At 36.4% G+C, this 144,179-nt stretch overlaps 9 protein-coding genes and 1 long non-coding RNA gene across 13 annotated transcripts in view; 5 read left to right on the top strand and 5 right to left on the bottom strand.

Annotated features, from left to right (window-relative positions):
• Nucleotides 1–2,516, bottom strand: part of LOC114358726 (uncharacterized) — a 10,332-nt gene extending 7,816 nt beyond the window's left edge. Inside the window, exon 1 of the mRNA XM_028312762.1 lies at nucleotides 2,423–2,516. Coding sequence (XP_028168563.1) covers nucleotides 2,423–2,516 — 94 coding nt within the window. The remainder of the gene's footprint in view (nucleotides 1–2,422) is intronic.
• Nucleotides 2,517–35,910: 33,394 nt separating this feature from the next.
• On the top strand, nucleotides 35,911–43,557 carry LOC114358739 (uncharacterized). 3 transcript variants are annotated; one of them, XM_028312776.1, is made up of 2 exons: nucleotides 35,911–37,904; nucleotides 41,601–43,557. In XM_028312776.1, the coding sequence occupies exons 1-2, from the start codon at nucleotides 36,180–36,182 to the stop codon at nucleotides 43,401–43,403; spliced, it is 3,528 nt and encodes a 1,175-aa protein (XP_028168577.1). In that variant the 5' UTR covers nucleotides 35,911–36,179; the 3' UTR covers nucleotides 43,404–43,557. The 3 variants fall into 3 exon arrangements, with proteins under 3 accessions (XP_028168577.1, XP_028168579.1, XP_028168578.1); XM_028312778.1 differs by having other exon boundaries at nucleotides 35,911–37,912; nucleotides 41,609–43,557; XM_028312777.1 differs by having other exon boundaries at nucleotides 35,911–37,929; nucleotides 41,626–43,557.
• Nucleotides 43,558–66,816: 23,259 nt separating this feature from the next.
• LOC114358761 (Trimethylguanosine synthase 1) lies at nucleotides 66,817–73,705 on the top strand. Of its 2 annotated transcripts, none has more exons than XM_028312807.1 (8): nucleotides 66,817–67,008; nucleotides 67,440–67,653; nucleotides 68,004–68,517; nucleotides 70,064–70,193; nucleotides 70,613–70,773; nucleotides 71,494–71,669; nucleotides 72,061–72,183; nucleotides 72,577–73,705. In XM_028312807.1, the coding sequence occupies exons 1-8, from the start codon at nucleotides 66,896–66,898 to the stop codon at nucleotides 72,670–72,672; spliced, it is 1,527 nt and encodes a 508-aa protein (XP_028168608.1). In that variant the 5' UTR covers nucleotides 66,817–66,895; the 3' UTR covers nucleotides 72,673–73,705. The 2 variants fall into 2 exon arrangements, with proteins under 2 accessions (XP_028168608.1, XP_028168607.1); XM_028312806.1 differs by having other exon boundaries at nucleotides 66,818–67,008; nucleotides 68,004–68,601.
• Nucleotides 73,706–75,591: 1,886 nt separating this feature from the next.
• Nucleotides 75,592–76,479, bottom strand: Sld5 (DNA replication complex GINS protein SLD5). The gene is made up of 2 exons (XM_028312756.1): nucleotides 75,885–76,479; nucleotides 75,592–75,738 (listed from the first exon to the last, which is right to left on the bottom strand). Exons 1-2 carry the CDS (start codon nucleotides 76,462–76,464, stop codon nucleotides 75,665–75,667), a joined length of 654 nt encoding a protein of 217 aa, XP_028168557.1. The 5' UTR covers nucleotides 76,465–76,479; the 3' UTR covers nucleotides 75,592–75,664.
• Nucleotides 76,480–79,027: 2,548 nt separating this feature from the next.
• LOC114358718 (opsin-1) lies at nucleotides 79,028–81,801 on the top strand. Its single transcript, XM_028312755.1, has 9 exons — nucleotides 79,028–79,184; nucleotides 79,342–79,510; nucleotides 79,652–79,772; nucleotides 79,866–79,983; nucleotides 80,073–80,286; nucleotides 80,395–80,542; nucleotides 80,629–80,739; nucleotides 80,838–81,004; nucleotides 81,267–81,801. Exons 2-9 carry the CDS (start codon nucleotides 79,368–79,370, stop codon nucleotides 81,391–81,393), a joined length of 1,149 nt encoding a protein of 382 aa, XP_028168556.1. The 5' UTR covers nucleotides 79,028–79,184; nucleotides 79,342–79,367; the 3' UTR covers nucleotides 81,394–81,801.
• Nucleotides 81,802–82,044: 243 nt separating this feature from the next.
• On the top strand, nucleotides 82,045–87,212 carry DZIP1 (DAZ interacting zinc finger protein 1). The gene is made up of 9 exons (XM_028312814.1): nucleotides 82,045–82,511; nucleotides 82,672–82,739; nucleotides 82,864–83,031; nucleotides 83,103–83,855; nucleotides 83,926–84,192; nucleotides 84,283–84,701; nucleotides 84,773–84,923; nucleotides 85,024–85,997; nucleotides 86,089–87,212. The coding sequence occupies exons 1-9, from the start codon at nucleotides 82,397–82,399 to the stop codon at nucleotides 86,459–86,461; spliced, it is 3,288 nt and encodes a 1,095-aa protein (XP_028168615.1). The 5' UTR covers nucleotides 82,045–82,396; the 3' UTR covers nucleotides 86,462–87,212.
• On the bottom strand, nucleotides 86,571–88,770 carry LOC114358771 (COMM domain-containing protein 2). Its single transcript, XM_028312815.1, has 5 exons — nucleotides 88,627–88,770; nucleotides 88,452–88,529; nucleotides 88,218–88,300; nucleotides 87,710–87,883; nucleotides 86,571–87,624 (listed from the first exon to the last, which is right to left on the bottom strand). The coding sequence occupies exons 1-5, from the start codon at nucleotides 88,691–88,693 to the stop codon at nucleotides 87,310–87,312; spliced, it is 717 nt and encodes a 238-aa protein (XP_028168616.1). The 5' UTR covers nucleotides 88,694–88,770; the 3' UTR covers nucleotides 86,571–87,309.
• A 463-nt stretch (nucleotides 88,771–89,233) lies between these two features.
• garnet (adaptor-related protein complex 3, delta 1 subunit-like garnet) lies at nucleotides 89,234–107,174 on the top strand. Its single transcript, XM_028312812.1, has 19 exons — nucleotides 89,234–89,329; nucleotides 89,434–89,529; nucleotides 89,923–90,192; nucleotides 93,157–93,286; nucleotides 93,395–93,534; nucleotides 94,433–94,506; nucleotides 95,522–95,670; nucleotides 96,025–96,170; nucleotides 96,620–96,821; nucleotides 97,486–97,657; nucleotides 98,587–98,752; nucleotides 99,414–99,604; nucleotides 101,437–101,595; nucleotides 102,591–102,735; nucleotides 104,136–104,265; nucleotides 104,428–104,550; nucleotides 105,020–105,152; nucleotides 106,591–106,973; nucleotides 107,103–107,174. Exons 1-19 carry the CDS (start codon nucleotides 89,234–89,236, stop codon nucleotides 107,171–107,173), a joined length of 2,976 nt encoding a protein of 991 aa, XP_028168613.1. The 3' UTR covers nucleotide 107,174.
• Nucleotides 107,175–110,404: 3,230 nt separating this feature from the next.
• Nucleotides 110,405–122,039, bottom strand: ScsbetaA (Succinyl-coenzyme A synthetase beta subunit, ADP-forming). Its single transcript, XM_028312813.1, has 10 exons — nucleotides 121,919–122,039; nucleotides 121,031–121,225; nucleotides 120,285–120,355; nucleotides 119,788–119,950; nucleotides 119,394–119,534; nucleotides 118,347–118,473; nucleotides 118,051–118,194; nucleotides 113,965–114,092; nucleotides 112,607–112,759; nucleotides 110,405–112,082 (listed from the first exon to the last, which is right to left on the bottom strand). Exons 1-10 carry the CDS (start codon nucleotides 121,982–121,984, stop codon nucleotides 111,903–111,905), a joined length of 1,368 nt encoding a protein of 455 aa, XP_028168614.1. The 5' UTR covers nucleotides 121,985–122,039; the 3' UTR covers nucleotides 110,405–111,902.
• LOC114358769 (uncharacterized) lies at nucleotides 115,701–117,798 on the bottom strand. Its single transcript, XR_003656394.1, has 2 exons — nucleotides 117,188–117,798; nucleotides 115,701–116,901 (listed from the first exon to the last, which is right to left on the bottom strand). It is a non-coding gene; the product is annotated as an uncharacterized LOC114358769 (long non-coding RNA).
• Nucleotides 122,040–144,179: the final 22,140 nt, after the last annotated feature.

Below are 144,179 nucleotides of genomic sequence, written 5' to 3'. Positions count from 1 at the left end.
ACACTGAAAACCAGCGCCGTGGCCTTCGTCACCGTGGGCCACGGCATATGCTGAGTGGGGTCCCGTTGCAGTGGGCATCTTGTTGGTGGATGGGTGGCACTGCTCAGTTTGCTCTTGTTTTTATTTTTTCTTCTTTTATTATTATGTGCCACTGTCATGTCTATGTAATTGCCTGTATTTTGTGTGATGTCCGTTGTAATAAATGTATCTTTCTTTCTTTCTTTCTTTCTTTCAATGTGAAATACTGTTAGGGATTCAATTTATCTCTCTTTCAGTAGATTTTTTGTTCATTCGTTCGTGATTCGTTCCAAATCACGTCCACTGCTGGATAAAGGCCTCCCCTAAGGATTTTCACAATGACCGGTCTTGCGATGACCTTCGCCAGATCGTCGGTCCGCCTAGTAGGACCGGGAGTACTGTTCACACTACGTCTTCTGGCCCATGGTCACTCGAGAACTTTTCTGCCCCATTCGCTACACTGTCAATTAAGTTTATGTCGGTTTCTTTGGTTTTCATATTTATCTATCTATTTTCCTATAATAATATGATGATGATGATGATGATGATGATTTTCCTATAAAAGAGTAGCTTTTTATCATAATGGATTTACGAAATTGCCAGTTTCCATTGGCGCGGAGTATAGGTATGATTTTTGCCGAACAACGATCGGATCTGCAAATTGGATGGCCGATGCTTCCAAGATAGCTGAACTGTATTGGATGTTTTGGTGATTGGATTGTGAACTAAACAGTTGGTAACGGCTGTAAAAGGTTGTAAAACATTTTAGATGGGTAATTTGATAGGAATGGTTCGGAAACTAAACAGTTTCAGCCTATAAAAATGTTTGAAAGTTATAAAAGATGCTTATAAAATGTTTCTCTGCCGACACGCCCAAACATTTCAATGTCAAAAAATATCAATACTGTTCCAAAACATGTTTTTTAGCAATTCCTATGCTTTCTATTGTTCTTTGTTTTTTTTGTACAAAATAAGTTAAAAAAACAAACTAAGTACCTACCTAATTGTTCTTTTAATGCCGTATACGAAAATAAACAGCAAAATATCTTATTACTTATTCGTACCTACTCGTCATATGGTAGTTACATGAAATTATGAGTCTACTTAAAGCTTAAAACTAATTTTCTCATCTGATCGATTTCGCCCTTCGCATTCAAAAGGACAAGTACTTATCACAAGGGTCATTGAACCGATTGTGTATTCAGAGCAACAGAAACGTATTCAATTAAAATGACACTTGGAAACGTGTCAGACTCAGCATTAATCACACATGAACAATGACAATACAGATGGGACATTAAGGCTGTATACAATTACTGTCCTATTCACAATACCCCAATTCTTAAAATCTAAAACATTGCTCTTACCCATTGAATTCATACTTTTTCCTATAGATTTCTTACCACTACAAGGCTTTATTGTGGCAAGCTTCGAAAGTTCAGAAAAACTAACTTTCGTTTAAATAAAAAATAATGGATAACATTACTGCACACAATATAATAAAATTAAAAATGTTACCTATAGAACGTTCTAAATGGACAGTAATTACACAGTGTATTGTCTTCTGCTTTATTTATACATTGTCGGCAACATAAACACTTTTGGTCATGTCATCCGTTATACGAGTAATATTCCTCATTGTTTTCGTTGTTACTTATTCAGTTCGAATTCATCATTCATTAATTAACGAGATTTTCAATATCGCAGTATAATAATACGCCTACTTCATAATTAGCAACCATTGATTCTCTTTGCAGACAACTATAATTGTACCCCTACAATGATTTCAAGTATTATGATGAATCTAGACAAAAGGCAACTCACAAATTAACTCGCAAAATCCAATTAACATGAAAAACCAATGAACCAACATCGGTTTGTTTACAGTGTAATCCCGCGGAATTTCTAATTAACCTTTTAAAAGACTGATCACGTAGAAACGGTTTGAGACGGCGAGTGGGCTAATTAAATGATTCCTTTGGATGTGATTTGGAATTTTGGACTTTTGGAACATTCCTGGGATTTGGCGAGTCAGCGGCTTAATTGATTCGGTGGTGTCTTTAAGGTGTAACCGATTAGAAAGGTCAGGGTTTATATAAAATTGTTCTGCCGTGTAGGTACTCGTAGGTTGAAAAGGCTAGTTTCCTTAAAAAAACATTTTAGTGTGTCAATTACATTATCAAAAAATATTGGACACTTTTAAGCACCCCTTAGTCTCTTCTTCTCTTCTTTTGAACTTTGGCGCGCTGTATCTATTTCAATTTTAATTAGTTTGAAAAAGTGAAAAATACGTGTCGAGTATTTTTTGATAAGTTAACCGACGGAATAATTCAAACTTGCTTTTTTCCCCAGGAATCATCCCTATACCAGCGTGCCTCCAATCTCTATTCGGCCAGTCCGGCACCGTTGGGCTTTTTCATCTCAGTCGTTTCGCTCTTGGCAGAATGGTCGTGGTCGATTGTATAGGCGGATACAGTTCTCCGCTCGATCTTCGCCATCTTTTTCTGTTGTCAGACTGCCAGTCAGATCGGTTACCTCAGTCACCTTTGGGTTATAGTCGCTTAATTAAATGATTGGCGTAAATACCAACGGTACACTAATAAATACATGGTTTTTACTTCAAATTTTCCTAGACAGAATGAAGAGTGATAATTTTATAGGTGGGCATTTGTAACTTTCCATTTTCCGTTTTTGAGTTTACAAAGATAGAGTTTCTGTCATGTAAATTAAACCTATCATTCTACTAAAAGAAACTTCTCGCGTAAAGCCATTTAACATTTTCAGACGGTAATTATAAAAAAGTCTGCGCACCTAGCCTCAAGCCACAAATAAAGGAAGAAACAGAAGGTTCACTTTTCACTTAGAGTGATGAGAGAAAGATCAGTCTCGTTTACAATTATTTGTGCCTTCTGATAATGCAAATGGTATTTTTCGTTCGTTTGTTTTCGACCAAACGAAGTCTACTGCTATACAAAGGCCTCCCCCAAAGGATTTTTACAACCACCGGTCCTGCACTGCCCGCATCCAAGTGCTTCTTGCGACTATTACCGAACATAGCACGCTCTATCGCCATTTTGGTGACCTTGAGCCATAAACTAAGCGACCACGTCTGAGTTGATACTTCATATTGAAGTATCAGAACCGCTAAGGCCCAGAACAGACGGTGAAACGCAACTGCAACGAAACTGCAACTGCTAGTTACTTTTGAGTTGCATCTAAGTTTCTGCTATAGCGTCCGTTGAGAGTTCACACATGACGCGAACAGTTTGAAACTTTCAGTTTCAGTTTCATTCATCAGAATCATCAGAAAGTTGCAGTTTCATTGCAGTTGCGTTTCACCGTCTGTTCTGGGCCTAACGTCACTCTTTTGTATCGTAGAAACTTAGCGGGGGGTGGACTCACTGAATCAACTTTCTTTCACCCTCAGCGGTGAGACGAGAGAAAGGTTGACCCTCTCAAAAGTTAAATGGCACTTTTCACTTTGATTAAACTAAACAGAGTCTTGATTGCGGCCCTCATTAATTTGAGTGTCAGCCCATCGGAATTATAATGGGCTCCTTAGAAAGCTTGTTGCAGCCTCCGATAGACGGAATGTAAATGATATGACGTAATTTGTTACGGAGAGTAGGGATTTCATTGTCAAGGATGGAGGGAGATCTTTCATGAATGAGTCAGTTCTTAAAATATAATTCTTTCAGACGTCATAATGAAAGTAATGTAAAGTATTTTAAGTGCACAATACCTACCTACTAAGCCGAAGATTTTTTTCCTAAGATTATTAAAATAAATTACACTTATTTTATAAAGCCTGATTGTAGGTAAAATTATAAACCATTTGTTATTCCTCGAGCAGTGTAAGTACTGCGCTGCGAGTATAGTTAATCCTTAATCCACTGTGTGTGACATGCTCATAAATAATCCAGATTTGTGCTTGAAAAATCGATACTAACATTCATCGTTACAGACATTTTAGTCGTATGATTTATTACAGCTACAAAATATCCTACTTTATGATCATGACAGGTTATTAACAGTGTAAATATACCTAAGGTAGAATTTTGTCGATCTCCAGTTACCTGTATCTGAACAGCAAAACGTAAAACTGTAAATATCAACTATTTTAACTATTCAGTATCCGAAACGAACTAAATTAATTGCTACTCCGGTGTTTTCTAACCGAACCGGCAGTTAAGCGAAAAAATCCACCGCCTATCTCGAATCACGCGCGAGTGAATTGAAAATAAAAATCGATTCTGCATCCGAATATCGGACATGGAGAGGAATGTAACTTCGCGATGCACGATTCGAGTGAATAAATTTAGAACTGAAATCGCGAATATAGCCGTGGAATCGTCAGTCATGATCAAATCGTGACAAATTATATTTTTACAGTGTTTAAACTTAGACCATGTCAAAGGACAGTGCCAATTTTTTTGCAAAAAATGGTGTGAATTTAGGGACAAAAACATTAAAATTTTCATCTACTCAGTGTAGGAAACCCAGCATTTCTCCTATAAAATAGGTACATGAAAAAGTAGAACAGTTCAGATTTTTAGAATAGATCTACTTACTTATTCTATCAAATAATAATGAGAACTTATCACAGACCAAAGACCAGGCAGAAGAAACTGATCAACAAACCATCTAATACCAAATTGTAATTATGATGAACTTCAAATTCGAACGTCTCAAAAACAACTTGGCGGCGGATAAGGAAATTGGATGACAGCAAAGATAAACTGAAGCGTGTTTTGGAGGCAACTCGCAAAGATATTATTAGCTTAATTTTGCAAAAACATAAAGTTTTCTACGACAACAGCCGTGATCGAGCGACGGTTCGCGTGCCCGTGAAATTGTGGATCCGGGCTTATTTTGGCATCACTCGAAATGCAAACAAATTAAGGTTAAACAGTTTGTAGACCAGATGTTGTTCATCCAATATTAGAATGCAAATTCGTAAACAAAACACTGGACACTTTTATTTTGGTCATAATTAATAACCGTTAGTAATTTAAATGTAGCAAGGGAGGAACAAAAACAGTGCATTGTAATGATCCTTGGAGTGCATCCAGCGGTGGACTGCCATTGATTGAGCTAATGATGATGGTGATGATTCACATCACTAGACAAACTGTTGTTTGTTAGTAGATTATAAATCTTTTCGGAAATAGTAATTTGCCATGTGTTTATAAAAAAAATTCTTTAGTCTCTGTGAATACCATTGTAAATCCCTTGTGTATTGTAAAAACTGGAAATGTACTATTGCATAAAACGCTTTTGTGATAAGAAAATAAGATTTTTACGTCACATCCGCGTCACATAACGACATCCATCATTTAAGTCGTATCATTGTGTAGATCGCCCCATTTGTGCACAGAAGAAACGCATTGAATTTTCTTTGAACGTGAGAAAATTCTCGGCAGATTCATACATCGCAAACGAAAAGTAATAGAAGAAGTAATGGCAAATAAACGTTTTGAATTTGAATTGAATTTGAATTTGAAGAACTTTCCTTTTTTTATCGATCAAAATCATATGGCGTAGTCTTTACAGTGAAATATTTTAAGGAGATTGTCAGATTTAGTTCCATGTACCAAATAAAAAAACATCCTATCACAATGTTTTCACGTAACTCTAAGGCCTGGTTTCCACCTATGTGGAGCAGAGCGGAGAAGTGTTTTATCTGTCTTACTGTCAAAAAAAATGCGTCACACATTTCCTCTCTTCTCCACTCCGCTCTGCCTTTGTGGGAACCGGGCCTTAGAGAGCCTTGCTACCTACACTGGCGAATTACAAGCGGTTTCAACACTTTCAACACAGAGCTGCGGCGCAGCGCGGTACGCCGCGTGTTCGCGGCGAACACGCTGCGGCCTTTTGCAAGCATTTTGTCGAATGCGGCGTGCCCGCCGCGCCGCCGCCGCTCCACTTGCAATCCGCTAGTGTGGATCCTTCGCGTGTCTTCTATGATTTTTGTTACCTCACAGCCATATTTAACACGTGATGGAAAATGTTCTTACAATTAGAAATAATGACGTGTACAAAGACGTGTGAGATACAAAGAGCACTGGAAACACTTGAGATTATGTCGGATTTAGGGCAGACAAATAATACAGAGCAGGATATTCAGATAAGTTAGAAATAAATAAAGAAATCATTTACACTATTGAATAGATTAATGATTATTTGACTGTAATAAATTGTAATCTGGGCCTTTTCCAGGTGAGAGTGAACAGGCCACTTAGAGGGCAGATACGAGTATGAACCATCCTGGATTGCATCTCATTAACATCAGGTGCGATAGCGGTCTAATACCTGCCTTGTTATGCATAAAGTTCTAGACAAATTAACTTGTAATCTTAATAATGATCAAGTACGGAATATAACACCAATAACTGCTACGGTTAATCATAAGAACGGCAGGTGATATTGAGGAACACAAAATTATATTCTTAGCTGCTATAGCGACAGTAAATTCCTCCATTGATAGACGGTGCTAATAAATTGGCAATCTCCTTATTTCGGGAGAGTGCGCCTCATTACGGTGGATCGAGCGCCTAATGAGAGTAATAGGTCATCAGTGTGTGAGAGGAGACATCGAAGGATACTGAACAAGTTTAATTACCCCGAAAGCAGTATCATTATGCTATCTTTCTTCTTCAAGCGTCGACGATGGTCGTTAAACCAACATTATGTGAGAAAATTTTATTTCTCGTATGTATATTTTCCGCAGTAATATCTACTTTTTCGGGACTTTTTCCTGGTTGTTAGTCTAATAATTTATTTTATTTATTTGGAAACTTAACAGTTTGTCTACAATTTACATGTCACGCCTGAGTGGTTGTGAAGTTGTTAGAATTGGACTCTCTCGATTGCAGGTCTTGGGATTGATTCCCAGTTGGAAAACACAAATGAAGTATCCAGTTTGGTTAGGACATTTAATTTTAAACATTTGGTTTAATCAACTTTAGCCTGAAAATGTTGATTTGAGACTTATTAGAGTCTGCGGTGGCTCATATAAATGTTTATTAAGTCCATCAGTCTTTACATGCAAGTAGTAAAATTTCGTTGCTATACTAATTAAAAAGCAGGAGTTAACTATTAACTTATGCAGAATCAGAAATAATGGTCACGATGTAGTGCAAATAGCCAACATTCTATCAGAATGTTCATTCGAATCGAACTTTACAGAAGGAATTTCTAAATCGTTACGTCGAAATTCAATCCCGGACGTTGCTCGGCTCGCAGCACGAATCTGATTAAAATTTCAACACACATCAAACGCACGCCATTTTTCGCGGAACAATTAAAAGTTTGACGCATACCGCTGATAGTTTTGTCGAACGATTGGTTGGAGAATTTTTTAAATACAATTTTTGATAGGAAGTTAGAAACGCGTCCGATATGGACGAGATCGTTTACATATTTGTTCCTCAATCAATATTACTTATTATTCTAAAATGTATAAAACATGTGTTGGTTGGTGATAACCTTTTCCAAAAGTGTGTTGAATTTTAAATACAAGGTAAAAACAAAATTAGTATTGCAAAATAATTATCATCATCAATTAATTTAGTAAGATTCTAAAAAAAATAAAACCGACTCCAAAAAACATACACTAAAAAGTAGAAAAATAATTACTAATTACTTATTTATTAGGACGAATTAATATTTATGTATACCATGATTGATACTTGTGGAGTCGGTGCCAAGATTATGAAACGTGAAGTTTGCCTGCACCGACTCCAAAAGTATCAATCATGGTATACATAAATATTAATTCGTCCTAATAAATAAGTAATTAGTAATTATTTTTCTACTTTTTAGTGTATGTTTTTTGGAGTCGGTTTTATTTTTTATTATAAAAATTAACTTATTTCTTGCTTTTTAGTTAACTAATTATTACCTTGGTGTTACCAATAAAGGTAGGCAGTATATTCTTCATGTCAAGTGTAAAATAATATTCTCTACAAAATACAGGTTACCATATCGGCAACCTAAAAAGACCTTAAACCGTCAGCCCACCTTAAAAACTTGAAAGAATACAACTTTTGGGCTATTTGTACCTATAATATTTAAAGAATTATCTTCCAACTCCTGAGCGTTAAGGAGTTGTACCTACCATGACCAGTTCATCGTGATGAGATGATGGCTATCTGATGCAAACACTTGAATAACTTAAGAAACTATACTTATCTATAAAATTAAAAGAATTATCCTCCAACTCCTAAGCATTAAGGAGTTTTACTTTCTATCATCAGCTCATCAATTTGAGATGATGATTTCCAGAAGCAAATACTTGAATAACTTAAGTAAATCTTTGAAAAACGATATACGTGCCTATAAAATCTGAGGGTTGCAGTCGATTTCCCTAGGATCCCATCATCAGATCCTGACTTGGTGACAATAGGACCACCTCAGAAGTGTACCCTATCGAACAAAAAAAGAATTTTGAAAATCGGTCCACAATTGACGGAGTAATCGGTGAACATACATAGAAAAAAAGAAACATACATACAGTCGAACATATAACCTCCTCCTTCTTTGAAGTCGGTTAAAAAGTGAAAGATGGCCTCCCCATGATAAAACAAGTTTATGATTCCTGATGTTCACATTTTGTCCCTTAGTCATCTCATATAAATAAGAAGATTCGGAGTGGTCACATTCTGTCCTTAGACAGATAGTTACGAACTAATATTACCCACCTGCCATCGAAGAAGAAGCGTCGTAAAAAGCTCAAAAATGAATATGACCACAAAGAGGTTCTTTTACCTGAATTACCTAAAAGTCCCCTATATCAAGTACCTCTATGATTTTAAGGTTGAGTTGCACCACTTTGCTTTAACGATGACGATAACCATCGGTGTTTCTGTATGTAGTTTGACAGACGTTTGACGTTTGTCGTAGTTAAACCAAGATGGTGCAACCCAGCCTTAGATTTTCGCCAACTAAGTTGCATTATGCCGTGGCTAGCTGTAAACAGCCGTGGTCATCATGCATCAAAGCTCGCGGTCGTGATGCATAAACAACAATTATTTGCCCGCTTGATAATGTCCTGGCCATCGGAGGGCGTAATTAGCTATTACAGTACACCTGAATTGCCTTTGATATTAACTAATTACGGGGAACGCAACTATATTAACATGAGGATTGCAACAATATTGTTTGAAGGCTGCGAACCATAATATTTGTGTAGACAATAATGTACAGGCAATTGCAATAATTCATCCAATGTAAGCAGAAAGTAATTAATATTATGTTTAAAATGGGGCACACTAAAAACCAGCGTCGTGGCCTTCGTCATCGTGGGCCAAATTTGTGTGATGTCCATTGTAATAAATGTATCTTTCTTTCTTACTTTTTAATTTATTAATACATTGATGTTCTTATTTTATACATCCTATCACATATAACACCGTTACTGACTGATCATCAACAAGGTAGCAAAGTTGAAGGGATTCCTCTGAAATTTGATGATGTTTATTTTGACATAAGCATCAGCTAAGAAAAGATTTTTCTAAATTCAACCTCTATGGGATTCAAAGTTTAACGCGAGCAAAACCACGGGCAAAAACAAGTTAAAATATGAATCGTATCGCGAAATACTAAATAAAAGCTATTAGGTAAATCCAAATTTGACGAACTAGATTCACTGGGCCAAACTAAATCCGTTTATGAACCACTACTTGGCATTCACCGAGTTATTTTCAGTATTTCAGTAACATTTCGGTGCAGTTCGTCTGCATATTAACTCGGGGTTAGGTATTTGCCAAATTTCAGGGCTTCTTTGAATAAATAGTTTTAGCAAACGGCATTGTTGCATGCGACGTTCAGCAAATAGGGAAATGTTTTTAAAAGTTTTTGCTTGTGGTACCTTCGTGTGTCATCTGGTTTAAGTTCGTGACATATTTTAGACTTTGTTTTTTTTTATCAGAGCCCTTAACTTCTTCGTTATCAGTAGCTGCTGATTATACAGTTAATTTTGTGTTTATAGTAAGGTGGGAAATCTCATTTATCTATATTCATTTAGGCTCAGAGAGATGAACGGTTCTTCTATCATTAACGCATAATTATGCTAGAAATGAAACAATAGCATTAGCCTCAGTGCCATGCAATTTTGAAAGCTTATCTTGAATAGCAGTGGACTGATGTATGCTGATGATGACTTTGTTGCCTGTCATCCGAAATGCCTTGCGCTGATTAGGTACACAAAAGTAGTTACAGGGAGGCACAAGATGTAAAATTAATGTTTCTTTTATATTTATTCAGCATTAAACTTAAATCTCAAGTTTCTTTGACCCAGTTGGTATTATTTCTTATGAAATGTGTTTTCTTTAAGGTAGGTAATCTTTTCAATAATCAACTAACTTAAAGATTGTCTTTAGGAAATTAAGGTAGTATTCGAAGCGAACTTTTCCTATTCATACCTTGAATTACGTGGTTAATTCCTTTGTCTCGTTCTAATTTTATTATGGATGCCTGAACCTGAACGGTTCGCTTGAGTTTTCTAGGTCAGAATAAATACCACGCTAAGAATAAGAATCATCGGCATATTTTAGGTTTATGAAATTCTTAATATAACAGGAATAATGTAATGGATTTTTGGTGTACTTGTTGGATGAACTTAAAGTTACTTACCAACATACTCGTATTTTGAAGCTAAAGTTGATCAAATATTATTTATTCATTTTTGAAGCAGAAAAGCGCCTACTTCATTAAATTAGTTGAAATAGTGCGCACTAAGCGCTAATAAATAAAATAATTAGATTGAAAAGAAATATTTCCAAAATATTACACAAGTAAAAAAAATCTGAAAAGCTGACTCTACAAAAAGTGGGGGAACGTTCAGTACCTCTATTACGAAAAACTTTCGAGTTCGTTTCGTTTGCGTATTCAAAGTGCCATCGAAAAATTTTGTATGAAAAATTAAACAGCGCCCCCTATATTATAGCCGCCCTAGGGGGCGCTGTTTAATTTTTAAATTAAACAGCAAAATATTTTTCGATGGCACTTTGAATACGCAAACGAAACGAACTCGAAAGTTTTTCGTAATAGAGGTACTGTAACAAATAAATCTTTATGATACATTAAATATTTGTCGGCCATTTGGTGTAGTGGTTCGAAACGGACTAACTATTCCGGAGGTAGCGGGTTCGATTCCCGCACAGTACAAACATTAATTTGTGTGCATGAACATAATAATTTGTTTGTATTGGACTGGGTGTTTTCTACGTATAATAAGTAGGTATGTATTTACAAAAAAAAAGTATTTAAGTATGTTTATATCCGTTGTCTAGTATCCATAGTACTAGCTTTGCTTAGTTTGGGACTAGAGAAGCGCAGTGTAAAATGTCCAAGGATATTTATTTATTTATTTATCTTATTTTTCTGTAGTAGAGTAGGTAGTGTTTATAAATATAAAGTAGCTAACGTCTGGTTTCAAAGCCGAATCTTTAAAACTTCTAAAAATCTACCTGCCTTAGTAGATATACGAGTACTGAGAAATTAGGACACTCTTCAGTTCTCCACCGCAAGGATTTAGAGCGCACTATTGTTAGAAATTGTACGACAAAATGACTGTTGCAAAACACAGAGCATTCTAACCAAAATACCTGCATGTTTTGTTTTGACACACGGGGAATAGAGTTTTGTACCGTTTCAACAACCGGGAAGTACTCTTATTCGATAAAAAAACATGTGGATTTTTTTATTGTGGTGTGCTTCGCAATAGTTCCGGTAAATTAATAAAAATATACTTATTCCACTCAGCCTTAAAATTCCACTCAGCCTTAAAATTTCGCTTGACATATTTTTTAAGTACCTAGTTATAATAATACTCATGCGTATGATTAAGTATATAATCCTGTAATTTTGACTACATTTCACTAACTCATAACAAATATTTTGAAGTTTTTTCACTAAATTATTCTGTTGCTTTGATAAAAGAAAGGTCAGCTTAATGTCAGTTGATTTTACTTCTAAAATAATATAAAAAATATGACTTAGGTACCTACTTGTTTTCACGCAATTAATAATCTATTCATAAGTCCATTATTTTCAACCAATGCTTAAGTATTAATTATTTATAACCCAGTCCATGTCGTCGACCTAGTGAAGAGTTATCAGATTGAATAGAACATTGCTCATTTGGAAAGATAGCATCTTATAATAATAAGTTTTGGAAAATGGCTCATAATAATCAGTTATAAGTAAGGCCCACTTGGTAAATACTGGGTAGGTTTTTTATTACTTTGTTTTATATTTGTCACGACTTACCCTTGAATAGGCATTCAAAGGCCTTGATTTTTACTATGTTAAAAATACTGAATTTAAGATCTAAAATCTAAACCTTTAAAACAGTCTTAAATTATCCAGTTCTGAAAAGTTGATATCGATTCAACACTATCTTAGTGCGGTGTCAGATTCGATGCCCAGATGGCAGGTACCGAATTTGGAAAATCTCTTTGTGCAAGGTTTGGTTCTTTAAACGTTAAAGAAATAAATACACGTCAAAGAATAAACACACAGCCAGAACCGAAGAATCTAGGACGATTATCCTTAGTTATACTAAAATAATACAACCGATGATGGAAATTCTAAAGGGACTCGTTAATCCCCATGAATTCATATCCAGTATGTTATACAAAGGATCAAAGGTGTAGAATACACCCCATTTGAGGCCGGGTCGAACGGGTCGAAACGGGTCGAAATAATCAATCTTGCTCCAGACGCTGGCTAGACCCAAGCATTCCGCCTTGATAATATTACACACATCCAATCAAGTTTGATTTAAAGTAAGGCTTAAGATTGACTTTAGGTAAAGTATACACTAGAAATTTCTTGATACCTTTCGTGCTTACCTTGAATATTAGACATATTTTTACGCAGCGCATTCCAAGCAAACGCTTATTTTAGGCAATGGAAAAAGGGCTTCATTTTGTTATTTTATTTATGTATGTCATGCAGTTATTATCTTGCAGACAGTTGTCCTTTTAGTGTAGATGTTTAAAATATAACCTAGAGATATAATACTAAAGCATATTACAAAAAAGAAGAACCACTGTTAGAACCATAAAGACACGCATCGAGATAGGTAAGCGATGCTTGTTTAAGTGAAGCAGAAAATCGAACGCACTGCGTTGAATAGAGCTCTGTGATTGGTTAGAGTGTGACCCTGTGCATCCATGCGCACTGTGAAACCTCATAGTAATGTTTGTGAATACGGGCGTTAATAACTCACTTTATATAGAGTCTGCTAGCATTTAAATTGAACAGGCAGCTCAACATCTGAAGATAATCCATATATCTTATCAAACAGTCATCTAATCCAGTAAGTTCCTGTGTGTGTTCAGAAATTAATAACCAAACAGCCTAGACAGATCTGCTTTCAGTGCCTAGGTTATTCTATAGACATAAAGCATAACCCTGAATGACTGGCAGCCCGCCAGGTGATTAGTCATGTAAATGTAGCAATGTTTGGTGACAGGAACACCATGTGGCGACGCGATTATTGGATTGTTGTTTTAACTGGAGGAAACTTATGAATTTACTATAAAGAAAGAAACTTTCTATTTTACTTATGAAAATCCACTCGAAATTTTTAAATTTTGAAAATGACGGAATTTTCAATTTTACAGTATTATTTAAATTAATTTAAAACAGTGATGGCCAAGAGGTCGACCGCGGTCTACCGGTCGACCGCGAAAACGATTTTGGTAGCCCAAAAAGTTAAATAAACTGAACAGAATGATTGAAAATGAAAAATGTTTTATTTCACTCTTCTAAACTGCACCTTGCAGTCGACCGCAAGAAATGTTTTCGAGCATAAGTAGTAAAGTTTATCCACCTCTGATTTAAAAAGTATTAAATGGGACTAAACCTCTCTTTCCCACCCCTGCAACTCCCTGTACGGATTAGGATATAAAAATAAAAATACAGTAGAATACTACATAAATAAATACAGTTTTAATGAAGGATTTCTTTACTAAACAAAATAGATTAATTTAACCAACCCAGTTGAGTAAGTAAACATTATTATTCAGTATCAAGCTGTTCTCGTGATTAATTCGCTTAAACTATGTAATGCTATTTCAGCTGATATGTCCGGGCTTAAGATCTACACCAGTGGTTCTCAACATTTTCCAGGACCAGGGACTGCTTTGATTTTTATTTTATAAAAGGACCACGATAAGAAAAACTTATCAAAAATGATTGGTGATGTAATTTTCATCAACAATACATTACAATTGTAATGGGTACAATTTTAAATCAATGTGAATTTTGAGTTTGCATCTTCTGTACGATATGATTCTGAGTAATATTATTAAAACCACTCGGTTGACGTAGATGTAGAGATTTGGGGGTAGTCCCTGCCCTTCTAGCAGGGAGAACCCCACATAACCCACTAGCTGCTCCCGCGGCTGGTGGGTATACAAATCAATGTATTTTCCTGACAATAAAAAATAGGTAGAGACGTGGCGGTGCAGTGACGTACTCGTGTATCACCCGCGAAAACTTAATTATCGTTCGCCACATACGACAAGTATTTTGAATCTGTTTGGGAACCACTAGGATACATAAACAGTATTAATAATAAATTCCCGCCAACGCCCACAAGAGCGTTGCAATTCGGGAGGTTCTCAGAGGGCTTAACGCCAAATTGAACTCAATTAGCAGTAATGAATTAAGTGAAATGTTAATTGCATAACTGTGGAACGGGAAACAAATAAAATAAAATAATAAATAGATTATCGACATCATCAGGATATTTAGGTATTTAGTTTCCACTCTATCATTCATCATAAGCAAATTACGAGTATGTCCCCTTTTCGTTCCAGCAAGTATGTCCCCTTCGCAACAAAGTTTAGTAAAACCAATCTGGGTTACCACGCCACCATGAACAGACTGCAGAGGGAGTACAACAGACTGTGCAAAGCATGTGACGTCGACATTTTTTGTTATAAGCCATTGAAATTTAGGCGCGCGGCTGAGATCCCTTACAGCGGCAGCAAATACCTACCTGAATTGTGTTTCTATTTCTTAGTTTTTAAATTTTCAACTGTCCACATTGCATGCCGTGGCAGCCTTTAATTAAGACAGCGGTTCTATATTGGCTCACATAAAATTCTAAATCCTATTCTTTGTCTTACTACCGATTTGTGTTCATAATAATCTCTCTTCATAATTTTATTTTTCATACTTTTTTTATTCATACATTTTTATTACTACCATCGGAGCTCATAACAGTTAGTAATCATAATTTTTTTATCAATACTGTTACTACTAAGAACCATTTAAAATACATAATTTTTATTTTCAGATCTTTTTTCTTCATAACATTCATTGATCATATTGTTTTAATTAATAATGTTGTTACTAAGAACATACTTCAACACATAATGTTGTTGTTCAGAATAATTTACTTTATAACAGACATACTCGTATCTTTAAAAAAATCATATATAATTTAATAGAGTAGATAAGCATGCAGAGCATGCAGCATGAAAGCAAGCATGCAGCATGCATTGGTATCTCCTCGTCTCCGGCGCTGCGGGATGTGCAGCCCTTCCGCCCTTGCGTAACGAGGCTCAGGCACCCACGCTTGCTTCCGCAGCTTCGGCTTTTTGGATCGCCATCGGCGCCTTCGGCGCCTCGGCGACCAGCCTCAGCCGCTCCAGCTCACCCGGGCGCCTGAGCCTCGTTACAGCGGGCGAGGGCTGCCCTCCCTCCGCGCCTCCGGCTTTTAAATTACACTCTAGGGGTAGGGCAGACAAGACTACGTGGAGTCGGTTTTGCAGCGATTCGTTTCTGTCACGTTAGTTTTGTGGCACAAAATATTGCCTGTTTTGGACCATTTCAAATTAATTTAATGTTAAAATACGATTTAATACGAATATAGACATCATGATTTTCAATAATATGGATAAATACACTTATGAGTAATAAATTTATGAAAACAAATATTAGGATACATCACATTTATGAATATTATAGTTATTTATTCGAATGATTATGAGTTTCGATCATTAGTATAGAAAAATATATGAAAACAAATATTAGTGAAAACTAAGTGTATGATTAGTGATATTATGAATATCAATGATTATGTTTTTAAATATGTAGGTTTTAAATTTTTTATGAAGAATGATCATTATGGTATCAAATTGTATGAGAAATATTTTCGGACCTCCAATGATAGGAATTGAAAAGTTATGTAAGAAAATGCGCTACCTAAGACAGCACTTAGTTCTAAGCACTTTTAGTTATAGTAATTCCATGTATGCGTGTTTGTCTTGTTGGTTGTCCTAATAAATAAAATAAAATAGGCAAATTGAAGATTTGACCTTGCCTTCTTACGCTGTCTACAGGCTTAATGTTCGCAAATATAATATAGAATTGAAAATAGTTTCACTCCTTTGGCCCTATAAAGTTTGGACCCTATTTTAGTCTACCTTATTTGACTTCACAAAGTTGGCCGCCTTCATTGGGCATATAGATTTATGCAATATAAATCTATAAATTGTTATATTCACCTGAGAATCTGTGATTATTCATCTTTACTAATCTCAAGAAGAAGAAGCCTTTGTCCAGCCGTGGACGTCATTTGGCTGAAACGAACGAACGAATCTAAAGATATTTAAGCAGAAATACAGCTTTAAACAGAATCTGTTTCAGTACAGATCTCCGTTTCATTTGAATAAAGCTCAAAGTTAAACTAACCTCAAAATATATTGCATTACCACCCCACAAACAAAAACAGTCAAAAGTAATAATTAAATTCCATAGCGAAAAGAGAAACATTTTTAACGAGTCAAACGGATAATGAATTTGTCATTTCAGTTTAATTAGCGTCGCGGACTTGCAAAACTTTTTATTACGAAAATATTCTGGGAGTTTGGCGTAGGGATGTGTTTTTGTTATTTTTTAAGGCCTGAATTTCAATTTCCTGGAAAGTTTTCACTTTGAAATATGATATTTTGTAAATTCGAAATAATAATCTTTTCGAAGTGGACCGTAATTTTATTATAAAATATCATCGTCAGCTCTGTCAATGGCAGTTACTAAGCGCACAATGTAATGTAATGTAATGTAAGTCTTCTCCAAAAATATTAAAAGAGGTACAAAGCAGTTTTATAACGTCTATCAGCTTTTTAGAGGTAATCAGTTTATCGAGCAGAGAGATTATTGGTTCCTTGCAATAAAAGCTATCAAAATTAATATTTTGGGTCTGTAAGTCATTAGTTCCACTGGTTGTCTATACAATGTTAACAGTATGGTTTTGTTCCGACAGTTGGATGTAAGATAGCCAGTTCCTTTGTGGTTTACGATCTAGGGTGAAGCTTCCACCTTCGGCCTGATTATCACTTTCCATCATATGAGATGCAAGTCAAGAGCTTGCTCGATGCCGATAAAAAAACCATTGGAATTAAATAATAAGAAAAGTTTTTTTAAATAAACAACTTGAAAAAATCGAACTTCCGCTTGCCTTAGGCAGTTCGATTTTATCAAGTTGTTTATTTAAAATTTAGTTTGAGAAGCGACTCTATTCGCTAAGAAATTTTAATAACGGAAAAATGTGTTGATGTGAAAGTAACGGAAAACTCGACTAATAATTATTGAAATGCGAAAAGTCACGTCCCTACTTTCGCAAAAATCCCAGTAGCCGCTAAGAAGACTTGACTCTCGCCGTGTTAAAATATAAAAAGTTCGCCTTTTGATTAAACTTTGTACACGTTCCGCTAATAAAAGCCGAATGACACTTCAATTTGATTAAAAAGTTTCGATTTAAGTTTCGCTGTGATTTGCTCATTACGCGGTTCTATGATTCTTGAGGTTTTTTTAAGTTTTTCTAAGATTTTAAGTTGAAATTGCCGGGCGACTGCTCTTCCAACTAAGCTACTTAGACACTGGATGAACTTGTCGAAATTTTGAAGTGTTCTAATACGCTGTTGATCGTGGGTTCGAGTCCCGCCTTAGGCAGTTCGATTTTTTCAAGTTATTTATTTAAAATTTAATATTTTAGGTTTCAAGCTGAAATACAGTTGGAAAATGGGAACATTTTCATACTGAATACCTACGAACTTTCATTCCCTAGTTCCTAATACTATAAGTTTTTTTTTTAGATAAAAAAGAGAAGGTTCTCTTCTCTCTAATATAATCTGGAAGAGGTCGCTTCCAGGCGGTAAGACCGGTCAAAGTGTCGTTTCGATTTTGTATTTTGTTAAGCACTAAAGATAAGAATATTTATTACGAGTACTCTTACTTTTCATTGGGAAAATATTAGGCACAATAGAAAATTTCCAAGTTCAGATTGATTAGTAGGCGATTTCATTTCCCGATAATAGAAGCCCTTTTTGAAATAGCAAATATAACTAAATTTAATACAATCAGCTATTATTATTCGACGACAAAAAGCTTTTACTAGAAATTAATCGTAAAAATTACATTTGCCTTTATTTAATTTCCTTATAAAATGTTGACGACGGCGTTTTATTCTTTTTTGAGGCATTTCAACTGAATTACGTTATTACATTAGTGAAGTAATTTCGTGGATTTATTTGGGCGTAAACTTTTGCCACCGCCTTTGCTATGTAGCTTTTGTTAACATTTGTTCCTTCCGGTGCAGGATCGTCGATTTGAAATTATGTTTGACTAAACTGTTTGCGAAGTTTGTGGAACTATTTCGATGGGGATGTTAACTTGTTTGGTTGATTTATTTATTCATTTTTAAGAGGTATACAAACAGTTTACAGTCTAGCCTTGATCGTAAAGAAAAAGTGTGATTATTGTGTTTAGCCCTTAAATGTATCTAATAGCATTATTAGACTAGAATTGATTATTCACATTACTAATCAGCACTGGTATTGATTTTATTTTATGGTATCTTTTACTTAACATACCCGTACATGCCAATTAGGTATGATCATCTAGCTAGGCTGTATAAAAATTTAACTTTTTGTTATGTTTTTACAGTTTAGATGGGCATCGCCAGATATAGAATTGCTTGCCCCTCAACTGTTTTTCTCCTCGGACCTACCTTTTTTCAGTGTCTGTATTTTCTGCTCAATTTAGTTAACAATTATAATTATGTTACTGTTTGACATACCTGACATACTTGTTTGTAACCTGAAACCTGCAGTGTCCTATTAACTAGTCTAAGAGCCTCCATAACCACTAATCACTATACTTAATCGCAGGTCCTACTACTAATAAGCTAAGTATAGCTTTCCAATTACCTCATGGTGTAGTTTCACTTAACACACCAAATAAAGGTAATTGTTGATGACATAATCGTTAGTCCAATACTTGTTGAAGCTTTTCTCCAGGAACTTGACCACCGTCGTAATTTGGCCTCGTTGGTTTTTCAGGTTACGCTTCCGAGAATGTGCGAAGGAATTAAACGATTTAATTCTACTAACCCCTCGAGTATAGTCAAACATAGGTTCCATTTCATCAGACAACTGCAGTCTTTGTCATTGTATATTTTTACCTTTTTCTCTGAAGTAAGTACTTTGAACTTTAGAGGGTTAAAATTCTATAAGAGGCTTAATTAGACATCGTGTACAGATGACGGCATACAAAACATCGTAGCATCTTATATAGTTGTAGCAGATGTCATTTTGCAATATAAATGTGTGTGCATTATGCTGCTGCCTGTATTACGATGATGACTATAATTGAACCCAAAAATGATTAGGTTAATAACACTAAAAGTGGTCACGTATGCACGGGTGCTTACTCTGTGACCCAATTTTGCATTTTGGTCTCTCTCTTTATTTCAAGATAGCATCTTGAGGTGTGTAAAAGGGACGGATAGAGTCGGATTCAGACATCTTTCGGAATAGGGCCTCTGTGTTGCCGTTATGAGGGTCATCCTAATTGTTTACCCCATTGAGGTAGTTGCGGGTATTTGGGGCCATTCGCAAATAATAAGCCGTTTAGGATAAGGTGCGAAGTTTAGCCACGGAATTATATCGGGGGTTTGTAGAGCTGTTTACGGAAAAGACTCACTAACGTAGTCAAACGCTGAAAAAAGTTTTGTCACATGAGTAATAATAACTTAATATTGTACTATGACACTGACTCTTTTGTTATGACCGTTTTAGAATACTTACTTCTATACTATACTTATTCAAAAATACGAACAAAAAAGACTCAATCACGGAATTGTACCTATCGCGGATGTTACACCTACATTTAATGTAGGTAATTTACCTAGAGGCTTAGGATCCATTTTAACAATCCATTTAAAACAATGTTGTAAAAATCATTCAAATTCTCAATAGTTTTATGTCCAAATGTTTCTAAACATCAGTAACATTATTACACATAACGTAGTACATTATTAAATGTGCACTAGAAACTGTATATCGTCAGAGCCCGGACATTTAGCAATCATAACTTAAAATTATACTAGCGAAGCAATTTAACTTTCACTTGGGAGCTAGGTACGTTTGTGTCTGGTTTTGCTCAGAGGAAAATGCAGAAATATATTTTAATAAGTACGTTTCTATGTTCTACGTGAGTTACAGGCAACTATGAAATAATCATGCGTTGAATCACCCATTTAAAACAGCCCTAGTGTTATTTCAAAGAACTATTAAAATCTTTTAAAAATGTCTATAATTTCTTAACAAGAAGAGAACGACACAGTCCTGCTTATTAATTTTCGATAATTCGAATTCGTTTTTGTCGTAGAATCGTATTCACCAACCCGGGGGGTTGGTGGGGACCAACATTAATCCTAATACAGGGTTATTTTTAAAACACAAACTTGCAGGACTAGATAGCTGACATCTTAAGCAACAACATTTATTCTAAGACTATCTATCTATCTATCTATCTATCTATACCGAGAGCGGACGTCACACGCTCTGTTAAAAATACTGAAATAACAGTCTTCTTTATTTATCTTCGTTTTTCAGTTTTGTAGGATACTTACAGATACGTTTTATCCTTTGTTGTACAGTCGACATCTTATCAGACTTTATATTGTTGTTGCAATCTAGTTGATTTATTTATTTTTATTTTTCTTTATAGGAACTTTTGGCTCATACTTATATGAAGTTTTTGCAAAACAATTACGCAACCTTAACCTCAGCCAAAAAAAGTCAATTTAACTTAATGTTTTGAACTATATGTAAAGTAGGTAAATACTGATGATTGAATATAAAGCCTTTATTATTAACGGCATTGCTGCCATGTACCTTATTTACGAGCCTCCGATATTTCGGCACTGTTGTAAGGTAATATGGTAGCAATCCCGTAAATAATAATTATTCTGTTAGTGACCATGAAAGTTTAAAACAATATACAACACCGGTACCGTGTCCCAAAATTCAAAGATAAGTCGGCGCCGTAGAGTGGACATAGTCATGACTACCTACTTTAGGAAAAAAGAAAAAAAATTTTTTTCTATTGGGACAGTATGTAAATAGCCTTTGTTATTTTTCATTCAATTAACGTTCAGGTTGGTCGTCTAACACCATTCAACAAGTTTTCCGCAGGTGGTACCGCCTGGTTGAGAGAAAACACAAGAGGGTGACATATTTGCTTAGGACGTTGCCGGCTTGAATCAACCTTGTTTGTGCGATTAGAGAGGTCTTTTCCTTTTATTTTATAGGCAAAACGTAACTAGCCTTTAGGTAATGTCATTATAGAAGATTGGATTTTGTGATCATTTCACTATGTCCCTAATACGATAGGAAGAAAGAAAATAAATTTCTGTGGTACTTATATCTATCGATATCCATTCATGTTACTAAGTACTACCATAGATTTTAAAAAAAAAGTTACAATGTTCAGTTATTAATGTGCCAGCCAAGTGTGAATATAATTTTATTTTTTTGTTATAAAGGCAATAATAGTACCTACATCTGAAAAAAATCTAAGGTTCTATTTTCTGTTCTTGATGGACAGATAACGTCCATTCTACGTTACCCGTTAGAATACAAGATTAAGTTTACAAACACACTGGAGTTTTCTAATAGCTTGTGTAGTTAATCCGCACTCTCAGAGAGTTCAAATTAAATCCCTTTTACTGTATGCAAGCAGCATGTAACGAAAAATCTTTACACATTTGACTAGACCGCAAATGCACCCGCTCGGGCAAGACGTAAGTATATACCTTTTGTTTCTATTTGAAATTCTACAAATGAAAGCTTTGTTTTCAGTCATTGACCTTTCTTAATTTCAGCAGTCCTTCAAAAGTGTTAAAGTTATCTCGTGTAATTAAATATCATACTACTTCTTACGTTAATGAAAATTTTCAGATCTCTGAGACAAATTGCGTCTGATACTTTTAATGTCACCACCACGTTGATATTTCTCAGCACTGTTTATTGTCCCGAAGCAGTGGTAGGATTAATACTACTGGGACGTGTAAAAGTGCTTTTTAAAAACCTACTTGCAGAAATTAATTGAGTTTCATGAGTTTTTATGAGCTTCAATCACAATACTTGTAATTGAATCGAGATTTTTAATAGGGGTATAAGACACAGTACATTTTCAGCTCTTAAGACACAGTGCTCTCTAGTGCCTAGCACATTTAATTACGTCTTTAGTAAATGTACTAGAGGTGACTGTAAACTCGTATTATCTGGCACATAATCTTCACGTCTTAGAGGTGTCGCGTGTCTAATCCGGCCTGTCATCACTAGACATAGGTCGTAGGGTTAGAAAACGTACTGCGGTTTGGTCGGGTGCTGGATAAAGGTATCCGTCCTTGTGAGAGCTCACTGAAATTTTAAGTTTGAGACTATTTTCCATGTGGCAACGCAAAGTAAGTAATTAGAGTGGTTTTTGTTTGGGAACATGTCTTTTTTCGGATCACACAAAGAACCATACCTAATTGCAACCACATTGTGTTAAATCTTTATAGCAGACTAGCTTTCGCCCGCGGCTTCACCCGCGTGAAATTTAGTCTGTCACAGATCGTCATAAATTATAGCCTATAATTATGTTATTGTGGGTTATAAACAATAATACTGTAAAGTTTCGTCGAAATCCGTTCAGTAGTTTTTGCGTGAAAGAGTAACAAACATCCAGACATACAGACATCCACACAAATACATATCCTAAATAATAAATAAATAATATCCTTGGACATTTTACACTGCGCTTCTAGTCCCAAACTAAGCAAAGCTTGTACTATGGGTACTAGACAACGGATATAAACATACTTAAATACTTTTTTTTTGTAAATACATACTTATTATACATAGAAAACACCCAGTCCAATACAAACAAATATGTTCATGCACACAAATGTTTGTAAGCTGTGCGGGAATGGAACCCGCTACCTCCGGAATAGTAGTCCGTTTCGAACCACTACACCAAACGGCCGACAAACTTTCGCATCTTTAAATATATGTAAAAGAAAGTCGTGTTAGTTACTCCACTTATAACTCAAGAACGGCTGAACCGATTTAGCTGAAAATTGTCAGGGAGGTAGTTTAGAGCCAGGAGAAGGACATAGGATACTTTTTATCCCGTTCGAAATAAAAAAAAAGTCTGCTTATTTATTGCCATTAAGGCGGAACAAAGTTCGCTGGGTCAGCTAGTTTATAATATTAGTAGGATATTATGTCAAAATCATCCTCCCGTGCCGCTCCCATGCCTCAGTACTGAGTTAAGCGCCATACCTACCTATAGAATATAGATATTAGTAGGTAAATCATGACAATAAATTATGAGAGGAAAAACCAAACTTAGTACGAGTAATAATCGGTTATCAGATCGCTTTCTAGCGTTAAAATCGCCTAAGAGTAGGCGCACACCGTTGATTTTTCGTCGGCCGATAGTTTAGTCGGGTAGTTGATCAGTATGGGCATGTATGGGAGTGCGCACACTACGCCGATCCGATTTGGCTAGGCAATTTAAAATCGGGCACAACTATCGGCCAACTAAAAATCAACGGTGTGCCCCTACTCTAAATTTGAACCCTTTCGACTGGTTCTGTTCCTTCCGTTTAACATTGTTGTTTGATAAACAATATTATGGATTATCTTCCTATTCAAATGATATAGTTCCAAAATACTGGACTGTCCTGTCGATGACATTGACAGTGGGGCGCCACCGTCAATACCGGATCGCTGGTTCCGATTTTTGCCATGTTGGAAACCCATAAAGTTAGGAAACCATATAGTTGAACGATGGTAGCGCCCCCCTGTCATTGAGTTTGGCGGGACAGTTCAGCGTGGGTCATCTATAAATACGTATTTGTACGCAAATACCCAATGTTATTTTCAGCCGCAAACATTGTTGTTTTTGCTTTTATTAAATTCGAAGTTAGAACAAACACGTAATTAGCATAACAATAGGTGTTCCCAGTAACAAACGAACATATCAAAGTTGCGGCAACTTTTCTCCCTAGGCATAAAAGTTGCGCAATATAACGTCAACATCCCGCTCGTAGTTGTCAACAAACTAGATGTGGCTACTGTTTTTTATGCGAATACATTAAGCGTGGGTAGCAATAAGAGAATTTGTTGAGAATTTGAAATAAACTCGCATACTCACCTGACGAGGGACTAACAGCCTCTGTAGATAATATTATGTTAGTAGAGAATAACTTGGAATTTGAAAACGACACAATTATTTACTATAGCAGTGGGAGGGGCGTAGAGCTGTGGCCGTTGGGGCAGAAAAGTTCTCGAGTGGCGACACTGGCGACTACGGGCCGGAAGACGTAGTGTGGGCAGGTCTACTAGTAGTACTATGTGGACCGACAATCTGGTGAAAATTATGAAAAGTACCTAATCGTAGAATTCGTTGGAGGAGGCCTTTGTCCAACAGTGGACTTCATGTGGCTGAAACAAACGAATTAACGAACGAACTCTTGTTCAATAATGTATGAATAAAAGGATGTGATAGATTAGCTATCATCACATCTTATATCTATAAAAGCGAAAGGTGACTGAGTCACTCATCACAAAATCTCAGAAACTACAAGTGATAGGAGTTTCAAATTTTGCATGGGGGTTCCTTTTAGAACGTAGGTGCTCACTAAGACGGGGTCCACGTGTACGAAGTCGCGGGCGATCGCTAATTTAACATAGGTAATAATATAACTATTTGGAGTACGTTTGACCAGTAGGTCTAAGAAAACGACGATGTTAATATTTGATACGACAACAACGCAGAAAAAATGTATTGTGTTTTCAGACAAAAGCGAGCTGCGAATAAAATCAATTGACAGCTTTTTTTCCTTTTTTTCTTTTTTTTTATACAAATTTATCAAATCAGCCAGTATTGAGCATGGAGGTATTAAACACTATTTATATATCTACGTGTAAATATAGTTATTAAGTAATCCACGTGCACTATCTAGCTCTTACTATAGCACTGGTAGGTAAAAGTGCTTCAGTATAATATGAGCGGGAGCGAAATGAGCAAGTAGAGCGTGCTTCACCGCGACTATCGTGCATGATACGTTTTAAATCTTTACAAACGCGTTCTTTATTACTCGAGTAACGTAAAATTAAAAATGAACCATTACTGTGGCAACATAGATTCGTAAGTTTTATGGAATAGTCTAGAATGGATAAGTTTCATGAAGGTGTGGATAATATTAAACATGTGAAAATTTGATAAGATAATTATAAATCATTACATAGTATAAAACAAAGTCTCTTTCCGCTGTCTGTCCCTATGTATGCTTAAATCTTTAAAACTACGCAACGGATCTTGATGCGGTTTTTTTAATAGATAGAGTGATTCTTTGTGAGTATACAATAATTACTACAATCATTACATAGTATAAAACAAAGTCGTTTCCGCTGTCTGACCCTATGTATGCAGAAATCTTTAAAACTACGTAACGGATTTTGATGCATTTTTTTTAAATAGATAGAGTGATTCATGAAGGTGTTTAAGTATAAAATTGTACCTGTGCGAAGCAGGGGCGGGTCGATAGTATGTAATATGTTACCTACTCTTTCTCGCAAAAACTACTAAACGGATTTCAATAAAATTTTACAGTAATAATAATATTACACATAGGCTAGTCTGTTTATAATTTTAAATGGCTGACTAAAAATCTAAATGAAAACATAGCAAATATAATATAAGGAGTTCAAAAGGTTTAACGGCATTATAACTCAAAAGTGCACTGTCATCTCCTCAAATGAAGCTCGAAGGAAGAGAAACGACAGGTTCCTGAATTGGTCAACTGAATACATCATCGGCCATGGACATTGGGAGTAAAAAGAGGGTTTATTTGAAAGAACGTTTTCATGACTAGGGACTTTTACAGACAGCGTCGTAGCCCGTAGCGTTCAGGCGTATCGTTTTTGTGAACGACTAGCTTTTGTCCATAGCTTCGCTCGCGTTTTATAATAATCCTTATAAATTATGACAGAGTTGTAAACAAACATCCACAATAAAGTAGGATTATTATGTTTAGACCTAATGTGGTAAAATTCGGAATCGCTTAAAACTAGCTTAACTACCCTACTAGTGACTAGTTAACACACTGAAACCATTGCATTGGTCGTTAATGAAAGGACAGAATCATTGGGATTGGAGGCAACATAGGTTCAACAGTGGACGTCCTATGGCTGAAATGATGATGATGAAAGGTCAGAACTACCATCTGGTATAGTTTCTTCATTAGACCTACTAGTCCATTATTGTCTATTAAGGATGAGTCCGAATATAACTAAAATAACTGGATATTGCACCGTCTGCACAACAACCACTGCAAACATCTGATTCAATAATGACTCCCCCATTCATTTCAGTACAGAAATATTTGTAAAGTATTAATAATGCATTGGAAATACTAAACCAAATTAGAAAATTGATGAGAACATGAAGTTTTGTTTTTCTTAAGCCTCAAGAACCGCGGTGCCGTTGTCGGAGACAAATTGATTTTCTATTGTGTCCTGCGTACGCGAATATAGAACCTATTAACATGAACTAAAGTAGTTTATGCTTGAAAAGTGTAAGCTGCTTTTGTGAAATTTGAAACGCCTGGTTCATAAGCTCAAATGATTATGAAAGATTATTTAGATGTAGAAAATGAAAAATGAAAACAGCTTAGCAGACAATTTTGTGGGTGAAGGTTAACTTTTTTGAAATAAAATTTATCTATGTCGTTTTAATTATTAATTCCATTAGATCGATATACTCGTATATGAGTATTTCTCAAAAAAAATGTACGTAACGAAACGGTAGTAACGAAATAGTAAGGCCATAAGGCTTGTTATACATTNAAAATCAAAGGAGAGAATATGTCGACAGATCGCCAAAGCAAAAAGCAGACAGACCTCGTATAAAAACACAATATTAAAAAAAATACATATCTATTTGTTTGTAACCAAATTCTATTATTAAAATTCTAAGGCTGAGTTGCACCATCTTACTTTAACTTTAACAAACGTCAAAATTCTGTCAAACTCCATACAAAAAGGACCGGTTACCGTTATAGTTACGGTCAAAGTTAGGTGGTGCAACTCAGCCTAAAACTAAGAAAGATTGAAGAAAAAGTAACATTTCGTTTTAAACCTTAACCGTATGACAATAAAGTGCACAATGGTATTTCGTATTGCAACCTAAGACCTGATTGTCTCTTATTGGTCGTAGTAAAAATATAGTAAAATGCGTAACCAATTAGAGACGCGGTGAGCACGTGACCGGAGCGATGCGCTTACGCTAAAATTTCTACAAAGTGGTCAGGCGGAAGAGTCCCCGATAGTACCCACTAGAATCGTCCCAAATAAGAGGAAATTATGAACAAAAGTAATGCACGTCATATAAAAATATTACAGTACTAAAATCCTTTAATACTTTTTGACGTTTTAACTCAACCTCAACCTCAAACCGTCTCATAGAATACTATGACGTCGTGAATCTATTTTGTGATCGTTGGGACCGTACTATGCAAAACTTTCCTAAAAAATAAAGTGGTGCAGTGACGTTACCGTCTCGGGTATCGGCGGTATGAGGGTTAACCTCGTTATGCGCGCACTATTTAACACTATTCAGCCGCCTTTGCACCCGATGACCTGTTTAAAGGGCTTGAAAGACCGGAGATGTAGGAGCTTTGTTTGTAATAAAAAACGTACGATAACAACATCAGCGTGTAAAATGCATTTTTTGTTAAAAATTGTTAAAATATGTTTTGTTTCATTATCACATATTAAATAAACACATTGATACTGTAATTTTAATCAAACAGAAAATTACAGCTACGAAGTATAAAATAAAGGTACATTGACAAAAATGTTTCTTTTAGCTGGATGACATTTTTATTTTAGCAAAAGTAATAAGCAAGCTCAAGCCGAGCAAGAAAAGTAAGATAACTTGCGATGGCAAGTGGTGGCAGTGATGATTGTTGAAGAAAAGCTGCAGAATGATATCTTTTCTTTGTTGATACATTTAAGTGTGAATTTAGCTTAGCAACATTAATGGTGAGAGAGTCGTGATGAACAAGATACTCAGAAAAGAATCTCAATAAAACCATACCAAAAGACATAAACACGTTTTTTTGTGTGATTGTACTGAGAAATACAACAACTTTGTACAAACTCAAGGTCAAGTAAGTATACCAACATACAATTTACAAGAAACTAATGCCCGCTTTCACCATCAATCCCTAATTTTTAAGTGACCCCTATGAAAACAAAATGCCTGTAATGTGTTACCATAAGGGCCACTTAAAATTAGGGATTATTGGTGAAAACGGGCAAAAGCCGATTAAGTACTTATTTGTTTATGATCATTGATCATAACGACAAGCAATAGCGAGGTGCAGATAGAATTTTGTCATGTCATTTATGTAGATACGTATGTGAGATATAGCGCTACTGATCTATTTTTGCTGTGGTTCAGGTCGGCAGACAAACTTCGATGTGGTGACGTAATAATATGAGGGATGAACTGGCCCAGATTTTTATAGCGCACGAAATTGCGTAGCTTTTGGGGGTTAGAATGAAATGCTAGGGATTTGCTCGACAGAAACAAACCGTAACAATCTTATTCTGACATTCACTTCAAGGAATACGGGTTTTGATAGAATTTCTACTATTTTTTTTTAAGACTAGGCAACAAAAAAGTTTATAATGATATTATAGTAGTTCTGAGGCTAAAAACTCATGGCGCGATTTTCACCCGCGCCCGCGGCGGTTGCGGGCCCGCAGCTTCTGTACAATGCAGATACTTATGTAAAAACTAATACACAACTCACGACGCGGTTTTCGCCCGCAGCGGGTGCGGTTGTATGCGGGTCCCGCTCGGCGACCATTTTGTACCAGTGACTTAGCGAGCGTCCTCAACTTCTTAGGGTGGGTTGCACCATCTTACTTTAACTGTGACAAACGTCAAAAATCTGTCAAACTCCATACAAAATACACCAGTTATCGTAATAGTTACCGTTAAAGTTAGGTGGTGCAACTCAGCCTTAGAATAACCGCGCAAATAACCGCTCCCGTGAGTTTTGAAATAAAACCGCAATTCCACAAACGCCGCGGGTGAAAACCGCGCCGTGAGTTCTTAGCCTATGAAAGACCGTTTTATTTAACAAGTTTAAATAAACTCTTGATCCTATACTAAGAATCTTTAAATTCATAAATTTTCTTTGTCAAGTTTCGAATTAGTGAAACGAAGTTGAAACGTTCCAAGAAATTCAAGTACAAAAGCAATGTGACATGAGATTTAAATTGCTAGAAAGGACTGTATTAGTACAGTCGGCCCGTAAAACCAAATCGCCCTGTTTCGGTTTGCCTTATGTTTTATTCAGCTGAGGCCCGGAGCCGACTGTCCTGGTAGATAAGACAAGAGATTCTCAAACTTCCTTTACAAGTGTGACTATTAATTTTTAGTCAAGCTCAAGTTTCGTGATTTAACACACTACTAGTTACTATTTCAGTTGGTACTGGCTATTTAGTTTTAAGTACCGAAAATATTGTAAAGTTATCTCCTGGTCCCCAAGAGACAGGCTTGCCTAGTGTGGAGTCCAAGATTAATCTGAAAAATTTAATTGTTTTTCTTGCAATAAACGATTTTATTTTTATTTATTTAAGTGATCGCAATGTAACAAATAATCTGAATCTCTCAGTGAACCATACTATAATATTGTTAATATGATCTAGAGGCTAAACATTTGTTTGAATTTGATTTTTTTTATACCTAGGTAATTGGGAAGGTCAATTCAAGAGTGGAGCGATTTCAGAGTTCATTGCCTACTTATTGTCCCAAAACAGTGGTAGGGTTATTACTGGGACGTGTAAAAATGCTTTCAGTCTTTTAATTGCTATCTACTTAATCTAGACCTGGCAGAATTATACTATTGCAGAAATTGTGCAGTTTGACAATCCTTGCAGTAGACTACTCTCAGTGTTAATATTTGAAGAAAGAAAGCATTGTCGGATATGCAACTAATTTATTATGCACTCCATTTATTATGCAGTCACTCCGTTAAAAAGTTAGTTTTCAGACGTCCAAGATTGTATTTTCTTTTCGCTGTCAACTTTATTTAATACTGGCCTTTGTCAGCTCATTCAATTGTAGATTAAAAACGAAATGTCTTGAGACTTTGTTAGTGGGGTTACTGTAATGTGGTTAGTTAAACGGTCTCTGTTCTTATAGCTCGTACTAACCTTTTTGCTATGAGAGAGAGATGGATAGGATTCTTTAATACTGAAGCAAGGCAAGGGTATAATATAAGAGAAAACATACAATTTAGCAAAACCTAAGAACAAGGCAAAATTATCCTTGAAAGTAATAGGAGTGCAAAAAGCTTTTTCAGCTCAGGGCGGCAGCGTTTTGGAAATATCCCTACAGAGTTTTCTATTTTGCTAAAATGCCTTTGAAATTTTTATTACTTATTCAATTCACAAAATAACTTTTCCTTGAACCTGAAGGTCTCAGCCTTATTATAAAATATGTATAGTGTCTATTTAGACCAGCTTTCAGCCAAAAGTATCAATAATTTACGAAAACATCAGACAGCATGAGCTTAGGGATCAAGCTGTAGATTTTAATAAAATGCTAAAACAGTCAGGTGGGCACAAGTCGAACCCTTCGACGCAGGTGCTAGCATAGTAAAACATTTATTTATTTTATATTTTTGTATACTTTATTAAGTATTTTAGCAGACATAATCCGAAATGGACTTGTGAAATACTGGACATGAAACACTGGAAAATAAATATTTTTGGATTTGGTTAGTTGTTGCTTTGAAATACAAAACTAGGTAGACAAACAATTTAGTGGGTACGAACTTGTAATAAACTACGATAGCTCTCTGCTAAATATGAAGTAACTCCTTCTATTTAAATTATAAGTTGGATTAATAAGTTTCATACTATTAGAATTATTACTATTATTTATATTAAATTGATAAGAATATTACGGCTGAGTTGCACCACCGAACTTTAACAGTAACTACGAGTATAACGATAACCAGTGTTTTGTATGGAGTTTGACAGATTTCTGACTATTGTTAAAGTTATTGTAACATGGTGCAACCCAGCCTAAGTAAACCATTTATTACTTAGGTACGCCTCGTCGTCGTTTCAGCCAAATGACGTCCACTGCTGGACAAAGGCCTCCCCAAGGTTTTCCATAATGAACGGTCCTGCGCTGCCCGCATCCAGGCTCTTCCCGCGACCTTTACCAGATCGTCGGTCCACCTAGTAGGAGGCCTGCCCACGCTACGTCTTCCAGTCCGTGGTCGCCACTCGAAAACGCCTACGACACTCCGATTTGTACACAATAATCTTTGCATAAAAACTCATAACTCTTCACCAGAAAGTGATTGTGAAAAATAAATCCGTCATAACAGTTCACAACTCGGAATCAATAAGGGAATGCGAAATCTAATCTCAATCAGGTGGCGTCACGAGAACTTGTCGAAGTGAAATTGCTTACGACCCTTGAAAGTTCAGTTAAGTTCCATTCGTGTAAGTGGAAGAATGATTGGTAATTATTTACGGAAACCTTTACTTCGAGTAATCTTATTTCAATAACATCATTTAAATATTACCTAAGTCTGTCGTCATAACAACAACAGCATTGTTGTGTTCCGGCAGTTAGAGGTAAGATAGCCAGTTCCTCCACCGTAGTTGAGGATTCCGAGTGAAGCTCGCTTCCACCTTCGGCCTGATCATCACTTACCATCAGGTGAGATACAGGCCAAGAACTTCCTTGTTGTGGATAAAAAAAATTCATGAGTCGGTTAATGACTTATCCGCCATTTTGTGCTTGGGAGGGCACATTAAGCCATTGGTCCCGCTTGTTGGTTGTTGGTCCGGTTGAAAACCAGCTTCTCGACATGAAGTTTGTGTCATGTCACGATTTTTGCTGAGCGGGTCTCTTCAGCATAGCTTATTTTTAAGAAAAGTTTATGTACTTCAACTTTTGTTTTGTTATATGCAGAATTAAGTTTTTCTTATCATAATGTTATCTTATCTTTGAACTATGTCCAGATACTTTTATAACATCTCATTAAATCTGACTGTGTATTGTAATCTGGGTCTGAATATTCCGATCAATACTTATTGTATTTTATTATTTAATGTCAAAATTGACAATGTAACCAAAATAAATTAAACCCCGAAATAACTTTTCTATTTCTAGCTAATACACAGAATCACAGTTCGATTCTATAAATGCGTGTGAATTAAATAGAAACGAGCTCTAGGGTTTGCTTTGTACTTACAAACAATACATATTTATGACGTATATTTAGAATATTCCTAACCTCTGAGAAATAAAGGTTTCTTTATTTGTTCGACAATTTTCAAAAGTTTTACAAGTTCTCAGGTTTTTAGTCCATACTTACAATTAAGAAATTCTTAGTTTAGAAACAAAATACCTACCAATTAACAAGAAACTAAAGTGTGATTGGAAGAATCTACCTGCTTATTTCCTTACGTGAAATCGTGTAAAATTTTCGGTTTCCCTCGAAAAATAATTATGTAATTACACTTTACTTGCCATACATAATAGGTTTTAGTTTCGTGGTACCAATATCGTAAGTAGTTAGAGCCGTCGCCCACGGTGACTTTTTGTAGTATCGCAACTAACGCGCGTTAGTCGCATTTGCAACGCGCTACTAACGCGCGTTTTCCGGGATTTCCACTTACAAGGTGGACAGACTACATCATAAAGGTAGCAGGGAAGTGCTGAATGCAGGCCGCTACCAAACAATCAACATGGAAAGCATTGGAGGAGGCCTATGTTCAGCTGTGGACGTCCTATGGCTGAAATGATGATGATGATGATGACTAACGCGCTACAGCATCGCGACTGTATCGTTGCAAACGCGCGAACGTCGGACGGGCAACTGGCCTTGGAGCGGGCGACACAGTGAAAGGTGCCGGGAGCGACGACGGCGGCGCGTGAAGGCGATCCCACACTTGGCCACCGAGCGGCGCGCACGACACTCATACTTACGCATAGTAATTTCATTAATAACCTGTTGTTGTGGCTTCGTTTATATACAGAAATTATAATAACTTTAATACAGTCCACTCGCGTTATTATTCAAGACCTGAGGCTCAAACATTGGTCCTTCTACCGTAAAAGAAGCACAGAAGAAACCTACAAGCCATCGTGACAACTTGGTTGAACTTTGGACTCGACGTGTCGACCGCTGTGACAAGTCATCGTTCTCATCAATTTATGGACGGAAGGTTAAAGACATCCGTGAGTTCGTTCCAATTTTTTCCTTTCCCATCCAACATTTTAATTAATTATTATTAATATCAGTGTTTGATAATATTATTTTCCCATTTCCATTTCTACTCATACTATCGCATTCTTCGCTTCTAATTTGACCAGACAGTTTTGATTGTCAAATCCATATAAATATTGCACAGTTGCACTTTAATTTATACTTCCATTCATTTTTTCGCACGGCTTACGTAATCAAGGCCAACGACCCGTATCGATACCTGCGCCTACGCTTTCACTTTTATTTGCTTAGGTTCTTTGTTATCAAACAGCTGTGCATTATTCTGAATAGGCCATTCAATTTTATTACTTTATTGCATCGGTTATCATTATCACAACTTCTTATTTAAATACCTTTTAATCACATTCAAAATGTCATTAGACAAATTAATAAAAAAGCGTAGTAGCATGAAAGCAAAATCAACACATTTTGAAAACTTTTTGAACGCACTTTTATGTACAAAANTAATATCAGTGTTTGATAATATTATTTTCCCATTTCCATTTCTACTCATACTGTCGCATTCTTCGCTTCTAATTTGACCAGACAGTTTTGATTGTCAAATCAATATAAATATTGCACAGTTGCACTTTAATCTATACTTAGTCTTGTCTTCTATTCATTTTTTTCGCACGGCTTACGTAATCAAGGCCAACGACCCGTCTCGATACCTGCGCCTACGCTTTCACTTTTATTTGCTCGGTTCTTTCACAGTAGATATATGAGCTAAAGCAGTACGGAAACTTAGCCCTTTCGGCGAGTTAAATACCTACACTTCAACTGAGTGTTAGGGTTGGCACTCTTAATCTTTATAAAATTAATAAGGTTCTGACTTCCTTATTTATTAAAACGTTTATTTAGGTTTTTTAATTATCAAATACCTAATGANTGATGATGAGTATGCGGAGCGAGCCCAGTTCGAGGAGCGTTACTACTCCCTGCTGGCTCGAGCGCGCAAAGCATTGGCTGTGTGCTCTGCTGAGCGTGCTCGCTCGGAGGCGGGTTCTGTTCTGATGCGGGCTCCAAATCAGGTGCATCGTTTAAAAATAATTTTGTGCGCTTACCTAAAATTGATTTGCCACACTTTAATGGTAGCTATGAGTATTGGTTAGAGTTTAGAGACACCTTCTGCTCATTAATTCATAACAGCGATTGCATCGATGACATCAACAAGTTCCACTACCTCCGTGCGTCACTTGAAGGCCAAGCATCGGAGATAATAAAAAATATAGATTTTAAGGGTGATAATTACGCAATGGCTTGGGACTTGTTGTGTGAACGATACAATAACAGTAGACTCTTAGTAAATAACCATGTACAGGCTTTGTTTGATGTAGAAACGCTGACTAAAGAATCATCTTTATTGTTGCGCCAGCTTATTGACACTGTTAACAAAAACATACGGGCACTTAAAACATTAAAGGAACCTACTGAGCACTGGGATACTCTCATTATATTTATGATATCTAGAAAGCTTGATTTCACTACTAGTAGGCATTGGGAGGAGTATCGCAATACTCTGTCGGGTTCTCCAACTCTAACGCAGTTTTGTACCTTCATATCTAACAGAGCTGATTTATTAGAAACTTTAGAAAATAATCAAGCTAAATTAAACACACAAAATAATAACACTAAACAAAAAAGCTTTATTGTAACTAATATTGGGGAACATACAAGCAATAATAACTTACAAAATAAAAATCTACAAAATAATAATTTACAAAATAACACTAACCTAAATAACAAAATATCAAAATGTCCTTTATGCTCAAATGATCATTTGCTTTATACTTGCGAGTCATTTAGAGTTTTATCTGTTGAATCACGATTACAAAAGGCAAAAGAATTTAAAGTCTGTCTAAATTGTTTACGCTCAAGTCATACCACACAAAAATGTAGATTGTCAGGATGTAAATATTGCAAGGCCAGACACAATACGCTTTTGCACATTGAGCCGACTGAGCAGACATATCAAGACCCCATGCCATCTACTTCTACTAGTGTTGCTTTATCTGCAGATACAACAAAACAGCCTACTAGCGCACCCAATGTTTTGCTGTCCACAGCTATTGTGAAGGTGGTGAGCCACAACGGCGAAAAGCTCAACGCTCGGGTACTGCTCGACAACGGCAGCACGGCGAACTTCATTACCGAGAGCCTCTGCACAAAACTGGGTTTGTCACGACGCAATGCAGCCTCCACTGTGACAGGTATCAATCATCAATCTTCTTATAGTACACAGTCTTGCCATCTCAATATTGAGTCTTCCAACGGTGACTATACAGTTGATTTGGACTGCCTAATTTTACCAGAAGTAACAAAGGTTTTACCCACTTCTTTTGTCAATATAGAGAATATTCCTATTCCGTCAAGCCTTCACTTAGCTGACCCTACATTTAATATTCCGTCTGTAATTGACATTCTACTTGGGGCTGAAATATTCTGGAGTGTAGTAGGCTCCGCTTCTATTGATTTGGGCAAACAAATGCCTAAGTTATGTGAGACAAAGTTCGGATGGATCGTATCTGGTCCAGTCTTCAGGGGACCTTCATTTCACACCACTCGACACTCACATTTTTGTAACTTTGCCAATCCCAGTGATACTCCAAACCTGTCTAAATTCTGGGAACTCGACTCGGTTCCTCCAAAACACTCACTATCCCCAGAAGAAAGAGCGTGCGAGTTAAGCTTCACCCAGAACACATGTAGGAACAAGGATGGCAAATTTACTGTTACGATGCCCTTAAAAGATGATCCTACAGTTTTAGGGGAATCATACACTATGGCAAAGCATCGATTTCTGTCTTTAGAGCGGCGTTTTCAACGTGATCCTGACTACAAGGCTACATACGTTGAATTCATGAATGAATACGAACGCCTTGGTCACATGACTGAAAATGTCAACATTACAACACCACATTCAGGTCACGTTGAATACTTCATACCACATCATGGTGTAATAAGAGAGTCAAGCACTACTACTAAATTAAGAAGCGTATTCGATGCTTCAGCTCCATCATCCTCAGGCCTCTCACTCAACGACCTTCAAATGGTAGGCCCCAAGGTTCAAGAGGACCTCTTGTCGATCTTGCTGCGGTTTCGGCAGCATAAATACGTTGTTTCTGGGGATGTTGAAAAAATGTATCGCTGCATCGAAATAGCAACGTCGCAAAGACCTCTTCTTCAAATTATTTTTCGCAATGACCCAAAAAAGCCACTTAAAACATATAGTCTCAACACGGTCACGTATGGAACTGCGTCAGCTCCTTACTTAGCTACCAAATGCTTGGTTAGCCTGGCGGACGCAGCCTCTACTGAAGATGTGAGGTCCGCAATAGCACGAGACTTCTATGTTGATGACTATTTAGGTGGGGGTGCATCTATACCTGAGACAATAGCACTCGTCAAAGAGGTCACAAACATTCTGTCCTCAGCTCATTTTTATTTAAGAAAATGGCAATCTAACAGCCCAGATATTCTAAAGGCCATTTTAGGGGATTCTAATCAGGAAAGTCCCACCTTTTTAAATCTTTCAGACCACAACACCCCATCTAAAACCTTAGGTTTGAACTGGCTATGCAACTCAGACGACTTGTCGTTTTCAATAAATATTGACCATGTAGAAAAGGTCACAAAACGACACATTTTGTCAGTAATTAGCCAAATATTCGATCCCCTAGGATTAGTCGGCCCTTGTATTGTCGAAGCAAAAACAATAATGCAAAGACTTTGGATTGATAAATGTGAGTGGGACAGTAAAGTTTCTCTGGAGATTGACAATATGTGGAGAATGTTTGTGTCAACGCTTCCTTATTTAAATAATCTAAAAATTCACCGCTGGGTTTCTTTCGAATCGGCTGTGAACCATGAAATTCACGTTTTCTCTGATGCATCCGAGAGGGCTTATGGCGCATGTGTATATATTCGATCCATTAGTCAAACTGGCTCTATCACAGTTCGTCTCCTTCTGTCCAGGAACCGTGTAGCACCGATTAAATCCGTTACGATCCCACGGCTTGAACTTTGTGCCGCACTATTGGGGTCAAGACTGTGTACAACCGTTCTTGAGTCACTGACAATGCCAATCCAACAATGCTTCTTTTGGTGCGACTCGATGATCGTACTCGGTTGGCTGAATACTCCTTCGAATCAGCTCAAACCCTTTGTGCGTAATCGAGTCAACGAAATTGTTGAGAGTTCTGCCGGTCACATGTGGAGGTATGTACCGTCGAAAGATAATCCGGCGGATCTTCTTTCTCGCGGGGCGAAGGCTGACACTATCGGTGATAATATTCTGTGGTGGTCAGGCCCAAGCTATTTACAAAATGATGAACAGGACTGGCCTACTATGCCGACAAATAGCGTGAAACAAGATTTGCGTGAAATCATGTTAGATAAGACACGTTATAAATTAAATATTCTATTTTAATAAGCATGATTGATTATTTTAATTCATTTCCTATTTTAAATGTATTTCTCAAAATTAATTAATAAAATATGATGTCAATAAGTCGCTCAAAACATCATGTGGTGTTTCAAGACATTTCCGTTTTCCCCACCACTGTGAACTTGTTTTGATCGACTTATACTTGTTAAATAATAAACTTGTTATAAATTTTATATTGTATTTTAATAAGCATGAATAATTATTTTACATCGTTTACTATTTTATAAATATGTCTACAAAATTATTAATTAAATGTAAAATCAATAAGTCTCTCAAAACATCAGGTGGTGTTTAACGTTTCCGTTTTCCCCACCACTGTGAACTTGTTTTGATCGACTTATACTGGAAATCAATGTCGGAGCGTCAGTCGGAAATAAGACATCGAACTGATCGGAGCTCTTGCTCGCTGTGATTTTTGTAATCAATAAAAGTGTGAAAGTGCTGCTCGTCTATCATTTACCGCCTGGAAGTTATTATCAGAAGCGGGATAGAAAATCACACCTACACAAATGGGTACTGATGATGAAGACCACCGTCATAGGTCGCGAAGTCGAACGCGATCGCGCCGTAGTAAACGGCCACATAGACACGACAGTTCTTCTGAGTCAGAAGACAAACTTCGAAGAAAGGAAAGAAAACGCCTGAGAAAGCATAAGCGCAGCCGAAAGTCTGCAAGGTCAAGAAGTTCTGGGAAATCCTTGGATGGAAGAACATCGTCAGAATTGTTAACAAAGCGGACTTCTAATGATGGGAGCAGCATCGTTATAACCAATCAGGCAAGTGAAAATTCACATATTTACGAATAATAGACCTAGAATATTATGTACCTAATACGTATTTTCAATTTTTTCGTTAGTACGCATGCATACTAGTATATTATTTATATTCCGGTATTATTATTATTTTTTTTCTTCTCCATTTTTTCTCTTTCTTGTTCTTTCATTCCTTTGTCTGATTAATTACCCTTGTAAAAGCTTGCATTATATTGTTTTTTTTTTAAGAAAAGAAATAACCTTGACTAGTATTTTTTTAGTTACTTCCAGTCAGTGCTTTTGTTTAATGCTATTAATGTCCACTGTATTTAATACTAAAACTATTTATTTATCCTTGAATGCTACATAAATTGGTACATATTAGGTATACTAGCTGCCTACTATTCAGTCATAATTATTGATAGTTAAATAAAATCTTTTTACTAACAAATTCGTTTAAGATACATGGAAATCAAATATAATAATTTATTTACTATTTATTACTATTTGTGACAATATAGGTATATTATGTATACCCAATAGAGATGTTAGCGTGGAGGTTCTTAGACAGAATTACTTTCAGTGTATTAAACTTTTTATGTGTTCCGACTCTAAGCTTATTTGCTACATACATGCTTTTCCTTATTCTTTACAAAGTTTTGATATTTATGTTTTATTTGAATAATGATACTCTGAAATAAAATATTTCAGAGTTCTGAAGCTGATCCATGTCCTGCTACTACATCAAGCCACGTGTCAGAGCTACTGCCACCTAGTGGATCCAGATCGAGAACACCATTGGCGACTGCGGAGCCTGTACCTGCGGAGGAACAACACTCCACTCAGACGAACCGTGAGCCTATTACATTATCTTCATTTCCCCGTCATAGTGAACATAATATTTCGGCGAATTCTGTAAATACCGTTACAATTAATGCTAACGATTTTGCTTTATTACTACAGAATATGTTAAAACCTACTCATGGCATTTCATATGATAAAAACATTATTCCTAATTTTGATCCTACTGAAAAAAATCAGAAAATCGAGAGTTGGATTGCTAAGGTTAACGAGTGCGCGAAAATATACAATTGGTCTGATGAGCAAACCTCTCATTTTGCCCTGCCTAAACTGACTGGTCATGCTCAAAAATGGTATCAGGGTTTGCAAACGATACTTTTAACTTGGCCTGAATGGCAAGAACGTTTAATAAGAGCTTTTCCATCGGAGTCCAATTATGGAGCTTTATTATCGGACATGTTAGACCGTAGAATGAGAGTAGGGGAGTCAGTGGATGATTATTACTTTGAAAAAATAACTCTATTAAATGCATGTGAAATTAGAGGCAAAAAAGCAGTCGACTGCTTAATATACGGAATTGATGATCGAATGATTAGGTCCAGCGCTTCTTCAGCTAAGTTAAATGACCCTGAAGATGTTCTTAAATTTCTGAAGGATTTGGGTAGAGAATCTGATCACCGATTTAATCGACAAAAAAGTAATTTTACAAACTCTAAGGATATAATATGCAATAAATGCAATAAACCAGGGCATCGAGGTGCGCAATGCCGCAATATTGCATCGGAAATCACTTGCTATAATTGCAAAGAGAAAGGTCACACGTTTCACAGATGTAGTAAACCCATTATAACATGCGACATCTGTCGCCGCTTTGGCCATAAGTCTAATGATTGTTTTAACAATAAATCAAAAGATTTTTCTGAAAATAAATCTCATGGTAATTCTAAACCTGGTGAGAAAAGAACTATGTTGACTAGAGCGAATAAAACAGATAGCAAGTTTTGTAAGAGAGCACTTATTAATGACGTTATCGAAATGCAATGTTATATAGATTTTGGGAGCGATTGTACGCTTATTAGTAAAACGGTCGTTGAACAGTATTCCCTACCCATATTCAATGATAACATACCTACAATTCGTGGATTTGGCAATCATGTTTATACACCATTAGGTAGGACGCAAATTAAAGTGTTACTCGGGGAAGTTGCCGCACAAATTGACGCGTATGTAGTTGAGCCTTCTATGATGGACGAGCCATTATTGATAGGACAAAACTTCACAGAGAGGCCGGAAGTTTTGGTCATTAAAACTACCGATCAGCTTGATATACTCAAACGAAACGGGTCACTTGAATTTTCCCATTTACCAATTGATAATGACGTCCAAGATAAAGTAGTGTTGAGAATATCAGCACATACTACTGTCGATCATATACAATTCGTTGACTGTATGAATATAAATAATTGTACATGTGACATATTAGTAGAAGGTAGTGCTCGAAACACAGGAACTGCGGACTATCAGATTTTAGGCGGTGTTTATAGTTTGTGTGAGGGCAAATGTAAAATTGGGGTACAAAATTTTTCTAAAAATTCTCTCAAGTTATTGGAAGGCTCTGTGCTAGTGCGAGCTAATACCATTATCGATGGTGATACTGGACATAATGCCAAAATAATTAAATGTAACAGAATTTCTGATAATGCTAATCTTCCACCGATTGACCTAAAAGAAATTAATATCAATGACGAACTTTCTATGTCACAAATTGATTCTGTAGTTAAACTTATTAACAAATATAGAATATGTTTTGCCCAAAATCTGTCTGAATTAGGTTGCACACATGTAACAGAAATGGATATAGCCTTAAATGATGAGTCACCTGTTGTACANGAGTTCTGCCGGTCACATGTGGAGGTATGTACCGTCGAAAGATAATCCGGCGGATCTTCTTTCTCGCGGGGCGAAGGCTGACACTATCGGTGATAATACTCTGTGGTGGTCAAGCCCAAGCTATTTACAAAATGATGAACAGGACTGGCCTACTATGCCGACAAATAGCGTGAAACAAGATTTGCGTGAAATCATTTCACACTTTATTTATAATAATAATCAATCATCTAACGCTAATCAATCACCAACCATCATACAATCATTAATTCACTATCATTCTAATTTCAATCGCTTACAAAGAGTCTTAGCCTATATTAAAAGGTTTATTTACAATTTAAAAAATAAAAACTCTAAACTACACGGCGCTCTTTCTAGCGATGAGTTAAACGATTCATTGATGTGTTTACTACGCAGCGCACAAAGAGAGATGTTTCCGGAGGAACTAAATATTTTGGAGTCGGAAAGATCTCTACCGCGTAAAAATAGACTTATTTCATTAACGCCATTTCTGGACTCTGAAAAGGTCGTACGAGTGGGCGGTAGACTCGATAATTCTCCTTACGACTACAATATTAAATACCCAATACTGCTTTGTAGTAAACACCACTTAACTAAAATGCTATTTCATGTGCAACATTTGAAAATGCTTCATGCAGGGCCTCAACTTTTACTGGCAAATTTGCGTCTTAACTATTGGACTTTAGGTGGCAGGAATCTTGCTAGGTCAATTGTCAGACAATGTGTCAAATGTTTTAGATTTAAATGCCAAAATATACAACCTATAATGGGACAGCTGCCTTTATCAAGAACTAACTTAGAATATCCCTTTTTTGATTGCAGTGTTGATTATGCTGGTCCTGTACTCATAGCAGACCGTAAAGGTCGGGGTTGTAAGCTCACAAAATCATACCTATGCATCTTCGTTTGTCACGCAACTAGAGCAGTGCATCTAGAGCCCGTCACTGACCTCACAAAAGAGGGCTTCATCGCAGCACTTAATCGTTTCGTTTCTCGCCGCGGCAAACCGCAAAGCATCTTGTCTGACAACGGCACGAATTTTGTCGGAGCCCATAATGAGCTACAAAAATTCTTAACCGACTCATCTTCTGATGTTGCATGTGAGATGTCTCGTGAAGGCATCAGCTTCTCATTCTCACCGCCATATTCACCTCATTTCAACGCAATGGCCGAAGCCGCGGTTCGCTCTACCAAGCACCATTTGAGGAGGTTGTTGAGTCTCACTAACTTCACATATGAAGAGTTAGCAACCTGTCTGTGTCAGATCGAGGCCGTTTTGAATTCTCGTCCACTAACTCCTCTATCCACCGATCCTTCCGATTTTTCTGCTCTCACTCCTTCCCATTTTTTAATTGGACGACCACTTACGTCTGTACCGTGTCCGCAGATCCCTGAGAAGAACATCAGCTGCTTTGACCGATTCAAGAGGATTGAATACATCCGACAGCACTTCTGGCAGAGATTTTCTCATGAGTACATTTCCTTGCTTCAGCAAAAAACCAAGTGGTCCACTTCTTCTGGCCAGCTCACTGAAGGAATGCTCGTGCTTCTTCGGGACAAGGCGCTACCACCGTTAGTTTGGGCCTTGGGTCGCGTGGTGCGCACCTATCCTGGACCCGACGGCGTTACCAGAGTCGCCGAACTAAAAACGAGGAGAGGCAACGTCACAAGAGGGTTCAACAACATTTGCCCTCTTCCCTTTGAAGAGGTCAAGGGGCGGGAGGATGTTCGCGCCCGGGCAACTGGCCTTGGAGCGGGCGACGCAGTGAAAGGTGCCGGGAGCGACGACGGCGGCGCGTGAAGGCGATCCCACACTTGGCCACCGAGCGGCGCGCACGACACTCATACTTACGCATAGTAATTTCATTAATAACCTGTTGTTGTGGCTTCGTTTATATACAGAAATTATAATAACTTTAATACAGTCCACTCGCGTTATTATTCAAGACCTGAGGCTCAAACAATATCGGGAAGAAAGTGGGGGGAGGATGGAGCGATCGCATGGTAATTTTGTGCCGCGCGTTTGAATCGCGACAGAAACGCAACAGTTTTGCATTTGCATCGCCGCGACAGAAGCGCGTTTATGTGGACGAGGGCAAACAGCTAGCGACCGCATTACTACTGTATCGATGCGAACGCGCGACAGAATCGCTACTGCATCGCTACAAAAAGTCGCCGTGGGCGAGGGGCCTTAAAGTTGTCCATAGATATTATTCGTATAGACAACATGTCATATATTTTTGTTTCAAATTCGACCTTATTACAATTACATAAGATATAATATCAATGTTTAGCTTGATGTGCTGTCGTCTGTACTTTACGCTAGAAAAACTTTGACGAGCTCGTGGTATCAATTATTTAACGGCAAATAAGTTGCTTCTGGTGCGTGAAGTTTACGCCTTCAACGAATTTATTAGAACAGGGCTGGATTTGGGGTTTGACGTCACGAGTTCAAGTATTTTTACCTCACAAAATGCCTCTTTTTTCTCAAATCAAATCATTTATTTAGTACTTAGGCCCTTTCCAGGGCGCTTTAATACGTCCCAAATATAGCTTGCGCTACTCCCACTCCAACTGAAACCCAGAAAAAGGATTTGTCAAAACCTTACTTTTATTTTTTATTTTTTATGCTCATCTTTTGATTTAGAAACCCAGCAGTTCTTTTTATTAGTGACAACGTAATCAGCATTAAAGGCTCCAGACGAGTTCCTAAGCTTGATACCAAGAAAAAATTATCGTCCCCTACATTTAGATTACTGAAAATAATCCTTCAAGCCCCGCGAATCGAGCGAGACACAATAGATAATAAATTTTTACGTGGTCATATGCGACCGCTTGGGGATTGATGGGATAATAGTACCTAATTGCAATATTTATTATTATTTTAAAGGTTCGTTCGTTCGTTAGTTTCAGCCGAAAGACTTCCACTGCTGGATAAAGCCCTCCCCCAAGGCCTAGGTATTTTTCTTCAATTTCGAAAGGAAAAACTTAGTCCGTCCCTGTGTGCTCGCGTCGTTCACTTCAGAAACACGCTGGTTGTTACTACAAACTTGGCCTAGTGATGGCCGTCATTTCTGATTTGTCGGTGTAATAAACGTGAAAATATCACAATATAACGTGGAATTACTTAAAAGAAATGAAAGATTCCCAAAAGTCTTAGGTATTCTGACTGTCAAAAGTTTAACGGGTTCTTTTCGTTATTCAATTGTATTAAAAAAGCTTTCATGTAATTTCAAATGAAATACGAAACAAAAGTTTTTCTTGTTTTAGTGAGCTCTAATTCTAATTTTTTCTATAATAAGTTGAGGAAATTAGACCTAGGGACCCAATTTGTAGAATAATGAATGGGTTAGCTCCTTGTTAACATTTAAAAAATTATAAATAGCATAGCACGTTTTGGAAGTTTTTCAAAGATCATTCTTGCTAGCCGTATAGGTGATTTCCAGGAAAAGAGGACCTGGAAAGGACTTACTTTGAAATTACTCCGAAATTACTCCGAAATTACTTTGTGCAGCTTTTGTTAGATTATTTCAAGAATCAAAATAAATCAAATGTCATCGATATAAACATCCCAGTTTGTTCGCAAACGGTTGAACGAACACTCGTCGGATTCGGCTTGCGCGGCGTACCTATGTGTACCGCTCGTAACGCTCGAGCTGAAATTTGTTTTCAAGTGTATGGGGATTTAGTTAGAGTTTTAAAATGCATGGAGTTGAAATTCGACTTCGCAATATTTACAAGCGAAATAGTTTAAGTATACAAATATCTAAGTAACGTGCTATAATGTTATTGTCAAAATATCGAATTAATAGTACTTATTAATAAAAAACTTTAATTTACAGCACACAAAACCAGGGAAGAAAGAAATACACATAAGAGACAATACAATTTATGCGGTCTTAGGATTTGTAATAATTAATAGGATTACTATGAATAAGGGATTAGTAAACAGTATTAAATTGAACATTTCAATCAGCACTATCCTCAATAATCTACCGACATACACTCATGTAAAGAACTAAATTAGATTATAACAAACAATAAGACCCTATTTGGGGTAACAGTGGCGAAATGTGTCTCTAAAATGTGGGGTATATAGTCTGCAAATTGAAATTTCCCCACGATCCACTCCGGGCCCATCTAATCTCTTAAATAATAGCGTTTGAAACAATAAACTCAGATTTGGGACGTCATTTCGTGAAGATTACGCGCGCCATTTGTGATATGGCCGGCGATGAAGAAGGTTGGGACGATGCAGATCGTGTTACGGCGAGAGGCGAAAAAGATAAGAATTCATAAAAAAGCTGAACTGTCATGCAGTTTTGGGTTTGATGTTACTTTGAAAGTGTAATAGACACTGTGTTTTATTTTTTTGTGTGGTTAAAAAATCAAAGGTCTAAAGACCACAAGACTTTTTTGATCCATTTGCACATTTTTTTCTGCGGTAACCCATTATCTGCACCAGTCAGATTATGCGCAGAAATAGCGTTAGAGACCGTTGCGGAAAGCAGCCCCAATCTGTGATGACCTTAGGGAGACTCATATCAAACTTCTTAAGACTGATCATGATGATGAATAAACAATTTGACAAGGTAATAAGAGAAGATCAATAAATAATTTGAATAAATTGAAGCTATTCTAAGTTCCCTATTTATAGTACGAGGTCGTGGAGTAAGATATCAACGTCAACCCCAAGTTTATAATGAAGTGTCACTTAAAGGAAACATCATTAGACATTATTGAAGGGCAAGTTTGGTGTAACAATATTTGCCTGTCCATAACGGAGCGTCAACCCTACCCTACAATCGGGTGTGCACACACTACGAGCGTTGACGAAACAACTACGTATTATACCAGTGAATGTATTGTGTCAACACCTTATTTTATGTTTTGTAGAGACAGATTATATAAATCATATTACCACTACATATTAGCAGAAGTGTAAAAAAAACACCAGGCACCAACTTAAGGCTTTCGTTCTTAGCTATCGTGTCTGACGTGGCTCAATCGGAATGACGAAATGGCTTAACAGTAATGGCTTAACACACACAATAAAATCTTGGTAAGTAACAACTCTCTTGACCATGCATGGCACATTAAAGGGGTCAAATAAGAGTCAGGATATACAAGCAAATTCAACAATCGTTGAAAGAGAGGAGACTTGACAACCGCTGAAGTTTTTCTTATCTCAATAAACAACTTGATTTTTAAACCAAAAGTTTTAGTAATAATTAGAGATGAAACGGATAGTTGTTTGGCCGGATACCGGATACNCTTAAATCTCTTCGGCGAAAACAGGATAATTTAGATCGAACTTCACTTGGTAAGTTCGTTTGATCATTCAATACTCAAATATTTTTCACTTTTTGTCAATAATTTTTATTGTTGATTTTACTTTAATCTAATTTAGTCTAATTTAATTTATAATATTTATTTTCACATTTATAAAGTTTATGTAAATACATAAGTAATTATTATTTGATTAGTAACTCGGAATTTCACACCCAGTTCACATGTAATTTGCTTACTTAGTTTTGAATTGTTTTAGTGTTCACCTACCTACCCACGTTAACTTATTTAAAAATGTTTTAGTAATAGAATGTGTTTCTTTAATTGGCTTATGTTCAAGTTGTATCTTCCTGCACATTTATGTACAATTTAATGCTGTTGAAACATTGTTAAACAAATAAAATAAAAAATAAAAATAAAAAACTTTCAGCAAATTGTTTGTGCCGAAGAACTAAGCCAAACTTGAAAATTGAAGGGTATTTAGAGTGATACTTATGAAATTGGTAGCTAATACAAAAAATAATCAAGTCATACTGTCTGTTCGAGTCTATCACTATATTCGTGTTCAAGCGAATAATAACAGTGGAGAAGAACCACTAGACTTAGGTACAAGTATTTTCCAGATGACTTTATGATGAGTATAATTCACAAACTTAAGTAATATCAAAGATTTTTTTTCAATGGGACTTTTGAAAAGCGCTTTTACACAATATGAAAAAAATTACATTTACTATCGTTTATTTGACAGTTGAATACCCTAGTCAAATAATAAATCAATTAATATGATTGATTCAATGCTTACCAAAATTAAAACGAAGTAGATACATAAGAAAATACATAAAAAGCGTGAGTTGAGATTAATAAATCGTACAGTTCTTTGTTGAATACAAATAACTAAAAAGCCTGATAAATTATAAGACTACCGAATCCTACAAAACTCAAAACATTTTAAATAAATTAAGCACTCCACAAGATTAAGCATTCAATACACTCAATTCCTCACGCGTAATCTATTGAAACATAATTAAATTCTGAATTTGTTGCTTGAATTTAAAAAGTCGTGTTCAGAATCGAGGAAAATCAAATAGGCGGTATAAAAGCCTTTCATAAAAGCTCTGATTTCGCAATGTTGAGCTTTCAATGGTGTAACTTCATTTCAGAAAACGCTGGGAAATCTCATTGACTATAACTTATTTTGGATGTTATTTTGAGAGTAAGGTATTCCACCAGCTCGCACTAAGCGTTTCGATAACTCTTTTATAATGCGAACAGCTAGGGACTGGAATTCGCTGCCTGCTGCTGTCTTTCCTGAACATTATAATCCGGGCCTTTTCAAGGCGAGAGTGAATAGGCACTTACAGGGCAGACATGTACCATCTTAGACTGCATCTCACTTAACACCAGGTGCGATGGTAGTCAAATGCCTGCCTTGTTATACAATAAAAACCAGTGAAGGCTACTCGTATGTTAGTCGCAGAAGAAAGTTAAACTGACTTAAGATTTGCAAAGAGTTGAATAGAAGAGAGGAAGATGAAGAGAAAGAATAATAGGAAAAGTTAGAAGCATTTTAAAATAGTCCATTTAACCCTATTAAGCTTGTGTTGCGAGTGGGCTCCCCATAGTAGTCCATAGATGGCGGGGTTCGAAGTTCGAACCACCGTTTCTGGTATCTCGATTTGATAAGTCCGACAAATGAAAGTATATATATTATACTAGCGACTCGCCCCTGCTTCGCATAGGTACGATGTATTATACTTATAAGTAAACCTTTCTCTTGAATCACACTATCTATTAAAAAAAGCGCATCAAAATCCGTTGAGTAGTTTTAAAGATCTAAGCATACATAGAGACAGACCTCAGATCATTCGGGACAGACAGACAGGAAAGCGACTTGTTTAATATGTGGTGATACCCGGTTTTCTTACGGAATACGAATAATCACATTACTCACTTCTTTGTGTAAGATGTGACTATAAGTTTATTACAACAACAAAATTTTGTCAAGTATCATTAAAACATTGTCTAGTCTAGCCCAGTCTAGGACAATAAGTGATCTCAAAAGCACTTTCTGCGTCTATTTTTATATATTTGCCTAGACGTCTTTATTGTTCTGTTATTATATTAGTAGACACGATGCAATGGACAGTCAATATTGTATCGGCAATATCAACAGCTCTAACGTAATTTGTGTTGTAAGTCAATTTGCTCCGAACTGTGTCACTACTCAATAGGTATGAAGGTACATCTAGTAACACAGTTGTCTAGAATAGGTACAGAGAGGATCTAAATTTATACGTCTTACGCTATTGGTTGTTGTTGGGCAAAATTTTCTAATACCTACTTATAGAAAGTAATATTATTTCGTATATGATCTTACACTATAAATAAGAAAGTATATCATTCTGCCTGTCTCTATCACTTAAATTGCTAAAAAATTTTGATGAATTTTGGTGTAGGTATAGGTAGGTGTAGGTACATTCTTATAGGTAAGAATGTCATATTCTTAAAATGACAGAAATTTCATTCAACTGAATTCTGGCTGACTGAAATCAAGTGGCAATGGGCGAGGCACATAGCTCGTAAAGCTGATGGCCGCTGGGGCAGGAAAGTTCTTGAGTGGCGACCACGAGCCGGAAGATATAGCGTGGGCAGGCCTCCTACTAGGTGGACCGACGATCTGGTGAAGGTCGCGGGAGGTGCTTGGATGCGAGTGGCGCAGGACCGGTCTTTGTGGCAAACCTTGGGGGAGGCCTTTCAGCTGAAACGAACGAACGAATAATGACTGAAATAGAAGTAGCACTTTGAAACCTTTTATCGATGTAAGCGATATGAAAAATAAATTCAATGCTTTTGGTAAAGTGTTTTTGATCAAACGACGTGCATTGGTAAGTTATCAAAATCAATAGCGAAGCCTTTTCTGACTTTTGATTTAAGTTTGTTTCAAAGACCCATTGTGCAAAGGTTTTGAAGAAAAGAAAGAAGAAAGAAAAGATTCAAAATGGCGGGACACTCAACAATTACATTATTTAATGGGATAGACTAAATCTTCGAACCAATCTGTAGCCATAATATCTTTTCACACCAAGACTTTTTTCTGTCGCAATATACAAAATTACAAATCATATTTCTATAAAAGAAATCTTTAAAGATGCCCGTCTCAGTCAATTACGTACGCTTGAACAAAATAAGATAAAAGTTTCTGTACTTTACCTTGACGACATAAATACTTACTTAGCGAAATTTTTAGCAATGATTCTTTACAAAGTTTATCAAGCCTGAAACTTCGGCATTCTATTTTTATCAGCATTATTGTAACCTGAAAAACGTGAAAAATTGCGTATTGTCGCGATACCGATGGCAATTTTTCCATAAGATTTATAAAGGTTGTCGTTATCTTCCTTTTGATATAAATTGATGTTTTATAGCCTCTGATGGGATTTGAGAGTTTTGTAAAGAAATGTTGTTTGGAACTTCCTGGATGGTATGAATAAGTAAACCTTTATCATTTCGGAAAATCTGTTGAGTTCGACTGCCCGCATATGTGCCGCAGACGACAGATTCTTTTAGGCCGGTAGTTTAGTCGAGTGTTCATCAAGTAAGTATGGACAGTATGAAAGTGCTCACATTACAAAGAATTGGTGTCAGCCGATTCCTCGTTGAAATTAAAAGTCGACGAATCTATCGACCGACCGCTAAAAAATCTCTTGCGGGGATCTTAAACCGCAATATAAGAAAGGTTAAGCAATACCTATAGGATAAGCAAATTGAGTACCTACTCACGATGAATGTGATTTAACGTGAAATTAGGACATTTGACTAAGACAATCAATAAATCAACCACTACATTTTAGAGTCGGAAACAATATTTTTGTTAATAAATACTAATAGGTATTATAAATGCGAAAGAAACTCTGTCTGTCTGTCTTGCTTTCACACCTAAACCACTGAACCGATTTTGATTAAATTTGGCATAGAGATAGTTTGAGTCCCGGGAAAGGACATAGGATAGTTTTTATCCCGGTTTTTGAAACAGGGACGCGCGCGATGAAGTTTTTCTGTAACAGACAAAATTCCACGCGGGCGAAGCCACGGGCGACTTGATTTTAAAAATATTGAGCTCTTAATGTAATACATATCCAAGCTTTATACTTCGTCATATAAATACGGATCAATAACCTCTCAAATGGAGGGCAAAAGGAGAGGTGACATTTCACTAGGTACTTCATAAATTCTGCTACCATTAAGATGGTTAGTATAGCTGTAATGTAAGTGTTACCTATTTGAGGTTTGGCACTTTAGATTTTGTGTTTTGTGCATTAGATTTTACTATTTTCAGACAGATTTAGATAGTAATTACAGTCATTAGTTTAACTATATGCATTTCACATAACTATTTATTTTGTAGCATAAGCGGGTAGGCTTCTAAGACTTTGGAAGGACACCGTCAGGTTTTGGTGAGTAGGCCCTGCCCATCTGGCAGGGAGAGCCTCAGATAAACCACTGGTTCCCCCGGGCCAGTGGGTATGCAATTTCATGCTGCTGACGAAAAAAATGGTGGATTTCTGTGGTGGATAATAATATGTTTTTGTGACGTTACGAGTATGTGGGTTTCAGCCAAGTACACCATGAAAGCTTAGCTACGTCACATGTATGTTAACCCAGTACAGCAGTAGGCTCTGTTCCAACTGGAGGAACCTACTTAGATTTGCGATTATTTTGCCTGTAGATAAGTATTATTACGAAGAGCATTAGGTATTTACTACACTAAAAATACTAATGGATGGCACGCGACTTAGAAAGCGCTTTTAAAAAAAAACTATTTACAGAAAATAAATAACTTTTTACAATAATATTTTTTTAGTACAAAGATAGCAAAAAGGCGCTAGATGCAGGCTGCTACTAAGTGGCCATTATGGAAATCATTGGGGGATTCTTATGTTCATCAGTGGACGTCCTATGACTGAAATGATGATGATAATGATGAAATGACTCTTATGATTTCACCCCCGTGTATTTCGAGAAATTCTTGAACACAATTGACTCCTGAGATTCTTTTTTTTTTTTTTTTTATTTATTGTTCACAAAAGGATACACATCAAATATAAAGATACACTTGCCAAACTGCATTACAGTTTGTCGGCAATAGTTCTCGTCCTTAGTTTTTCGGGCTCAGTTGCACCAGCCTACTTCAACCGTTACCATAGCAGTAACTGGGTGTTTTTTGTATGGAATTTAATAGATTTTTAAAGATTATTAAAGTTACAGCAAGATGGCGCCACCCTTCAATTAACAATTTTGATTTTAGAAATAACTAGCAACTTAATACAGTCCCCTATCACTTATTTCCCACTCCTAAGATTTATTAGGGTTTCCTTGCGGTGTTTAGGTCGCCCATTTGTATACCCGGGTATGACGTAGCATCCAGCTGCGAGACATCAGCTATTAGAGTTGATAATTGATTGAGTGATGTTATCGGTCGGGGAAACTCGGTTACTGTGTTAGTATACAGAGGGTAGTTTGGACACTTGCTATGTTTGAGACTAGCTTCTGCTTATGGTTTCACCTGTGCGGATTATTATTCTGGAGTAGTTAGGGATTTTGCCAATTTTGAGTTTTTTTACGTAGAGTTTTAGACTTAACTAACCAAACGTGTCTCTAAGGCCGTTTGTACTTTGTAGAGTGTAGACAAGTGTTTTCACCGGACGACGGACCGTCAAAATACGGATATCCTTTGTTTGCTGTCAATTTTTTCGCTGGACCTATGTCCGATGCATGTGCACACGTTCATTATAAATAACATTAGCGTTGTCTAACACTGGATATCGCAACTTTTACTTCAATGATCACAACATAGAAAGAGGTTTCCTCTTTTATTGAACACAAACGAGCACCTGGTGGTAAGTTAATACCATAATACCAGTGATGAGTGGTCAATTTTTTTTTCTATCGCTAAACTCGTATTTAAAGCAACAAAAATACCTCAAGCTAATCGGAGCTTTTAACACCTCACGTTGAATTTTACCCAAAAATTTACTTAGGTATTATATCATAAATTATTCTCCGAAATACCGATAATTCAGTCCGTTAATTTTCATCCGTGACTGATTCAATAACCAACCTTTTTATATCCTTGATCAAATTAAAATTAATTAAACACTCGAAAGTGGAAAATTATTTTATTGGGAAACATTACCCTTTTTGTTGGCGCTATTGTTATTCATTCTCCCATTTTTCGAGGTTTTCCTAGAAGCCTCGATCCTATACACTGAGTTACGGTTGCCATATGGCCGGGAAATCCGGGACTGTCCCGGAATTTTGAGTCTTGTCCATAAAGGTAGCAGGAAGGCCGCTACCAACCGGGCGATGCGGAAATCATTGAGGGAGGCCTATGTTCAGCAGTGGACGTCCTATGGCTGAAATGATGATGATGGAGATAGTAGACGTAGCTTACCGTCAAAACTTATTCTCTACTCTCGCTGCGCTACAAAGCGCCAGTTTCCTCACATACCTACATTTTCCTTAAGTCCCAGCCTTCTTATCTTAAAGGAGGGTAATACCTAAAGATTTATTCGTTCCACCAGCGAACAAGAGATGGCGCCACTGAATCACGGCTCAGTAACCTCAGCGCAGATTACACGTTAGGCTGGCGGGATTTGATTCAATTTGGCGTGACTATCGTTATAGGCCAAATTGATCAGACAGCTCGCAGTCATTGGGTCATATACGAGTAATGGACTCCTTTATTAGCGGAGGATTAGCATTAGCAATTCTTAGAACTGCTAAATAATTAATTCCAAAAACGTCCATTGCTGGATAAATCCCTCTTACCAAAGACTTCCACAACGACTGTTTCTGGGTTACCCGTATCCAAGCGCTTCTTGTAACTTTCACCTGGTCGTGCGTGGCGTTTGTATTTTTTTTAACTCCCGTTAGCCCCTCGTACTAAGCTAAATATGCTTGTATCACGAATGAGCTCACCAAAATAGTCGAGCGGCAGCGGGGACCGAGCTCGCGTTCCCCGGATCACAAGTCGGCCAGTCCGACCCCTTCACCGTTCGGCTATCGTGGCTTCAATTAACTTTTGTTGTTCTTTAACCACTGGAATTCTTTAGTTCAATCTAGAATATCTGGGCTATATTAATAAAGAATTGCTCCAAGTTTAATTAGAAGAACCTTACAGTCTTCAATTAATAGAGGAAGAAAAGTGAAATTATGGTTTGGAGAGCTAATGAAATTAATATTCGAATGAATCGTAGAGTCATTTTTTTTTCATTGTTTCGTTCGGCTACATTCAGCTAGCAATATTTAAAGGGCATTCTATAGACGAATTTGTTTGTAATGAGCTGGTTTTTCAATCCAGGCTGTGCTATCTTATCGGGACACGTGGTAAATGGAGCAGTTTCACCGATACGGATGTCACCCATATACCTCGAATATGAAACATGGAGTTAGTAATAGCACCTTCGATTGGCATCCTATTAACTGCTTTATTATTAACTTCGAACTCCTCCTATGTTCTTCTGATTAATTTCGTTGCGGGCCCAATGACAGTTTAACTTTCCCCGGAACAAACTTGACGTTCACTGGTTGGGTTTTTGTTGGCGGTCAAGCTGTAGATTCTGGCTACACAGGAGTTGCGGTGGGAACGAGAGGTGGGGATAGTCCTGTATCGTATTAACTGGCTGTTTGTTCTAGTTTTTCTTTGACTTGAGATAATACAGTTTTCGATGTAAATATTATTGCGCCGTCTCTTTTGTGTATTTCTTTCTTTCTTGTTTTGTGTGGTCTACAATAAAGAGTTAAAGTGTTTATTTATCTATTAGATAACCAATTCACTTTTTTATACAGAAATTAACGTATTCGTTGAAAATGTCGATGGTTTGGTCCGCCGTTTTTAATGTTATTTACTTGTAATCTTTGTGGACCGGTAATTGTGGAAATCCTTGGGGGAGGCCTTTGTCCAGCAGTGGACGTCTTTCGGCTGAAACGAACGAACAAACGAACTTAATCACCTATGTAACATACAGAATCCTACTCGGGTAAGTCCGAATCGCACTTTTTATAGCTCTTTTTAAGAATTGGTCCTATAAGGCACGTCTTAAATTGAATTGAAATATTTTTGCCAAAATTAAATACAACTCACAGAAACTGTATTTTTGTAACCTTGGCTTTTTAGAAACTCAGATTTGAAATGCCATATCGATGCTTCACAGATCCACCTGAGCCCACATCATAGAGGCTTTTAGCTTATCGCCACTTACGTAAAACTGATAGATACCGTATCTGACACCTGATAGCGACGAGAGCCACTTCCAGTTTGTTTACTTGTAATAAATAAATAATAATATTGGAGAGATATGCGTTAAACAATATGAGATGAGTTCCAGCTTATGTTATTTTGGTGATTCAATATTTTTGGATTATGCTTTTAGTGCCTTTTTTCTGTGATGCGGATTCCAGCAACCGATTGTGGCGTGCGTATTATAATCATGCTACTGGTTACGTGCGAGTAGCCCACGTAAATAGGAAAATATGTATGAAATAATGAATGCATGCGGTCCAGATCCGCACGTCTGCCGAAATAATCCGCATCACAGGAAAAAGGCTTAGGATTTAGGCCTAGTTTAGACATGTACGATAACCGCGCAGTTTCTGGATGGTTTTCATAGGCGAGACCTCAGTGGTAACCAGGTTTGATGCAAATTTTAATGTACAAAAACTGCCCAGTAACCGCGCGATTATCGCTGTGCCTGAACCAGGTCTGTCGACTAGACTGGATTAACTATCTGAAACCACAGAATGAGTTGTAGGTCTTTATTATCTTGAGTCAACTGGACTTGATTTAAATTATGTCCAAGAACTTATTAATATGCAATAAATATTATCTACTTGATATTGCCAGAAATAACGGAATTGAGAAACTCAACCCTTTATTTTGTAGTTTATCCAACTAGTCTTAAACCGTGATTGTTGGTGAAGCATGTTTTTTTGTGGCGAAATGATTTTGATGATCTGTATATTGAGAGAGAGACAGAGAACTCTCTCCTTCTGTAGAGAGATATTTTAATTCAATTGTACAATTACAAGCTTAACACAACCTTTATTTCCACCAACAATGGGACTATTCGAACTTGGTTCGAACTGTTGTCCAAGTAAACCGTCCCGAAATAGCATTGTATCGGTTTAAGCCTGTTTGAACTGCTGATTAAGCAGATCCGGGTCGAGCTGCTCATTTCGGTTTAACGAGCTTTTGGACAAATGAAAGCAATACGCATACAAGAAGTATGAAGTAAAGTATGTTTTTTTGTTACTACAATAACTACTAAAACAGAAAAGTAATGGACAGTGAATAAGGTTTTCACCTGACGCCCATGTGAGAATAGCTATAGTCGTTCCACATAATTATTTTAACTAAGGTGTAGAGTTTTTAAGTTAGAGTTAGTATTTAGTAAAGATAGAACTGAAAAAGGTTAACTGGAAGAAAATGCCCAATAGCATTAAGTAGATTAAATAAATAAATAAAAAGAGAAGCTTGGGGCTCTACATGAGACTCGCAAGCCATTATTGTCTCATCTAGGCAATATTTTACTTAAAAATGTTTTATATTTCATTAAAAGAGACATTTGTACCGGAGTTTGAGGATAGTTTTACGAGAGTAAATAATTTGCATCCATTTCCCTTTGTGCCAAAAAATATGTCATCGCAATCATTATAAGGTAAAGGTCACAACACAGGCACAATCGCTTCGAGCTACGCTTGGCAAGTCACGTAGTATCACAGTATATATATCTACTGTGGTAGTATCTACGAAGCACTCAGACGCACGCGCGTCAAACTCTTGTATGGCGATTGTGTCAGTGTTATCACACCTAATTTGATTTCAGTCTCGAGTATCGACCCCCAAGGCAGGGGGAGGTTGCAAATTGCAAGGGGTCTATCGCCCGTGTTCACAAACGATACTTGCTTATGTGAAACAGAAAATCGTACGCACAGCGTTGAATAGAACTCTGTGACGGTTCGTGTGTCACCCTGTGCGTCCACGCGCACTGTGAGACCTCATAGTAATGTTTGTGAATACGGGCGTATTTATTTATTTATTAGCTTTCCGCCCGCGGCTTCGCCCGCGTGGAGTTTTGTCTGTCACAGAAAAACTTTATCACGCGAGTCCGTTTCGAAAACCGGGGTAAAAACTATCCTATGTCCTTTCCCGGGACTCAAACTATCTCTATGCCTTTCATCAAAATTTTCCGTTCCGTTCCGTTCCTTTTTTTGGTTCCGTTTTTGGCGTGAAAGCAAGACAGACAGACAGAGTTACTTTCGCATTTATAATATTAGTATAAAAGTATAGATTCAAGTATGATTCAAGGTTTGCGTCTTTGGGGATGCTCTAATATATTTTATTGGAAGTATTCCAAAGAGTTGTTTAGATTCCATCTTTTGAGTTAAGGATGGCACCAAAATCAAAATCAAAATTATCTTTATTTGTTTAGACTAATTAAATAAGTACTTGCAAAAATCGTCAAATGCTCTTAAGGAGCCTATACATGTCTCATTCTTTTTTTGCCCTACCAGCGCTTCGAGACAAACATTTGGCAAGTGCACCATTCGCCCCACAATGATATTTGCTACCAGGAGGTAGAAGATAGAAGATGAAGATAGATAGAAGAAAAGGTCGTCCTCACGTCCTCTCTTTCTAGTTGAAGGAACAACTCTCTTGTGTCTTTAATAAAACGAACGTATTTTTGCAACTTTGGGCCAATTCAAAATGGGCCCAAAGAGACCTGATACAGACTACTTTCTGTTTAATCGCACTTAGCCTCCCAAAAAAGAAAACATAGATTGAATTTCAGTTTTGTGGATACGTTGTAAACATCTCAGAATCGTAATAACGTTAGTTCAAGAGCAGCCTAATCCGATTATGTCGCTAGTAATCAATAAGCTACGGTACATTTTGCTTTATCTAGATATCTTTGATCGATGGTCTAGTTTTGGACTGTTCAATGTTACACAATATGCCCATCAATTGTGTGAAATATCAAAGCAAAGGACGTCCATTTCTATTGTCAAATAGTATTATTGTCATGCCATTGGATTCATCCTGAGCTATATTTTTTCAATGATACGGTTATCCTATAGTCATAGTTATCATTTTGACTTAATACCAAATGGTGTCATGGTGGTGGATATCACTTTTGCTTGAGTCGTACAACTAACTCAATTATTGTGTTAGCCATAATGTAGTACTGTATAATAAAAGGTACCTAACCTAAGTATGGTTTATAGNGCTCCTTAAGAGCATTTGACGATTTGCAAGAACTAATTTAATTAGTCTAAACAAATAAAGATAATTTTGATTTTGATTTTGATTTTTTGATTTTTATTGCATGATTTTTTAATAGAAATCACTGATTTAAATCAATATACTAAAATGGAATTAATGCAACGCTGGGAGTGCATATTAATCAACTGTAATGTTCAAAACAATGTTAATATTAGGTGTTCAAGTATGAAATAGACGTTCTGTATGGAAAATTAGAAAAAAATATTTTTACTATAGATTTTTTTGTGAAAAAAAAAAATTGATACTTGTAAAAAGATATTCGTGTTTTTGTAACGGAAACAGACACCACTTAGGACGAGCTGTTTTTGACGAGTTTTTTCTTGTTTCAGTAAAAATATGACATACCATCTTACATAATTTAACTTTTTTGGCTTGTTCCCAGTACTATACCTCAATTGTACCTAAATAAACATGTTTTCCGCATGAAAAACAAAGGCAATGATTGCAAAATCGAATAAAAATCAAAAAAATCAATATAAATCAAATAAATCACGATTTATTCAAAAAAATCTGATTTTTTTGATTAAAATAAAAAAAATCATGATTTTTTTCCACCCTGGTGAAAAGTGTCACAGATCGGCATAAAATATAGCCTAATGTTAATCTGGGTTACAAACAACCCGTAAAGTTTCAAAAAAATCCGTTCAGTAGTTTTTGCGTGAAAGAGTAACAAACCAGAAAGCCAGACATCCAAAATTTCGCATTCATAATATTAGTAGGATCGTTAAAAAGATAAGGACACCTTTTATTGTACCATCATGAACTATTGACAGTGAAGATTTAAATTTTTTGAGCTTAAAAACACGTGTTGATTTATTCATTGTTATAAAAATTCGCAAAAATGTATGTAGTAAACAAAAGAAAAGGGGTAGGCCATTGTTTCCATTTCGGCAAGTGCCTTTGATTAGTGACGCCGACATTGAGAGAGAGAGAGAGAGAGAGAGAGAGAGAGAGCTATAATCCTCTTTCATTGTTACTAGCTTCTGTGATTGTGATTATATTGTTTTATTTGTTATGGGATTCAAAAGAGTTTATTTCTACTCTTATCTGTCCAATTGGAGAAAATAGCACGAGGAATTGAAAGAATAGATTTTTGAATGAGAAACGTGAGAGTTGAAGGATTCCGCGCACCTACATTATTATCTTGTTGCATCTAGAATATACTATCTCACATAAAATAAAATAAATAGATATCACATGATATGTAGAGGAATATTTTAAGAGGACAGTTTTGATTTTTTTTTGTTAGTTTTTATTGAATAGGCTCCGAAACTATGGACCGATTTGAAAAAATCTTTCACTATTAGAATCCTACATTAATTCTGATTAACATAGACGGTAATATGAAGTTCGCCGGTGCAGTTAGTACAGACATTATTTTATTTTATTTTAAGTAAAGGACTTTATCTATAAGCGAAAGGTCACTGACTTACTCATCACGAAATCTCAGAAACTACAAGTGCTAGGAGTCCCAAATTTTGCATGGGGGAACCTAAGAACGTAGGTGCTCACTAAGACGGGATTTTGCAAAATTCAACCCTAAGGGGGTTAACGGGGTCCACGCGTACGAAGTCGCAGTCGGCCGCTAGTTTTACTATAAGTAAAACCCTGACCTTATTCAGTATTATCTTTGCAAGATTTTTACAAAGTTTACCACAATCCAAGCCATTCATTATAGATATTTTGTTTATTATAATATATAAATTAGATAGTAATTTTATTACCTATGTACTAGCTTTCCGCCCGCGGCTTCGCCCGCGTGGAATTTTGTCTGTCACAGAAAAACTTTATCGCGCGCGTCCCTGTTTCAAAAACCGGGATAAAAACTATCCTATGTCCTTTCCCGGGACTCGAAACTATCTCTATGCCATATTGCATCAAAATCGCTTCAGTGGTTTAGGCGTGAAAGCGAGCCAGACAGACAGTTACTTTCGCATTTACAGGGTGTTAGGTAAATGGGTATATGAGCCGATATAAATGGTATGGTGAAGTCAGAAAGACATCATCTTTTTTTTTTCATACAAAATAAATGTTATAAAATCCGATTTGTATGAAAAATAAAATAATTAAAATGAAGATATCAATTTTCTGACTTCACCATACCATTTATATGACCATGTTAACATGGGCTAGTGTCGGCTCATATACCCATTTACCTAACACCCTGTATAATATTATAGTATAGATTAGTATAGATGTATCATCTAAACACCTTCACTTACTCACATCTACCCTACTCATCATAGTTCATTATTGATTTTTTTATGAACATTACTTGATTGCATTGCCTAAGTGTTAAACTTAATAATGCCATAACGATTTAAGATAAGACCTTAATGAAGAATACTTAACATCAAGTGGGTAATTATGTCCTGATTAACTCTTACACAAATTTATTATTGCGTAATTATTCGCTAATTTATAGAGATGGGCCGACTAGTCGCCGACTAGTCGGGAAAGCCGACTATTCGGCATCATTTGTAGTCGGCCGACTAGTGACGACTATTCGGCAAAATCTGCCGATTATAATCGGCGCATTACAAATTAAAAATTTAAATGAAATAAAACTCATTATTACCAAGATGATTATGAGGTAGACCAAGGGCGTTTATCTAACTAAACCATTTTTGACTGCAAAAAATCAGTAAAAAGTGGTTTCACCTGATTTAAAATTTTGGCAATCAGACTAAATTCATATAAAGTTAAGATTAGTTAAAATTACCAGGAAATCGTCAAAAATGTGTCAAGTTTCTATAATTTGTCCATATAAAAATTATGACACTTTTTTTTCGGGGCAAAAATGCATGGAATTCTCCTCTCATCGGAAGGATGAGGAATACCCACATAAATAACCCCTGAGCTCCGTCGATAGCCTTAGTGTGAAGAACTATGGGAATCCGGACAAAGCCATCACCTATCACAGTCTGTACCAGCAATTGGCGGGCCCTGCCTATCCGAGGGTGGTGGTAGTCCGTGCTATGTAGGCGAGGGTACCCCCACGCTCCCAGCTTCTGACCATCACCGTGGAGGGTGGAGAGGAATCAGTGGGCCTAGGATGCGTGCCGCAATAAGCGCAATTTGCCCATACATTTTGACGTCGATACTTAAGAATAATATCACTTCGCGCATCCTAGCCCAGCAGGAGGCGATCATATTGTCATCTCCTCTGACCCCTCCGCCGTCGAAAATTATGACATTTACCTTAGGTACTGTTAGTTAGGTGATTGTGTGTTGCTTTTTATTTTGTCTTATAATTAAAGAAATTTCATTTCTCAAGAAGTTATATTTTTTATCTCTTTAGATATTCTTATTTCTTTGAGAAATCTAGATATTATTCTTCGTACAAGTAGGTATTAGACTGATCGGCATTGCCGACTAGTCGGCCGACTAATCGGCAATTTGGAAACCGATTAGTCGGCTAGTCGGTTAGTCGGCAAAGACCATAGTCGGCCCATCACTACAATTTATTCTTTGAATCATTAGGTTTCATTCAAAGGCTTAATTTTTAGATCAATATTTAAAAGAAATCAAAATCGGTAGGTCTAATAGAATCTATAGCGCCTAATTTATTTTCAATGCATTGAAGAAGGTTCGTTTCCTAACTTAATGAAATATACTAAAAATATTAAGTCTGGAGACAAAAGTGTTCCCTCTAGACCAATTCCAAAAAATATCATCGCCTACTACTACTTAAGTCCGGTCGCCGAGCACGTAAAATTTCGTCCAATGACCCCAAGCTACCTATCCTTATCGCTCGCACGTAATTATATTGCTGTCGCGACTGTGCGACGGTCGGCCGCAGTGAGTGTGCGAGCGCGACAGCAATATAATTACGTGCGAACGATAAGGATAGGTAGCTTGGGGTCATTGGACGAAATTCTACGTGATCAGCGACCAGACTATAGCCTTATTAAGCTCTTTGTCAAGGTGCCTACTACATTCTATCTATCTCTATTGTTTCTTAAAATAGAACTTATCTACCGGGAATGAATATAACGCTACAAACAAGCTTCGTTTTTACCCTTTATTTTTTTCATTGTCTTTTATTTATATTTATGTACCGAAAAGACCAAAGGCTTCAACTCTTTCTCAGGGTACCTAGCACATTCTATTGTTGTATTACGGGATTCTTATCAGAAACTTTCTTTTATTATATTTATATACTAGCTGACCCGGCGAACTTTGTTCCGCCTTAATGGCAATAAATAAGCAGACTTTTTTTAAATTTCGAACGGGATAAAAAGTATCCTATGTCCTTCTCCTGGCTCTAAACTACCTCCCTGACAATTTTCAGCTAAATCGGTTCAGCCGTTCTTGAGTTATAAGCGAAGTAACTAACACGACTTTCTTTTATATATATAGATTTATTTATTTATACTTCAATGCCAAAAATATTAACATTAGGCGAACTTAATGCCATAAGGCATTCTCATCCAGTTTACCATATATATATCACCTACTGCTATCATTGTATTTTATTTATGCATTGAAAAGCACAAAACTGGAAAGTGAAAAATTACAAAACTAAAATGAGATAGCAATATAAAACATAGCATCGCGGGCAGGTCGAGAGGGCAGGTAGTAAGTCAACTGATAAGAATTCTGTGTAACAAAACAATAGAACGATGCAGACTCTCTGAGAAACCGCTTAAGCCCTAATCTCTAATGGAAAAGACTGATAAAATAAAGGGTAGTAACTTAGGTGATAATAGTTTTATGATAGCACCAAACAAATCAAAACAATGCTTAAGGCATAAATAAAAGACAATGATAGCAGTTAGGTGATAAGGCTGTTTTAGGATACCTGCAAACAAATGAAAAAAAAAGCTTGCTTGTATCGATAGATAAGTTGTAGATAGACAAAGTTCCTGATAAGATTTCAACAATAGAATGTGTTAGGCACCATGTGAAAGAGTTGAAGCCTTAAGCTCTTTTATGCATAAATAAAAGATAATAATGAAGTAAAAGGTAGTGGCTACCCACTTTGTGTGAACCAATGAAAGAAAAGCTTGTTCGTGTCGTTAGATAAATTCCAAGCAGACAATGTAACTGATAAAGATTTTAGGAAACGATAGAGATAGTAGAATATGCTAGGCTAGGCCTGGAGAAAGAATCTAAAGCCTAAGCGCTTTTAAGTGCTTAAGCAAAAGATGATGATAGTAGCAGGGATAATAGTTAAAACTAAAACAAAGCTCATAATCCAGCAGTGGACTGTAAAGGGCTGTTGATGATGATGACGATAACAAAGCTTGTATGTATTGTTGGATAAATTCCAGGTAGTAATTTATTCCAGTCATTTGGTACCTGGAAATTTTCCGGGAGTAATGAAAATTGGTATTTATACAGGATGTTAGGTAAATGGGTATATGAGCCGACACTAGCCAGCCACTAGCTAGAATGAGTTCGGAAGAGCGTTCACCGTTTGAAAGAACTCGTGAAGCACTTTCAGGATCATTAATCAGTTTTTCGATATCTTGTACCTATAGTTTAGAAATAGTTCACTTAACTTTTCCACCCTTTATAGTGTAGGTACGTGGTATTTTTCAACACTTACTTTTCTCGTTCAAAAATGTATTCTTTCACCTCCTCGTGGTATTTTCCAATTGGAGAGATAAGGGATAACTATTTGGAATCCCATAACAAATAAAACAATATAATAACAGAAGCTAGTAACAATGAAAAAAGATTATAGCTCTCTCTCTCAAGTACCCTAATTGTTGATAAAGAATATCGGTGTCAAAGGCACTTGCCGAAACGGAAACAATGGCCTACCCCTTTCTTTTGTTTACCACATTTTTGCGAATTTTTATAACAATGAATAAATCAACGCGTGTTTTTAAGCTTAAAAATGATAAAACATCCCCTTTCAATAATTCATGATGGTACAATAAAAGGTGTCCTTATCTTTTTTAACGATAAATCTATTGGGAAAGGTATTTTTTATTGTTGTTTGCTAGCGGGTCATATAGACCAACACGATTTGCGGTCACGGGTTTTGTTTCCGCTGGAGACAATGGTAGTCGTATGGTATTTTATGTATATGTACTAGGTTTTTGCCACGGCTTTGCCCGCGTGAAATTACTTTTCAGAAAAAGCGAGTTACTTGTCTCCTAACTTTAATAATTAAACCAATTCACTCAATATAGATATAAATTATAGCTTATTATATGTTATTAAGATGTAAAAAAATATGTTTCATCAGAATACAACTTATAACAAATATTATAGTTTTGGCGGCAGCAAAAGTCTTGTTTTTTTTGGAGTTATGTTAGCTTTGAAATCATGTGGAATGCAATGCACCTAAATAAATAAACAAAATCACTGTAGGCTTGTGTAATATTAGTAGGATAGGTTAGATAGGATAAAGCTTCAATTAGCTAGTAATTATAAACATGTCATTAACCTAAGTTCAAGAAAATGGTTTTGTAATGACTCTCGATCATCAATTTCTAATCACTTTCAGGATATTAGCGTAAAAATGTTACTCAATCGTAATTTATGCTACTTCTGTCTTCATTAACTAAAATTGTAATAAAGGGTTTCTTAATGACACTAAGTCGTCATTTCGATACGTAATTATTGTAAAAAGATTACTCATTGCAGTGAATATGTTATGATTATTATGGTAACATTTCTGCCTGAACAAAAATACAATTTTCTTTTAATTTCAGCTTAATCGAAACTTTTCAATTATAGGTAAAATTCAGTCATGCAAAAGTGAAGACTTTTAATAGTAGTTGTGTAGTTGTTAATATTACTTTATCTAACTGAATCGAAATCTACTAAATGAACTAAATCTACACATTGTCAGTCTCATGATTTATATGAATACATTATAGAACAATCATATATCACAACATTTAAAACTCGTTAGTTAATGAGTTGCAAGTACTATCCATTATTAGTTTAGATGATCGCAATTTTGTTAAAAATTATTCACTCAGTTTCTTAAAAATGTACTTAATTAGAAAATACAAGAAAAGGGTTGTTAATTAATGACATTTCGTCATCATTCATTTATTTTGTAACATAATTATTAGCAAAGATATTACACAAAGTCACAATGAATAATATGTTTTACTTATCTTACTCCTACTAATACATATTAGAAATACGAAATTTTTGATGTTTTGTCGATGTATGTTTGTTATTCTTTAACGCAAAAACTTCTGAATGGATTTTGATTAAACTTTACAATATTATTGTTTATACGTCAGAATAAAATATAGGCTATAATTTATAATGATCGGTGGCAAGCTAAATTTCACGCGGGCGAAGCCATGAGCAAAAGCTAGTATTAATAATAGGTATACTTATTACTTGTTGATAAACCGACCGAAATACTATTTTTGCTGAATCCTAACATTGAATATGAAATCTAAAACTGTAGAACCATGTATTACAATAAAATAATACACTATAATCGGGATAATTGCAACATGTTTTTCTTTGAATTTTATTATTTCAACAACATAATGTTGTGATAAAAATAAATGAATAAAATCTTTATGAAAGAACTTATTTGACTTTTTAAGCAACTACTTATAGACTAATCATAAAATTTATAAAAGCAAAATTACATAATAGAAATCTACTTTATTAAATAGGTACCTATTAGAATCCTAGTTGCTATACTTGTTTTGCTTGAAATTTTCACTCAATATTTATGTTTCTTACACATATTTGTTGCTAGAATTATTTTAAACATAAATAGACACCTACTATAATAATAATTCATAATAATGATTGCCTTACTTCTATTTGCTTATATTATTTTATCAGACATAAACCCAAATAAAAAAACCGACCGACGAAAACCCATAAAATAACATAAACTGTTTTTTAAACTACATTGAGAGTGATCGAAAACTAATTCTTAGTAATAAAAAGATTTTTATTATTTTTATTGTAGTCATATCTTCATAAAGCAAATGGTTGATGTAAGAATTGTTTTTCATGGAAAATTTGATTAAAATGTCGCTTAATAAAGTATCCAAAAATTTTGTAACCAACATACACACAATATGATGTCAAAATAATTTATATTAGCTTTAAATACATGGTCCTACAATTGAACCTTGTGGCACTCCTTTTATTTTCGTATTCTAGTTATAAACTTTAAATACTAACATAATTACAACAGCAGTGAATAAAACTTATTACCTTTACATCATTTATAAAATTATTTTAAAAATAAATTGAGGGCTCTTGTTTCATTTAAAATTCATATCGTATATTATCTAAAGCTTTAGCTGGGTTCGTAGTACATTAAAGTAGTATGTAGAATTTGATCTAAATTGTTATTCACCTTACGAATTGAAATGTTTCTACAAAAATATTAGTTTATTTAATGTAAAAAAAATAATAATGACGTAACACTCGCACTAAATAATCGTCATAAATATCGCGTGGTGTTTATTATAATCTCACTTAATTGTTCTTAACAATTGTAAAGAGCCCCACCCCTAAGCATTGTCATTACAATGAGAGTCATTTTTTTTATAATGACTTGTCTCGACCAATCACAGCGCACTTACCCCCACCGCCCGTCCCCGCTTTAGGCCTTATAAAGCCTCGGGCGCCCGGCAGTCAATCAGTCAGTGTTGTTCATCCTCGGGCGTCTGTCAACTGTTAGTGTAATTCGCTGATTATAAAACAAAATAATGTCGTTCTTAGCTAAATTGTGGCGATGGGCGAGGCCGTATATTGTTAATATTAATGTATTAAGACCAAAACCTACACTTCCAGAAATAGTAGTGGAAAACAGAGAGGAAAGGTAAGTTATTTAAATTAAATTATATCTTTTGTGCATCTCGTAATTAAATCAAGTTGGAGTGTAAATGTAAATTCTTATCAAGTGAAGTATAGTATTATTTAGTGGTTTTAGTAGATGATTTCTTTAAATTAAAAATTCCAGAAATGTGTTAAAAAGTTAATTTGAAATAAGTGTTTAAAAATCTTAAACGTGTTCAAAAGCAATATATAATTTAAATTATGTAGTTAAGTGTGATTATAGTTGGCAGTGTTCTTACTTATAAAACCTAATTATATTTTTCTCCCAAGTCCTAATTCATTATTTTATACATCCCGCGATCTGTGTTGTATATGCTTTGAAGCTATGTCTTCATCGTCAACATGCAACATATTATTGTCTAACCCATATTCTGCTTTTTTTTCGATTGTTACTTAATTGATTTTTTTTTACAGTCATCAAATTGACGACGAAGGAGCGTCGTCCCAAAAGATCAGGGCGACGTTTGAAAAAATGGGGTTCTGCGTAAACTCTGCCCGAATGCCAAAGGGCCAGATAATATACACCAAACCAACGGCGAAACTACTTCTACCACATAACAAGAAGTCAAATCTCAATAAGAAGACCAAATCACACCTATCGAATTTCGAAGCAGTCCATCCTTACATGGTAAGTAAAATATTCCTTTCTGTATGTATATCTTTAAAGCTTAAACAATTAAAACAATGTAAAGTAATAACAATTGGAAATGGAATCTTAAATTCCATTTCTTTTTTCATCTTTTTTTGTTTTACTGTATTTTGACGTCCATAAGTGCTACTAGTGGTCTAAATTGAATAAAATATTTTTGATTTTGATAAGATTTTATTATTTTTGATGCTCTGAAGTGACTAACTTCCTCTCTGGGAGGTTTATTTCTGCCAATGTTGAGTGTTTATGTTATGTTACGTTTATACATATTTATATGTATATGAAAATGTTGTTTGCATGTCATGTTCAACCGCGAATATTGTTCACAGATTCAAGAGTCACAACAGCAAAGAGTGCCGCTAGAGGATTCCGAAGTGAACACTGAAGTTGTATGGGAAAGTGAAAAACATGACCCAGCAACGATATCTGATGCCACTAATACAGACGTCGAAGAATTTAAAAACGAGTGTAAATCTACCGGTGAATCGGATAATGTTGAAGTTATGCCGGCAGAAGTGGCCTTACCTGATTCTACCGACGTAGACACTGAAGATTCGGATGACATGACCAATGAAGCTGCCCCAATGGATATCCCAAGCACAGCAACCAAAGAAGTTTCACCAAACAAAAGTGTCACGAAGCCAAAACAGTCTTTCAAGGATTTGATTGACTTCTCTGCACCAGCAGCATTAAATAGAAAAAGAGTAAACCTGCCGGAACAAGATGCCAGGCCCAAACTAGCGCCGAAAAAGAAGAACCAACAGATGACCCCGACAGCGCCACTGCCAGAGCCGAAAACTATTTATACTAGAGCGTTTTTGCAGGACCCGCAATACGTTACAGGTGAAGTTGAAGAAGCAATCGAAACAGATCCTAATGAGGATACAAATGTAACGGAACAAATGATCAATGATAGTCCGTTAGAAGGTATCTTTTTAACACACGATTTTTTCCATATATAGGGTAGTTTCCTGGTCTCGTAGGCTGCATGCTTATTCTATTTATAATATCATATTTTATTAACATTTTATGTATTGTATATTTATGTTTATATTATTATATCTAACGCATTAGTTGGTGGTGGCATTTTTGTTAGGGTCAAGTCAATTTGACTGCTTTCAATTAGGCGCGGATCCACCGTTGTGGGCACTGTAAGCATGCCCACAACCCTAATTTGCTTGTTTTAATTATGATCTATTGATAAGATCGATAGGCTGATGATAAAAACGGCTGACTGATGAGCCTTTAAAAAATCGAGGGTGATTGAGCGTGAGTGAGTTCGTACTCCAATCCAACTCTCACTTTGCTAATTTTTGGTGGTTGTGCCCACAACCTTTTTTGAGGGCTGGATCCGCGCCTGTACCAACCGAGACAGGCAACTACCCTATCCAGCTTAGATTTCATCAAATATGCGTGAGAGTAATATCTGTGTAACATTTGTCACTATCATTCTATGTATTATCTGTTTCCGTTCCGAAATTAGCAAAGAAGCTGCGTGTCTTGTTACATGTTGTTTCAGCTTTTTAGCTGTAAGGCTGGATACGAATTAGACTTCAATTCAAAATAGACTTTATGCTATTGCATTATGGTTGCTTTTTGACTGCCAAGACTTCGCAGTTTTGTCAATCTTAAAATGATTGTAATACATCGATTTAAGGTTCATTTTGCCATGAAGTCTTCTAAATATCCACTCTCACGGCTCTTGAGCTTTACGTGTGTGACCCGACCGCAGTTACTTTGCTAAATTCGTTCTAAATTGATTTTATTTCTATTTCCCTCTTATTCATAATAACGTATCTTATAATACATTTTAACTAAACATTGTTTTGTCTTTTTTCATCAACATTTGATAAAAAGTGATAAAGCATTGAATAGCTAAAACGGCGTTATAGTATTGTTGTTTTTATGAATAAGAGTTTTGTTCTGTATTTTATGTTATTTTTAATATCATTTATGTGTACTTATGATTAGTAATTTGCCTTATTAGATTTTCTGAATTATTTCGGCATTTAAAGACCGAATTGCTAATAGATTTCATGTTCGCATTCAATTATTCTTAATTTGTCTTGGCGAATTACTGATTCAAAATCACGCGTTTTACATACATATCATCTTATTTATTTTGATTGCAGTTCTATTTCCCATTTTTGCACTTTTTGCTTCTAATATATATTTTTTTATATTGGCACGATTTTCACATTGCGTATCTTTTTACACGTTAAAGTAATTGTCACTTGTTTAAAAGATAAAATAATTCCTTTCGTTTGGTCGTTATTCAGATGTTTTTGCCAGTGCCACGTTATTGATACTCCATTCTGCCAAAAAGATACGCAATATTATTTTGTAGTTCTTAAAAAACAATGTGATTATTTTCTAATTCCATTCACAGATAAAATGGTAGCAGATATGAGGGGGAAGAAATACGACTGCTGGAGCGTAGACGACAATGTGCCACCGGAATTGAAAGACGCCCCAAAAATGGTGAAATACTGGAGGAAAAGGCACTCGCTATTCCACAGGTATGATATTTTACTTTTTTTATTTTTTTATTTGATGTCCGTGACTTTTGAATCCATATTAGAACACGAGTGCTTTCAGAATCAATTTTGACTGATTAATTTGCTTAATTAATTCTATTCTTTTTCGTTTTTTATTATAAACTCCCAAATAGTTCGCCAACTTCACATACCAACTTATATTCTTTCTATTATTCTGTTCTTTTTTTGTTTTCTTTCTTTTTTACCAAATTTCTTCAATGGTAGTTTGTTTTCTGTTATTCTTTTTTTATCAGATAACTTTCACCACTCGAATAAGTTAGTCAAAACCATATTTCTTTCACCAAATCTCTTACTTATTTCGACAGTTTATCTTTCCTAAGCGGCTCATTTTCATAATATTTTTGGTACTCTTAACTAAACGTTGTTTTATTTGTCCACAGGTTCGACGAAGGCATAAAACTAGACCACGAGAGTTGGTTCAGCGTGACTCCAGAAAGCGTGGCGTGGCATATCGCCAACAAATTCGCATATGACGTAGTATTAGACGCATTCTGTGGCGCAGGAGGCAACACCATACAGTTCGCCAGGACTTGCGCGAAAGGTTAGTGCTGTTTTCATCTATATATATATAAAAGAAAGTCGTGTTAGTTACACCACTTATAACTCAAGAACGGCTGAACCAATTTAGCTGAAAATTGTCAGGGAGGTAGTTTAGAGCCAGGAGAAGGACATAGGATACTTTTTATCCCGTTCGAAATTAAAAAAAAAAGTCTGCTTATTTATTGCCATTAAGGCGGAACAGAGTTCGCCGGGTCAGCTAGTTATAGCATATAATTTACATACTTGTTTGTTATCTGATTATTTTTTAAAGCTCTCTAGATTACAAGACAATCACCTGTTAAATACTCTATTCCCGTTAAAATCTTCTTATGTTTTGTTTATTTCGTTTTCGAGACGTAATACAGTTAATCTACTTTCAAAATTAAAGATTGTAGCCTTTACTTTTCTATTTACATTGTTTCTTATGACCAGTATGATCCGTGCACGAAAATGTTGGATAGGTACTTCGATGTTGGACTTAATTTTATCCATCTTAATAATCCACAGCACTTGAGATTTTTCACTTCTCAAAGGCCAGATATTTCCCGTCTTATTATCTCTATTCCACAGGCCTAAGATGCGCGCCGTGATAACTTTTATCGACGTTAAAATGTATGGGCAAAATCGATAAAATAGCGTGATAGCCGCTTATCACGGCGCGCATTCTAGGCCTACTGATTTCTTCTATATTTTTTTATTAACGAAACTTATTCTCCCACAGTTATAGCCGTCGATATTGATCCGTTGAAGATTGAATTGGCTCGACACAACGCAAAAGTGTATGGCGTCGCCGACCGCATAGAATTCATAGTGGGCGATTTCTTCGAGCTCGCGCCGACGCTAAAAGCCGATATGGTGTTTTTGAGCCCACCCTGGGGAGGACCACAGTACTCACAGGTAAGTTTATTTTCGCCACAGGATTTTCACCTTTATGTGCAGATGATATGTAAAATTTCAATAACTTTATTGACCTCATCTCTTACCTTTTTCAATTAATTGATTTCTCAATGTTAATTTTTGCTTAGAAAAACTTTCCATAATAATAGACTCCCAATATTCATTCCAGAACTTGCCTATCATGAAACTATCCTTCTGATCTTCATGGACTTGTAAATAAACTAAAACTTTCATTTGTAACTAAGTCAAACTACACCAGCATTGAAAATCATAATATTATTTTATCACAGATTCTAAATAGCTTCACTATCAAACCTCGTAACTTGTTGCGACCCTTTTTAAACCTTTAGGATTTAATATACCAGGAATCTAATATTCGTTCTTCTTTCAGGTAAAAAACTATAACTTGGAAACGATGCTCGAGCCGAGACCGGCGTCGGAGCTTATGAAGACCGCGCTGTCAATATCGCCATACGTAGCGATGTATGTGCCAAGGAATACCACGTGCAATCAGGTATGTAAACACCATCATTTTTTAAATGAATATGATTTAGCATAAAACACTTTTTACGAACTTGTAAAACGCGATTTCTCCACAGATACAGTCAGCGTCAAACACTTCGTGACACCCAAAGTAGCCGATAAATTGACAACACATTCACAACCTTATTCCAATGTAACAAAGACGTGTTGCGAACTTTTTAGCTACTTGGGTGTCACGAACTATTTGACGCGGACTGTACCAATAGGCCTAAAGTCACTTGCCATTTCTTTATTTTAAAAGCAAATAAGTTTTGTGTCGTATAATTAATCGATAGAAATCCCACTTTGTTCATTGACTTCACTAATATTGTAGTTACCTCTACTATGTATTAAGATTCTTAACATTTTGTTATCCTTGTTTCAGCTCGTCAATTTAGGAAGGCGCAAGAATGGCGCGCTGGAGATCGAGCAAAGTTTCATTGGCAAGCGCTTCATTGCGCTCACCGCTTACTATTATTGAAATGTGTATTTTATTTAATGGTTTTAAGGTTTACAATACTGTGTCCGGCATTTCAGTGGCGCGTGAAAGATACAAAATAGGTGTTGTTTCTTTCAAGTAAAATTACGGGCACAGTGTTAAGATTCTATGTATTGAAATTTGTACATTTCGTTTTGATCTCTCTGTTTAATTAAGGTTGACAGACTTTTTTTTTTTGTTTAGCATTAGCCGCCTAGAACTGGTTCGCTTGCCGAACTATAACTCCGTTGCGGGTTCGAACCCCGCTGGGTACAAATGCTTGTAATAAGCACAAACATTTTATTAGTCTTGGACATGTTTACTATATTGTATTCTGTCTGTAAATAACTTTTATTCATTCGAAGTATCTATGATACTATAAATGTATTTTTAACGTTGTTTGCAAGCAATGTGATTACTTCTTACAATTTAAATGTATCTTATAGATTTAAACATACAATAAGTATGTCAATTCTATTTTGTAAAAATATTTGTTTACTTCCCAGCAATACTTTTAATTTTAAGAGATATCGCTCAAATTGTATATTTTAAGATTTAAATTTGTATCACGTGTTTTATATTGATAAAGACATTGATTCTAAGTCCATTTCATGTTTAAGGTAATTTCTGACATTTGTCATAAAACTTGCATTTGGTTGGGTTTAGTAGTTCTTGTACAGCTTCCAAGTGAACTATTGAAAATAATTTGTAGAGCTCAACATATTGTAATTTTGATTAAAATAGTGTAAGTTGTTTGTAAGTTTGTGTTCCTTATTTTAAATAAATAAATAAATAAAATAAAATAAAAGGTATTTATTTCAGGCACAGCCCATAAAAGTGTTAGTAACAAAGGTCTTATGTTATAAACTATGATTAGTAAATCACACAAAAACCTATACATAATTAAATAACGACAATTTGGTGTCTTTAGTAAGATGGACGCGTGTCCAGTCCAGGGATACATTTTTGTCTTATACTTTTTGAAAATGGACCATAGAAACAATTATTATCTAATGATTGTACAATTTCTATGAAACTAGACAATTATTACTTGCCTCAATCAATATGTACATAATATTTCTTGAAGATAATACGACGATATAAGTTTTGAAGTTTTATCGAATGATCATGTAGATATTGTGACAAGTGTGTATTATAAAAATATGTAGGTATGTAACGAATTAATTTTGTCTTTGAATCTAAAAGCTGTTTAAAATAGTGCCAACATTCAAAGTTTCGGCTTAGTATTTGTTTTTAGAATCAAAATTACATAGAATAAAAATAATAATTCTAATGTTACATACTTACTTAACTATTTGCAGTTTTAAATATTTGTGACGTTACTTCTTTGTCAGATATTTTGTCTAGTCTACACTCCGCCTTAAGCATACTATCCGTTCGCGATAAGTTTGCCGCTGGCGATATGACGTCACTCGAAGGAATGCGTCTATAACTTTAGCAAACTAAATCAAACTAAATTGGAAATATTTTTTATTTATTAATANGAAATGTAACGTTTTAACGCTTAACGAAGTTAATTTTTTTATTAACGGTTTAACGATTAACGAAGTTAACTATTTGATTAACGGTGCCCAGCCATGCCTATTGTTCAAATAATATTAATAAATCAATCTATTTTTACTATCTAAACATCATTGAATGATAATAAAATGTTGGTCCATGTGGATTTTAGTTTTTTTAAAAATATGTTATACTTACTAAAAACTTATTTGGTCAAAATTTTCGAAGCTAGTATTACGTGCTTTTCACAAATACAGAGTGGATGCACTCACATCTAAGCATCTGCAGTAAGATATATTATAATTACTGCCATTTTAAGTACTACTATTTAATTACCAGGCTATCCAAGGCCCTTGTAGGAATCAATTTTTGTAAGTATGGATAACACAATAATAACTATTTTTAATAAATCTACTTTATATTCAAAACAAATATTTACAATTATGTATCTACCTCTCTCGTTAAAAAACGTATAAGTAATAACTATGAAATAGTAAATATTATAATAATTATAGCCTTTGTCCACTGCTGGACATGCCTTTACCTACCAAGTTTATTTTGTTAAATGTGAAACTTTAAGTATTGTTACAAGATATCTGATGTTATATCTTATTGATACTTTAAAGAAGAGTACAATAGGTATTTGATAATGGAAGGTGGTTTTGATCACTAAAAATAAAAAAGATATTTTGTGATAAATTTTATCATACCTCATTTATTATAATCATTTTAGTATTGTTATTTGTGGTATTGTTTATGTCTGAGCTCATAAATTGTGTTTAGTGTGCAAATTACTGTAAACAAGTACATTAAAACCTTAACACACTTATTACCACTTTGAACTTGACTTATTAACTTTAATTACCGAGTTTTACGACAGAGATGACATGAACAAAACAAAAACAATAATAATAACTGTGAGGTACGTTATGCTTTATCACAAAAAGTTATGTACCATACCAGTAATGAGGGTAATTGTATGCATTTTTTTTATTTTTGTTGTGTCAGACCTATAAATAATTGTTAATGGCAGTAAAATATTCATTCCAATATGTTATGGATGTTACAATGTTCAATATGTCCTAAGTGTTAATGAGATTATTTTCACTGTGTATGTTTACAATTAAATCAGCCTTGTATATTTAATATGAAGAATATAAAAATTGAATTATTTCAAATGTTTCATTTACCACACTGTTTCAAACCAGATATAATAATAGAAAATGCATTTGATTGATATAGATTTATATTATTTTGTTAAAAAAAACATTGTACTTAACTGTTTCAGACAAGAAAACTTAGTTTTATAAAACATTAGTTTCAGACACATTTTATTTAAAAAGTTTCATAAAAACAACTTCATAGCATGAGCACTACTTAGTTCATTTTAAAACTTTATACTTATTCTAAGTTGAATAATGGTAAATGAACACACCACCATAAGTTTGTGATTTAGCCTACGGAACATACTTCGTCATACAAGTTGAACTTTCCCATTCTTTACCAAATCTGCTATAGGTTTATACTGTAGTATATGCTGTGATCCCTCTGGAAAATAGAAAAAGAAGAAATTAAAGTCTTCGCTCGCTGGATGACAGCAGCTCAATTGACAGGTGGAATATTGTAGAATTTACAATATAATTTGACTTGTATTGTATGAAAATATACATTAGAAACTTGATTGAATAAGTTACCTTCTAAATCTATTTCTTCATCCTGATCCCCAACAAGGTCCTCTAACACAACACCAGTCACTGTATCATTGGCTTTCAAGAATACATGTGTTTGTAAATTCGGGTAAATGGCCATTTTATTCATTTCAAGCGTCTGCATGTTGCCAGGCATTTTATCTAGCACAACAGTCTTCAAATGATTCTCCATGTTTAGCAAATAATCTTGTGCATATTTAAATTCCGATGGTGTCAGGTAATTTGTGCCGCTCTCCATCCTTTGCCTCTCTTCGTTAATAATATGAATACAGTACTTTTCAATTTTGTTTAGTCTTGTTCTAAGGTAGTTGCATATGACAAATTTTATCCTGCTAAGCTCCATTTTATGGATAGAAGCTCGCAGATCAGTCTTTGGGAGTTTGTTTATGTTCCTCTCCATGTGTTGTATTTGTCCAAGCATACACTCCACCATGTCGTTGTGATGTGGTAATATTTCTGGCGCCAGACGTTCGTTTTGCCAAGCACTTTGCAATGTTTTTAACACCGTGTCTGCTGTTATTTCTTCTTCTTCGTCACTTAATTCTATATCGTCGATTGAATCCATCGTCGTAGAATGTTTGTAAGTAGTTTTTTTTTTCTTCTTTATGTAAGTAGTTATTATTGAATTAATTCAAGTACTTTTTACAATTTATCATGAAAACAACAATCTGCTCGACTCGACCGGGCCAAAACGAGTTTTGCTGATTGACAATTTGACATCCATGACACTGACGTTTGTATTCCGTTCCGAAACTTCCTCAGGTAAATTATTAGTCATAAAATTAATAAATTATTCATTATTATTCATAAATAATTATGAATTAATTTATTAAGTCATAAAATTATAGACACTTCAATTCAACGCATATTTTTTATTTTTAAATTCAAGTTCTTAAGAACTTAAATTCATTTTAACCTCAACCATAATTGTTTTTGAATCTAATTGAAACAAAAGAATCTTAGAAAGTGCAAGTCTAATATAGATGACCCACGCTGAACTGTCCCGCCAAACTCAATGACAGGGGGGCGCTACCATCGTTCAACTTTATGGTTTCCAACATGGCAAAAATCGGAACCAGCGATTCGGTATTGACGGTGGCGCCCCGCTGTCAATGTCATCGATAGGACAGTTCAGTATTTTGGAACTATATAATTTATTGACTGGTTTTACATTAGGGCTGATTTTTCAATTATCGGATAACTTTTACTGAAAAATAAGTTTGGCACATTGACAGTTTCAGTATGGGAAATATGTCAAAATGTCAATTTTATTCTTCAGATAAAAGTTATCCGACGATTGAAAAATCAGCACAGATCATTTTATAAACCGCGGAATTTGCGTTAGGAATAATTTCGGAACGCACCGGAAGTAATTGGTGACATCTGTCAGTAGCCCGTTTCCGGAACGTTGTCGCGGGAAAAATCTTAGTTTTCCAAATCTTTTTCCTTCATTGTTTGATAATTACAGAGTTGTAGACATTTTATCCGCTATTTTGTTTTGTAATCCGATCTATCGTGCAAGTTTAATGCCTACTATAATATATCATTATTATAATGACCAATAAATAAGCAAGATATATGTAAAAAACTGGTTAATCTCACATCGTTCATAGGATTTGTTTAATTTAGTTTCTCTGTATTTGTCTGAATTATTGTCTTTGACGATTTACGATTGCTTCATGTTTGACATAATGGATAAAATAAACTTAAATCTGTTATTGCTTTCAGCTCCTTCTTTTTTAAATTCGTTATAGGTATTCTTTTTATAAACACAAACAATAGCAAGTGCCTTTTGAAATCATACGATACCTACTTATCGAAAAATTACCGTCTGGATCTGGCAGTGCTGGCACCTAACCTTTAACTATCTTGCCTTGGAGATTTTAGGTGCCTGCAGTTTGATCAGATCATGTTATTTTATGATAATAGCTTAGTGAAGGCAAACGTAAACGTAAGAAGAATTACAGCCTATTGAATATACAGAAAAAGCCACCGTAAAAGTTAGGCGTACGTTATACCAAAAAATCTGACTTTTATGCATAATATTTATATATATATTTGAGCAATGATTAGAAGTTGTTTCCACATTAGCCAGATAGTTTTGACAGTTCTAACTCCTTGCCGGACAGTTTTTTTAGGATAGCTGCCAAAGCCACGATGACCTAAACTTCATGATTCACCAGCATTCTAACCTTTATTGGGAGTATACGCTGACAAACTTTCAGCTTTTATAAAATAACGTAGGTCTGGCGTTCACTAGCTCTTAGTCTAGTATACATATGTATAGGTGCCTAAAAAGACTTGTATGTACGACGACCCTCCAGCAGTAGCATTCAATAATTTATATTTGATCAACATCAATTTTATTGATCGATGATTTTGATATTTCGAAGAGATACCACAAAACACAAATATGTATCTAATATTATTAAACAGGTAGGTTACACATACGAGTACATGCATATCTTACAAATGCAGTCTCTACAGTTCCTAGCCCCGTAATCTTGTTAGTTTTATTCCCTTATGCTTCTTGGTAGCCTTATAACTATATTAGCTGCTGCATAAGACCAAGTGCCAGGGACGGATTTGATTAAAATGAACTAATAATGCATAATAATAAATCACACTGGCCATAACTCCCTGATGATAGGAATAGACGAGTGACTACGATCATAGCGTATGTGAAGTTGTGAACTTCAAAACCCAAAGAATCACTCTTAAAGTCCCGAACTCTAGATTGTTGACAAATAGAGCAGAATCTAACTATCTGATCTGATACTCTCACACAGAACAAGTAAACAGATTTCCATAAGGAACGTGGTCCGACTAATGCAAATCGAAATGATGAGAACTGGAAAAATAACTAAACACCAACTTACTTCGATATGGGTTTAATTTTAATCACAGCAAAGTTTTAATTGAACTTGCATAAGATGGAAGGTGACATTTTACTCAGTTTTTCCACTATGAAAGAAATCCTTTAGAAAATATAAGCCAGCCCTGTGCAAAAAAGCATCAAAGTAGAGTAGGTGATGTATTCACCTTCATATCTATCTCATTATAAATATCGATTTTTTTTCTGTGACGTCTTAGTTATAATCCTTAGAAGTGTATAAAAGACGGCCGCAGCGCGGTATAAGACGAGTAGCCTCCGCACCTTGGCAACCCCGCCACGACACGAGATTGGTTACAAAACTAAAGTCTGGAGTAGTTCGTGCAGCGATTTTCTTCAGTACTTTTGGTATAACCATCTCGGGGCGTCCACCCCTTCCTTGGAACTTTTAAGTAAGTGGATTTGTTTATTTAATTCTTGTCTTTATTTAGTTTTAGGAACTACTGTTTGGATTTTACTTCGCTTTACATGTAAAAGACTCAATAAAGGGAACATTTTGATACCCATATTTAAAACGATATTAATTCATAGAGGTTCTATTTTTCTCAGGTTAAGCAAACAGAAGTCTTGTGATCATGGCAATTGCCAGCTTGGACCCCGGCCCAGGAGTCGCCGCGCTGCAGGCGTGGGGCGGGCAGGTGGCCGCCTATGGCGCCGCCAACCAGACCGTCGTCGATAAAGTGCCTCCCGACATGCTGCATATGGTCGATCCATACTGGTAAGTATAACAGACACCAAATTAAGGCGCGTATTCTGAAACAACTCCTAAATCTTGAAGGATTGGTCACAATACCAATTCGAGGAAGCAATAAACATACTTGAGTATTGACTTTGACCTAAAATGACTGTCTCATTCTAGGTATCAGTTTCCACCTATGAACCCGCTATGGCACGGTCTTTTGGGTTTCACTATCGGCGTTCTCGGCTTCATCTCAATCACTGGCAATGGAATGGTCATCTACATCTTTACTTGCACCAAGGTACATACATATTATAACCACAGAGGAAATATCTAGGTGGTATAATAAATTGCACTGCTGTTTGCTGAAGTTTAATAAGTGCTTCATTTTCAGAGTCTTAAAACGCCGTCAAATCTACTGGTCGTCAATCTTGCTTTCTCCGATTTTCTGATGATGTGCGCGATGTCTCCGGCTATGGTTGTGAACTGTTATAATGAGACTTGGGTATGGGGTAAGTAATTGTTTAGCTACAAAGTTAAGTTGCCCAAAAAGATATAATTCTAAGTTTTCAAGTGGTTTAATTTTGGTTTTTCGTTTCAGGTCCTCTGGCTTGCGAACTGTACGCTTGCGCGGGTTCTCTATTTGGCTGTGCTTCAATCTGGACAATGACTATGATCGCCTTCGACCGCTACAACGTCATCGTGAAAGGTATCGCCGCCAAGCCTATGACCAACAACGGAGCTCTACTGCGCATCCTTGGAATCTGGCTGTTCTCTCTTGCATGGACGCTCGCTCCATTCTTCGGCTGGAATAGGTAAACGACTACCTAATAATGTCAACAAACCTTTATGTTTCCTGCTCATCACTGTGATGACCAAATGGTTTAAGAAAATTAACAATGATTATGCTTCTGTTATTCCAGATATGTCCCAGAAGGTAACATGACTGCTTGTGGAACAGATTACTTGAACAAGGACTGGTTTAGCCGAAGCTACATTCTCATCTACTCCGTCTTCTGCTACTTCATGCCTCTTTTGCTTATTATCTATTCTTATTTCTTCATTGTACAGGTAAGAATATTCTTTCTTCCCACGACATGCAAAATTAACTCAACTGTGTTGTTAGTTAATTTCTTAATAATGCCTCTTAATTTCAGGCTGTAGCTGCCCACGAGAAAGGCATGCGTGAACAAGCCAAGAAAATGAATGTGGCTTCCCTTAGGTCTTCCGAAGCGGCCAACACCAGCGCTGAATGCAAACTAGCCAAGGTAATGCACGAGCACTAAGGTCCAAAACAATAAATTTCTGATCTGTTGTTGTTTTCGTCTCTTTTTATTTTATATTATCTAATCTGTAATATTTGTAGGTTGCGTTGATGACCATCTCTCTGTGGTTCATGGCCTGGACACCGTACTTGGTGATCAACTACACAGGAGTATTCGAGAGCGCCCCCATCAGCCCTCTAGCTACCATCTGGGGATCCCTGTTCGCCAAAGCTAACGCCGTATACAATCCTATTGTATATGGTATCAGGTCCGTAACTATATCTGACAGCTTCTGAAGTACCACCAATCTGTATCTATACAAAGAAATGTTTTTCATTTGCTTTGATCCTGATTTCTCCAATATGTTCAAAATTAGTGCCAGCGATTTTTATGCAACTAAACGGGACTATTCTTTCTTTTCCTCCACTGTAACTCGTGTAGCCAGGATCTCCAATGAATCCCAACTTCTGGGGCTTCTACACCACTAGATAGAGTCGATTTATGATTAAATCGAATGTTTGTGTTTTCAGCCATCCGAAATACCGTGCTGAGCTATACAAGAAGTTCCCATCGCTGTCGTGCCAGGCGTCCCCCGACGAGAGCGGCTCGGTCGCCTCCGGCGCCACCGCCACTTCCGAGGAGAAGCCCGCCGCGTAAACACCAGACTTGGCCACACCGCCCATCGGACACACGATTTCTGCCAATGCGATGTTATTTATTTTTATACGCGAACATTTACATTTGTACAAAGTTATGAACTTGAACACAGAGCGTGTGCTGAGCAAAATACTCAGGCGGTCACAAACTATTTTATAATATTTCCAAACCTGCGTATTTTGAGTTCACGTTTTGGGTGTCGAGTTGAACGTTGCACACTTTTCTTATACCTGACATTTGCTTAAAAAGGCCGACGGCACGTAAAAAAATACAAAAAAATGATAAAATGAACGGTGTCGCTAGGCCACCCCTTCCATGAGACTGCTCCTCTAGATATAGGTACTGCGATAGATTACGATGAAACAAGCTCTGTATCTTGGACCAAATAAAGTTTATCAAGCAAAGTGGTAATTACCACAAACAAAAGTTTTTCATTTGACCCTACAGGTAGTTTGTAATTTTTGAGCTAGGAAATGGAAATACGATGCTAAGATATTTATTTTTACTCAAATAATAAAACACACTTATAGAGTAGGATTCATAACTGAGAGATGTGAGCCCAAATAGAATAGGATATTGGTAATTGGAACATAATTAAGTAGCAGTGATTGATAGATGAAAAATGTAGAAGCCTATGAAAAATTTTATAAAATTAGTCTTCCTTTCACTGAAAAGATATAAATTTTTAATCGACCACTTTATTTTATTTTTCAACTATTAATTTCAACCTCAAAGGCATTCATAAGATGTAAACCTAGAGAGCACGACAACGCAAACAAATCAATCATTTCACCGCACTGTGATCGCACCATGATCACTTCTCTATGACTCCCACACCCTGTTGCTTAGCAACTATCAAAAATGTAAACAAGCCGATGTCAAACCACGCCAAGTTTATTCTTCCACTGTGTTTACTAGTTTCTTTTAATTATTAAATAAAATAATAATAGAAATAGGTTAAAATGTATTAACAAGTAATTAAAATTGAAAATAACCATTCAATATGGCATGCAAAACTTCTTACGAGTTGCATCACAACTTTGCCAAGATAGCAGACGAAGCAGGATTCGCTTTCAACAATCATCGTCCGCGAATACACATCGACTGGAATAAAATCAGTAAGTAAATAATATACATTAAGTATAGTTAATTACTAAGAAATACCCGCCTGCCCATATTTTAGACATGCGTCTCTTAAGGTTGAAGATCAGATCAGCTTCGTATTTATTTGAAAGTTATTTATTACCTTCAGCTAACTTAGAGGTTTATTTTTTGCAGGATTAATTGACATAGACAGTTTAATACGTGAGAAGAAATTCGTATTAATCGAACAACATGTTAATGACGTGAGTAAATACCTACAATACTCATTACTTTACAAATTCATTTTATTCTATACTATAGCCATAGATGAAAATGCTGCAGTGTCGGTGTGTTAATCTAGAATTTATTATTATTATTTTTGTATAGATCCTGGACTGTGTTCTGGAGTCGGAGTTCGACGTGCGTATATTGGACGAGGGCGTGTTGAAGATGTTCCGGCTCGCGCAACTCGCCGTCGAGTACCAACAGTTCTGCCGCCACTACCTAGACCGCAGCGTCTACGTATTACGTGAGGAAATAACTTCTCTAGCACAGGTCACTAACAAAACTCATCTACAAAACATAAACACATCAAAACAATTTACTCAACTATTGGTTAATTTCAGGAACTCGATTCAACTAAAAAAGAACTCAGAGACCGCGATGAAGAAATCCGTAAATTAAAAAGAAAAACCAAACACACATACAGAACTCCCCTTCCATATGGAAATGATAACATAGCCAGCATGATTTTGAAAACATTATCGCAAAAGAACGAATTGTTTTCTTATGCCGCTGGTGACGTAAATCAATACAATAAATGCAACTTTTGCGATAAAGTATTTTTGAATCAACTTTACCTCAAAAGTCATATTTCAAGACGGCATTCGAATATCATGGAAATGCCACAAAGGGACACTGAAGATAGTTCACCAAACCAACCGAATATTACAGAAAATACAAAATTAAGGGACGAAATTTTAGAGCTCAAATTAAAATTGAAAGAGATGGAAAGTGCGATAAAACAAAACTCAGAGCAAGCTAATGCTAACGTGATTAGTCAAAACAAAGTAGAAAGTATTACAGAAAATGATTATAAAACTAATACAGTTTTAAAGCAAACAAAAGATGTTGAGGTTGCCACAAATAATGAAGACTATTTACTAGATAAGATTGAAGAATGGAAAAAAGGAGAACAAGATAAATATCATAAAGAGATAGACTTACTTAGAAGTCAAATTATGGATACAATCAAATCCATAAAAGACAAAGAAACTCCTGTGCCAAACACAGAACTGAAAATAATTGAGCAGCTAAATATTACAATAAGCAAACAGGGAGCTGAAATATTAGCTCTGAAACAAGAACTAATTAATTCTGTAAGTATTTTGAACTGTGATTTTAATCTTTAGGTCCATTTAATATTTTTCGAGCTGTTATTTTTTACAGAGATCACAAATCGAGAAGGAAGATGCTGAAAGACGCAAGGAATCAGAAACTCAAATGGCGCTATGGACAAACCGAGCCGAAACACACGCAAAACAGTATGAATCTTTAGTACAAAAGTTGAACGAAGTGGCGACAGAGGCACAAGAATCTCGAGCACAGGCTGATGCTGAGAGAAGGAGAGTGGCACAGCTGGAAGATATGTTGCAACAAAGTATAAAAAATAGTAAAACTTCACCACAAAAAGAAGACTTGCCAAAATCAAAACTAGTATGTATAATTCTAAAATCCTTTACAATAACATGTGTAGGTAATACATTTTTAAAAATTCAATACATAAGAAACAATAATAATTTTCAGGAATCGAGTCAAAAAGATGGTGACGTTAAGAAAACACCAATGAAGAAAAAAGCTGTTCTAAAAACAACTCCCGAGGCCGATAGAGAAACTCTTAAAAAACTCCATCAGAAGGCACAAGCATTACTAAATATGGGTTCTTTTAGCACTAGTTCTTCAGAAGATTTAAGTGTGGAAAATGCAAAGTCCCCGAAACCAAGAAAAACACTGAAAGATTTACAAGGAAACAAAATGCACAACCACAAGACTGACGAGGTCAATAAAGTAAAGCCCAAATTAGATAGCAATCATTTGCAACGAACTACTAACACAAAAAATAATCATGATTCTCATAATAATAGAGAAATAAAGGGTAAAAAAACGAAATCAAAATCACTACCGAATAAAATAGAAAAAAATGGGACAGTTATCGTACCAGGAAGGTAGGTACCTACGCAAAATTATATATCTTTAAACCAAATATTGCTTATACTTATGACATGATTGTTTTCAGCCCAATGAAAATATTAAGAGCAAAAATTACCGAGGAAGTTAATAATCGTTTAATATCAGCTGGAGTAGATCCTCTAAAAAGTAGCCTTCCTAAGTTCGATTACCAAAAACGGAAAATGCAATTGCAACAAGAACAAGAGATGAAAGCTAAGGTATGAATGAAGTCATAATTAATAAGATTTAATTTGGGTCTCAATCGGTTAAACTAAATTACACTTTAGTATATTTATTAAACAATAATACTATTTTTAGGAAAATCCTACACATGAAAAAATCCGGCATTCCATTTTAGCATATTTGGATTCAAAAGTACCACGTAAAATTGTTTTACCACCACAAGATTACGTTTCACCAAATAAGATTTCCAAACCATTTAGTTTTACTTCGGTGATTTCAAATGTAAAGAGCAAAGCTCTATCTTTAGTCAAATCAAATGATGTCGCTACTAAAGATAAAAGAAAGACTTTGAATGCAGAAGTTGCTAGAAGAGTTATGACTTTGCTCAATACACCACCCGATTCAGGACCATCAACTCCTGTTAATAAACATGTGAATTATGTTACAACGGAGTCTCAAATTGAATCTAATCCAGAATCAAGACACGTTTCCGTTGTAAAGAAAAGACATAATTCAAATGCAACAGATAAAACTAAAGATAAAACAACCAACTCTGCAAGGCGTCATTCTGTTATAAATACTGACACAGATTCAGACAGTGAATCTTCCCAAAATGAGCACAAATACCACGAAACTGTTGTCAAGCAGTGTTCAAAATCAATAGAAAATCTTATTAAGTCTCCTGCACGTAGACCACTTTCGGCAAGTTCTGATTATAAAGACACTGTAAAGAAGTATACGATTTCTGAAGATAATTTGTTTCGTTCACAATCTGCCACAAATATTTCTAATTCAAAAGCAGATATTATAGTCAATAGCAAACCTTCACATGAAATTAAAGACAATAGTACTGACGTAGAATCCTCAGACAAAGAAGAACCTTTGACTAAAGATGTTCAAAGTAATCCAAAACAAACAAAAGGAGTTTTGAAAAATGCATCCTCGACGTCTTCTTTAAACAAGAAGAAAGTTTTGTTCGATATGGAAGCAATACAAATGAAATCTCTAAGTGCCTCACCATCTCAGAGTCTAACTGAGAAAAGTGATGGAAATGAGAAATACGAACTCGGTTTAATAAATTTGGATGGAGAAGAGTGGGATATATCAAGGTACTTATCAACTTTTAAGTATAATTTAAGTGTTTTATATTTTAAGAAGTATGTGTTTCACAATTTACTTAACTATACTTGATCTTTACAGCATTGAAAATGAGCCACTGAAGAACGATACAAAACTACAACTCAGCTCTCGGACAAGTCCTAAGATAGCAGAACTTACGAAGACCATAGAATCGCAATTAGCTCGGCGCAACGATACTCCTTCAACTGCTATAGTAGGAGGCATTGACGTGTTAGCCCCAGCACCCTTGTTGCGAGCTTCAAGTATTGCTGGAAGTAATACTAGTTTAGGCAGTTCGATTCTAGATGATTCGGAAAGCCCACGACCAGTCGTTAACAACAAAGCTTTTGTCAAACCTAAGTTAGTTGCTGAGAAAGACGACAGCGAAATTGATTTATCTGAGTTTAGTACAAGTGGAATTGTTTCAAATAAGAATGAACGAGATGCTTTTTAAGTTGTATATTAATTTAAAATTAATAAATAAATATATTTTACACAATTTATTGTTTATATTAGTTACTTATTTCTACTTTAAACTAGTTACAATTAAATATTCATTTGCCAATTTTAACATTAGTTAATTAAGCGAATTATCACTATAATTAGAAGTTTTTGGGGGAACTAAAAATTCCTTTTAAACTAGCTGTAATAGTTCTTTATTCAATAATTGTGTATCTTTTTGAGATGTTAATTGATGAGAAATATGATTGCAATGCAATGTCGTTAGTTCTTTACATTAATAACGATTTTTTATGCATAAAAAGGCAGGTATTTGACCACAATCGCACCTGATGTTAAGTTATGATAATGCAAGTTAAAAATGGAGCCTTGCAGAACACCAATTCTTATTTGATTAAGTATTGAGTAAGGTTATTACTCGTGTAAAATATTTTTCTAGGTAGGATTAACCAAAGTAGTTAAAAGTTGATTTGACGGTTTTTTTAAAAAAGCCTAGGGTTACACTTGTGCGCATAACCTTATCAAAGGGCTGATTGATGCCAAAATATTATATTTATGCTGTATTTAATTGAATCTTAACAATATGGTAAGTAATACACAATTATAGGAAAGGAAATACTTAAGTTTCTGGAGTATTCCTTGTTTCCAATGTGTTTAACTCAGTTTAAGCCGAAAGAATGTGGGTACCTTTTTTATAGCTAAGTAATTAAAAATAATATCAATAATAATCACTTAAAATAATTAAATTATATGCAAAATACATGGAATGTATCCTTACTTACATAGTCTTCAAAACAGCAATGGCACAAGTCACTTAACTGAAGCAATATTCCTCTTCATTGTCTATAATGCCCTCTGTACTTTGCGTATATGTTGGCTTTTTGATTCTTTCAATGCTTGGTCTAATTTATTTGTCATGTGCATCAAGTTAGGTAAATCACATTGGAGGAGTATGTGATTAATCACATTTTGACACTGGCTAGCAGCTTTGGCATCTTGAATGGGCAAGTTTACATGAGTCGGAGAAAGGTTTTTGTACACTGGTTCAGTACTATTTCCTTTACTGTCCTTATTTTGTGCAAATATTTTTGGTGTCATAAGCACAAAGTCCATTGCAACTGTAGGCTTTACTTCTTCTAAGCTTTTCTGACTGGCTACCTGTTAGAACAAACAAACACCAATGTAGTGATTTTCCATATTATTAATCAGACAATGTCTTAAAAGTTTCATATATTTTTTTTACCTGGATTTCAAACCGCCAAGTAAGGTCTTGATAAGTTGGCTCTTTTTGTTGTAATAAATTTAAAGCACTGGAAAGTTCTGCTTTTTTAGTTGCATATAATTTGACTAGGACCTCTTGATGCTCAGAAGAAAATCCAGCTATTGCTATTGAGGATTTGAAGTCTGGGTCCGATAACTGTGGGAAAAGTATGATGGTTATTAATAAATTCAATAAGTAGGTAATTATCTGAAGCAAAAAATACTGATAACAAAGTTAAATTATTACAGTTATTTACAATTAATTTACAGTGAACTAAAAAACTAATAACTATATATGTACAAATAAAAGTAATATTTACAGAAAATAAAGTAAAATAAAAACATTCTTAAGCTATACTAAGTATCCCCAGATCCGTCATTGAGGTTAGCGGTGCCCAGAAGGCTGGCAGCGTTTCCACGTTGAATGACATAGACGCTGGCCAAGGTAGAACCCAGAATTATTACAAAATGTTAGCATTCATTTCACTTACATTATGTTTACATGCCTCTACCAACAGATATGTAAGTGCATAAACCAAATTTTGTATTGTAGTAACTGGTACATCCAATTTTTCTGAAAAAGAAAAGTTATTTTGGTTCAATAGGTAATATTAAACTTATGAAAGCTATTAATAATTTATGAATACACAAAAAAACATTTATCATGTAAACAAGTAACATGAGTTAAGAGTAAGAGCTTCGAAGCAACAATTTACTTTACTTACCTGCAGCAACACTGTACTTCTTGAGATTAATTCCATTATTCAAGTAATCAATTGACAATTTACAAAAGTCGACTAACACTGAAACAATAGCAAATCATAAATTTTATCATAAAGGACTGAGTACAGTATTTAGTGATTAATTCGGTTGAAAAGTTTTTTGAGTTGTTATATTTACCTTGAGTAGAGTGGTTGTGTAGTAAATTGAGATGTTCTTTCTGTAATTCACTAAGAAAAATAATCATTTTTATGCTGGATGAATATGAACACTTATTTTATTCTTTTAGAATTATTATTGAAAAAAATGCAGAAATTTTAAACAGCAAAAAACTGAAAAAAACACATCTGTGATCTGTCAATGTCAAACAAAACTGTATGACGGGTGGCCGTCACTGCTGTCACATAGCGTTTTGTTTAATACATAAACAAACATTTCTTTGATTTTTGATTTTATATTGTACTGTGTACTTTTCGAATCTTATTAAAAATGGACTATCGGGCTTAGACCTTGTTGGCCTTGTTGCATCATGAAATTATTAATAATTTAAAGTGCATCTTAAAGTTATAGTTCAGCTAAGTTTCATTAAAATATTAATGAACGCAACCTTAATACGCCAACATTGCACAGCTTGAGAACTGTCATTCAGTCAGTCAAGTCAAGTCAAGTGAAATGAAATTTTGACAAATTAATTTTTCAATTTCGCTGAAAATCATTGTTTCATGTATTTGTGCACAATCTTCACTGCAAGTTTCATATTGATGGTTAGACAAGATATTCGGTCAATATGGCTTTGAAAAAAGTCAAGGGAAACTTCGAAAGAATGTTCGACAAAAATCTCACTGATCTTGTGCGAGGCATACGAAATAATAAAGATAATGAGGTAGGTACAGGTTGTATTAAGTTGCGAATACATTACAAATTATCTAAACATTAACACGTCTTTAGAGCTCGTTAAATTTTTATTTATATTCCCAAATTTTACAGGCAAAATACATAGCACAATGTATGGAAGAAATCAAAGTAGAACTGCGGCAGGATAACATAGCAGTGAAAGCTAACGCAGTCGCAAAACTTACCTATGTAAGTAGGCGAATTATCAAATAAAACTACCTAGTTGCTTTAAGATTTCCAAATTGATAGTTTTGTTGATTATTAGAGTAACCTACAGCTCTATACTCTGACATCTTATTGTAATGCAATCCTGGCAGATAACATTTAGATAAATTTGATTTACATCTCTTAATGTATTAGGACCATCTTGATCTGATTAAATTCAAATAGAATTGAAAATAAAGGTCAGACAGTCACTAATTTATTCATCTGTGTAAGCTGTGATACCAAGTATCAAAAGCTAACAGGCACTTGTAGTGCACTACAACTCTCAAAACATTAGTAATGAGTGGTTTAGATAAACTACTTACAAAATTTATATCACAGCACCCTTATACAATTAATACACTTTTATATTTTCAGCTTCAAATGCTGGGATATGATATATCTTGGGCCATATTCAATGTAATAGAAGTGATGAGCTCAAATAAGTTCACTTATAAAAGAATTGGTTACTTGGCTGCCAGTCAGTCCTTTCATGCTGATTCTGAGTTACTTATGTTGACCACAAACATGATCCGCAAAGATCTGAATGCTCAGAACCAATATGAAGCTGGACTTGCTCTTAGTGGGCTTAGTTGTTTCATATCCACTGACTTGGCAAAAGATCTTGCAAATGACATAATGACTCTCGTAAGTATCTTTAATATTTTATTATTTGTACCATATTATTTAAATTAAAATGCTGGCATCTTCTCTTAAGCTTTTAATTAGAGATGAAACGGATAGTTGTTTGGCCGGATACCGGATACCGGATATCCGGCGAGCTGCTAGGCCGGATAGCCGGATATCCGGCGGCCGGATAGTTGTCCCATTGTCATGTTGCATGTCGTAACGAGTTTAGCGCGGTACAGGTGCTTCGAACGCGATCAGTGGGTCTAGTGGACTAGACAAGTCACACTTTTCGAAAATCGAATTCGTTCGAATAGAATGTCAGATTTTGCCACTCGTCTAAGGCCTCAGCCTCGAGTTTAGCGGGCAGCGGGGCGGGAGCGGCGGCGGCGCGGGAGCGGAAGGATCTTATGCGTAAAATCAAATAGACCGGTTCTCGAAAACAGCGGCGCGGGAGCGGGCAGCGGCGCGGGAGCAGGCAACGAGCGGGCAGCGCACTCCTTCTTTTGCCCACAATAAATCGAGCGTTAGGAATAAAGAAGAACAGTCATCTGTGACCCAGGCCCGACAGAAACGAGACATACCTCAGTTTTTTTGTTATGTCCTAATCAGTTGAATTATATATTTTTTATATTCGAAATCAATGTAGGTATAACACCAAAATTTTACCTTTTGTTTTTGTTCACGCGTTATACAAAAACTAATACAAAATGCCTATTTATCACCAAAATTGGTAAATGTTTGTACCTAAATGTCTATTACAGCTGCTATGGCGGCTATAAATAGGCATTTTGTATTAGTTTTTGTATAACGTCTGACTGAACAAAAACAAAGGGTAATATTTTGGTGTTATACATAGATTTCGAATATAAAAAATATATAATTTAACTAATTAAGACATGACAAAAAAACTGAGGTATGTCTCGTTTCTGTCGGGTCTGGGTTTTTTTTGTATGGGGCGTGACCGTTCTTCTTTGAATCGAAATAAAATTGTCGCCGTTGTTCAGACACTTCGTTTNCTCGAAAACAGCGGCGCGGGAGCGGGCAACGAGCGGGCAGCGGCGCGGGAGCAGGCAACGAGCGGGCAGCGCACTCCTTCTTTTGCCCACAATAAATCGAGCGTTAGGAATAAATTTGAATCGAAATTGTCGCCGTTGTTCAGACATTTCGTTTGCGAATAAACAAATATCTCGACAACACAACCCCGAACACAACACTTCGCCGCTAAAGCGCCGCGCGAGCTGCCCGCTTGTTTCGAGAACGGGTCTGCGTTGCCCGCCCCGCTCCCGCGCCGCCGCCGCTCCCGCCCCGCTGCCCGCTAAACTCGAGGCTGAGGCCTAAGGGGCAGATCAATGAGGGTTTTCGCGAATGAAAGATCCGCTAGATGGCGGGACGTGGATGTGGGGTCTGACTGCTGCGTGATTGGTGAATTTTGACATATCTGTCAATGTCATGTTAAAAATAACCAATCATGCAGCATCGCGTCTACGTATTGCCATCTGGCGGATTTTTTATTCGCGAAAACCCTCATTCGGGCGATTTCGGTTGCCATCGTGAGTATGTGATTGAATAGCGAAAATTCAATTAGTTTACTTGCTGCGTAATCTGACTGAACTGCATTATACAGGGTGATTTTGAAATCGTTGGCATTCTTTTTAAAATAAGACTACTCATGATTCCCCAAATATGAGTCATATCAAATGAATTAAAATTTCAATATATGAAATCTTGTACAGATTTCAATTTAGGTATTAAGTGTTATTTTGCAACAAAATGTATAGGATGATGTATTGTTGACTGTACAATAGTTTTAAACTCTTTTTAAGAGCACACTAATACAAATAGATAGTTAAAATAATGACCAAAAATCTCATTGGATTTGTCTCATATTTGGGGAATGCACTATGTAGTTATCATGAGTAGTCTTATATTAAAAGGATGCCAACGATTTCAAAGTCACCCTGAATGTCATCAGACCATCAGTGAAAAAAAAGATCGCCTATTTTATTTGGCAATATTTCGACATTAAAATATATTTATTAGGAGAGAGGAAGAATTTGCTGTCTGTCTCTGTGTTGTCTGTCTTCAAGCTTATACCGCTGAACTGATTTAAATGATAAACACATTTTTCTTGCGTTGAAGTCAACAACTATAGCAGATAACGGTAACATACAAGTTTCAGAAGCTAAAGAGAAAATAAAAAGCCAACCTTGGCTCGGCATATTGATCGTGAAGTATGATGACATGCGTCATCTATCAAATGTTGGAGAAAAAGGTCGTTGTCGACTTTGCGAAAATGGCCAAAAAATAGTTTAATGCATATAATGTGAAATACGATTGATTTTTTTATGATTTTCATATAAAAAAATTAATTCTATAATATATCTCAATGTTATATTTAAGTACCCCTATTTGGCAATGTGGTAAATAAGCAACAATCGTTTTTCGCGAAAATACCAACCAAATATTTTTTTTATTATTTTTCTTAACTTTATTTGATAGTAACAATTAGGTCTAAATAGATTTTATTGAAAAAATCAAACAATTTGTGTCTTGCCAAATGAAGGGTTAAAGTGAATAGCCCAGAAAAGAAATTAGTTTTTTGAAAGGCCTTAATATGGCTTTTTTGTAACTTTTTGGACTTTCGATAAAAACCGTCATTATTATAAGCCATTTTATTGATATTAACTCAAAGATTAATGTGTTTCATTTTATTATAGGAAATTTTCGTAGTTTTTTAATATCCGGTATCCGGCCGGATAGTGAGCTACTATCCGGTATCCGGCCGGATAGTAAATTTAGGCCGGATATCCGGCCTACCGGATAGTTGCCGGATATCCGTTTCATCTCTACTTTTAACCTCACAGGAATGTGTATAGAACCAATTGAGCAACTTCCTTTTCCTGTAAACTGAGTATGATACATCAATTGCTATTCTATTGTATCTGTTTTGGTGACAGAGTAAATAAATGCTTGTGTTTTTAGATGAGCTCAACCAAACCTTATTTAAGAATGAAGGCTGTGCTCATGATGTACAAGGTATTTCTAAGGTACCCTGAGGCTCTAAGACCAGCCTTTCCTAAATTGAAAGAAAAATTGGAAGACTCTGATCCTGGTATGTTATTTTAAATCTATTTATGAATGGCATGGTTTTATTTGATAGTATTATATACTTATTTTTCAACTTTAAAAACAATTTAATGTTATTTATATCTTTTTACAGGTGTTCAGTCAGCTGCTGTAAATGTTGTATGTGAACTAGCTAGAAAGAACCCCAAAAATTACCTCTCTTTAGCCCCAGTGTTTTTTAAACTTATGACCACATCTACAAACAACTGGATGCTTATCAAGATCATTAAACTGGTATGTCCAAATACTTAATGTATATTTATATTTAAACTCATATAATACATTAGAGATAAGAATGTTCCACTTGTATTAGTCATGTTTCTATTGGCTGAGTTGTATGACTCTAGAATAAATAAACTCCAATGTAAAACTGATTGACATAGGCAGGTATTGCTACACTTGAAAGTGCACATGAGAAAATACCTACCTTATTCAAGTGTCATATCGTTTAATTTTCTTTTGTGGATATTATTACAACTGATTATTTGTATCAGGTAATTTAATATAGCCAATATAATATAATAATTATTGCACACTGCTAATCAGTTGTTCCTATTAATTCACAGTTTGGTTTAATGACCCAATATGAACCAGATATTGGAAGGAAAATAACTCAAAGCCTCATAGATCTAATTTGCAGGTACCAAGTGTAAAAGTATGAAATGAGTTTAGCTGCTAGCATTATTCACTACACCCAACTTCACCATAATTATACTATATTATACAATTTAGAGACAAACTATACTCACATCAAATTGGAAAAAGTTAAAATTTGCATTTACTATTTTTTAATATGAATTCATAGTACATAATCTAGTTTTAGTATAACAGTTGGTTCATAGTAAATGCAAATTTTAAAACTATTCTGCTAATTTCCACAAGACAAGTTACACAATTCTGGATTGGCACATCTCACATTTTGTATTTATTTTTGCTGCTGATAATACATTCATGATACATGATAAACAAAACATCAATAGTGATTCAGAGAATAAAGTACAAAATCAAATGATTGTTAACAGTTCTTGAGTACACCTGGATACAGCAAATTGGAGTCTATCATGAATTCAGGGAACCATTCATCATTGCTCAGAGAAGCTCGATTTAAGTAGTATCATTGTGTTTGTTGCAGTTTGGTGCCTTAACCCCATTAGAGCCTCGACTTGGCAAGAAACTGATAGAACCATTAACTAATTTAATACATAGGTGAGTCAGTTGTTGTCAATTGACACTATTGCATTAAATGTTACTTTAGGCATCTATGGGGTGAAGGGAAAGTAGACTACTACCATGCTAGAGTTATAAAGCTGATTTTTAATCATCGAAATGGAAATTGACTGCTTACACCGCTTCTTCTGTTTATATTTTCGTTTGTAACAGCTTGGTTTTCGTATGTAGCATTTAGATTTTTATACTTAGCCTTTGCTCGTGCGTCCTCATGTCTCGATTCGTCACCGCAAATACATAGTGCAAATGCATCCAACAGAATATAAAAAGGATGCTATTATAATGTTAATTTAAATTGTCCTTCTTGGATGGTTAATGATAGATAGGTAATATTATAAAGCTTTCTCTTCCTTAGAGTAAAATCTTATCGGATATAGTTTCGACTACACAATCACATTATTTAGCTTACAACGCTGAAGCATGTATAACTACATCTTTATTACATGCAAAGCTATCAAATAGTGATATTATAGCTGCTTAATACCGCGAGTACCGCGACTGGAATCAATCGGGTTCACTATTTGCCAAAGCATGAAGAGAGTTTATAAAAAACTTCTTTATAGATCTTAGAAGGTATGGTCAATTTTGGGTCCAGATATAACCTCTCTCTGTCTATATGCATAAAGTTGCATACTCAATGGCTGAAGGGGATGGCCAGTGAGTTATGTGGGGTTTTCCCCACCTGAAGACCAGGATCTACTCACTAAAACCCGACGGAGCCAAATGAAACGGAGTCGCGAATTATTGTCCCAATCCATGTACTATCTTTTTCAAGGTTTATCTCTGGACTACATTTATAATACTACAGGTATACCCTGGCATCCACTAATTTATCTAGAAAGCACAGTATAACTTTGTTTATCCATTTAGAAATGACCAAACATAACAAAAAAAAAAGTTATCTACGTGCATTTCTCAATGAGATAACCTTGATGAAAATGCAGTCTATTTCAATCCGTATGTGAAGGTGTTAAGTAGCAGTGTTGTTTGGCAGCACATCGGCGATGTCGCTCCTATACGAGTGCATCAACACGGTGATCGCTGTGCTCATCAGCATCAGCAGCGGTATGCCGGGACACGCGGCCTCGGTGCAGCTATGCGTGCAGAAGCTCAGGATACTCATCGAGGATAGCGACCAGAACTGTAAGTAGTATTTGACATAGAGTACTGAGGCTTAGTGCGAGTTTACATCAAACGTAGTCACTAGCGAGCGCGTTAAAAAAAGTCTTGAAAGTTTCCGCTAGAGGACATTTATTTAATGTCACTTTTTTACTCAGTCGACATCGAATGCGTTTGACGTAAACTGAGCTGCGGTTCCCCCTAAGAAATAATCCCTAGCTATGCCAATGGCCATCCCACATTCTCTATACATACAGTGTGGAAATTGTGCTAAAAAAACTTGTGTTGTGATTATGTGCTCGTAACTTCAGTGTTTGGCAGTTTGTTTAATGGAGCTTTTGTCAAAAAGGTGGTCATATGAAAATTTTATTGTTTCAGTGAAATACTTGGGACTCCTGGCGATGTCTCGAATACTCAAGTCCCACCCGAAGTCAGTGCAGGCACATAAGGACCTTGTGCTGGCCTGCCTTGACGACAAAGACGAGTCCATCCGACTTCGGGCCTTAGGATTGTTGTATGGAATGGTAAGTTTCGCCGTTATCTTTATCACGCGGTATTTTGAGACTCAGTTGCTTCACTTTTACACCGAATTTTTAAACTATTTTGTACTCTAGCTGCAATGTTTCTGATTTAAAGGTTAATTAATCAGATGCAATAAAAATTTTAATCATCTGTAACATAAATATATTCCTTTTTTTACGTCGGAACTTGTTTCGCGCATACATACCTACTGGCCGATGGCGACGGCCATTCTTTCTGCTAGAAGGGCAGCCTACTTACTAAAACCCGACAGTATCCTCCGATGACCAATGAAACGGAGCTGCGAGTTATTGTCCTAACTTTCGGACATGGACATTCCTATTTGTTCAGGTGGATTTAACTTTGTAAAACCCGGTACAGCTGTCAAGCTTGACACAAACCGGTCTAATTGTAATATAGCCGATCTGCAACAATCGTATTTCGTTTTTAACAGGTATCAAAGAAGAACCTAATGGAGATAGTAAAGAAGCTGATGGTTCACATGGAGCGCGCGGAGGGCACGCTGTACCGCGACGAGCTGCTCACGCGCATGATCGAGATCTGCTCGCAGAACAACTACCAGCACGTCGTCGACTTCGAGTGGTACGTCACTGTGCTCGCCGAGCTCACCGAGATGGAGACGAGCGCTAAACACGGTAAGTTACTAAGAAGGCTTTTTAAGAAAATTATAAGCTACAAATTCAACATTTGCCTTGCATTGTGATGGGTTCGCGAGCGCATTAAAAACCAACTGTGCGCACGATGTGCATGCGCATCTATAATGCAGTTTGTTGTGGTCAACTGTTGGATTTTCAATTAACTCTTTGAAGCCTGGTTTGTTTTGGCGTGCAACACACTACGCGCTAAGCCCCGCAAAAAAGCGATCTACTTTTTGTGATATTTTTCTATGGACGTGTGCGCTGATATATCCTGTGACAGACCTTCGTATTTGGCACGCGCAGCTGTATGATAAGAGGATTGCATCGCATTCTTGACGTGTTTTTTTATGCAGAACAAAACATTTCCCTGCAATGAGGGTTTTCGCGTATGAAAGATCCGCTAGATGGCGGGACGTGGATGTAGTAGGGTAGGGTCTGACTGCTGCGTGATTGGTGGATTTTGACATATCTGTCAATGTCATGTCAAAAATAACCAATCATGCAGCACTTACCATCAGGTGAGATACAGGCCAAGAGCTTCCTCGTTGTAGATTAAAAAAAAATTTGGACCTCGCGTCTACGTATTGCCATCTGGCGGATTTTTCATACGCGAAAACCCTCATTGCACCTGATGTTAAGTGAGCGGTTTTTTTCTTTCCAGGCGCCATAATAGCCGCGCAGCTGACGGAGGTGGGCGCGCGCGTGGCGGACGTGCGAGCATTCGCGGCGCGCGAGTGTGCCGCACTGTGCGCGCGCGCCGCCGCCGCGCCGCCCGGGCCCGCCTCGCGCGAGGTGCTTTACGCCGCCGCCTACGTGCTCGCCGAGTATTGCGAGTGAGTGACACCCTTGCCCCGCTGCCTGCAGCCGTCATAGCGCGAGTGTGCCGCACTGTGCGCGCGCGCCGCCGCTGCGCCGCCCGGGCCCGCCTCGCGCGAGGTGCTCTACGCCGCCGCCTACGTGCTCGCCGAGTACTGCGAGTGAGTGACGTCACCACCACACCACTTAGTCTAAGAACTCATGGCGCGATTTTCACCCGCGCCCGCGGCGGTTGCGGGCCCGCAGCTTCTGTAGAATGTAGATACTTATGTAAATACTAATGCACTACTCACGACGCGGTTTTCGCCCGCAGCGGGCACGGTTGTATTCGGCTCGGCAGTCCTTCGCATTTGGCATTCGGCGATTTTCGCCCGCGCGAAACCACCCGATCGGCGGGCGACCATTTTGTACCAGTGAATAAGCACGTGAGTTCTTAGAATAACCGCTCCCGTTGAGTTTTGAAATAAAACCGCAATTCCACAACCGCCGCGGGCTCGGGTGAAAATCGCGCCGTGAGTTCTTAGCCTTTGGCTGTCTAGTAGCAGAGAGAGTGAAGTGTAGAGATAGCATAAAATCTCCGTTTCGCTTCAGAGAACAGGCTTTAAAAAAAGTATTTTATGCAAAACCAAATGATTCGTCACTTGCTAGCTTAGTTGGAAAAACGGGTTGTAACTCTATTCCGTATTCATTCTCCACACCGCTACCATGGTTAAGGAATGAAACTGCACTCCGCATTAGGCCCGGTTCCCACCAAGACGAAGCGAAGAAGAGAGATGTGTCGAGCGGTTTAATTTTTCTACAGAATTTGACAGCGGCGGCGGCGCGGCGTGTAGCAAAGTTGTGTGGAGCGCGGGTCTTACTCCCTCCCTAGTAATGCGGCCATTTCGTGTGTCATTTTAGCTCAGCTATGTATGTGATGTTATTCTAAAGCTCGTATCTTTTACAGAGAGGAAGACGTGATGCGCGAGGCGATATCTCCCTTGGTTGTATGTGCGGGCGTGGGCGGAGGACAGATGCGAGCGAGGGCTGTCTGTGCGCACGCCGCGCTCAAGTTAGCATCGCGTCTCTTGCTGCGTTACGAGCAACGCGGCGATAGAGACGCGGCGCTCTCGGTTAGTATACACGCCACCGGCTACCTATATAAACTCCGACAAACGTTACTTCGACACTGCACTACTCAGACAAAGGATATACGCCTTTGTCTGAGTAGTGTAGTGCCGAAGTAAAGTCATGTCGATATTTAGTAGTGTCGAAATAACGTTTGTCGGAGTTTATTTAGGTAGCCCACGCCACGCTCAAAACCTATATGACTGTAAGGTTTTTAGCTTTTTGGGCCTCTTCTCACTAGCGTACATTCTGGCCACCTTGATGAACTAATGCGTAGCGTAGATAGCGCGACAACTGCTGGGGCACATGAGAAGCATGCGCCGCATTAGAGCGCTTTCATATTAGGACGTTAGTAGCGCGACAGCAGCACGGCAGCGGCGTTTTTATAATGTAAAGGCATGCATCAGCTGTCACATAGTATGAAATTTTCGTCAAGACAAACGCGCGGTTTGTCGCGCTGCTAAATCGCCTAATTGTGAAAGCGCTCTTACTGCAGTGTACATTCCTGTTCCTATTCGACCCCTCCCGCCACTTATGCACCGTAATTGGGTGACGCCGTCCTAGCGCAGCGGTCAATTATTAACATTCTGTGATCAAACGCCTATTACGCTGGACAAACGCTAGTGTGAACAACAAAAATAAAAAAATGACATCATTTATTCCCAGGTACTACGAGAGAGCGTAGCGGGCATGCGGCCGCTGCTATGCAGCGAGGATATGGAGGTGCAGGAGCGAGCGCACAACGCGCACGCGCTACTCGCGCTCGTTCTTCGTCGCCTCAATCCCGAAGATAGCGTGCTGGAACCCGCCACCTCCCAAGCCACAGACGATGGGCCGCTCGTCGACCATGATACAAGGTAACTGACGCATCATTAGTCTTTTTAACGCGCTCGTGCTGCATCGCCTCAGCCTCAAGACAGTATGCTGGAGGCCACCGCGGTCCAAGCCGATGACAGACCGCTTGTCGACAATGATGCGAGGTAACTGGCGCGTCACTAGTGTTTTTATTTAAATGCGCACACGCTGCTCGCGCTCGTGCTGCGCCGTCTCAACCCTGAAGACAGCGTGCTAGAAGCTACCGCGGTTCAAGCCGAAGACGGACCGCTCGTCGACCACGACGCGAGGTAGTAGCTGGCGCGTCACTAATCTTCTTTATTCAATGCGCACGCGCAAGCAGGCTCGTGCCGTGCCGCCAACAACGTGCCGGTCGTCGATCACGATACAAGGTAACTGGCACGTCACTAGTGTTCTTTACTCAATGCGCACGCGCTGCTCGCGCTCGTTCTTCGTCGCCTCAACCCTGAAGACAGCGTGCTGGAAGCCGCCACCTCCCAAGGCACAGACGATGGGCCGCTCGTCGACCATGATACAAGGTAACTGACGCGTCACTACTTCACTAGTGTTCATTTATCAACGCCGCCTCAATCCTGAAGACAGCGTGCTGGAAGCCACCGCTGTCCGACGACGGACGGCTCGTCGACCACGACGTGATGCAACTAAAGATAGTGTTATTTTTTTAACGCGTTCGTACTGCACCGCCTCAATCCCGAAGATAGCGTGCTGGAAGCCGCCGCGGTCCACGCCGATGACGGACCGCTTGTCGATCACGACGCTATACAACTAAAGCTAGTGTTCTTTTTTTAACGCGTTCGTACTGCGCCGCACTATGGAGCGAAATTGCGATTTATGGACATAGCGATTTTTTTCACAATTTCTATTTGAAAAAAATACCTATCGATAGGTTACGTTATTCTGATGAATAAATGCTGCACAAGTTTTTCTCTAAAACCAATAGTTTGACTGGAAAAAAATATTTTCCATTTTCGTTGTATGGAATGAAACATAAAGTGGTCGATTTCGACTAAGCCTTGACAGATCTTGCTTTGAAACTACTTGAGCCTTGTTCTATGGCTTGTTGACTGTAATCCTACGCTATCAGCGCGCATCCAAAGTTGCCCGTTCACAAGTTATGAGGTTCTGAAAAATTAAAAAAAAGTAAGTAAAAGTGACCCAAAAAAAAGTCACTTTTACTTACTTTTTTTTAATTTTTCAGAACCTCATAACTTGTGAACGGGCAACTTTGGATGCGCGCTGATAGCGTAGGATTACAGTCAACAAGCCATAGAACAAGGCTCAAGTAGTTTCAAAGCAAGATCTGTCAAGGCTTAGTCGAAATCGACCACTTTATGTTTCATTCCATACAACGAAAATGGAAAATATTTTTTTCCAGTCAAACTATTGGTTTTAGAGAAAAACTTGTGCAGCATTTATTCATCAGAATAACGTAACCTATCGATAGGTATTTTTTTCAAATAGAAATTGTGAAAAAAATCGCTATGTCCATAAATCGCAATTTCGCTCCATAGTGCGCCGCCTCAATCTTGAAGACAGCGTGCTGGAAGCCACCGCGGTCCAAGCCGATGACGGACCGCTCGATGCGAGGTAATGTGCCACGGGGCATCACTAGTGTTCTTTATTTGAATTCATTTTGGTTTTACAGCGAGACGGTCGTGTACTGGACTATAGCTAGCTGTGGTGTGGTTATGAGCACTAGACATTGCATCCTGAGTTTGGACGTATCTTTTTAAACGGGTTCTATTATGCTCAAATCATCTGATTTCATCGAATACAGCGAAGAAAAGCTTTTTGCTAGTTTCTCTAACCAAATTGTTCAATCTATTTTTTCCAGCAACGGCCTAGACATCGAAACAAATGGCGAAGATTTGAACGACGAGGAGACATCGAAGGGCTTCAGCGGCGGCCTAATACAAGAACTCGCTGACCTGTTCGATGGAGAGCTCAAGCCTGTCGCGCCTAAAGCGCAGAAGAAAGTGCCCATGCCCGCCGAGTAAGTGCAATATTTGAACCAATCTTTTAATATTATTCCAATTGAATTATGTAAATGCAGAACCATGTTTTCTATCCCCAACGAGGAAGCTCTTGCCCTGCATCTCACCAGATGGAAAATGATGAACAAGTTGAAGGTGGATGCGAGCTTCATCCGGAATACTCAACCACAGCTCAGAGGAACTTAAGTCAAAATGAAAAGAAATATCGATAACAATACTTTTTAATGTTAGCAATTTATTTTGAAGAAAATAACTTTAATCTTGTCTAAGTACGTTATAGATCATGCCATCCACGAAGACGCGCCCCACCAATTTATGGTCGAGAGAAGCGCGGGGTGCGGGGAGTTAGATCCGAGTGTCGTTATTGTAGTGTGCGTGTGCACTCATGGATATAGCCTGTACCGATAACACTCAAACATTAGGTGAAGAATGGTAGGACGCGTCTTTGTGAATGGCGCAAACTACGCGTCCAACGCAATGCACGCTTCAAATAGTTCTTATTACTCTATTGCTGCGTTTACACTGCGCGGACATTAGCCAAGTCAAGTCAAAAAAACAGTGGAGTGGGGATGAATAGGGATGTTTCCTGGGTCAAAAAGCAAGAGTTTTAATTAGTCCGTTAGTTAACTTATCAAAAAATACTCTACACGTATTTTTCACTTTTTCAAACTAATGAATTTAAAGAGATAAAGCGCGCCAAAGTTCATAAGAAGAGGCCCGTGACGTCAATGCTTGCATAAAAGTGCCGCACGTTGTGACGTCGTGCGGAACTTCAACGCACCATAACTATGTAATTATTTGTTAGATTGACAAATAAAAATATATGTGTCCAATATTTTTTGATATTAAACATGACGGACTAAAAAAATTTTTTTAGGAAACTAGCCTATTATGAATGAATTTCATCCCCACTCCTCTGTTTTTTTGACTTGACTCGGCTAATTTCCGCATAGTGTAAAAGCAGCATATTACTGACATAATGTTTATTATACAGCTTAGATCTAGACCAATGGCTGTCCCGCGAGCGCTGGTCCTCCGACAGCTCAAGCTCAGAAGACGAAGGCGCCGCCGCCGTGTTCGCGCCGCCCGCGCCCGACCCGCGGCCCACTGCGCAGTTCACGCAGGAGGAGCTCGAGATGGTGAGTGGGCCTATTCTGTAGGATATTTTTATTTTATTTTATTTATTTATTAGGTCTACCAACATTGTTACATTACAACATGTACACTTAAAAATTACAATTATGAACAAAGTTACAATGCAACAACAATTATAGGCTGACACAACATGCAATATAGATTCAATGCAGTTTGTTCCGAACCGTTCCATGCACACAAAAAAAAAACACTTAATCGTATCAATAATAGTAGAATTTTGATTTAAACATGACTTATCTTATAAGTAGGTACCTACTTACTTACTACAAATGCAAAATAAGTTTCAATTACTAAAAAAAAAAAGAAACAAAAAACGGTTACCATAGCTTAATCTGACACAAACAGTTGAGACGCCACAAAGGAGTATAGTTTCCTTTTATACTGTGTTTGGGAGTAGTGCAGGAGATCACTTTCAGTGGCACCAGTGGCCCCGTAGAACCTGTTATATTCAACGCAGAGTCTATTAACGACATTTTGTGCTCCCAGATTTGTCCTATACCGCTTGACATAAAAGGGCTTATAGTTCGATATCATCATCATCATCATCATCTCAGCCATAGGACGTCCACTGCTGAACATAGGCCTCCTCCAATTCTTACCATGTTGCCCGGTTGGTAGCGGCCTGCGTCCAGCGCCCTCCTGCCTTTATGATGTCCTCGGTCCACCTTGTGGGTGGACGTCCCACGCTGCGTTTTCCGGTACGCGGCCTCCACTCCAGAACCTTGCTGCCCCATCGGCCGTCAGTTCTGCGTACTATGTGCCCTGCCCATTGCCACCTCAGCTTGCTAATCCGTCGCCACCGTCGGGCTATGTCAGCTACTTTAAGTTCGTTTACGGATTTCCTCAATTCGGATTCTGAAGGAATTGAAAAACGGTAATATTTCTCCAGCTAGCTTTATTTGTATTTTTCCGGGATAAACCACAAGAAAAGGAAAGTCCTCGCTTCGACTTATTTCAACTGTCTTCTCCCAAAATCGCGTCTTTCTTACTCACTCACTCATTCATTCCATCATCAGCATATAATTTATTTATCCCTAGGGCCTACGCTAAAACTTGCGTGGGCGCACGGAGCGAGTGTCCGCCTATTAATGAGGGCTATCGTTTTAGCGCTCACCAGTTAGCGCCACTGTAGAGTAAGGTCCTGTCCGTTAGCACAATTTTGACAGCGGTCGCGGATTGCGCTCGTCCCTCGCGTGTGGAAACCCGTCTCACGCGTCCGCGTCATACTGCGCTCCTCACGCTATATGACATTTGTTAGTAGCGATAACCTTGTGTTTTTTCACCAAGCACTGTAAGCTTACTGTTCCACCAATGCCACGTTCATATCAAAACGTCAATACTATTTTCCAAATATGCATCCGATTCAAACATCCTTATTCCATAGCTACGTGAGGCGCGGCGCCAAGAGCAAGCCAACAACCCGCACTACCTGAAGGACGACTCGCCGCGCTCCTACCAGCAGGAGGACATCCCCGTCGCGGAGATAGCGCTCGAGGTGCCGCTGCAGATACACAGTAAGTGTGATCCTTATTGCAACGGAGTAAGGTCTCATTTGGCTACGCGGGCGAAGGACGACTCGCCGTAACACAGTAAGACGCCTCGCTTGTGATCCTTATTGTAACGGAGTAAGGTCTAATTTAGGAAACGTGCAATAACGTGTTGTGTTTTCTTTTCAGCCAAGAGATCTGATAAGTACTTAATCTCAAGAGAAAGTTCAAAGAAGACGAAGAAAGAGAAGCGGCCGTCGAAGAAACGGAAGAGTAAAAAGGCTGTTCATACTTCTGAGTCGGATAGCGATGGTATGTTAATTTGATTTCTTACAATAAACTGTTGTCAACAGTTCTCAAACCTTTCACAGCACTTTGTCCATGCTGAGAGCTAAGCAGAACAAATGGATCCGTGAAATCTAATGAGCGTTTCCTAGCTACTATTGTCTCTCGAGTCTCGAAACAAATGAATGTACCGACTGCTGACGGCGGTTACATCGAGATTAGCACTCTCATATCTGATTTAGGCGTGGCCAATATGAATGAAGTTGCAGGTGCTATTTTTCCACTATATATTTTGATGGACAGTCTTCCATCCAAGCTTTTATCATTTGGGTCTTCATTATTAGTCTTATGCCCGTTTTCTCCATCAATCCCTAATTTTTAAGTGACTCCTTTTGTGCCCCTTTGAAAACAAAATTCCTAGGGGTCCATAGAGGTCACTCAAAAATTAGAGATTGATGGTGAAAACGGGCATTATTCTAATTGCATTATTCTGCAGAGAACGAGCCGATTGCTTCGCGGCCGGCTGTGGAGGAAGGCGGCGAGTTGCCCGAGGGCGCGGCCGTGTCTGACGACGACGCGCCGCCGCCGCCTGACGACCCGCACCGAGCGTTAGATTTGGATCTTGACCAGTGAGTACGCACCGCCTGTCTTCCTTCCACTTATTGTGTCTTTGGCGTAATATTACGAGCTGCCCGAGAGAGCAGCCGTGTCCGAAGACGACGCGCCGCCGCCGCCCGACGACCCGCACCGAGCGTTAGATTTGGATCTTGACCAGTGAGTACACCGCCTGTCTTCCTTCCACTTATTGTGTCTTTGGCGTAATATTACGAGCTGCCCGAGAGAGCAGCCGTGTCCGACGACGACGCGCCGCCGCCGCCCGACGACCCGCACCGAGCGCTAGATTTGGATCTTGACCAGTGAGTACACCGCCTGTCTTTCTTCCACCTATTGTGTCTATGGCCAAGCCTGTTCATCTCCGCGAGTTTACATCGAAAACAAAACACGCACGATGGCCCACCTATAGGATACTATTCGACAAGGCCTCACATACGAGCGAACATTGACTCACGCACACGTATTCTTGTGTATGATGGAAGAAAATAAAGAAAATGGTGTACTAAATACTGTGCAGTATTTAACTGCCTAAATAATAATAAAAACACAGAATGTACTTTTTTAAGTTGCCTCAAGACACTGAGAGGTAAATAAGTAGTTAATATTATTCATGATAATTCATGCTAAATCATGTATTTCCTCCGCCATTTTCCGCAGTTTGGCACCTCACGTCACATCATTTTACCGAAGTCAGCCCTATAGCTTCGGCGCAGTGCCGATCACTGACGTTTGTCAACAAAATGGTGCTTGACTCTTGAGACAGGCTAAATTACACCATATTGTTAATGACATTGAGCATACATTTTTTTAAATACCTCCGCGAAGTAAAACTTCTGTACGTAGTACTTATTATTATTCTGTGCTATGGCGTAAATATTACGAGCTGCCCGAGAGAGCGGCCGACGATCCGCACCGCGCGCTCGATCTGGATCTTGACCAGTGAGTACACCGCCTGTGCTTTTTCCGCCTGTCATATCTTTCTCGGAAATGTTCCCCAGGACCGCACTCCGTTACCGATTATTCCCTATCATTCAATTGACACATTCCGGTAACGCTACCGAGAAGCATGCCGCAATATTCCTCAATGGTGTAAGTAGCTCAACCAAAGTTGAGGCGAAACGTACTCACACTGATGTAATATTTCAACGATTATGGCGCCCCCCAGAGAATGAGTACGACTGATACAGGTTGGACAGTTCAGAGTAGGTCATCTATACAACAAATTACACTTCAAGTTCAAATATCGAATAACAAGTCTTGCTACCTCGCTCTTGCAAGCGAGACAAAACGCACTTATTAGTCCTACTACGCAAGACGTAGCCCGACGAGCGTAATCTTTGCTTCTGTTGTTTGCATCAACTCTCGCTGTGCGACCTTTACGTCACACTCACGATGATGTTCGTTTGTTTCTTTCATGTCAATGTTTTTCAATTGTATTGCACTTTATTTCAGACCCCTGCGTGACGATGAGTTACTTACGTCGAGAATCAAACAATATCCTTCGCCAGAGAGTGGGTTCCTAAACAAAAAGTCCAAAGATTCCAAGAAAAACAAGGCTAACAAAAGTTCTGGAGAAAAATCCGCCAAGAAAAAGAAAGATAAGAAATCTAAAAGTGATGATTTAGATTTAATGATATCTGATTCGAAGCAAAATAATATAGACGAAGAAAATATGCTCATAGAGAATGTAAGCAAACCTAAAGTAAAACATGCGTCCAAGGGAAACTCGTCTGAAGAAGTTAGCGTCGGGAACCACGTTAAGACTGAGAAACACAAGAAGTCTAAGAAGGAGGTTAAGGATAAGGACTCTAAGAAGAAGAAATCTTCAAAAAAAGGTTAGCATGATTTTGTAAATTTCTATTTAATCTGTCTATATTTCTGGCCTAATGACTATGATTCTCACCTCTTACATATTGATAGAAATATTTAATGATAATTTAATGATAACTCCCTATTGTTTTCAGATAAACATGAAACTAAAGTGGGATATGAGGAAGCTTTAGGAATATCGACACCAAGCAAGGAAGTTATATAGTGTACATACATAATAAATAAATATAATTTAACTTGATTCTTGTCACACTACTCATGCTGTCAGTGCAATTGTTAATTTTGAACAATTTAGTATAATATTTTTTGTTATAATTTGTTCCATATTTAGATATAGGCGTCGTATTCAGTTATATTTTTGGAAATGAAGATGTCCATTTAAAATTATATAATATTTCCACTAAGTCTACAGGGTGGAAACGATAAGTGATCTCACTCGATTATTTCTAAACTATACAAGATATCAATAAACTAGTTACTGATACTAAAAGTGCTTCATGAGCTCTATCAAACGGTATTAATAATAGGTTACAGAATAAACTGGATCTATCCGAAAATTCAATGTTTTCAGCTTCCATACATTTGGTAAAGTCACATTATTTTAAAAACTACACAAGATATCCTAAAACTGATTTCTGATTCTAAAAGTGCTTTACAAGTTCTATCCAATGGTATCAATAACAGGTTACAGAATAAACTGGATTTATCCAAAAATTCAATGTTTCCTTCTTCCATACATTTACGGCCGAATACTGAAACACTACTCAAATCTATCACTCAGCTGACGGGCTCCTAAATTTAAGTATCCTTCAATTTTAAATGGTATTCTCAAACGCTACTCAACGGATTTGAAGCCGTGATCAGCTAAGCAGCTCTCAAATGTTTACATAATGGCAACATTTACCAAAAAAAGTATGTTTTCATTTACACAAATGATAACTTTACGTCTTTTATCCATTACACGCAGCATCGTTTGGTTATGTATTGTCTTTTATGGAAATATACTCAATCAACTTAACATAGAACAGTTTATTTTTAGTTTCTATGATATATAAATCTCGTTTTATCATATAAAAAAATTAATGCTTGCATTTTTATTNCATGTTTATGTAAAGTGATTTCATAGCAGCTATTTTGGTTGTTACTTCGTGCACTATACGATGCACAGTTGGCTGTTAGATGTGGAAGATATCACCTAGTACACGTTCATAACTTCCCGTTGCGTAGAACAGTAGGGTTATAATAAGTATTTGGTCCACTGGTTGTATTGCATTTGGTGAGGGGTTTCAAAGAGCTTCCAAATTATTAATTCAGAAACACACCGTTTCTTTAGAGACGCGGAACCTCCCTCGCTCGGAATTGCATGTCATTATAATAATATTTTTCAATAGCGTTCAGCCTTATTGCGTTCCTGCGATTAGATCTAGGTATTTCCTCGAGGCTCGAAAGAAATGATAACGATGACACACATTATTTACCACTATTTACGTCGATTTAGGTATAAGAATAGGATTTAAGATACCGCGCAAGCACTCTCAAATTTAACAGCTGCCTAAGACGATTTGACAGTTGTTTGAGTAATGCTTAGCGTTGAATGGCGTTTCAGTATGCGAAAATTCATTTAAGTGGCGTTCGAGTGCAACTTAATTTGAGAGGTGCTTAAAAATTGAGAACTGCTCAGATATTGTTTTGAGTATGCGAAATGTAAGTTTAGGAGCTGCTTAACTATTTGAGAAGCCGTCAAATATTTAAATGGCGTTTCAGTATTCGGCCGTTAGTACTACCACAGTAATGACACTTATCTCTTGACAATATCATAGCAAGTAAAGCTTAAAACGAATGTTTTCCATGAATCATTTTAAATAATAATACAATTTACGAGTGTATTTTAAGAGTTTATTATTAAATAAAAAAAAATACACTTCTAATATTGTGTGTCTGGCATACATTTAGTATGGAAGCTGGAAACATTGAATTTTCAGATAGATCTAGTTTATTCTGTAACCTATTATTGGTACCGTTTGAAAGAGCTCATGAAGCACTTTCAGGATCAGTAACCAGTTTTTCAATATCTTGTATGGTTTAGAAATAATCGAGTGAGATCACTTAACGTTTCCACCCTGTATAATAACAAAGACAAAAACAAATATATAATCATGTACAGTTTTATTAAAAATGATTTATGCAATTACAATTTATTTCAATTTAAATACAAAACGGTAAAAACATCCAAAAATTCATCACTTATCTCGATTCCTGAATGTTTACTATCTCCTTTGTTTTAAACTTACGACTTCTCCTACCTTTCACAGTAAATAAACAAGGACCAGAATCGCCTTCTCACCATTTATTAAGTTGGGTGGTAGACAATTTTAGTTACCTTTTCTTCTTCATTAACTTCGAAGACAGGAAAGAGGTCCATTACCATTTAGTTATAGAGATAGTAAGGTCTTGGAATCGGAAACACTGTTATTTCGTCACAACCGTTACCATCAACGCTAGGTTCTGTTACAAATATTTGTCTTGCTAAATAATTTTCTTCATTGATCATAAACCATCTTCGGAAGTAAATTGTGGGCCTATAACAAAAGTAATTTAGGATGTATACGATACTTTCACTGCAAGCTCAACAATGTTACTTTGTAGTAGCCGCTGGCTGGTCGAGCGAGCCAAAGTTATTTGGCACGACGCCACATAGCATTGCATGAGTACCAAATTCAATTGAATGTATAGTTGGTATAGTACAGTGAACTTGAACTATCAAGTCATCACAGAGTGCGAGAATTTTCTATTTATTTTCTTGTTTGGGACTCACCCTTTTCCATAATTCGAATGTATTTGCATTTACCTTTTCACTTATTCTTTCTTATGCTGAAAGTTTGCAATATTCATTTACATGCTCCGCCTTTCTTGCCTCCTTCATCTGCGCTTTTTTTGTATCCAAATGCAACCTATAAATAAGCAAATTTTATAAAACTGCTGCTGCTACTGTTACTGTTTACTTTATTTCAGAGCTTTTTTAGTGGAGAGGTTTGTAAAAGGACATTTTCATCTTTGTTCTAAATAAAATAATTTAGGGAACCAATTCTATCGGTTTGAGACTAAGGAACAAAATGAGTAAAATTACACACTAATAACAAAAAGGTTTTTCTGCTGGAGGGAATTGCAGGCTGTATGCAGAAAGATTGATCGGAAATCGAACCCATTCTATGTTAAAGAAGGCCTTCCTGCTGTCTAGGAATTTTAGTAAGCTAGTTCTCTAATAACTAAACTACAAATCATTTCAAGTATGGAAACTAAAATGTTTTGTTTGTGTTGGTATATTTATGTTAACTATTGCAACTATTTCTTCAATAGAAAGGAGGATATCATGAGGATGGGACTAATTGATACAAAACTAAAAAACAGATCTAAATTAACTTTTATTACGGTATTCCATATGCCAATAAATAATTACACTAATAATGTGAATAATGATGTTATTACAATATTGTACTTCAACTTTCCGAGAAATTTGCTCTAATTCAGTGTTCATTGATGAATACACGAACCTAATAAAAGTTTGCTATTTACAAAGAAACATTCGTACATCAGTACAAAATACATAATTATTGCGTTGATACACGTCTCGAGAAGCCGTCTACCGGCCTTCTTATACACATAACCATATACTTACACAATATGTAAATATCAACCTGTATTTTCGGAATTCAGCTGTACAGTTTACATTATAAAATATTTAGCAAAGTAAGTTTGTAACAATAATTAAATATAATATCTTCATGAAGTGCATACCGCTCACAATAAACATCAAGTGAGACAATATTATAATTTTGGACAGTATTTTTAAAATATCAGAGCCAATAGTTAATTTATTTTATCTAACTACTCAACAACAACAATGCAATCAAATAAATAGAACATGAAAATAATGAAATTATATCTTAAACTACTAAAATGTTGTTTGACAACCCGTACTACGTTACTTATAACAGCGATAATAGTGTACAAGTGGGTAACGTTCACACTCGGTCAATATGAAATGAATGCTTCACATTGAACATTGACAACGAGTACATGCCACCTTCAGTAGACTATTGTTCGATTTAGATGTTAACAACTATTTCAAATAACTTTGAACAATGTCATGTACCCGACTAAACGAGCTAATAAAATACAGCAATGACAAAATGTATACTTGGCACCTATCTACAAGTAAACAAAAGCACTACTAACATATTCGGATACACTATTATCTTAAAATTAATATCCTTACACGTTTACAATAGAAGTGTGAATACAAGTCGCAATTACATAGTGTAAAGCGTATTATAAAAAAGATTCGAATAAATAAGTTGAAAACGACGAGTTACAATATAGTAAATAGTACCATTAGACAATGTAACTTTGCAACTCAGCCATCAAATAGTTGTTCAGTCACAACTTAACAGGCGAAGTGTAGATAGCGTATTTCGTATTGCACTGATTCGTGGATGAAAGTTACATCGTCTACGTATGTGACCACTGGACGACCGACCGTCGGATGAGTGCGCGAATACTGGTGCGGATAGGGTTGCCAGCCATCCAGAAAAAACCGGTCCGGCCCACTTCAGTGATGATTAGACTAGATGTTGATAGGATAGGATACTCAAATGTCCTGCTAAACTTATTACTTATAGTCGACTGAATATAACAAGTAGAGATGCCGCTCGACAGCTATAACATTGATAGTGCAAAACATGTTAATACTATTAATAAAACTTGCATTAGCATCGACAGTATTTAGGCATGATTGTCTTTATACTATCGATGCTGTTTCCTTTCGTAATCGATACTATCGATAGTCCTATCGACTTGAGGTTAACAAAACTGTCGATAGCATCTCTAGCTAAAACCGTCCGGCTCTCCTCGAGCTGGCAACCCCATTTAGCGGTCTACTTCTCTAGGAAGAGGCGCGGGATGTCGAACTTGACCTCGACGCCGGCCTTCTTGGCCAGCGAGACGATCTCGGACAACTGCACGGCCAGCTGTGCGGCCTCGTCGAGGTCGTCGCGCGGCACGATGCGAAGCCCCGACTCTGCTACCAGTTTGCGCGCCTCGTTCACTTTCGTGCCCTGCGGAGAAATACGCAGTGATGAATATTTAACTATTATTTAGATAAGTTTCAATATGTGCTAGGTAACATCAGATTCTGGCCTGGTTTTCACCAAGACGGAGAGGAGCGGAGAAGAGATGTGTTTTGAATAAACAATCAGATCTCATTATATCCACATCTCCCCCGCTCAGATTCGGCGGAAATGGATCGAGCAAGGACATGTATTGAGCGGCCGCATACCCGAAATCACACATCTCCGCTTTGGTAGAAATAACCAGCTAGCTTCGCCGCATATCTCCTCTAGTCTTCTCTCTTCTCCTCTATGGTGGAAACCGGGCCTCAGACTACCCATTGTGTAGTAGAAGTAGCCGGGCACTAGCTTGTATGGGCCTTCAATCCTATTTCTACCGGTATACACCACACCGCTTACATCAATAGGAAATGAGAATCTTTGGAAAAATTAACTTTTGCTACAAAAAAACCTTTCATTTATTAGCAACTGCATCCAACTCACACACAGTGAAAGAATCTTTAGAGACTTACCTGAAGACGGACAATAACTGGGATCTGGATGTTGAGGTTCTTGGCCGCGTTGATGATGCCCTCGGCGATGACGTCACACCGCATGATACCTCCGAAGATGTTCACCAAAATGGCGGACACTTTGGGATCTGACAGGATGATTTTAAATGCTTCCTGAAAGATAAAGGTTTCATAAGAATATCGTCATATCATATACTCAGTTATCATAGTGACTCAGCTTATAACATCTTATATCTATTATATAAAAGAAAGTCGTGTTAGTTACTCCACTTATAACTCAAGAACGGCTGAACCGAATTAGCTGAAAATTGTCAGGGAGGTAGTTTAGAGCCAGGAGAAGGACATAGGATACTTTTTATCCCGTTATTTATTGCCATTAAGGCGGAACAAAGTTCGCCGGGTCAGCTAGTTATATATAAAAAGCTTATGACATCAGCGATTTCTAGAACTTTGTGTTTTGCAAATGTGTGGAAATAGGAATATAATGGCCACCTTAGATTTCCAAGTTGTTTAATTAGATGGAGCCTTACTATTTACAATAAATCGGTGAAATTTTTAACCCATAAAACGGGTTCAAACCAAAGTTTATAACATTACAACATTCATGATGATATTAGATAGAGGTATAGATAGATACCGTCGATAAGTTTATTTTACGAGCTTGAATTACGTAGTGTACATTTTACGATTCAATTATCATATTTAACACCTCGTGGGCGTCACATAAAGTTACGTAACAGACATAATATGCAATTAATGTTCATAATTTTATAGAGCTCTATTTCACAAAAGGTTATTGAAGTTGTCATCAACACCAAAGACAATTGAGCATAAATCTCAGCTGAGTAGAAAGCAATTATTATTCAGAACAATCCCAACTAATATTATAAATGCGAAAGTAACTCTGTCTGTCTGTCTGTCTGTCTGTCTGTCTGTCTGTTACGCTTTCCCGCTTAAACCTCGCAACCGATTTTGATGAAATTTGGCATAGAGATAGTTTGAGTCCCGGGAAAGAACATAGGATAGTTTTTATCCCGGTTTTTGAAACAGGGACGCGCGCGATAAAGTTTTTCTGTGACAGACAAAATTCCACGCGGGCGAAGCCGCGGGCGGAAAGCTAGTGATAAAATAATTATTCACACTGACAAATGCAAATTCTATTTTTAACCAAATTGAGAGACCATTGTACCATAGTAAGCACATTATTTGGACTTTGTCTATACAATTAAATTTTTTAACTTTCTTCATTTCGAATTGAAGGTTAATTCAGTACATAATTAGTTGGACCAATTTTTGGCTGTGCTTTGTTAGAAAAAGCATGAATAGTTTAACTGTTAAAGCATTTTATAAGGACTTACCGCAACAGCTTGCGCGGTGGCGCCGCCTCCGACGTCGAGGAAGTTGGCCGGGTCACCTCCGTACAGCTTGATGATGTCCATGGTGGCCATGGCCAGACCGGCGCCGTTCACCATGCATCCGATGTTTCCTATACCATGTTGAAACTTGGTTAGATGCTAGTGCTAACTCAGATAACATTGTGTTTTAAAGTAGAGAAAACAGCTTTACGTTAGATGGACTTACGCCTGTATTCACAAATATTATAATATGTATGTATTTAAAAAAAAAGTATATAAGTAGTATATCCGTTAAGCTAGCACCCATAACACAAGCATTAAGTTGCTTACTTTGGGGCTAGCTGGCGCTGTGTGAAATTGTCCAAAAGATTTATTTATATTATTTATTATTATTACTATGAGGTCTCACAATGCGCGTGGACGCACAGGATGACACACGAACCAATCACAGAGCTCTATTCAACTCTGTGCGTTCGATTTGCTGCTTCACATACATAAGCAAGAATCGTTTGTGAATACGGGTATTAGGCCTGTATTACACTCACGAATAGAAAGAAAGAAGAATAGTTAATTTGGATAATCAGATCAATTCAATGAGGGCTATCGTTTTAGCGCTCACCAGTTAGCGCCACTGTAGAGTAAGGTCCTGTCACTTGCCAGTAGCGAAGACAGTGGCACCAACTGGTGAGCGCTAAAGTGGTACGAGGACTATCGCATTTGCACTCATCAAGATGGCGCCACTGTAGTCATTCGCCAGGGGTGCCAACTGTTTAAGTATAAAAACGATAGCCCTCATTCTATGATTGATATAATAATAAATAAGACCTAATGACGGGCTATGTGTTCGAATTGTGTTTCTTCGACTCATGCATGAAGGCTATAAAATAAGATACGGCAGAAATATTGGAACTGTAACCTACTTTTGGTACTACTGATCTTGGTGTCCAAAACGTGACGAAAGTGAAAGGATTGTTGTTATCTAATAATAAGTAGCTAGGTCACACTAAATCATTTTACCGTGGCATTTGGCAAGAGTAATAGCTACATTCTTAATCACACGTGTTTACTTTTGATTTCATCTAAGCTGCGTAATTTTGTTAATTTAATTTTGGATGTCATTTTCTAAACTATTAAGTATTCTAGTTTCATTGTAGGTATTGTAGTATTCATGGTAATGTAGAATTTGCATAAACTAACCACTCAATTCCTTAACATTAAACATTTAAAGGTGTGATGTCATATTCGTGAATGAAAGCTATCATATCTTATCACTTTTCAACTGGCAGTGATATTTTATTTATGTTTGGTGGTTGCATTTGTCATCTATACAGGGTGTTAGGTAAATGGGTATATGAGCCGACACTAGCCCATGATAACATGGCCATATAAATGGTATGGTGAAGTCAGAAAATTGATATCTTCATTTTAATTATTTTATTTTTCATACAAATCGGATTTTATATTTTTTTTGTATGAAATTTTTTTTTTATGCTAGACAAGGCAGGTATTTGACCGCAATCGCACCTGCAGGGCTAAGATGCGCGCCGTGATAAACTGCTATCGCGGCGTTATATCGATTTTGACGTCACTATATCGTTTTATCTACCGGCGCTAACATGGCACCCCGAAAATTATCATGTCATCTGTCAAAATGTGATAGTGATAGATTTGTTTTTTTTTTTGTGATAAACCTGGCAAGCCCTAACATGAAGCGCTAACTATATCATATTTTGACATCACGATAGGATAGGATGTGGTGTTTTTATCGTCCTCGATCCTTGCCCACGATAGCAAGACGATAGGAGATTAACTTTTTTGCAAGCTACTTTAACTCTATTTATTTATCATTTATAATGGTAAATGACATTTTACGACTAATTTGAGGCTAGTAAAATTCAAAGAAAGGAATCTAGCACCTTTGTGATACTTTTACTTCTAGGTGGAGATTGAGTTCTAGTTCAAGAGTTTATCAGTGTGAGGCGAATCTTGCGACAGTTTATAATCGCTAGCTGCAAAATCTTAGTGCTCCCACAGTCCCACCCACATATTAATTATTACATTACCTACCTTGTAAAATAACCATTACTTACCTACTTAGGTAGGCAGTCAACAGTACATCAGACAATACATATTAAGTTGCAAATGTCGTGAGATACCCCACAGTGTTTAGCTTGATTTAAGTACCTACTGTCATCTGTACATAATCTTGTAAAATTATTGAAAATGGGGCGGAATGTGGTGACCGAGCTTCTTGTGTCTACATCAAACAGTGGCAAGGTCATTGTCAGAAATTAGCATTGGGTGGGATGTGTAATCAAACTTGCTATAATAACAATGAGAATAAATGAATTTTACTAATTTTATAACTTGATGGTGATACCATACATACATTCCACATTACTATCAATCTAATTCCTCCATGTGGTCTTTTTTAAGGGCTTTAATGTGACAGGATGATAATCTTGTACAATTTATTCCATTATAATAAATTCATCATCATCTCAGCCATAGGACGTCCACTGCTGAACTTAGGCCTCCCCCAATGCTTTCCATGTTGCCCGATGGGGCAGCAAGGTTCTGGGGTGGAGGCCGGGTACCGGAATACGCAGCGTGGGACGTCCACCCACAAGGTGGACCGACGACATCATAATGGTAGCAGAAAGGCGCTGGACGCAGGCAATAAATTCATTATTGCAGTGTAATTTCAAAATAATTCAACCATTATTTACAAAATCTTTATTTGGAAAACTTTTGTTTTACAATAGCTATTTATAATTTCAAATACAAACAGAATTCCATGAATTGGTTAGCCTAGCCAGTACCCTTGAAGTTTTTCTTGCTGATTGTTATTGTAAATTTTCATGATAGTGAGCAAGACTTGATTATGTCTGCTTTAGAATGAAATAATCACTCATAATCCCACACTTCTTCATCCACTGTCTGAAAAAAGAAAGAATATTATTTAAACACAATTATAAATATTACAATTACATAAACAGTTCATAAATAGAAACATTTACTTAATCCTATTTGTATTTTAAGTTTACATACAAAATATTGATCACAGTATTATTACACGGTGAAAGAACTATGTGAAATAAATATAGGAAAGAAGGTGAAAGCTTATTTGTAGGAATAAAGATATTTTTCCTTTTCTCCGGTGCTGTTACTTATGAAAATCAAGATCTGCGGAGTATAGCTAATATTTTAGACTTTAGGTACTTACTTTGCTACTTATGAGTGTAACTTTATTTCTCAAATCTCAATAAACTTTCTGACTGCTTCATGTAAGTTGAATAATTACTGTAAACCTCGCATTATGGGGTAGGTAGTGGAGTTCGGTTATTCTGTTAATTTTGAAGACTTCATTCTTTAATACTATCGGTATGATTAGGAATTCTTCATTGTTTTTCTTTAACTTGGTTATCTCTTCGTTTGATATTTTCCGTACTTTAGAAATATTAAAAATAAGACTGGAAACATAAAAATACAATTTTAAAAACACAAACAAATACAATCAAGCAGTCATGTAATGTCAACAAAATTGACATAACTTTTTTTTAATGACGTTCTCACTGCTTTAAGATATGTGTTTTTAGCCGAATTAGTAGCAGAAATGAACGAGATTGAACGAATGAGCTAAAATATTTCAAGGTTGGCCAACATAATAACGCAATTTTTTCTTAATATGGCAACAATTCGGTTATCACGCGATAGCGGTCGATAGACTTTTCTATCGATGGTCCCATGTTAGGGAAAATGATAAAATTATCTACGTGATCGAAAATTGTCTTATCATAACATGTCATTGTCGATGCGCGCATCTTAGGCCTACAGGTGATGATATCAAATTTCTGACTTCACCATACCATTTATATGCCCATGTTAACATGGGCTAGTGTCGGCTCATATACCCATTTACCTAACACCCCGTATATTTATCAGTATTGTAAGTACGCACACGGCAAATAGTAAGAAAACATTTTTATTTATAAATACAATACGTAAGACCGTACTTTATACCCAATTAACATTGATATCAATCCAACAGTAGGTAATAAACATTGTTATGTCTTACGTATCGCTTACCGTCAAGGGCAATGTAGTTCAAACTGAACTTGGCGGCTTCAATTTCTTTGGGGTCTTCTTGTGTCGTGTCTCTCAAGGCGAAGAGGTCTTTTTGTCTAAAGTCGGCGTTGTCATCGAAACGGAATTTGGCGTCAAGACAATAAACTGAAAAATAAAAAAAAAACATTGCATCTTGTTATAGAAAGTAGCTAAAATATTCAACTTTGTGAATGAACTAAGCAAAGTTTTATTTCGTATTCAGATACTAAGATCAAAGATCACTGGTATATTGGAGCGCGCAACTAATAGGTACTCACATTGGCCAGTAATTGCGTCTTCCGCGTACGGGTTGACCTCAATCAATAGGGCATCCTTCTTCAAGAACAAGTCATACATCTTAGACATCAATTCGGATGCTTCTTTCGCGCGCTCTTGGAGACCAATCTAAAAAAAAAAGTTTTTAAAAAGGCAAGAATGCTTTTAAAATTGTAAAATAATAAGATTGTTTTAGTTTTAACCGGTTTTTACTATCAATACATTACTTTTTGGCCATTTCTTATCAGCAAAATAACAAGACGCGATAGTAAATAATTCTGGTTATTTAGACGCGGTCAAAACAACGCAGTGATAATAATGTCAATGACTCAAGCAATAAATAACATAGCTCAATTAATTATGTCTCATCTGCGTCTCTGGAGAAACATTATTTATCGTCGATGTTTTGTAATGCAGTCTGTAATAGGTATTTATTAGTATGACACAAGCTAAACCCAAACAAAGTAGAGCTAGAAATACGCGGCTTAGACATTGAATAGACATAATTATCACATTTAAATGAATCCATGGAGGGATCAAGCTTCACCTCAGAATCTACTTTTTTATAAATATAAAACTAGTCCCCAATATTATGCTAGATAATGTGATTTTATTATTTAGTCTACACAAGGCAGAGGTCAAATAAGTCAATGAGCAGTACATATTATTGTCATATGCAAAAATATATGTACATTTTCATTGGAATTTCAACCTTATTATATCTGAATGAATTGCGTAGTGCCTAATGTAATGAATATAGATATTTTTTCATGCAGGAGGCCTGTAGCGACCTAGATAGGCTGCTTGCTTTCTGGTTTAGATCTGGGGTGGTTGGAGTATCGCGCACAATGGCCCAATCCAGAGGCTAAGGCTGGATTGCACCATCTTACTTCAACAGTAACTATAACAATAACCAGTGTTTTTTTGTATGGAATTTGAAAGAATTTTGACGTTTGTTAAAGTCAAATTAAGATGGTGCAACTTAGCCAAGTGCGGTTTTGATTGCCCTGTAACTAAACTATGGGTATTTTTTGTGCTTGTGACAGTACCTTCTGTATAACGCGGTCGATTTGTTCCTGGGTGATGCCCTTCACGATGTCGATGGGTTCGTAGGTGATGGCATCGGGGTTCTCGGCAGCCACGTCTTCAATGTTCACTCCGCCTTGGGATGATGCAATTATGACAGGACCCTAAACAAGCACAGAAAACTTTATGAATTAATTAATTTCAAAGCTTTAAAATCAGTCACAGACAGTGGTTGAGCAAGATAGTGACTCATAAAAACAGGTAAAAACTGAAATAGAATATTAATCTAGACTAAATAACTTAAACAGGTTATTCCAGGCTGTTATTGGCTTTAAGATGTCTGGTCATATGTATGATGCCAAATATCATTTTCATTAGATTAAACAATTTGAGGGTTCAAAATGATTGCATAATTACATTGAAACTACGCTCCATCATGATGGCGACGTAGAACTCTCGCCGTGGGAACTTCCTCTCGGTGACCATGACCATGTTGCAGATGCGACCGGCGGCACCGGTCTGCTTCGTCACAAGGTACTGTTTCAGCATCTTCCCAGCGATATCTCCGGCAACTTCAGGCCTGCGAGGAAAATTTCCAGTTTATTCCAGTTATGGGAGGATAAAGTTCAATCTTCATAATCAATTCGTTTAACGCGTAATTAGTCAGAGCATACCAAATAGGTACCTCTTCATTATCTACAAATAAATGGCTAGTAAACATAAATGACTTTTGTGATAACATAAGCAAAAATACAAAGTTCAACTTCCAAAATACATTTGCATAATCTAAAGTTCATCTCCATCACTGTAAGAAGATAACTAGTCATTTATCACCTAAAGGTTGGACAAAAACATATCGTTACTAATAACAATCAATGATTTTACTAGGTATTTTAAAATTAATTAATACTTACGTGTCCACCATTCTGACACCACCTTTAAGGCCATTTTTGAATGCTCCTCTGCCTCTTCCTCCTGCCAAAACCTACAACAAATAATGCATTTTAAAATAATACTCCTTTATGTATTGATTACTATTGATATCGTTTTTATACTTAACAGTTGGCACCCCTGGCGATTGACAGGACCTTACTCTACAGTGGCGCCATCTTGATGAGTGCAAATGCGATAGTCCTCCTACCACTTTAGCGCTCACAAGTTGGCGCCACTGTCTTCGCGACTAGCAAGTGACAGGACCTTACTCTACAGTGGCGCCAACTGGTGAGCGCTAAAACGATAGCCCTCATTGTATATTTTTTATTGCCAGTAAATAGTAATATTTTTTGAGTTTAGAGATATTATCTAGCTAGATTATGAGGGACATAATTTATTGCATAGTTTGTTAAACTACCAGCAGTCAATTATACAGGCATTACAAGTAAAAAACCACACAACTGCACTGACTAGGTAAAAAGTGTAATTGGTTACTTTTACTTTTAGCAAAACTAATTAGAATTTTGAAACAAAATATGAACAATATTTCCATAATTGGGAGAACTTGGTACCAAGTTTTAGATCAAGTAGAATACATAATTTATTATAATAAAAGAATAATTTTATTTTTATACTCTTCAGTTGTGATGCAACTTCCTTTACTACAAATAGGGATTTTAATTAGTAAGTCTTATAATAATCCAATAAGATTATGTTATTGACATACCTGTGCTTTGAGTACAATGTCTTTTGTGTTGAGTTCCTGGGCAAACTTGACTGCCTCGTCCTTGGTCTTGGCAACATTGAACTTGGGAACTGGGATGCCATGGTCTCGCAGTAGAGTGTAGCTGACATATTCATGCACATTCAAGTTACGGACTTGTTGCTTGTTGGGTAAATTGCTTGAAGATACTCCCAGCAACTGCAAGGAAAGATGTATAATTTATTATCAAAAAAAAATATTAAAAAATATGCATATAAAATACAAAATTTCTGTAATTCTTCTAGTAAGTGAGTCTTGGAACTAGTTAGAGATAGCTTTAGGCTAATTTATTAAATACCCTTGATTTAGCCAGTTTATTTTGGAACCATATTTGTTTAGCATTAGATGTAACAAAGAATAATATTATGAATATTGTTCTAGGTGTAAAACATGATCAATAAACTAGCTACCTATCTGGTTCTAAAAGGTTATTGTCATTTTGATGCTTGAAAACATGAATTTTGAACATTGTAATATGGTTTTTTCAAGTTTTGGATGTAGTAAAATCAGGGTTTCTTTATAAATTTGATATCTAACTGAATTACATAAATAATTTAATCAACTGCGACGATGACGTAAGGTCACAATAGAGCTGAAAACTACAAGGTCAAATTTATAAATATAAACTTAAAATTTACTCAAGGTCGATTAGGAACTTTACATTTTATTTAAAGTAGTGATATAAATGGAGAGGACATAAAAAAATGGAAAACAAAAATCAACAAAATCTACGAAGAGCTTTCAATACGGCGTAAAGTATTTTTTAAGAATCTGTGAAGGACCAAAGTAGACATTAAAATGTGTAAGATGTTTTTGGCAGTAATATACTATGGATCATAGATTTTACAATACCTTGCTTCCATTTTTTAACAAATAAGTTTCGGCAAGACCAAGCGAACGAGGTAGAAAAGTCGCCATTTTTCCTAAACTGTCAAGTCGACTGACTGATTGACCATAAAGTTACGGACACAGCATAGACTAAACAACTGCAACATAGACTTGATAAAAATTTATACATGTGTAGTGTCGCGTCTTTCAACTTTGTGGAGACGGTATACGCGTTTCGGATCCGGAAATCACAAACTTGACTTATACGACGATTGCAACATTGGTCCATCACTAGTTAGTAAAAATAAATTGAAAAAAAAGTTTATTTCCTATGTATTACTTTTCTCTATGGTTTAGTTTGAGAATATTTGACTCAAATGTTCTCATGCTGCGTTTACACTGCGCGGAAATTAGCCAACACAGATGAGATAAAAAAACAGTGGATTATAAATGAATTTCATCCCCACTCCTGTTTTTTTGACTTGACTCGGCTAATTTCCGCATAGTGTAAAAGCAGCATCAAACTTCTTTTCATTTTTTTTTTTACTCAAATGATTTGAGAAGCGACTCCAATCGCTAAGTTATTATAGTCTATCCAATATAGCTTGATTAGAATGACAGCTGTCATCAAAAGTAACGACATAACTTTGTAGTAGCGATCAATGAGAGCAAAATATTGGCGGACAAGAAATAATTCACGTCTGACCTACAAACAATATTTTCGACGACAGTGCTTCCAATAAAAATGATAATTTCGTGTAAATGCAGCGTTAAATTACACCAATAAGTAGTAATTCGAAATTATAAAAATCAAGCTAGAGTATTAAAGACGTCTCTACAAGGTTTTTTTTTTTTNAGTAATATAAAATACAATATTGAAAATATACAACAAAATCATCCTTTTAACTGCGGGCATTTATGTCTCCAATTTCTCAGAAACTTTTGGTCTGAAATACTTAATAAATAGTTAGGAAAGCTTTCAAATGAATTAGTATTAAATAATGTCTATCACTTTAACCATTACCGGACACAAGTCCTGTTTAGAATCACAGTTCCAACCACCTTTGACTTTATGGGAAAAATGTGAGTGTGGATTATTATACTTTTCCGCTTTAAATTCCATCCCAAATGTAACTGCTCTCAACAACATATTTACTTATGGTGATGATAATAAACAGTTACAGTTACCTGTTGGAACGTACGACCTTTACGATATTGCTGAATATCTTGAAACAAGTATCACTGATTGTGTAATCAAGATTAAACCCAATAACAATACCTTAAAGTGTTATTTTTATTGTTCTCAAAGAGTGGACTTCAGTGCAAATAATAGCATTGGGCAGTTACTAGGCTTTCAGAATGTAAAGTTAGAAGCAAATAAATGGTATGAATCTGTAAGTCCAGTTAACATTCTCCCTCTGTCTGTGATAAGGATTGAATGTGATCTAGTGCAAGGATCGTATAATAACGGCTCGCCTTCACATATTATACATGAATTTGTGCCGGACGTATCACCTGGTCACCGATATATAGAAATACCGAAAAATATTATATATCTACCTGTTAACAAATACTTTATATCATCTCTTAGTGTAAAGATTCTAGACGAACACGGAAATTACATTGATTTCAGAGGAGAGCGTATTCAATTGCGTCTTCATTTACGTAAAGCAACATGATAGTATTTTATAAAGCTCAGAATCCGAACATCAAGCGCGTCAATACTTGTCATAGTGTTAAAGTGTCCACACGTGTTAAGCCTGTTAAAAAAATAACGAAAGTAAATAAAAAGTTTCTTCAAGCTCTAGGATTCAAAACATGAGTATTCTAGGAATAAGTGATTTTCCTCAACACGATAACTCAATTGAAAGTTATGAAATTCATACTTATAATCCTTACAATAATAGTTTTAATGAAAATGATGAAATAAGAATTCCAATTCATCAGCAAGATATATACATATTACCATCAGCGAGTGCTATCTATATTGAAGGAGATATACAACTTTATGATAAAGATGGTAAACATATGAAAAAAGCTATAAAACTCACTAATAACCCAGTTTTATTTCTATTCCAAGATATACGATATGAAATAAATGGTATTGAAATAGACCGCATCAAAAATGCGGGCATAACCACTTGTATAAAATCGTATATATCAATGAATGAAGGAGAAAGCAAAGTTGCAGCTATATGGGGATGGGGTCTAAATGGAACTTCAAAGATTAATAATTGTTTTAGTGCGGTTATACCCCTTGATAAAATATTAGGATTCGCAGAAGATTATAAGAAAATTGTAATGAACTGCAAGCATGAACTTATTTTAAACAGAGGTCATAGCGTATTGAATAGCGTTATTTTGCCAGATGATGTAAATCATATTNGTCGGGTATTGTTGTGCAGCGAGAGTGGTGAAAGTGAAAATAAAGACTATTCCGAAGTTCGTTGTTTTCGTCAAGAACCGATCCTTCTGAGCTTTTTCATAATCTTTTCTGGAAATAACATCTATCTCGTACATTTCTAACTTTTAACTCACAATTAACTAAAAATTCCCATAGGCTAAAAATGTAATTAAACACGTCTACTACACAATGAAACTAAAACATGCATAATTAAGTAACTTTTCGCCATTTTACTGCAAAAAAGAAAATATAGCCGAATTTTTACTCAAACTTTTGTAATGTTTTCTGGAAATAAAGTCTATCTCGCACATTTCTGACTTTTAACTCACAATTATCTAATTCCCATAGGCTAAAAATGTAATTAAACACGTCTACTACACAATGAAACTAAAACATGCTTAATTATGTAACTTTTCGCCATTTTACTGCAAAAACGAAAATATAGCCGAAGTTATTTACTCAAAGTTTTTTAATGTTTTCTAGAAATAACATCTATCTCACACATTTCTGACTTTTAACTCACAATTTACTAATTCCCATAGGCTACAAATGTAATTAAACACGTCTACTACACAATGTCACTAAAACATGCTTAATTAAGTAACTTTTAACCACTTTTCTATAATAATAACAACAAACAATTGAACCACTAACCTGTCGAGACCGGCAAAACAACAAACTGACAGTTTTGATCAAAAACCATCTAGCGGCGCACACGGGCAATTTTGTCACAGACATTCTGACGTGGCGACAACTAGTCGCTTGTTCTGTCGCTAGATGACTGTAGTGCTTCGAACGTAGCGTTGTTCAGTCACGCACCCGCAGCGGTGAGCTATAGACGTCTTGAGGAGAGATAGATAGTATTGGCAGAAAAATTTACGCGCTCTTAACATAGGTGGTATTTCTATAGCTAATAACTTTGGAAATACTATGAATATTGAAATAAGTGTTTGAACAACCTATGCCAAATTGGACGTTAAATCTATTGGCATTAAAAAGTGAAAACCGCCAAAACTTGAGATAGATGGTATTGAATCTTAACCGTCGATATCAACCTTTTGTATTTTGAGCAGAAATCAAGAGGTCATTATCTATACTTCTATACTATCTATACTTACTAATATTATAAAGCTGAAGAGTTTGTTTGTTTGTTTGTTTGGTTGAACGCGCTAATCTCAGGAACTACTGGACCGATTTGAAAAATTCTTTTTGTGTTGGATAGCCCGTTAGTTCCTGAAGGCTTTAGGCTATATATCATCACGCTAAGACCAATAGGAGCGGAGCACCAATGAAGAATGTTTCAAATCAGTGATTTTTTTCCTTTTGAGAGCTGACGCTGCGTAAACGGTTAAAGTTTCGCAAAAATCATGTATGACAGGATTGTTCCCCTTTAAAAGTTCTAATAAAAAGTCCGCGATAGTATATGTCTATCTTTTAAGGTTGGCTCATAGTAACCCTTTTTATGCAAAAAGAAATCTGTTTTATATTAATGCATTATTTGCGGAGGTTTTTTCATAAACATGATATTAATCCTTATCCAAATAAATAAGTTATTCATCACAAGTATTTAATTTTAAACATACTTGGCCTTTACACCATTCGATTTCAATAAATATCTTAGAAGATATCGCAGTTTTAAAATATCATCGCAGCAAAATAATGATCAAGTACTGCGCGCGCCACTGATGGATCAATGCACAGCCTAAACCGCTGATCGTAGAGACCTGAAACTTGGACGGTGTATTCTTTGTAAGACGTAAGAAGAGGTCATTATTGTTTAATAAAAGACTTGGCTAAACTTACTCGTCGACAATTAAGTAAACATCATGGTAAAACATACTTATGTGAAAGTTGTCTTCAGTTTTATGTAACACAAGAAAAATATAAATCACACACTTGTTCAAAAGTTTTAACAGTTTTACCAAGTAAAAATAGTAAATTAGAATTCAAAAATTATGAAAGGCAACAAAAAATTAATTTTGTTATTTATGCAGATTTTGAAAGTTTACTATTAAACAATCATGAAAAAAACAGTTGTTATACTGAAACTTATAAATTACATCAACCTTCATGTTTTGCATATTACATTTGTTGTTCGCATGACGAAAATCTTAATAAACTTGTGCTGTATAGGGGATCAGATTGTGTTAAAGTATTTATTAAACGTCTAATCAAGGATGTAATATGCATAGAAAAAATACTAAGAAAGAAGGAACCCATGTTACCGTTGACTCAATCACAAAAAGATGAATATCATAATGCTAGTATTTGTCATATTTGTAAGCTACCACTTATAATTACTGATAAAGTCGCTGATCATGATCATATAACTGGTGAATACAGAGGTGCTGCTCATACTAAATGCAACTTATTATATAGAGTATGCCCTTTTGTGCCAGTAATTTTCCACAATTTAGCAAACTATGATGCTCATTTATTTGTTAAAGAATTATCGAAATATGAAGGTGATATCAAAGTTATTCCAAAGACTAAAGAAAAATATGGATTAGGTATTATCTGGCCCACCAAAAATCTGGTCCGCGGACCAGTTAATAACTTTTTTAAATACTAGTCTTCATCTCGTCCGAAGGTATATTTAAGCACGGGCCAGATAATACCTGAAAAAACACTAGGGTTTAACTCGCCCAATCTATAGTGAGATTTAACAATCAATGTTCTAAGTTAAAGGATTCGTGATAAATTGTTAGTTAAATAGCCATTCATATTCCAAGCCCTTAAAATTTTAAACTATTTGAATTACATAAAAAATGTCTGCGTAAACTATGCAACTGGCTGTGTCTCATGCTTTAGTAAATTTTAAAAAAAAACTTCGAAACTTTGCGGGCAAAGAGGTTGAAAACTATTTTCATTCGAATTTTGACGTTCCAAATTCAAATATTTTTTCTCCAATGCTCGCAAAATTAAATCGCATACAACTTTATCGCCATAAGGTGTAAAAGTGTAATTTTCTGACAAAATTTTTAACAAAAACATTGAGTGTATTTTGTGTTTAAAGAATTATTTCAGTCAGTCCAGTTCAGAAGATATTAAATTGATAAAAGTTGATTAAGTATACGTTTTAAGATTTTAATACCTACATGGACTTATTTACTTACTGTAACAATAAATAACATTGTGCTCGTCAGTTAAAACATTGAGGTGAGTTAATTTATTATTTTAACCGACTTCAAAAAAGTGAGGATGTTCTCAATTCGAGTGTATTTTTTTGTATGTATGTTACTAAAACTCCGTCAATTATGAACCGATTTTCAAAATTTTTTTGTTCACCATGTCAGGTTCCGATGATGGGATCTTATACATATAGGCACGTATATTATCGTTTTTCATATTTTTTCTTAAGTTATTCAAGTATTTAAGCCTGGAAATCATCATCTCATATTGAGGAGCTAATGATAGAAGGTAAACAAATGCTTAGGAGTTAGAGGATAATACATATTAATTCGTCGTAATAAATAAGTAATTAGTAATTATTTTTCTACTTTTTAGTGCATGTTTTTTGGAGTCGGTTGTTTTTTTGTTAATTCGGTATGGTAGGTAAGTATATTTCAACAATGATAAAAGTTGTGTTTTAATATTTTTAGACATGGCAAATGAACATTCGACAAATAAGATTATAATATCGTCTCAAAGAGGTGGCGAAGTTCTTTTGAGCGATGGATACAGATACACAAAAAGACGTGTAAACTCTAACGGTCACGTAGTTTGGCGCTGTTCGAATAGAAAAATGCATTGCATATTATGCAATGCCAATTTAACCGTCGGAAATGATATCGTAATAAAGTCAGAATCTCATAAATGCCAACCTAATGTGATTGAAAATGAAGTTAAAAGTAAAATACATAAATGTATATGTTACGGCTAAAGATAGATGCGAACATAAACTTAAGATTAGCCGGCTAAACTTGAGTTTATCTTCGACGAGGTGTTAATGTTAGTTTCTTCTATCTTTAGCCGGCTAAACTTAAGTGTAACCGCAGGCCCTTGGCTAAAAATGTAGAAGGAAATGGAAAAGGAAACAATGTAATAATATTTACTATTTGGACACGAAAACTTTATTAATTAATAATCACTTTCATTACACATACTTTTATGTACCTATGTAGGTATTCAAAATTACAATTATTACAATAACAAAATATTAATTACTTAAAACAATATCTAGGTACCTATCATTAAAATAAAATAATAAGGAACCATTTGGTCATTACAGAATCTTCTGTAGGTAGGTATTTAAAATTACAAAATAAAACAAAATAAAACTTCTTCAGTGTTAATTACTTAAAACAATATCTAGTCACAATTGTTAAATAATATGGAGCTATTCGTTGTCTCCCCACCGCCCCCTCAAGCCCTCCGCCGGCCTGGCGCGCCCATCGAATACATTTTTAGCCGTTTCGTTTTGGCTAATGTGCACATTAGCCGGCTAAAGATGGAACATCACGACACAAACTAACATGTTATCGTACTTTAGCTGCTTCTCGAAGATAAACTTAAATTTAGCCGGCTAATCTTAAGTTTATGTTCATACCTATCTTTAGCCGTAACATATACAAAAAGCTGAAAATGAGACAACACCAATTCCAACAATTTACTCTGAAGCTGTTGAAGAATTTAATGACACTGGCTATGGTTTGATTGAAAATATGCCGCCTTACAAAAATTTTAAGCAAGTATTATACAGACGTAGACACAAAGCTTTACAAACTCCAAAAACAAACTTTTTCAAAACCAACGATGTAGTTGTTCCTGGAAAATTTAATGATTTTTTGTTGGCAGACTAAAATGATAAATCTTGCAGGATAATTATATTTGCATCTTCGGAAGCAAGAGAAGTCTTACACAAGGCAAAGCATGTCTTCCTTGATGGGACATTTAAAAGCGCTTCACCCCCATTTACGCAATTGTATACGATACATATGGATATGGGGAGTACGGACGATACAAATGGAATAATACCTGTAATATACGCGTTGCTCCCGAACAAGAAACAAAAAACCTACGAAATTCTCTTTCAATTATTTATTAGTCAAATACCAGATTTCCAACCAGATACATTTACGTTAGACTACGAAGTTAGTGCGATGTCAGCAATTGAAAACATATTTCCGAATGCCAGAATTCAAGGATGTTTATTTCATTTTAGTAGATGCCTCTGGCGTAAATATGAACAGATTGGCATGAAGAACTCAGCAACATTCAGATCTCATGTTAAACGTTGTATTGCTTTAGCTCATTTACCAAAAGATTACTTGTTAGATGGTTGGTTATACACAAAGAGGGAATGTATACCCCATGAAAAAATGACTACCTTTAATGATTATTTTGAAAAGACGTGGATTAATACCACTTCTTTTTTTTCCAACAAGTGGTGTTTCAACAACATAAATCATAAAACCAATAATGCAGTTGAGTCCTGGAACGCAAGGTTTAACAGACAGGTGACTCCTAAACCAAACGTTGCAACACTCATTACAAAGTTGCAAAAAGATTCGAAATACTATTTCGGTCTTTTAAAACAACAGGGATTTATTAGTAAAAAAATCCAAGAAACGCTCTGGAAACAAGACATAATAAAACGCAATTTACGGGAATTCGATAGCAAAGAAATTAGCCTTGGCCATTTTATAGAAAAGATGTGCAATTTATAATTATTATTATATTAATTGATTACTTATGACAAAATTATGTTTTTATTCCTATTATAAATAGTTGTATGACTTTGAATTGCTATTTTATTGTCAATTTTACTGACATGAATCCTTTGACTAAGAATACTTCCTATCTCACTATAGATTGGGCGAGTTAAACCCTAGTATTTAAAAAAGTTATTAACTGGTCCGCGGACCAGATTTTCGGTGGGCCAGATAATACCTAACCCGCAAAAATACCAGGTCTTTTTAAAGATGAAATGGGTGGTGATATTATTAAACAGTTTATTGGTTTGCGGGCAAAACTCTATTGTATCGAGAGTATGAAAACCTTGATTAAAAAAGCAAAAGGTGTATCGAAGTCTGTAACTAAGAAACTGAAATCGAGTCACTATGAAAACACATAACATAAAAATATAAATATAAGATGTAAAATGAATTTGGTTAGAAAAAACGTGGTTAGAAAAAGCCCTGACAATTTTATTCAGCTCAAAAATGTAAGTTCAGTGGCGATTTACCCCGCGGATAAAATGAAGTCAAGCGAGGAGACCAAGAACCTAGTACAGAAAATTATCAAGCCTGAAGAAATGAAATTGCACGTGAGAGGTCTACGGAAGACTAGAAATGGCGGCGTCATCATCAGCACCGACTCAAAAGATGACATTGAAAAGCTGAAGTAATCGGCGCAATTAAAAACCTCTGGCCTTACTATAGACGAGACCAATAAACGGAAACCCAGAATGATAGTACTCGGAGTTCCTGCTTCTATGCAAGAAACTGAGGTTTTTAAATGCATTTACCATCAAAACTTAGCCGAGAAACTACCAAATACATCATTTGAAGCATTTATGTCATCTGTTAAGCTAAGTCATAAATCAGGTAAGAAAGATGCTGAAACCTGCAATTACGTCATAGAAGTCTCAGCTCAAATAAGAAAGACCTTAATAACAAATGACCGAGTTTTTGTGAATTGGTCCTCGTGCCCTATAAGAGATTTCACTCTGGTGACAAAGTGCTTCAAGTGTCAGCAGTATGGACATGCTGCAAAGACGTGTCGGGAGGCCACCATCACTTGCGGCCACTGCGGAGAAGTGGGTCACGCGCTGAAGGACTGCATGAAAAAGGACGAGCCATCAAAATGTGCGACCTGCTTACACTTCAAAAAGCCCAGCAATCACAAGACAGGTGACACTGAATGCCCTGCTAAAAAACTTGCAGAAACAAGATACATTAACTCCATAGATAACGATCGTCTGATTGAATACAAGCCTCTGAGTAAAATTGTTCGAAAATTATCATGAAGATTATAGTAGATGTGCAAGGTTTTAAAACAGATGATAATAAGTTTATCCTGAAGGAAATTGCCATCTTAAACAAAAGTCAAGTACATGTTGTTCTTATAAAACCCCCGTTTCCATATTACAACTTAACCAAAACAGAGAGGAGACAAGTTAGTTGGATTGAGAGAAACAGAGCTGTTTACTGGAAAGAGGGTTTCATGCCGTACCCTCATCATGAAGATCATATCATGGAACTGTTGTCAAACAAAGAAGTTTATACTAAGGGACTAGAAAAAGTGATTTGGATAAAAGATATAACAGGAAACAGCAATGTTTATAATTTAGAAGATAAGTCTTGTCCTAGTTTACTTAATTTATATGATAAGTATAAAGAATCAAACGATGTGTTTAATTGTATGTATCACACTAATGTATGTGCATTAAAAAATGTGTTTTGTTTACACAAATGGTGTGAAGAGAATAAATTTTTTTAAACTAATTTCTGTCTTTCCTTTTCCTACATAACTACCTACTAATGATATCAGAGATTTTTACCTATATTAAAACCTACCTAGGTATACTCATCTTCTGCACCTCATGAAACTACCACACTGGTATATTTCAATTTATTGTTTTAAGAGTTTTACTATTAACTCTTTCTGAAAGCTAATAACTATCCTATTATCTAATGTAGTTTCCATAACTAAGATTCAGCAGCTTCCATTACATTGTTAAAGGATACGAAATATAAATTCTTATCAAAGGATAAGATTTTTGTGAAGACAAACGTGAAGCTATGCACTAAACTCTCCATTGATCTAGTTTGATCGTTCAACATAATCAAAGTTTTAGTTTTCAGTCAAGGTGAAACGGTGACATCTCTAAATTCTGAATAATTAATATTAATTTATCATTAATTATAGCAGAAGTTTTAGTTTTCAAACTATATAATTACTCATAGTATGCATAGATCAGCTCATAGGTTCACTTAGTTGTCTTAAAAGTTTTACTATTACGTTCATTGAAAGCTTAGAACTACTAAGGTACTAGGGTATACACTAATCTAGTTTGTGAGTGTGATAATAGGGAATTGGGTTCTCTGGATCGCGGTCGTTCAACATAATCGAAGTTTTAGTTTTCAGTCTAGGTGAATCAGTCAACTCGTTGCGCGCTTAAGAGGCGCTGTAAAGCGCCTCTCGAGAGCGCTCTATAGTTGAACGATTCACTTAGACTGAAAACTAAAACTCCGATTATGTTGAACGACCGTGAGCCAGAGAACCCAATTCCCTACTACTACTAGTAGCGTAAACTACACAACAAAGGTAACACCTTTGATAGAGTTTTAAAGAATACCTTTTGAACTCTACGAAATATTTATTTAGTTTACCAAAGTAATGTAACGACATTTCTATTTACTCCCTTGAACGTTGCATTTGTTTTTGTATAGGATTTAAAATAGGTATGACACCAATGCCAAATGACCCAAACCCCTTACAGAATAATATTTTTGACTCTTTTGGAGTAAGCTATTAAAGATACATTCCACTACTCTAACTGCTTGCTTGCTGCAATGTTCTGTAAAATCTAGTCTATTCTTATTTGGCACTGAAATCAATTAAAAATACCCCTTACATTTTTATAACTTTGTCATAAACAAGTAGTAAGAGTACCTTGAGCCAACCTAATTGGTAACCAGAGGGGCGTCACAAGTTTGCATAAGCTGCCCTGAGGCGCCTTTATTTTTGCACGTACTCAATTTCTCGCCCCACTGGATGTCTCGCAGAATAGATATTAATTTACATGTATAAATAAAATTTGCATTAAAAGCGTCCAAGACGCCAACAAAGAAAACTGTTACTTAAGTGCACTATGCTTTTTTGGAGTACTATTCTGGTGGCATGCGGGTCTAATGAATTCATATTTCCTTTCTGTTGTTTACGTTTTCCGTAGTACAATTGTTGGTTTAGCACGTAATGTTATAGGGCTTTGTGATGTTACTTGGAGTTTTTAGTTTATTTTTTATATTCAGCACATAATTTATAACAACATAGTACTCACATCACATTTTCTTTTTCTAGTATGCGAGTTGTATCACCATGGAAACATTGAATGAGCCGTCATTTAATCAGTGTCTTAAACGTGTCTCATCTGTGATTCGCACCTAAACCTTTAGTCAGAAGTCTTAACCTAAAACCCAAGGGAGCCGTTTAGTTGAGTACTAATTAGGAGTATACTAATTATAATCTGAGCCTTTTTATAAGAAAACCCCGTGCTTTCAAGCAAATCCTTGCAAAGATTCATAATGATTCAGTATTTTTTCATTGGAGTGTTATCATGAGACTTACCTGTGTTTCTCTGACTGACGATAGCTATCGCCTCTACAGCAAAACTAGATCATGAATCCAATATTATTCTAAAACTCTACCTTTGCACAAAACGGTACTATAAATGCACGGTTTAAGAATACACCCGTGGCCATCTAAAAATTGCACCCAGCATTACCAGCGATGTTCCAGTGTAAAATTTCGTTATTTCCTAGCATGCCGTCTGAACGCAATCTCTCCTTCCATTTTGGCGTTTCTTAAAACGGGGCATACATCAGGAAAAACAGGAATTCGCAATTTCGTGCCGCAAAAATCCAGCGCGTGAATATTCTGAATAAGTAGACATACTCGGTGGCATTGCACATGTATTTTGGTATGCGAAAAATTTATGAAAGGACTTTATTTTGTGACCTGGATTATTTATTTTTAAATAAACAACTAAAATGAGTTTCGTTCGTTCGTTTCAGCCGAAAAACACTGCTGGACAAGGGCCTCCCCCAAGGATTTCCACAAGGATTTCCACCTGCGCTGCTCGCATCCAGGCACCTCCCGCGACCTTCACCAGATCGTCGGTCCACCTAGTGGGAGGCCTACAACACTAAAATAACTTTACAGGTGTATATTCTTGTCGTTTCATCCAGAGGACGTCCACTGCTGGACAAAGGTCTTCAAGGATTTCCAAAACGGCCGGTACTGCACTGCCAGTATCCTGTTGCTTCCATCGACATGGACACGAGTTTATTGCCTGCACTACGTCTTTCCATCCTCTTAAGTGATCGCCAATTAATTTTCGATTATAAAAAAAATTAAAAATCCCACTAATATTATAAATGTGAAAGTTTGGATGTCTGGATGGATGTTTGTTACTCTTTCACCCAAAAACTACTGAACGGATTTTGATGAAACTTTACAGTATTATTATTTACTAGCGGCCGCCCGCGACTTCGGACGCGTGGATCCCGTTTTACCCCCATGGGGGTGGAGTTTTGTAAAATCCTTAGACGATGCCTACGTCATAACATCTACCTGCATGCCAAATTTCAGCCCGATCCGTCCAGTGGTTTGGGCTGTGCGTTGATAGATCACTATATCAATCAGTCAGTCAGTCACCTTTGAGTTATATTTTAAATAACCTAGAATAACATATTATAGGCTATAATTTATGACGATCTGTGACACTGAATTTCACGCGGGTTAATCCGCGGGCAAAAGCTAGTACTTCTATATTATAAGAACTGTAATGTTAGATGCAAGATTGAGTTCCTTTCTAAGTCGTACAAAACCCGGTTGAGACAGGAAATAATATTTCCTTATTATGACCTCGTTCCAGCGGCTTCAGCACACCGTCAAAGAAATGTTCTAGGAATTCTTTAAGATCTAACATCAACATTTCCATCCTGAACTTATTTAGCGAAACAGCTTTATGTGCTTTCTCTCAGAAATAATACAATTCAATGATTCCTAGACGGAATTTGTATTAAATTATTATTTTATATTCATAGAAAAGCCTAGACAGCCTTTAGACTTAGATTTTGGTCTAAGTATCAAAGGAGAGCGTAAGAATAAAGTTATTTAAATCTGTATTTTTTTAAACATGCAAAAAAATTTAAAATGTAAAAGCTGTTGAAGTTTCATTCCTACAATGGTATTACTTTAGAAATAATAATATATTGTTATCATATTAATAATATCTAATCTCATATCAATGACTCAAGGTCCTATAGATTAATGTCGTTGTACAGTCGACAGCACATAAAACTCCTTATTTTGTTGCAAAAGGACTCTTATTTCTACTTCATACCGGGTTATAACCGGGTCTTTACCTTGATTTCCCGTACAAACTTAACGTCGTCGTATTTCTTATAACTTAAGCTCAAGCGTAATCAAGTAGGACTTCAATTTGTCATAAAATGTATAACGAAACCACTTCAAAGGGATTGGAAAATTTCAAATCCTTCATGTTTGACCAACTGGCCCTTTGTTGGGCACTAATAACGGTATTTAGGGAGCTATTTATTCTATTACTAATTGAGACATTGTATTTGTTGAAATAAAGTCCTTGTATGATATTGTTAGGACCTTTGATTGACTTTGGTATAGTCGGCTGAAGTAATCTATAGAATTTTCCGTTAAATTATTATGCAGACTATATTTTGTAACATCCAATTTTATGCCTTATGACGTAGGTCTGTGACTAGACATAATTTGGCTTGGAAAAAATATCATGGAATTTTCTACTGCCGCGGCTGCTGACCTAAAAAACTATTCACCAATGTGTTTACATTTAATTATTTACAGTGTGAATGAAAAGAACAGACAAAATTCAAGAAAAACATAAAAATTTTCCAGTAGCTTTCTATTTTAAGCTCTTCGTCGCAAAAGCTGTGGATTTCATTAAAAATTTAGACTCGCTTGCTTAAGACTGAGATTACACCACCTAACTTTGACCGTAACTATAATGATAACCGGTGTTTCATGCAAGGAGTTTGACAGATTTTTGACGTTTGTCAAAGTTATAGTAAGATAGTGCAACACACAGCCTTAGATTATGAAATGACGACTTTGCGTCCAGTAAAATACTAGTTTTACTATTCTTCTAAGAAGCTATACAGGGTGTTAGGTAAATGGATATATGAGCCGACGCTAGCCCATGTTAACATGGTCATATAAATGGTATGGTGAAGTCAGAAAATTTATATCTTCATTTTAATTATTTTATTTTTCATACAAATCGGATTTTATAAAATTTATTTTTTATGAAAATTAAAAAAATTAAAATGATGATATCAAATTTCTGACTTCACCATACCATTTATATGCCCATGTTAACATGGGCTAGTGTCGGCTCATATACCCATTTACCTAACATCCTGTATACTAGTCACATACCAAGCGCCATCAGATAACCTTTGCCTCACGCAAGTCCATAAAGATCTACTTGAAAGGAGTTACTCGAATTTCGATCGGTTTTCACGACTTTACCTGCCCCACTGAAATCCTCCCGATCGTACGATGTTTTACAACGGTAATAAAAGGTCCCAGGGTCTCCGCGAATGGAGGCTTAAGACAGCCTGCGGATCTCTGATACGAAATGTGAGGTGGAAAAGCATAGAAGGAGGCTTTGAAAGAGCTAATATCGAACTGAATAATGTAGAAAGGGAACTATTAAGCTTATCTACCTGTATAAAGGAGCAGCCGTATGCTAAAATGGTACATTTCATGCACTTCGCTATATTTAGCGAAAAAAAAACTTTTTTAAAATAATTTTCATAAGTGGCATACGTATTGCTTTTTAATAGAGTACATTATGTTCTGTATGATGTTAGTAGAAAACTAATTTACCAATTTGCACTAACAACTAAATCTATCCGGGAGACTAAAAATAACCTCAGGTAGAAGTTTCTAGGGTTTTCACAAGCTTTACGGTTGAATAAAATTTTGCACATAAATGCATTCCATTTCATAACTGGCAGTTTCTTCAATCATACAGCATCGCTGTGCCTTGCAAGCTTTCTTCGCAAGGCAATTTCTATGCTTTGATCATTAACAACACATGGGTTTACACCGTATAAGGTATTTGTACGAGGGAAAACACCGCAAAAATGACACTTTCACGATGTAATGGAGATTGATTCTAAAGCCCTAAACGATTCCGGTGGCCATGTAAGTCTGAGATAGTTTGGATACAAGTAAGTGGCACTAAAACTTGGTATTCGAATAGAGGTTCTAATTTTAGTGGCTATTTTCCTCTTCGGACGATGTTAGATGTAGAAGTTTTCAAACTAACTAAAAGCCTTGGGTTTCTACGAACCTAATTTCATTCAAGTGTAGTCGACTGCAGGAAGTCAAATTATATTAAAAGAATTATAAATCTTTTCACAAGCTTACCTTCTCAAACTTATGTTAACAAGTATTTATTAAAAACCTTAGGCTGAGTTGCACTACCTAACTTTGAACGTTACTATAACGATATTTTTTGTATGGAGTTTGATAGATTTCTGACGTTTGTCAAGGTTAAAATAAGATGAACTAATTTACTTTACCTTTGACAAAAATCAAAAATCTGTCAAACTCCATACAAAAAACACCAGTTAACCTCATAGTTACGATCAAAGTTAGGTGGTGCAACTCAGCCTTAAACTTTCACGTCAGGGACAGAATCAAATTATGTTTAATAGTTAATGAATTCTTTCAGCGCAAATGTAGCTAATGATAACTTTATGTACCTACTTGTAATTAGCATAATAAGCTTCCGTAATTATGAGATACTCGTACAAAGCTCCACACATTTCAGGACAGGTTGTAGACGCGTTTTTCTTTTAATATTAAAACATCATCCTAAAGCTTATAAGCAATAATCGATTAATTTATCACTATGTAATTTTCTAGTGGAAGGTACTATCCAACTATGTATATTATTGTTCTTTTGTTTCTCATTTGGAAGCTTTAAATCGTGAAATCATAAGGCATATTTTCCTACAAAATAAAGAAAAACAAATCCACACCCATTCACTTGTAATTTTCTTGACCTTTCAAATGTGGAGCAGACCTTTTCTAACAACCTTAGTTTACTCTAAGTCCGCAAACATGTAAAACGAATAAAACCAATTTTTAAAGGGCCGGGTCCAAAGGATTTGTGACCCATTTATTTGGGTTTTCTTTACAGGGCTTTGGGCATCGACTATCCTGTGATAGATTGCCTCTCCCACATCCGATTTTCAATAAGCCTGAATAATTTGTGCAAAAAATACTGCAATAAACACGGGGAGATCCCAAAGAACAAAGGCGGGGGAAATACCCTGCTCGGTTTTTAATTAAAAAGAATTCGATAGATAATCTTCTTGGATAAGGTTTGTTTGCTTGAACCCAATGATGTGTATATTATTAAAGCCCGCGGCTTCACCCGCGTGAAATTTAGTGTCACAGATTGGCATAAATTATAGCCTATACTTATGTTAATCTGGGTTACAAAGAATAATACTGTAAAGTTTCAACAAAATCCGTTCAGTAGTTTTTGCGTGAAAGAGTAACAAACATCCAGACATCCAAGCTTTCGCATTTATTATATTAGTAGGATCTATATACTATCTATACTAATATTAGGTATAAATGCGAAAGTAACTCTGTCTGTCTGTCTTGCTTTCACGCCTAAACCACTAAAGCGATTTTGATTAATTTTGGCATATAGCTAGTTTGAGTCCCGGGAAAGAACATAGGATAGTTTTTATCCCGGTTTTTGAAACAGAAACGCGCGCGATAACGTTTTTCTGTGACAGACAAAATTCCACGCGGGCGAAGCCGCGGGCGGAAAGCCAGTGTGTTTATATGTACTTCCATATTTAGTTACTTTTACATTCATGTTTTTCAAGAGGGACAAAGCTTTTATCCAAATGTATTGATGTCTTGGAAAATTCCCCGAACAATGGTGAAGCTATAAATAATATCTTTTCACGGTTAGATAATGTAAATTTAAGCGTAGGTGTTGTAACCTTTGAGATTTGCGAATTCTGAAAGGGATTAATTTGTAAAAGCAAGCATGTCGTCTTACGCTTGCTGATGTAGTAGGTAACTCTAAAACATTAGGTTACCGTGGAATATAGGGTTTGTGTAATTCTTGGTGCTTTCATGGACAAGCTATGTATGTATAGTTAAAATTAGACATTGTATATTAGGATACAGATTTTTGAGATATTTCATACTTTCAGAGGTACCTACAGCCTTCCTCAAAATAAATCCAATGCTCGCCATTGGGTTCTAACTCGCACCGCAAATTTTTAACCACGTTTTAACAAGGTGAATAACAATAAACCCCCTACAACGCAACGTAACGAGTCTTACCGAGTTAATGTAAAAGCAAACATAATAAAAACGCAGCATCTTCACAATATGGTAATGTTCCACTCGACAAATCTCGCCGAATGCTACCCCAAATAAATAACCTGGATTTCCACCTCGTACCTATTTTCCGTATTAAGTATTTTGTTGAAAGCCCTTTCCTTGCCGACCCCTCTTTGTGCTGTATCCGATATCATCCCCTCAAAATTATGAAAGTGTATAAACATTTTCACGCCCCTACCTCGCCCCCAGATTCCACATTTCCGCCAGTAAGTTATTATTATCAAATCAAGCTAAAGATACCTACGTAGATAACGGTTGCATGACTCCCCTCCCCAAAGTTAATGGAAAAATGAGAATTCGAGAATCCAAATCATTGTTTTACGATACTATAATTTGGTTTCGGGCCCTGCTTGTTATTGTGAGGACTCAAGAGATTTGCTTGATAACCGCACTTGAAAATTGTTTTCTGATCCAATGAAGATACACGAGTCAATTATTTTCAGTAATAAACTTGAGATTTTCAAGGATGTACCGAAGGCGGCTTGTTAAAATTAACGCTTTGGTATCTTACGTACTTGTGATAGATGCTATTTTTGCTGATGCGTGGGCGACTGTATAAATTATATTATCAGAAAGTAATTTGAAACTTATAAATTTTAAAATGAATAGCAAATAAGTAGTTTTACAACTTGATTAAAAATGTTCACTCATACCTATTATAGTAATGACGTGATAGTTCATGCTGCTTCTCATTATCGATGTAATCTTCATGCTTGTAGACACGAACACTTATAAATAAAAAACTTACTCATCTCCATAATTACGACTTCATCTAAAAATCTTGCAAGTCCAGAATACAATATTCATGCCGCAATAAATGCTCCCAATATGAATCAGAAACTAAAAGACGGGGCAAAACAAACAGCGCATATTTACCGTAAACTGTCGAACCCCTAACAGAATTAATTAACGAAGTAGCAAAATACTGAATTTCGCTAAACAACAACTTTCAACAAATTGTGTTGTCAACGCGATCAAAACTCCTTTAGCGGCGTAACAAGACCATTCGAAAAGCATCTTTATGTGTAACGGAATAGATAGGGGATTCGAGGGGTAGTGTGTTAGTGTACGTGATGGTAAGGAGCCTTGGTGGATATGCCTCGATTTGCATAATCCATGCATCAAATTCCGTTAATTTTCTTTTAATGCGCAGTCTGGTGCAACGCAAACAATGTCTTCCGTCACTCGTTAAGCGCGCTTATACGAGTTTTTGTCGCACTCGCTTTTCACAATGCTGTGAAAAAGTGGTGGCAAGTTTAAATCTGCTGAGGAAATGTTTGCTTAGAAGTTGGGAAAAAACAATTGGCACTCGTGTGTTGAGTGGCATTTGTTTTGTTACTCAACTGCGCCAGAAAGAGGGTTATGTTTTTTGTGTTCTTTTTAAGTATCCTCTAGAGATTGTTTAATTATTTTGATATAGTAAGGGGTAAGTACCAATAAATGTATGATCTAAGTAAAATTTCGAGATATTTATACTTAAAACAAAATTTATAATATGGTGATGATTGTACACTTTTTGAGAACGCTAGATTGTTTAAGGTAAACTTTAACTAACTTGATTGATGACAACGATGTCGACAAATCTTTGTTTGCTCATTAAACAAATAAAAACATTATTTATTTATTGGGATATTTTTATATCCAACGTATTTCTTCACTTGAATCAAATCGATTGTCATAGGTACCTAAGTATTGTGTCACATTTTGTCACCTGACTTAAGAGGCAAAGGGAGAAGTGGGTGTTAAGCTCATTTGTTTCGAGTGAATCATGTCCTAGATATAAAATTACGATACCATCTCTACTAGTCGATACCTCTCTAATGCCTATACAAAATTACGCACCAATGAGTCATGGCTCCCGTATATACTCATTCTAGGCTAGCGTTATTCACCCCCTGAGGCTGGCGTAATGAATATTAACATCCGAAGATCCAGCTGTGCAGGCTAGACTTTAGCCGTCAGACTATAGGCAATATTGGCTGTGTGTGTGGAATTACGGATCTGATTCATCTGTCGGAGCTGAAAAAGTTTTTTTTTTGTATGTGAGTGCTATTGAAAAATTTCCTTAAGCTGTTGAAATAGACTTTTAGGCTGAGTTGTACCACCTAATTTTAATTTTTGGTTAGGGGGCGTCTCGTCCCTGTTTTAAACTTGGACCAGGGACCAGTTTGGTCTTTGTCTTGTATCTTTTCTAATTTGATTGTGGTAAACTGGGCCCAGTTTGATTCAGTTGTTGGGACGATTACACCACTGAATATTTTCTAGGGGTTTATTGGGCCCTACATTTACCGTAACAAGAACGATAACCGGTGTTTTTTTAATCGAGTTTGACAGATTTTTGACGTTTGTCAAAGTTAAAGAAAGATGGGTGCAACCCAGCCTTACTTTCCTCCGGGACAAACTTGACCTTCATTTGTTGGAATTTTTTGGGTGAAAAAGCTGTAAGATCCTGGCTACACAGTTCTTAATTTAAACACTAAATTTCTTTATTTGTAACAAAGCACTGAAGTACTTATTAATTTTAGTTTGAACAATTATATTTTAGGCACTATCTTGAAGTAAATCCAAAACTTTTCTTAGCAAATGGCAACCAAAATGGCTTTAGCCAGAATTAGAACAATCATCAGTCATGAATATTAAAATGTCTACTTTAGTTCTAAACCAACCTAAAATAATTTAGACTAAAGTTGGTCTTTCTATAAAGTTTTGCACAATGGTTACTTAGCTTACTTAGGCTGGGTTGCACCATCTTACTTTAACTTTGACAAACGTCAAGAATTTGTCCAACTCCATACAAAAAACACCGGTTATCGTTAGGTATATTTACGGTCGAAATTAGGTGGTGTAACTCAGCCTTAGCGTATTTCAGCCGAAAACTTAGCAGTTATTTACAGTCGAATACTAGTTAATATATTCCCAACGGGATCCATCTCGAGTTTACAAATGTATCTAGCTAGAGCGAAGTTGGAGGCATCCGATAGATAATTTACCGTCACACGGTTTGGTTCTGAATTAATATTCATTACCGCCAGTCTTGGATAAACCGTCTCAGCCTTGGAAGGTAAACGCACAGCACAAATAGAACAGCCCATTTATTTGGATCGGTTGCTTTAGTGGACATTGTTAGGGTATTTTCTGCGCGAAGCGGGTCTTACTCTTTTGATGCGGTAGAGGTTTTTGCTTGATAACGAAAGTACGAGTACAATTCGTAGCATAATTACTGAAAATATAGCGCTTTTAAAAATTAAACAAAGAACACAGCTACTCATGTAGGCCATCAGTAGGTATTTACATGACAGTAGTTAGGGTGTTAATTTGCCTAAATAAGAGTGAAGAAGAGCGTGTACTTACCTAGTTAGTAAACTAAAAACGCTTACCTACACTGTTTATAGTGATGAAAAGGTTGGTTCAATAAATTAAATTGTGAAAGCGAAAAATCTAATTTTGCTTTTGGAAGGTATTCTAAAGTACGTTATAGCAAGTCTTTAAATATAATTCGGACGCAGGTTGGCCGTAGTAAGGACAATCTGGTCAGGTGGGGATTCTTGGATGGCTCAAACATGGAGCACAGGTGCGGTTTTGTTCCCCGGTAGATGAAGCACATGACGTCGTGCCCTCAGTCTGTGCCCGAGCAACTGCACTCAGGAGGATTTAATGAATATATAAAGCTGAGTTGCACACTCTTACGTCTATAATTTTGACAAACGTCAAAAATCTGTCAAACTCCATACAAAAAGCACCGGTTATTGTTACGGTTAAAATAAGGTGGTGCAACTCAGCCTAACTGTAATAAACCAAGGTTTCTTACTTTGAATAAACCAGAACTACTGTATAAACTTTTACACCGCCAAGAATCTGATGCCAAGATAATTTGCCGTCACACGGCTAGGTTGATTCTGAATTAGTATTCATTACTTGGATGAACCGCCTCTGCCTCAGGTAGGTAAGCTTCGAGTCTCAAGAGAACGACTGGTCTGAGGTGGAATGTGGTAACTAACATTTTGAGTAAGCTACTGGTAATACGTCACGTGATGGATTAATTCTTTCTTTTATACAGTAATTAGTTACTTATTTTATATGCCTTTCAGACTGTAATAAATTGTTTTAATTTTTCACACCAATTATTTACCTACTCGCCGCTTTAAAAAACTTGTACTCTAGCTAGCGTCTAAGTTTTAGAACAGAATTACTGTACATACATTGAAGATTCTTAATAAATCAATTTTAATTTTAATTCTCTGTTCATGTAAGTTCAGCTAGCGTTATAGTTTGGTACAAGTATCATTAATAATCACTACACTATAAAAATTTTACTCTTCAGTCTTCACTCAATCAAAATACAGAAGCACTTACCCCTTTCTACCCCAGCTCAACCGTTGCCAGCACTCGCAGTTGTAATAATATGATATGGGGCCGTATAATTTGCAATCTCTTTTTGCTCCGGCTTATCTACCGCGTCATTTCGCGACCGCGGCGGGATCAAGTGTTGCGAATATTATTTTAATATTTGCGTTCGACGGTTTCGCGGAGCTGGATAACGTTACTGTGTTATAAAAATGGCACTTACCGCGTGTTAGATTTTGTTGGGAACCTACACATTGTTATTATGATGATTTAGTTTGCGGATTGGTAACCAGCAGGGAATGGCTTTTAGTATGTTCAAAGTCTATTTATGGTCAGTTAAAGATTACTTACTCTTAGCGTAATGTA

Source organism: Ostrinia furnacalis, unplaced genomic scaffold, assembly GCF_004193835.3.
Source record: "Ostrinia furnacalis isolate ACB-3 unplaced genomic scaffold, ASM419383v2 OfSCF4105, whole genome shotgun sequence".
Classification (NCBI taxonomy): Eukaryota; Metazoa; Arthropoda; class Insecta; order Lepidoptera; family Crambidae; genus Ostrinia; species Ostrinia furnacalis.
This window is presented reverse-complemented; position numbering and strand designations above follow the sequence as displayed.

What these genes read in the sequence shown, in the direction of transcription:
- LOC114358739 (XM_028312776.1), top strand. Translation starts at nt 36,180, where the DNA reads ATGCCTAAGTTATGTGAGACAAAGTTCGGATGGATCGTATCTGGTCCA. An exon ending in TTGAGAGTTCTGCCGGTCAC is followed by an intron (nt 37,905 to 41,600) that starts ATGTGGAGGTAT and finishes TCTGCCGGTCAC; the next exon opens with ATGTGGAGGTATGTACCGTC.
- LOC114358761 (XM_028312806.1), top strand. Translation starts at nt 66,896, where the DNA reads ATGTCGTTCTTAGCTAAATTGTGGCGATGGGCGAGGCCGTATATTGTT. An exon ending in AGGCACTCGCTATTCCACAG is followed by an intron (nt 70,194 to 70,612) that starts GTATGATATTTT and finishes ATTTGTCCACAG; the next exon opens with GTTCGACGAAGGCATAAAAC. An exon ending in CGCCAGGACTTGCGCGAAAG is followed by an intron (nt 70,774 to 71,493) that starts GTTAGTGCTGTT and finishes ATTCTCCCACAG; the next exon opens with TTATAGCCGTCGATATTGAT.
- Sld5 (XM_028312756.1), bottom strand. Translation starts at nt 76,464, where the DNA reads ATGGATTCAATCGACGATATAGAATTAAGTGACGAAGAAGAAGAAATA. An exon ending in TGAAGAAATAGATTTAGAAG is followed by an intron (nt 75,739 to 75,884) that starts GTAACTTATTCA and finishes TCTATTTTCCAG; the next exon opens with AGGGATCACAGCATATACTA.
- LOC114358718 (XM_028312755.1), top strand. Translation starts at nt 79,368, where the DNA reads ATGGCAATTGCCAGCTTGGACCCCGGCCCAGGAGTCGCCGCGCTGCAG. An exon ending in TAATGAGACTTGGGTATGGG is followed by an intron (nt 79,984 to 80,072) that starts GTAAGTAATTGT and finishes TTTTCGTTTCAG; the next exon opens with GTCCTCTGGCTTGCGAACTG. An exon ending in CCATTCTTCGGCTGGAATAG is followed by an intron (nt 80,287 to 80,394) that starts GTAAACGACTAC and finishes CTGTTATTCCAG; the next exon opens with ATATGTCCCAGAAGGTAACA.
- DZIP1 (XM_028312814.1), top strand. Translation starts at nt 82,397, where the DNA reads ATGGCATGCAAAACTTCTTACGAGTTGCATCACAACTTTGCCAAGATA. An exon ending in CATCGACTGGAATAAAATCA is followed by an intron (nt 82,512 to 82,671) that starts GTAAGTAAATAA and finishes TATTTTTTGCAG; the next exon opens with GATTAATTGACATAGACAGT. An exon ending in AACAAGAGATGAAAGCTAAG is followed by an intron (nt 84,924 to 85,023) that starts GTATGAATGAAG and finishes TACTATTTTTAG; the next exon opens with GAAAATCCTACACATGAAAA.
- LOC114358771 (XM_028312815.1), bottom strand. Translation starts at nt 88,693, where the DNA reads ATGATTATTTTTCTTAGTGAATTACAGAAAGAACATCTCAATTTACTA. An exon ending in ACACAACCACTCTACTCAAG is followed by an intron (nt 88,530 to 88,626) that starts GTAAATATAACA and finishes CTATTGTTTCAG; the next exon opens with TGTTAGTCGACTTTTGTAAA. An exon ending in TAGAGGCATGTAAACATAAT is followed by an intron (nt 87,884 to 88,217) that starts GTAAGTGAAATG and finishes CTTTTCCCACAG; the next exon opens with TTATCGGACCCAGACTTCAA.
- garnet (XM_028312812.1), top strand. Translation starts at nt 89,234, where the DNA reads ATGGCTTTGAAAAAAGTCAAGGGAAACTTCGAAAGAATGTTCGACAAA. An exon ending in CAGTCGCAAAACTTACCTAT is followed by an intron (nt 89,530 to 89,922) that starts GTAAGTAGGCGA and finishes TTATATTTTCAG; the next exon opens with CTTCAAATGCTGGGATATGA. An exon ending in GGTGCCGCTGCAGATACACA is followed by an intron (nt 104,266 to 104,427) that starts GTAAGTGTGATC and finishes TTTTCTTTTCAG; the next exon opens with CCAAGAGATCTGATAAGTAC.
- ScsbetaA (XM_028312813.1), bottom strand. Translation starts at nt 121,984, where the DNA reads ATGGCGACTTTTCTACCTCGTTCGCTTGGTCTTGCCGAAACTTATTTG. An exon ending in TCGACCGCGTTATACAGAAG is followed by an intron (nt 118,474 to 119,393) that starts GTACTGTCACAA and finishes TTTTTTTTTTAG; the next exon opens with ATTGGTCTCCAAGAGCGCGC. An exon ending in GAACTACATTGCCCTTGACG is followed by an intron (nt 114,093 to 118,050) that starts GTAAGCGATACG and finishes AACATGGTATAG; the next exon opens with GAAACATCGGATGCATGGTG.